This window comes from Myodes glareolus, chromosome 17, assembly GCF_982192425.1.
Source record: "Myodes glareolus chromosome 17, mMyoGla1.1, whole genome shotgun sequence".
Lineage (NCBI taxonomy): Eukaryota > Metazoa > Chordata > Mammalia > Rodentia > Cricetidae > Myodes > Myodes glareolus.
The window spans coordinates 36,360,785-36,504,963 of NC_142042.1; the positions used below are offsets into that span (position 1 = coordinate 36,360,785).

The 144,179-nt window shown below is 44.7% G+C and overlaps 2 protein-coding genes, 3 long non-coding RNA genes and 1 pseudogene across 9 annotated transcripts in view; 4 read left to right on the forward strand and 2 right to left on the reverse strand.

The window, feature by feature from the left end:
- Positions 1–12,405: 12,405 nt before the first annotated feature.
- On the reverse strand, positions 12,406–82,741 carry Alg14 (ALG14 UDP-N-acetylglucosaminyltransferase subunit). Its single transcript, XM_048456842.2, has 4 exons — positions 82,496–82,741; positions 75,517–75,665; positions 53,595–53,726; positions 12,406–12,829 (listed from the first exon to the last, which is right to left on the reverse strand). The coding sequence occupies exons 1-4, from the start codon at positions 82,629–82,631 to the stop codon at positions 12,599–12,601; spliced, it is 648 nt and encodes a 215-aa protein (XP_048312799.1). The 5' UTR covers positions 82,632–82,741; the 3' UTR covers positions 12,406–12,598.
- LOC146891227 (uncharacterized) lies at positions 20,891–24,856 on the forward strand. The gene is made up of 2 exons (XR_014997616.2): positions 20,891–21,445; positions 24,451–24,856. It is a non-coding gene; the product is annotated as an uncharacterized LOC146891227 (long non-coding RNA).
- Positions 26,104–35,075, forward strand: LOC125414709 (uncharacterized). The gene is made up of 3 exons (XR_007236348.3): positions 26,104–26,469; positions 28,869–29,194; positions 29,826–35,075. It is a non-coding gene; the product is annotated as an uncharacterized LOC125414709 (long non-coding RNA).
- A 9,979-nt stretch (positions 82,742–92,720) lies between the features above and the next one.
- The window catches only part of Tlcd4 (TLC domain containing 4), a 66,253-nt gene continuing 14,794 nt past the window's right edge, over positions 92,721–144,179 (forward strand). Inside the window, exons 1-4 of one of the 5 annotated variants that reach the window (XM_085677776.2) lie at positions 92,721–92,896; positions 137,456–137,624; positions 140,455–140,544; positions 142,848–142,906. In XM_085677776.2, the coding sequence (XP_085533902.2) occupies positions 137,470–137,624; positions 140,455–140,544; positions 142,848–142,906 (304 nt within the window). In that variant the 5' untranslated portion in view covers positions 92,721–92,896; positions 137,456–137,469. Of the gene's footprint in view, positions 92,897–110,987; positions 111,193–111,245; positions 111,612–137,455; positions 137,625–140,454; positions 140,545–142,847; positions 142,907–144,179 lie in introns of those variants that run through there. The other 4 variants (XM_048456658.3, XM_048456656.3, XM_048456657.3 and 1 more) reach the window with 4 other exon arrangements.
- LOC125414614 (uncharacterized) lies at positions 97,848–99,888 on the reverse strand. Its single transcript, XR_007236321.3, has 3 exons — positions 99,804–99,888; positions 99,368–99,563; positions 97,848–99,227 (listed from the first exon to the last, which is right to left on the reverse strand). It is a non-coding gene; the product is annotated as an uncharacterized LOC125414614 (long non-coding RNA).
- Positions 128,564–128,998, forward strand: LOC148119364 (large ribosomal subunit protein eL33 pseudogene; annotated as a pseudogene).

Genomic DNA, 144,179 nt, shown 5'->3' on the forward strand with positions numbered 1-144,179 from the left:
GAGGCTAGCCCACGTTGCTTGAGACCCTGTCTCAAAAACAAAACGGCAACAACAATGAAGTGGTAGCCATAATTTAGCCCACTGCTGGCATGTACAAGAGCCAGGCAAGAGCATTAATAAACGCTCCTGATCTCAGCCACCTCCCTTCTCTTCCTACCTGGCCCCACTCCCTGCAGTGAGAACTTGCTTGTGCAGTGTCTATTCCGTAACCTACAGGGCCAACACCATCCACATTTTCCCTTTACTCTGTCATCTCTGAGTCCCAGGCATGGCTCACTTGCTTTCGATAGACAACAGATCCATGTAAGTCCTAGAAGTAGCCTGGACCACAAGACAGGATTCTAGGGTCCTGGAGAAGCAATTCAACTATAACAAGAGGTATGGACACAGCCTATGTCCCCATGGGGAGACAACTGGGGATCTCTGAAGTATATAGCCTAAGTATATAGTCAAAGTTCCCCCAGTATAGCTACCACCTGGCCCATTGCTAGTGCTCAATAAATGATGGGGGGTGGTCTACCTACCTACTGCCATTGAGGGATCTCAAAGATGATGGATGCCACTCAAATTCTTTTTTATGTGATAAGGAAACCCAAACACTGGAAAATGTAAATTAGCCACGGTTAAACCTGTGTAGGTGGGAAAGCCAGTAAGTACCTACACACAGGGCTCCGCAGGCCACCTGCCTTCCCTCTGCTCCAAAATGCAGCTGTTAGGGCAACAGAAGCAGGGGCACTCTGAGGTCAACGGGAGCTACAATGTTTTTGGGTCAGAGAGGTGACCTGAGCTATTATCATCTTCTGCTTCTGCTCCAGGTTAGGGAGCGTGTCCTTAGAGAAAAGGGAGCCTTCAGTGCGAGTTAAAATCCTCCATAACATCTGTTCAGGCTGACTCTGGAATGCCTCAAATATTTACCGAGCAGCAAGAGGCACAGGCCTGAGGGTGATAAAGAACGTGGTGACATTTTGTGCTTGGTAGCAGGCTGTTGACTAAGAATATCAGGTTAGAAAAATGGATTCAGGCTCCTGGATCAGGTTTGCAGGCTGAAACTTTTCCCCTTGTGAGTTAAGCATAAAAGAGAAGCGGTGTTCAAATGGACTCTCTTGGCCTCATTTTAAAACCTAGTTTGACTTTTAGTTCGCCTACAATCATATGTTCTTTGATTTGGAGAAATCTGAAAGTTTCTTCTGTGACATATGTGGGGAATTGTCTGGCATGTGCATTTATAGGCATTCATGTGTCCATGAGCACACCTGTTTGTGTAGGTACATGAGTACGCCTGTGCATGCGGTAGCCAGATGTTGGCATCAGCTGTCTTCCTTAACCAGTCTCCACCTGTTGGGACAGAGTCTCTCCCTGAACCCAGGGCTCACGAGTCTAGCTAACCAGATAGCTCTGGGGACCCCTGTCTCCATATCTCTAAGGCTGGGATTGCAGGCAGGACCCCCACACCGTTTTAAGAGCATCCTGGGGTTCTGAACTCCCATCGTCAAGCTTGCATGACAGGTGATTCCACTCAGCCGTCTCCCCAGTCCTGAGGGTTAGCTATTCTTCATTGGCAGCTCTGTCCATAGCTACAGATCCCCAGAAAACTGCAAATGTATTTCATGGAATAGCTTGTACAGAACTATTCACAGAGCCATTACATCTAATAACACCAAACCCAGAAATAACCCAAATGTCAATCAACTATTAGACGGATAAATGAAATGTCCCAGGTAGAGCCATACAATGGGATAGTATTTAATTGATAAAAGGAATGAAGTAGGGGCTTGGGAAATGACTCAATCGAATCTGCTTGCAAGCATGAGGACTGGAGATTAGACTCCCAGCACTTACGTGATAAACCAGGCATGGCAGCATGTTCTTGTAATAGAGTTCAGGTCTGGGGGCAGCGAAGAGAAGCTGATCCAGAGCGTTCACTGGCCAGCCAGTCTAGCTGAATCACTGAGCCCCAAAGTCGGTGGAAAGCCCTGTCTCAAATATAAGCTGAAGGGTGACCAAAAAAGACATAGGACTTCAATACCTATATGCACATGCTCACATGAATGTGTGTACACACCCTGTACAACACAACACACATACACACATGATATGGGTGAATCTTGAAACTACTACACCAGGTAAATGAAGCTAGTTACAAAAAACCAATAGCAGACGATTCCCTTTGTATAAAATGACCGATCCATAAAATGATGAATCCCTAGACAGAAACTGAGTTGGCATCCAGGGGCAGTGGAAGGATGTTGGGGAGAGTAACTCCCACAAATCCAAGGTGTCTCTTGGGAAAGATGAAACATGGCCTGGAACTCATAGCAATGGCTGCACAACTGTGAACATGCTAAAACCACCGGATCGCATCTGGGTGGATTTTACGGTGTGTGAACTATATCACAGTGATAGCCAGTATGGCTAGCGTGAAATAGCTTGCTCCTGCATTTTGTCACTCCAGCATAGCCCCTTCTGTCCCCAGAGCCACTGTGACTGGGGTGAACTATAGCTTTCTTCTTTTTGTGGGACAAGGTTTCTCAAACGTAGCTCTGGCTGACCTGGAACTCACTATGTAGACCATAATGAGTTCTGGCTGGCCTCGAACTCACGGAGCTTTCCTGCCTCTGTCTCCCAAGTGCTGTGATCAAATGCACGTGCCATGCTTGGCTTTACAGTTTTTGAATTGGCCTACTGCACCTCACTGTCTCTCTTCCCTCTGAACTGTCTTTTCTCACATCTGAAGTCCTTAGCGCCTAGAGGACAGCTGAAGTGACATTTGGACACAAAGCCCTGACATCCTTGCTCCCTGAAGGATGAACCCCATCACACTGTATGGCTAGATGGGCAGGCTGTGTGCAGTCGATACTGCATTGGGAGGTTGTAGTACAGACTTGAGTGACAGGGCTCCGAGCCTTGCATTTTCCAGCTGTACCTGCTGAGCCACTCTTAGCCCGTCTAGTCTCCCCCGATGGAAGCAGGGACACCAAGAAGCAGAGAGAAGTCTGTGGGCTTCATTAAATGATGGCTGTTTTCCACTACCAATTTGTAAGGTAAATTGATGCAAAGCAATAGGTAATTAGGGCTGGAAGTATAGCTCAGAACATTTGCCTAATGTGTGCAAGGCCATGGTTTCAAGCCTGGTGCTGCAAATAAAATTAAAAAGCTAATTGGAAGATTAACTATCAAAAGCAGCCAGTTTCTCCCAAGTCTGGCTACCTTGGCTTACTATTTAAAAAGGAAGCAGTTTCTTGCCCTCGAGGCTAAAGGAAGATATATTCCTACACCAGGAAAGAAACAGGATTTTTCTTTTCCCCTGCTCACGTGGGCCTCATGTCACAGTGAAACAGAAACCAGTGGATACTTGGAAACCCTTTAACCATATGCAGACGGATAAGCAAACCACTGGACTTGAGTCTTAATCTTTTTTCCTTCCCTGTAGAGTGGAGGTTTTTCTTTTTTCCACTCTAATAAACTTGAGCCTTTGAAACAGAAGTCATGTGCCTCCTACATGACGATCAGCAGCGAGAATGTGGAAAACGAGATAGCTGGGGAGTGTGAAACCTTAATTAATACCCACACTATTTGCCCGAAAGCAAGAACAATGTTTCTGACAGTGAAGGACCGAATAGCGTTTCTTTCTCACTTGGAATCCTCACCCCCTCGCCGCCCCTCCTTGCTGTTTTAGTCTTTTAAAATATTGATTTCATGTTTAAAGACTTTATAAAAGAGGACTTTTAAAAACAGTTTTCAGCTTGGCTCCCATAATTGAAACACAGTCATTTTCTGTGATATCCAAGAGGGCCTCTCTCCCCATTTTGGGGGTTCTGTGTGGCTGCCAACCCTCAGAATGTCCAGTCTCAAACTACGGCTAGACTAAAACCGAAGAAAAGCCAGGCAACAGCAGGAGGGATGGAAGAGTCTGGAACGGCAGGCTCTTGTCTCTTCACAAAAAGAGAAAGACAGAAGCTTCAAAGAGAAGGGAAGGAAGACAAGACGTCAATAGAAATACCATATACAGAGTTGGCAGGGAGACGGCGCGCAATGGAAAAGAAGTCCAAACCCATCCTTATTCAGTTCCAGCCTAGTAGGCGAATTAAAAGAGATTCAGTTCTCAAACTGATTTTCCCAGAATTCTCTGGACCTGAAACCATGTAGAGCATGTAAAGGAGCTGTTCCATGGCCCACTGACAACCCAGGCAAACAAGCTGAGCCTCTAAAAGCCAGACAGAAGGCTAGCCTAAAGTGCTCTCCTCAAGATTGTACTGAAACCCAAGTACCTCTGAGTGAAATGATGAAAGGGCTGAATCCCAGGCCTGTCACCAGAATGGGGACAGAAAGAGAATTGTAAGTCGAGACTGTTCGTTCATTTCCTGGCCACCCAGACTCAAATAATCACACAGAAACTATATTGATTACAATACTATTTGGTCAATAGCTTAGTCGTATTCCTTGCTAGCTCTTACATCTTGACAAAGCTACAGAGAAACCCTGTAAACAAAAATAAACAAAAGAAAACAAAAACCATCTTGAATTAACCCATTTCTATTCATCTATGTATTTGCCATGAGGCTGTGGCCTACCGGAAAGGTTTCGTCTACATGATGCCTCTTTGGCTCTGCCTACTCTCTTTCTATATTTCTGTTCAGATTTCCTGCCTGGCTTTACTATTGGTCGAAACATCTTTATTCATTAACCAATCAAAGCAGCACATATACAGAAGGACTTCCCACATCAGAGAATAGCTGGAACAGGATTAGCCCATCACCCTGCAACAGTCGGGAGGCAGTGACAAGCACACGGGGAATCGCCACAGAAAAAGGCCATCACGTCTTTCCTTTTCATACTAGGTGTGACCATTTCCACAATTCCAAGTTGTAAAAGCAGAGAGGGAGACGGCTCTGCAGTTACGAGTACTTGCTGCTCTTGTCAAGGACCTAGCTTCAGTACCCAGCACCTGCATGGTCACCCCCACTTTCTGTACCCCCAGCTCCAGGAGATCCCATGCCCTTTCGTGAGTACACCAGGAATGTACGTGTGCACATATACCTACGCAGTTAAACATTTATACACATACAAACTTCAAAGTAAATAAATCATAAAACAATTTTACACTCCAAGAACAGGGCTGACAAGATAGCTTTACAAGCAACAACAACAAAAATAAATCTTAAAATAAAAGAACTTGGATACGGAAGCAGGAGTTTGGTGGTCAGGAGAAAGGTTGTGTATCATGTACTTTTCCAGGACTGTGATAAAATACCACGACCAAGGCAAGAAGAAAGGGTTTATTTTGGACATATGGTTCCAAGAGGGTGAAGAATCTGTCACCGTCACAGCAGGGAAGTGTGGCGGCTGGAGCAACAGCTGAGAACTTATATCTCAAGCCACAAGCAGGAAACAGAGAACTAACTGGAGGTATCATGGGTCATTTGTAACCCTACAGCTTCCCCTCTGTGACAGTCATCTTCTGGCAAGGCCATGCCTCCCAATCTTCAAACAGTCACTAGCTATGGCCCAAAGCCTCAAATGCTTGAGACTTGTAGGGGACATCTCATTCAGACCCAAACAGGTAACAACGACAATGGCAATGATGACAACAGTAATGACGACAAACTCCCGGGTCTGAGCACTTGGCCTGCGTGGGTAGAATGTGGGCCTCCACTTTCTTGGTTGTTGGCGGTCTTATTATTGCATAGGAGTCTCCAGATGCTACCATATAGGATGACATCATTGCTGTTAATGGGCTGTGTCCTTGAAAGGTAGATACTGACAAATGAAGCTCCCGCACAGGATCTCACTGGGGTCTTTGACAATTCTAAAGGTGTAATGTGTGAGACTAAAAAGCTCCAAAGCTTCTGGTCTAGATGAATTATCACCAAAGCAGGCTGGGTCAAGTTTGGATATATATGAACATTTAATTAATGTCAAATATTTTGGTCCAGAACTATGGTGTAAGTATTGCTAAGTGTGGAACAAGGAGACCAAATTCGAATGTCATATAGTCTCTGAAGCAAAGCGAACACCATGAATAAAGTCATTCATCTGCTCCTCCCACCAGTGCTCTTGAGCTCAGGGGCCAGCCACGCTCACTCAAAAGGCAGCAGACTCTGTGGTAAGCTTGCTTGCAGATGGCTGTGCCACAGAGTTCTTTGGAGATGCAACCCAAACTAGGCTCCAGGAAACAGGAAGACTGTGGAGGTGAAATTTAAGTTCGACAGAGAAGGACAGATATTTCAGGGATGGCCTTTCAAATCTCAGCTACTATGTCTTTTTAAAAAATGTATTTATTTCTATTTTATGTACATTGGTATTTTGCCATGGTTTCCCTGAGACTGGAGTTGTAGACAGTTGTGAGTTGCCATGTGGGTGCTGAGAATTGAAGTCAGGTCCTCTGGAAAACAGCCAGTGCTTTTAACCACTGAGCCATCTCTCTGCCCCCCTAAAATGTCTTTTTTGAGGCTTTTCTCTTTCAAGAGAGACGAGGACATGGCCCTTCATGGTACCCTGCTTATTTCCTTACTAGTACTGTGTGAAGGTAAGTCTGGGATTGGGAATGTAGCCACATAGCCCTGGATTCAAACCTTGGCACTGAAGGGGAGAGGGTATTGGGAGGGAGAAGCAAAACGGTGTCTGACAGATGCTAGAGAAAGCTGGGTGAAGTCCTAGCTCTGTTACATTTAGTAAGTTATTTAGCCTCTCTGTGCTTTGGTTCCTTAATAAGATGTGTCAATTGAACTAGGAATTTATGCTGAGTTGCATTTAAGTTGTGGTCATGGAGGGTGGGGAGGTAACTCAATTACAGAGCAGTTACCTAGTTCCTGGGGTAGGTGTGGGTATGGAAACCATGAGACTGAAAGGAATGGGTCAGTGTAAGGTAGGTATCATGTCCACGGCAGAATCAATAGATAAATTTGGCAAATGAGAGAAGCAGTAAGGTCACTACCAAAGACAGAAAAAAGAAGAAAGGATAAGGGGAAGTTCCGGTAATACTAATTTCCTTCCCCCCACCCCCGTCCTTGGCTTTATGGTTGAACTCAAAGCTTTAACATGTTAGACAATTGCTCTACCACTACGACGTGATCCTTAATGCTGAAGAAAGGTTCCTACTGGCAACTGAAGGTGCTTAATGTTACAATGCCATCAAGCCCCTTTTAGCTGGGGCTAGGGAGGCAGATCAGTGGGTAACATGCCTGTGTGCAAGTCTGAGAACCTGAACTCGGAGTCCCCAGAATACACATAAAGCCTGGCATGGTAGTGTGTCCCTGTATCCCTGGGGAGACAGACGCCAGAGGCTCACTGGCCTGGCCGAATGGCCGAGTTTTAAGTCCAGTGAAAAACCCTGTCTCAAAAGGAAAAGGTAGAGACCCGATTGAAGAAGAAACCCAATGTCAACCCCCGGTCTCCTCCCACACCTATCTTCAGGGGGATTTACCTCCCCCTACCCCGCATCTCCACCATCCCTCCCTTTAGCATACAGGGCTTTATATAAAGAAATATATTGACTCAATCTGAGACACAGTACAGAAGGAGGACAGGCTTACCAATTTTAAGTCACCGTGGTACTTCAGAAGGTAAGGTGATAGATTTAAGTTGCTTTTGTAAAAGGAAGCTTGGATCTTTGTAGCAAGGACCTCTCACTATTCAATTTAAAGCTCTACAATATTCTTGTTGTTGACATGGAGCCAGGGCCCTCCGTTCCAGGCGTGAGCTTCCTGCCATGCCTTCTGGACATCCTTTTCGAAACAGACCTTCTGACCTGGAAGGCTGCTGAGACCTTTCGGGGTAGTCGAACAGCAGATAAAAATCTACAGGGAAGTAGGTGTGGGCAGGATGTGTGGTTTCCCTGCCTCTCCTCTGAAGTTCGGTTCAGTTCGTTTGGCAGAGACGGTGTCTTATACTAAAAAGGTTCATTCTGGAGTGTTCCAAGAGAAACACAAAGGAACAAGCTACCTATTGATCATCACTTCAAGTTGAAACTAGAACATTCTTTCTGAACGGTATAAAAAAGGCACAGCAAGGAGACGGTGCCTCTTATTATAACCTCTGCCAGCACAAGCTAGATCTGTGAGTAACACACAGCAGGACATGCACCTGTTTACCGGATAACCTAGAACTAAGCCGCAAGACACGGTAACAAGTGTCTCTCCCTGGCCCTGAGCGTGCACAGCAGACCCAACCTGGGAACTACTTTTCAGCTTTCAGTGGCACACTGCACAGACTCTTTCCCTGACGCTGCAGGCTAGTCACTAAGTAGGCACTGCAGACATCCGGGACATGCAGTTCGGGGAGGGAGGGCGGATAGGACACCCTTTGTATACTTTTCCCTGGACTGAGACCTTTGGCAGTAGGATTACCTGTGGGCTGAGAGGAGCTGCTGTACAGCACTGAGAGGTATCAATGGGACTGAATACAGCCACTTTACCAAAGGCCACTTAGGGACAAAATACCCAGGGAGAAGGATTCTAATATGAATCAGATGTACACACTGCTGCCACCAAAGAGTATTAGTTTCTCTCTAGCAAAATAGCTCACTTTATCTCTGACCTGGGTAAGCTACAGTAATCTGCTGCCTGATAGTCTAGGTCAAGAGGGCAGTGAAAACAGCTAATGCCCGACATTCAAAGACTAAACTCAAAGCAAGTACGTCTTTGGTTGGCTGCCCTGCCCAAAGGCCACTGAGGGTAGACAATAAGTTCAGACATGTCTGAGGTATCTTCCACCAAGTGATCTCAAGTCCCAAGTCAAACATATTCGTGACAGATGTGCCTCCTGTTTGGTTAACGGTGGGGGGGAGTCTGCTAAAAGAATAAGAAAGCTTACATTAGCCTTAGCATTGTGATGGGGGATTCCCTTCTGCATACTATAAATATGTTTTATTACCATTGGTTAATAAAGAAATTGCTTTGGCCTATGGCAGGGCAGAATATAGCAAGGCAGTAAATCCAAGCAGAGGGAGAGAGAGAGAGAGAGAGAGAGAGAGAGAGAGAGAGAGAGAGAGAGAGAAAGAAAAGAAGGAGTCAGAGAGACACCATGTAGCCACCCAGGAAGCAAGAGGTAACAAACTATGAGCCTCGTGGTAACATACAAAATAACAAAATGGGTTAATTTAAGATATAAGAACTATCTAGGAATATGCCCAAGCCGTATGCCAACCAGTGTAGTTTTTATATGATTATTCAGGTCCGGGCAGCTGGGAAGCAAAAAAAACCAGTCGTTTACAGCACTGTATTTTTTCAGTACTGGGATTGAACTCAGGGACTCACCTATGCCAGATAAGCACTCTATCAGGAAGACAGATTTTCTTTATTTTGAAAAAAGAAATCAGCTAAGTTGGTTAGGCTGGCCTTGGATTTACTCTGTAGTCTGGGTAGACCCGGAATTCTCATCCTCCTGTCTCAGCTTCCTGAATAGCTTCAATTACAGGCTTGCACCAACAGGTCTGGCCAACCTTACATATCAATTTCACATCATCCTGGATGGTCACACTTCTTTTTAATCCAACCAGATATCTGTATCAGCTTCCCTTTATTGACTCACTTGTATGTGCCCCGCAAGTGCCACGGTGTTTGTGTGGAGGTCAGGGGACAACCCACAAAAGTCAGTTCTCTCCTTTCACTATGTGGGTCCCCAGCCATCTCGCTGGCCCATTCCCCATTTCTTTACTACATTTATATCACACTGATACAACAGGATATTTAAGAGTGAAAAAAACATAAGACGTGGATGCCTTAGCAATTTTTTTTTGTGGCTTTGCAAGGGAGCAGCCCTTACAAGGCAGGTGACAGACATCTGTGACCATTCAAGAATTTCTGTCACTGACATGGTTCTATTATGTCTCAAGCAGCACCAGCTGCATAATTCGTGGGGTCTCAAGTGTGAGTTCTTGCTTAAAATTGGGAAGATGTTTGAGGGTGGAGCTGAGAGGCCAAGTACTCCTCTAACATGGTGGGAGATCTTTGGTTTAATCTCTAGCACCAGAAAATGGCAGCGGCAGCAACAAATAATACAACACGAAAAGAAATGAAAGATTGAAAGACCTCAACATAAAGCCAACCACACTGAACCTCATAGAAGAGAAAGTGGGAAGTACACTTGAACACACTGGCACTGGAGACCACTTCCCAGCAGCACAGACACTGAGAGAAGCAATAAATGGGACCTCCTGAAACTGAAAAGCTTCTGTAAAGCAAAGGACACAGTCAACAAGACAAAACGACAGCCTACAGAATGGGAAAAGATCTTCACTAACCCCATATCAGACAGAGGGATGATCTCCAAAATATACAAAGAACTCAAGAAATTGGTCACCAAAAGATCACATAATCCAATAAAAAAAAATGGAGTACAGACCTAAACAGAGAACTCTCAACAGAGGAATCTAAAATGGCTGAAAGACATGTTCAGCATCCTTAGTCATCAGAGAAATGCAAATCAAAATAACACTGAGATTCCATCTTACACCTGTAACAATGGCCAAGATCAAAAACACTGATGACAACTTATGTTGGAGAGGTTGTGGGGAAAAGTGAACACTTCTGCATTGCTGGTGGGAATGCAAGCTGGTACAACCCCTTTGGATGTCAGTGTGGCGATTTCTCAGAAAATTAGGAAACAACCTTCCTCAAGACCCAGTAATACCACTTTTGGGTATATATCCAAAGGATGCTCAATTGTGCCACAAGGACATGTGCTCAACTATGTTCATAGCAGCTTTGTTTGTTGGAAACAACCTAAATGCCCCTCGACTGAAGAATGGATAAGGAAAATGTGGTATATTTACACAACGGAGTACTACACAGCAGAAAAAATAACAACATCTTGAATTTTGCAGGAAAATGGATGGAGTTAGAAAACATTATTTTGAGTGAGGTAACCCAGACACAGAAAGACAAGTATCACATGTACTCACTCATAGGTGGTTTTTAAACATAAAGCAAAGAAAGCCAGCCTACAAACCACAATCCCAGAGAATTTAGACAACAATGAGGACACTAAGAGAGACTTACATAGATCTAATCTAGATGGGAAGTAGAAAGTAGAAAAAGACAAGATTTCCTGAGTAAATTGGGAGCATGGGGACCTTGGGGGAAGGTTGAAGGAGGGAGGGGAGCAGAGAAAAATGTAAAGCTCAATAAAAATCAATTAAAAAATTGAAAGCAGAGTGTGGGCACCCTCCTGAGTGTGACACTTGGACTACATAAGCCACATACTCACAAAGTTGGTCCCACTCTCACATGGAGTCTACCTAGGCTCAGATCTGGCCTTGTGATTCCCTAGTCATGTGACCTGGATGAGCCATCTATAATACAGGGATAGTAAGATTCTCTACCTCACTGAGTTCTTCCAGGGTGGAATTAGGTATTATCAGAACAGTGTTTAAAATACCTGGCACACAGCAAGCACTATATAAATGTTTATAAATACACCTATCAGACAGGCTTAAGCATCTCAAAAGGCTAGTGACAATTACAGCTGTGACACTGGAAATAAATTTAATTCTTTCTAATGTTTGAGAATTTAGATTCCTGATCAATCGGAACATGTTTTTTGTTTTTTAAAAAAATAATTTTTATTTATTTATTATGTATATAGTATTCGACCTGCATGTATGCCTGCAGGCCAGAAAAGGGCACCAGATCTCACTCATTACAGATGGTTGTGAGCCACCATGTGATTGCTGGGAACTGAACTCAGGACTTCAGGAAAAGCAGCCAGTGCTCTTAACCGCTGAGTCATCTCTTCAGTCCCGGAACATGCTTTTATTACTACAACACTGGTCACTTTTTTATTTTAACCACACCGATTTTGAAATACTGACTGGATACAGGCCAACAACACAGACAGACTGAAGAATGAAGAAAGACATTGCTTATGGCCAGAGATCCGGAAGCCTGGGGAGCGTAAACTGTCATGAAGCCAGTTTAACAAACTGCTTCCTTTAGGCTGTGATAGCTCACCGGGGACACCACTGCTCCTACAGAAGGATTCAAGCCTGACATGTCTAAACAAAACCAAAGGAACACCTTGTTCTCTCTCCCCCTCTCCCTCCCTCCCTCCCCGTGCCCAGCTCTTAAGGAGTCCAGGCTAGCTTCAGACTTGCTAGCTAGCCAAGGATACCCATGATCCTCCTCCCTCTACCTCCCGAGTGCACAATCACACACATTCTAGTGACAACGCCTATCCCTAAGCCTGACTTATCCTCTTCCTATCTTTTTATAATGTAGAATCCTCTTGTTTTACTTCAAGCTGTAAAACAGGAAAGGTTACCAAACATACAAACTCTATATTTATGTTGAGAAAACCAAACCAAAACCAAACCAACCCCCACTCCCCGCAAAAAAAAAACAACAAAAACCCAAAACAAAACAAAACAAGAAACCCCATGGCTATAAGAGTCAAAAGAAAACCTGCAAGTAGTGTTATATACACTTTTATTTGATGTGCAGACACAGCTATTTGTTTTTCTTCACTGAGTTATTTGCACACTTTAAATCCTTCACCACTGATTTTTCTTTGGGCTTTTGGAGAACTTTACAATAAAGATAGATAGATATAGTGAATATTATTGGAATTGTATTAATTCTCAAGAGTCTTAAGTTCCCATTTGTCAAACAATTCGCCCAAGGTACACAGACTTGGGGTACTTCTCCTTAAGAGTCGGCCACTGAACGATGAAGCAATCACAGAGGTGATAGAGAATCTTCCCAGAGAGGGATAAAGTTTCCACTCGGCAGATGCTCTCGACGTAGACAATAATCACTTTCTTTATTCCAAGTATCCCAAGGAGCAGGGCAGACACACAGATGGGAACACATGTTCCTGGTCCATTACACAGCACCTTAAAAAAAAGAAAAAAAAAAAGACCAAATCAAAATACAGAATCCTGTCTTCAGTGGACCATTCTGAATTTAAAAACACTCTAGTCTTGGAGGAGGGGTGGATTTATTAATCCAGTTAAGTCTTCCTTAAAAAGAACACGGATGTGACAGTGTGTACTGAAGGCAATGCACTCAGAGGTCATGCGGAGCTTTGATGTCTTGGCTTACCTGTTTTCCAGCTGTGACACTTGGTCATCATCCTCTCTCTCTCCCTCTCTCCCTCCCTCCCTCTCTCTCTCTCTCTCTCTCTCTCTCTCTCTCTCCCCCCCCCCCCTCTGTTGTACACGGACTCATTCATGTGCAGGTAGAGGCTAGACATTGGGGAGTCTCCTTTTATTGCTTTCCACTTTACTTTTTGAGATAGGGTCCCTTGCCGAATCTAGGGCTCGCCATTTTGGTTAAGTGACTGGCTAGGCCTAGAGTCCTACACCTGTCTCTCTCCACCCACCAATGCAGGGCTACTAATTAATTAATTAATCCTGTGGCTTTTGGGTAGGTGCTGGGGGTCCGAGCTCAGATGCTCATGCTGTATAGCAGGTACTTTACCTACCAAGCCGTCTCCCTGGTGCCCCACAGATCATTTAACTTCAGACCTCGGACACAGTGCTTGGTTATTACTTGGTACTCATGGGATGGAGGATTTAGTCTTATCAGAGCCTCACGAATCTTCAGAGCCCCACAATACAGAGAAAACAAAAACAAACAAACAAAACCCAACTAACTATGATCCATTCAGTTTTCTTTCTTCTACTTACATGTTTTCTTTTATATTTATTTTATTTTTTTAAAAAAGAAAACGAATTATCTTTTTTCATTTTACATACCAATTTCAGTTCCCACTCCCTCCCCTCCTCCCATCCCCTCCACCTCCCACCCCCACCCACTCCTCAGAGAGGGTAAGGCACATTGCTTTGGGGAAGGTCCAAGGCCCTCCCTACTCTGTCTAAGCTGGGCAAAGTATCCATCCAAAGAGAATGGGTCCCAAAAAGACAGTGCATGCAGTAGGGCTAAATCCTGGTGCCGCTGCCAGTGGCCCCACAGTCTGCCCCAGCCATACAACTGTCAGCCACATTCAGAGGGACTAGCTTGGTCCTATGCTGGCTCCTTCCCTGTCCAGCTGGAGTTGGTGAGCCCCCATAGCTCAGGTAAACTGTTTCAGTGGGTGTCCCCATCAGGGTCTTGAATTCTCTGCCCATACTCTCACTCCTCCCACTCTTCAATGTGTTTTTAATGTAGAAGAAAATGCTCTCCGTGACTATGATGTAGCATCTCTTGTGGTTCCAGCCCCACAGACAGGACACTCAGAAGAGGACTACCACACGAAAGGAGCTTTCATTTTCCTCCTCGAAAAACCCGAACCTGTGCTTGGAACACAGACGAGCTCCAATATCTCTAGAACTCTACTAATACCTACAGAAAGCCGGCAATTTTAAACGAATTTAATCTAACAAAAGAAATAACAATTCTAAATGCAGAACAACTACAGCGAATTTTTATTGGTCTTTGAAGAAAGGAGAGGAATCTTATTTCATAGACGTATTAATAAGATAATTTATGACTGCTTGAGAGGAAAAAGGTTTGTAGAATATCGTTCTCGTACGCCCATATTGACTGAATTAGTAAAACCCAATAAATCATTTGACTTCGCAGCTACGAAACAGGAGGCATGTAGCTGTCTCCACATGCCTATTAGCATCATGCGGAAAGTCACATGGTCCTTCCAAAACCAAATCCACAAAATCAGAGTCTTCCAGGGGATGGGTCTTCAGACACTGGCCTGAAAGTCCTTGCCAAACAGGGCCTCTCACCCGGATGGACAACCTGCCTCTGGGTGAACATGGCTAGGGTTGCAAGAGTCATCTTGCTTAGCTCCATCCTTCCTGCCAGCAGGACCACTGAGACACCATTCACAGAGTTCTCTCTGCCCATTCTCAGGAGAGAATCTATATATATATATATATATATAAAGCTTTCTGATAATTTAAATAGTTTCCGTCTTTTACAGAGAATTTTTCATTCTTGGGTTAGCAGCGACTAAGCGGAGCCAGAGTCTAGCCTTTCATCCCCCCTTAGATTCACAGACTCTCAAAGCAGTACCGTACAGATGTGGACCCAAGGTGGGGTGGATGAGGTCCACGGGCTGAGGGACCCAAGTATGGGCGACAGCAGTAGCCCTCACCACTATTAGCTCCCTATGGCCGCAGACCACACCAAACACTTGGCACATAAAATGCTTTAATTGTTACTCACAGTAATCATTTGAGAGAGGCTAAACTATCTTTTCTGGTAGATAAGAAGGCAATCTGTTTGATCACAGGTTTAGGAGGTGGAGAGGTGATGTGGCTTCAGGCTACATTTTCCTTCCGTTATCCCCCTAGCTTAAAAACGAGGAAACCAGGCTAAGTGACTTGTCAGTCCCCGGATGCCAGCTTGCCTCTACTTTGGTTGATAACTGCAGACCCACTCGGAACCCTCTCAAGGCTTTAGAATGCCCCCTCCCAGGTGTGGGGTCCGGCCTGTACATCACGGGGAGGTCGGCAGCATCCCTGGTCTCTGCTGTCAAGACAACCAGGAAGGACTTGAAGCACTACCACATCTTTCCAGGTGACAACAACTATTAAATATCTCCTGATCCTTGGGTTTATAGTAATCTTTAAAGCAGCATGGGTCAGAGCCAAAGTTACAAAACTAAAGCTTGTTGGAACTTGAGTGACACAATACATTTGAATGTATTTCTTTAAATACATGTCCATGTGTGTTCACTTCAACATCCAGCTGACTCTGGATACAAGGGATACATATGCAAAGGACTGGGTGCTGGTGAGAGATGCCCATGGATGGAAAGGAGAGGCTGGGGAAGGTGAAAATCAAAGGTATTTTGTTTGTTTCTCACCAGTCTGTATCTCTGTACTCGGAGGCACCTTATATAAAAGGCCCAGGCACAGCAAAACCACAAAATCATAGACCAGCAAGTTAGAGGGAAACACAATATAGGCCGGGATAAGATTACTGATGCAGTGTGTGCAAGGTCCTGGCTTTCACCTCTAGCCCAGGGTAAAGGAGGTAAAAGGGAATTGGAGAAAAATAAATAAATAAAGGCAAACTAATCTCAAGGAAAACCACTTTTAATTATCCACATATTTTAATTCTGACTTGCAGCAGCCTAGATTTTTTATTTACATGCGGATTATGATTTTATTATTCCAAGAAGCATACCAGAGAGACTTACTGCAAGAACTGAGGGGTTAAGGAGGCTACCAAGAAGCCTGGTGTTAAATGTAATGACTGAAAACACCAATTCTCAATGGGCGCTGATTCACTGCCCTGGCCGTCTCTTCCTCACCAGCCTGCAAGCTCCGCACTGGCATAACTTACTTCAGAGGAAATCTACGTCTGCAACAGAACAAAGTTGCTTACAAGGAAGAGAGGAGGCAGGAGCAAGGGGTAAGGAAAGAGAGACTACTCTATGCTCAGCCCATGTGGAGTCAAAGGCTCCCTTCTGGTGAGTGTCCATTTCTACTTGATCGCTCATACCATACCTAACCATAACTTTTGTGGCGGGCTAGCATAATGGGGGTCACCTACAGATTTTTCTTTATCTTTTACACAATATATTTTGATCAGGTTTATCCCTTCCCCCAAAACAGGATACTCTCTATCTCCCTACCTACCCAACTTTATTCATTCTCTCTCTAACAAACAAAAAAAAAAAAATTGGAAAAGCAAGAAACCCCTCCAACACACACACACACACACACACACACACACACACACACACACACTCAAAACAAACAGGCAAAAGATTTTTTTTAAAAAAAAAAAAGCCAAAACAAAGCAAAAAGTCTACAAAAATACCAGTGAGTTCATTTTATGTTGGTCAACAGCCAACATCTATTACCTGTTCCTCAGGAGAACCAGTATATCCTTCGCTCCTGACATAAGTGTTTGAATGACTTTATACCCAGCTATAAGGAAGGGACACATAAATCCTGTCTGGCCAGAGCCCTGGATTCTTCTGCCAAATGACACTGGTTCAGGAAGAGCACACAAGACAGGCAGAAACCACAAGAGGGTGGGTCATCTAAAGGGTCCGCTGAGTGCTGAGTGCAAGTATCTTTTTTCATTTCTTTCCTTTTCCTTTTCCTTTTTCTTTTTTTTTCTTTTCTTTTCTTTCCTGAGACAGGGTGTTATACAGTTTTAGATGGTTAGCCTGGAAATTATTATAGAGCTCAGAGTAGCTTCAAATCTATGGGTTATCCTCCTGTTCCGTACTGAGGTTATAGTACATGCCAGGGTGGAGCAGCGTTTTCTCTACTGCGTTGGAATCCAGATGTGTGTGAACTCTGAACTCCTGACATCTAACTTCTTATCACGTGGGGGACTCGAGAATAAAGCCACCAACTGCAAAGGCAAGCGGAGTTGAGAGATGAAGACAGGCCAGGTTCCCTTTGAAGACCAGGTTTAAGGTCCGTGAATCCAGCTGTGCCTGCTGAAGGACACCAGATCTTCCCCAAACTAGGCTTGCCAGGTGTGTGTGTGGGGGGGAATATGTTCTATCTGTGCTTAAGCCAGTGTCAATCAAACTTTCTGTGACTGGCAAGAAAAAAAGCACACCAATTGGCACAATCCTTTCTTTTGTCTAACTTTCTAACTAGCCTCTATTGGCAGTGCCAACCAGCAGGTGTTCAGTGCGTATCTGCTGGATGAAATACCAAATCAATAAATACACTGTGAAAGCAGGAAGTCTGAGAGATGCACTAAAGGTAATGCATGTCAGAGATCTAGAAAACAGAAGAGGTCAGGCCACTGTACGTATGGTACGTATGGAGTCATGAGGGAAGACGTACCAGTCGAGGACCAAGGACGGTCATAACAGGTTTGCTGTTCTGTACATTTGAGTCAAACAGGGCAAGTCCCGCGGGCTGAAATATAATCCCTACATGCATGAAAAGACATGTTTAACTTCATCAGTCTGAACTTAACTCCTGGCTTGGCAGTAATCCCCTCTCAGCCCTGAACTTGGAGTTGAGACACTTGTGCTGCTGTGTTGGTTATGGGCCAGAGACATGCAGTTAGGTTGATCCAAAACTGAAGTCATGCAAAGCTGCCATTGTTTTTAAATACATATATTTTAACACAATTTCTTTATTTATTCTTCGGGAATTTCACATCATGCACCCTAATTCCGCTCACCTCACATCCCCTATATCTTTCCCCTCATCCCTGCAGCGCCACCCCCAAGAAAATTAAAAAAAAATCAAACTAAACCAAAACAAAGCAAGCAAATAGACAAAACAAACAAACAAAAAACCCCTAAAATCCCACCTCTTCATTTTTCCTTCTTTCCCACCTCTCCAACACCTGGTGGCACTGGGAGCAATGTGTCACATAGTAACCCTTTCTGTCTAATCAGCTTTACTAGCAAGTGTTCATTGCCATGAGTCACTGGTTCAAGTCCTCTGGTCTCTGGTACTCACTGGTCACTGGAGCTTCACGGAACTCCTCTGGGATATCCCGAGGCAGTCCTGAGTCATGGAGATCCTGCTGGTAGTGTTCCATAGAACCAGTGCCTTCCCTGGCTCCAGCAGGTCTTAGATGGGGTGGCTATTAGGATGGGTCAACTCAAGGGCCAACTGTGGGCCTGGGTGGTAGCCGAGCTGGTCATTCCTGGCCACTGGGGTCACCTGCCTCGAGTGAGGGGGTGGAGCCAGCTGCCCTACGTTCATGCCATCAGGGTCTGTTCTCTCTCACCTGTGGTAAGGGGTGAAGCCATCTCTCCTAAGAGCGGGGTCAGCTCTCCCGTGAGGGTTGGGGCCAGCTCGAGGTCACTAAAAAGACCAGAAAGGGAGCAGGCGCAGAGTGGGTAACATGGGGGGAGGAAGGAACTTCTAATGCAAAACAGCACAAAAGGAATATGGCAGGTGATGGCAATCATGTATTTCAAAATAACTACAGGAGAGGATGATGTATCACCTTCCAGCACATGAAAATTATAATGCATGATCATTATACACTGTATATCAAGTTATGATATTAGATTATGTAAATAAGGAAAAACATCATATAGCTAATTGTTTTAAGAAGACATAAATAATATGGTGCTTATGGGCCAGAGCTTGGCAATCATGCGAACCTGGATTGGCTGCCGAATTGGCTGTACTGTGACCTGGTACAGTGTTCTTACCATTCCATGTCTCAGTTTTCCCATTTACAAATTCACCCATTCAAAAAATATTTTATTCAAAGGTAATGCGGCAGGTCTGTTGTGGATGCATGCATTAGTGAATGGAAGTCCTGTTTCCACAAAGGTTACACTCCAGGAGGCAGACAAGAAATCAAAAGATACACATACGGGACTGGAAGGATGATCCACCAGACCTGAGGCTATAGTGCTGAGACATCTCCCACTGCTGAAGGCTACTTCTTCATCCGTAAGTACAAAGGAAGGAAGGGAGCTGAGAGGCTGTCAGGGCCACACCATCAGCTTCTCATTTCCCGCGACGGTTAAGCCAAGTACGTGAAAGAGATACTCAGAACACACAGACAACACAGCCACACCATCCTCAGCGGTGAGCACGGCTCCTGGGCCCCCTGACTACCTTCTGCTATCAGTTGCGGAAACAGAATCTTGTAGCTTTCCTGTTCTCTGCACAAATGGACCAAAGGGCCAACTTCCTGCATTCCTGGCCTTTTTAGTTTTCATTGTATTTTCAATCCACTGAAACGTTTAAAGCAAGTTCTTTAAAGTCTACGGGTCCAGTGTTTGCCTTCTGTTCTCCTTATACTTTGTACTAGGTAGGACTTTCTGATGCACAGTCAGAGCTCCAGGGGGCCATATTGCACCTACTCTTTGCTAGGCAGAGCCTAATATAATTATGCATTTTAATGTAATTATGCATCTTGCATAATATAGTAGTTCTTCTTTACTTGTAGGATATGAGCTATCCTTAGCAGTTGCTTCATGCCACAAATAAATAACAAACCCTATATATATTATGATTTCTCTGTAAATATCAATGAAAAAGCTAAATCTGTAAACAAGGTATAAAACAGAATTACTAATAACTAATAATAAAATAGACTAACTATAAAAATATGCTGCAGATTTTAGCAACCACAGTATATGATGTTTTTCTTTCTTTAAATCAAGACCTTTTACCATTTTACTTACAGAGAGCACTTTATAGCCTTGCTTTGCCATACCTGAATTTCCTCACAACTACTTTTGAGCTCTGGGGCTGTTCCTAAATAAAATAAGGGCCATTTACCACAAGCTCAGTGATCCCATAACTGTCACGGTGCTAACACGCTTCTTGGGGACTAATGGGTAGGTTGTATACACAGAATGGGAACGCTGGACAAGGGGAAGAGTCACATGCTGGGAGGGGGACAGGAGAAAAGGGCAGCATTTCTCATGCTACTCAAGACAGAAATTTGAACCTTATAAATTATGTACTTTTAGAGTTTTCCATTTCATATTTTCAGATTGCACCTTACCATGAGTAACTGAAACTGCAAAAGTGAAGCTGTGGATGAAGGGGGCTATTGAATCTCATTTAAATCCTGCAATGTCGGCCAAATAGTGGAACATGCCATTAATGCCAGCACTCGGGAGGCAATGGCAGGTGGATCTCTGTCAGTTCCAGGCCAGCCTGGTCTACAAAGTGAGTTCCAGGCCAGTCAAGGCTATTACACAGAGAAACCTTGTCTCAAAACCCTGTGAGGTTACGCTCATATTTTAGATCAAAGCCGAAGGCACAGAGAAATTCATTAACATGTGCACAATCACATAGCTCATCAGTGAGTGAGCTGAGACTCACACTCGGACACAGAAGCCAAGGCCGGCTTTGCCTCTGCTCACACTGGCATACCTTAGGCCTGTCAATCAAATCCCACATTAGCTAGACGGAGGATGGAGGGAAGGGAGTGCCGGGGCAGAGAGTCAGTGAAAGTTTAATTAAAGGTGGAAACTTGGCGACTGTCATGAGCGCATTGGACTTTGAGCAGAGAAAACACTGGTGACCTGGAACAGGCTCTTGGAGTAGGGCAGACTAGGCACAGTTGACAGAAACAACTGGAAGGAGGGAGGATTCATTACTCATGGTTGCAAAGGGTCCACTCCATCACAGCAGGGAAGACTTCCTACCAGCCGAGGAAAGGGAACAGCAGCATCACATTCCTCAGTGACCTACTCCCTCTAATGATGGCCCCTCCCACTTTCCACTAATTGAGTATTAGTTCATTCATTAGATCAGAGTCCTCATTTCTGTATATTTGGTTGTAAGCCTAGCCTTTAACGGCAGAGCCATCTCTCCAGCCCGAGGCCTCATTCTTAGTGGTCTCTGGAGACACGCTCACAGACAGACACAGAGGTGTTTAGCTGTGCACCGTCTCCCAGGTAGACCCCAATCCAAGCAAGCTGAGAGTCAAGTTCAACCATGTCAAGTAGTGAAGCCTTTCTGCGGGGGAAACAGCGAAGGGTTAACACTTTTAAAACAGAAAAGGGCATAACCTTTCAAAATGAGAAGAACTGGCTTGAATTCAAAGTTATTATACAACTCCTGGCTCGTAAGCAGGTAAGTGACAGCTTCCGGTGACACTTCCTCCATTTCTGCTTGAATTTCTGTGCATTACGTTTCTATCTCGCTGGACTGAAAATCAGTCAGCAGTAAATATTGTATATAAACTAATTCTGTATTTTAAAGAAGGCGTAAGCGCTTTTATAGAGGACTATCTGATGCCCTAATTCTAAGACAAAAGGGTACAGAAAAACACCGATAACCCCACCACCAAGAGTCTCTTTCGTGTGTGTGTGTGTGTGTGTGTACGTATGTGTGTTTAGGGGGGTGGAGAAAAGAGAGAGAGAGAAAATATTGGAGTTAGAGTTGGAGACCAAGACACTCCGTTGGAATCTGACCAACTAAGCTGCATCAACACTGTGCCCTTGTGTTAAACAACACGGTACTGTGGGGCCAAGTTTAGGCTTTGCACCTTGAATGAACTGCTACAATCCTCTAAAGACTACCTGCTGTACTCTGTGTATTCCGGTTCTGAAAAGTTGTTTTCTTCTCAAAGTTGCCCATGCGTTTTCCAACAACCGAAATGGTGCACTGATTCCCGGTAGCTCAACTGTGTCTCTGATGCTCTTATTGACTTCAGGTTTGTCTGAATGATACCTGAAGGTTCTCATGGTTGGGGCTCCCAGAAGCCTGGCCCATGGGCTCCGGGAAGAGAAGCCCTGTGGCCTATGCGCGGCTGCTTCTTCTTTGCAACTCTACAGGGCCTCTTTTGATTAAATCCGTCTTCCCTCCTCCCTCCAGCCCAGCCAAGGGCACAGCCAGGCCACAGTCCAGGGGTCTTCCACTGGGCAGTGAGTTCTCAGGTTCTCTTTAAGCAGTGTGCAGGGGAAAAGAGAGGTAGAGATAATAATAATCATTAAAAAAAAGAAACCCCTATTTTTTTGTGGTTCAGCTAAGAGAGTCAACAATTTACACCGGGCTGTTTATTGGTCAGATTCCCCAGGGTAAGATGTAGAGGATGAGGTTTAGACAGTTCATTAGGGGGTCAAATGGGATGATCTTATCCGGGATTAAATCATACTTCCGGAGTGTGACAGGGCCTTATGGGGAGAGTAAGTGCCAAGCAGCCTCCAATCGGCTTGCTCACGGTGGCTCACGACTCCTGCCCCACGACTGTCTAACCCCGTTCAGCCGTCCCTGCCGGCCCACCGTGGCGTGAGGTTCTGAAACAGAAACAGGCTCCCTCTGGGTACAGGAAGCCATGGCGGTGGGAAGGCGTGAAAGGCGACAGAAGCAAGGCACTCATGTGCGCAACAGACACAGACTTTAAATCAAAATCCATGTTGTAACCTAACTACCATCACTTTCGGTTGTCTTCTCTCTGCGTCTTCATGGTGGCATTTATACCGGGGTAGAAGGTCAGTATGGCTGAATGATCATCTGGATGGTGCAGCCTTGGGCTACCTGGGTTTGTATCTTACTCTTCTACCTAGTCATCAAACTTGGGCTAAATTAAACTCTGTCTGTGCCCCAGCTTTCTAATTTACAAAATGGGGGTAAGAATGGCGGGTAATTAATTCATAGAATGGTTGTGGAGACTACGTGAATTAATACGTGTACAGCATCATAGTGGTATCTGGCAGTTTTCCTGGTACTAGGGCTTGGGACGGTGAGTTAGCATTCAGGGAACTCAATCTAGAAGTGTGGTATGTATGTATGTATGTATGTATGTATACATGCATGTTTTCAATTCTAGCACACTGCACAAAACAGGTCAGCACAGTTTCAAAGGGACCTGCAGAGAGACTGCACACTCACTCTGCAGGTGCTTGCCAGCTCAACATCACAAGATCTCAGCAAAAGCGAAGGCTTTGTGTGTTAAACAGTCTGCGTCCCGTTCCTGACACTCTATGAATGGGGGCTGGGGAGACGGCTCCGTTGGGGAAATGTTTGCCTCCCAAGCGCGAGGGCCCGAGTTTGTATCTCCGAGACCCACACAAACAGCCAATGCAGCAGCACACACCTGCAATTTAGCGCTGGCAACGGGAGGCGGAGGTGGGAGGACCCCTGGCAGCCTGCGTGGCACACGATGGACAGGCTGAAAGGGCTTAATACGGACAGAGAGCACTGATGGTTGACGCACGCAGACAGGAAGGAACGAAAGGGGGATGGTACTGGCCGTCCTAGCGCCACAAAATGGACTCCTTTTTCCACCCTGCAAGAAACAGCACCCACTAGCCTCTCCTCGATCACTGCTTCTAGACTGCTCTTTCAAAATCTTGAACATCTAATAACATCCTATAAAAATAAACCACAGGGCAACCCATTTCAGAGACTGAATTCCCTCCGTCCCAGGCAACTTTTAAAGCAAAAGGAGGTTGTTAAAACCAAACAAATAAAATAGACATAAGTTCACAACATAAACAATGTCTGGCTGAGCATCCCATGAGGTATATGGCTTTATTAAATGTTTTAGAAAGTTAAATGAGACTTCATGCACTTTATTTGAATATTTAGATGTTATTATGCGGGAGACAGGAGTTTGTTAAGTGCTGGTATTCTTGAAGGCATGTGCCCCCTCCCCAAGCGCTCCCAATACATGGCTTGTTCTCATTATGTTCTCCTCTTCTGCCTCTCCACCACGTGTGGGGTACAAGAGCAGCTTCACCCTGCACCCTGTGGGGACATCTTCTGCTGGCCCTTCTCTTTCCAGTTGCAATGGTTCCTCCTGGGCTGGATCCTCTAAAGTGACTCCAACCCTGCAGGAATAGGGTCCTGGGCAGCCAAGTCATTTGTAATCCCTTTTTTGTTTTGTTTCTCTGTGTAGCCCTGGCTGTCCTGGAACTTATTCTGCAGACCAGGCTGGCCTTGAACTCACGAGATCCGCCTGCCTCTGCCTCCCAGCGTGCTGGGATCAAAGGCGTGTGCCACCATCACCCAGCTCGAAATTGTATCTTAACAGTTGTCCTACTTAAGCCGAAATCCTCCTTAGTCCACTCTGCAAGTCTCCTAATCTCACCGACCTGATGCGGCCTGTCTCCCTTCTCATCTGACTCAAACAGGTCTCCGATCAGCTGTCCTCCTGATCCATCTCTCATTTCTCTGATGCACGTTTACCTCAAATGCGAATCTGCTCGGGTCATCACTTATGTTTAGTGCCTTCTGGCTGTCTAAACTCCCTGGATGGAAAATCCTTTCCTAAAACTCATTATGTATGAGCGCTCCTCTGCATGATTGCAGTTTCAAGGCTCACCAGTATCCTTCTGCTCTGCAAGACTGAAGTTTCAAGGCTCACCAGTATCCTAATGCTCCGCATGATTGCAGTTTCAAGGCTCACCCGTGTCCTACTGCTCTGAACGACTGCAGTTTCAAGGCCCACCTAGATTATCTTTAGCAGAGAAATGGCACAGTATTGTTCCAGGCAAGGCAATGACATTGAACGTGATGAATAAAGATATAATCTCCTGTTTGAAGCCTGCCTGTGGCCATGCACTATATAGATGGTGGCCTGCTGACTTCGCAGGTACAACCAATCTCATAATTCTAAAGTATACCCAATTGTTCCCAGTGCCTTCTTTGTTCAAGTTAGCGAGTTTTCAAACACACAGATTAGATTAGCAATGATTTGGCCAGGATGAATGAATTCAAGCTGACTTACTGGATTCCCAGTTTAAACAAAAATAGGAGAGGGAGGAAAATGACCAGATTGGGGATTCAGAATGAGAATAAAGATAAATGCTATACCTAGGGAGCGGCGGTTCTAGCTCAGATGGGTTCTGACCGAAGGACATGTCTGTCTCTCACACACATGCCCGTGTAAACGGTGCCTCATTTTGACGGCTGGAAGACTGTGTTCCTGCATTTTCCAGGTGAAGGAACAGACAAGCAACACTCACATTGCTCACTATGGTAACCACTGGTCAAGTATAAAGCTCAGCTCCTGCTTCAGCAGAGCAGAAAGAATTCACAGCTCTCGGGAAGATTTAATAGGGCCATTACTTAGGGCTTCCCATTCTGCTCCTCACGCTGGAATGGGAGGGTGGATGTGGGGGAAGAGCCTGCCTGATCGGTGGGCTTGGAACAGATGGAGGATGCTTAGCTTAGGCAGCCCACAAGGGTGTTGGCATTTTTTATAATTGAGCTTGTCTGTCTGTCCTAGCACATAACCGTCCTTCCATCCTCTCCCCTTGACTGGGGTGTTGACTAGAGACCAGTCACACACAGCTCTGCAGTCTTATTTGGAAGCAGTGAGCCAGCAGCAGCTAGGCATGAAAGCTGGGGCCTCCACGCAGGCTTTCTGTGTCAGCTGATAAAGCTAATACTTGGATTTCTGCATCTTACTCCTGTAGGGTTTCCTTTTCTTTTCTTCTTCCCTTCCCTTCCCTTCCCTTCCCTTCCCTTCCCTTCCCTTCCCTTCCCTTCCCTTCCCTTCCCTTCCCTTCCCTTCTCTTCTTTCCTTCCTTCCTTTCTTTTTCTTTTCAGTGCTGGTGATCAAACCCAGGGTCTTGTGTATGTCAGGCAAGCACCCTACCACTGAGCAACACCTCTACCCCGGTATCTTATTTCTGAATACTTGTGAATACTGGAGGGGAAGTCAGAGGGCTAACAGCCTCCTGAAGAGCTAAACACAAGGCACAAATATACACATTCACTAAGTATTTGTTAAATAAATGAATGAATCTGTCCCAGGTCATGTGGCTAATGAGTAACAGAGCAGGGAGGGATCTGAATCCATGTTGATGGAAAAGTCCATGGCTCTCTAAAATTCCACTTCAGTGGTTCTCCGATGAGCTTTATTTCTGGACTTCAAATGGAAATTGGAAACACTGGCTGGCAGGACTGCCTAAAAACACAAGCATGCCTGAGACCTCTGCTGAGGACCCACACCCACGACAGTGGCAAAGGATGCGTCCCGCATGGCTGCCTGCTGCCTGCCACATCATGGGCCAATACTGACTGACCTCTCCAGGAAAATGAGGGACCAGAACCGGCGATAAGTGGTCAAGGGACTGAGCGGCAGTGCACGGCAGATGGAGAGGAGAACGGGATGTGGCAGAGCGCGAAGATGAGAGAGAAAAGGGGTGAGCACTGAGGAGGCAGAGGCCCAGAAGGGCCTAGGGCTGGGATGTGGGGAGGACGCCACAGAAGGAAGAACGGACATGAAAATCCCAAGAGATGAAAGGCTAGAGAGAAAACACGCGTGCACACATACATGTACACATACACACACACGTACATACACGCACGCTCTCACATACGTGAACACACACACATACATGTTTGCGCACACACGTGCATACACACACACACAGGGATCCAGGTACGAACACACAGAGACAGAATTTAAAGAGGGACCAGATACAAGAAGTCAATTGCTTGTAAGGAAAACAGCCACAAACTGATTGTCTATTTCATGACAAAATGGTGACAAGTGACCCCTATCCTCAACCCCCAAAAATGTCAGATGTTATGGTTTTAATCCCAGCATTCAAGAGGCTGAGTGAGCTAGGCTAGCCTGGGCTACTTAGGGGACTCCTGTCTCAAAAGGCAAAGCAAAGCAAAATTAAACTAAACAAATACACAAAAAAGATGAAGAGTTACAGGTGGGCTGGGTGCCAACATCCTAGTTGAAAACAATTTAAGGAGCCAACAGGCAAGATTCCTTAGGCCAAAGGGGAAATCTGAGGGTACACTGAAGGTACTCCCTCCACTAGCAGCCGCTGCCCAGCTTGGCACAGAAGGGGCTGTTGGGCTGGCAATCATCTCTGAGTGCAGCAGAACCCATACTCGCCGAGCTAAAGCAGTGGCTTTAAGAGTATCTGGTAGAACTCGGGGCTGGGAATTCACAAACACCATCTAAAAACAGGGCTGTCTTTGCCTTGCAAGCAGTTTTTCTGCCCGGGTTTAAAGGCGGGGCTTAGCTGCACACACATACACCGCCCACCCCCCCCAGCGGTGCACAAAGAATTCTCTGACACACTGCGCCCACCGCAGATGAAAGCGCTTAAGTGTGAGTGAAGGCAACAATGTTGCAAGTGACATTTACTAGCTGAAAACAGTGAAATCAGAGCGTTCCAGTTCACAGCGATTAATGGTCAGGATTTCAATGTTTAACTGAGCAGTAACTATGGAAGTTTTTTAAAAATGGAGGGTTCGTTTTCTATTGCGAACAGCACTTCAGAAACCAAAAAGAAAGACTTTAAAGGAAGGAAGTAATTGGGACAGGCTGGATAGGGATGTATAGGCTATTACTGAAGTCGGCTCAGCACACGGTCTGGGAGGTGTCCCACGTCTCTGACCCAGGCACATCTAGAGGGAGGTGACTTTCCCCACTCTTCACTTAGTCAGGTGTCAGTCAAAACCCAAAATACAGCTACTTCAAGGAACAGAATTTCTTCCCATGCTGGGCAACTTTAAAGGGTTTTTGTTTTGTTTTCAATTGTTCTTTTAGAATGAATGCTTTGGAGCTGGAGAGGTGGCTCAGTGGTTAAGAGCACTGGCTGCTCTTCCAGAGATCCTGAGTTAATTCCCGGGAACCACATGGTGGCTCACAACCATCTGTAATAGGATCTGACGCCCTCTTCTAGCCTGCAGAACACTCATACATAAAATTAAATAAAATTTTTAAAAAATGAGTACTTTTTCGTATTTTTTATTAAAATTTTTACTTTTCATTTTATATACCAACCCTAGTTCTCCCTGTGCCCCACCAACCCCTTTCCCATCCCCCATCCACTCCTCAGAGCAGGTAGGGCCTTCCTTGAGGACTCAGCAAGGTCTGGCATACCAACCAGAGGCAGAATCGAGCCCCCCCCCCCGCCCCATTCCCCAATACTTTTTTTTTTTTTGAAGGGGTTGGTTTGTATGTTTTCCAGGCAGGGTTGCAGGGTTGCAGGGTTTCTCTATGTTGCTCTGTCTGTCTGAGATCTGCCCGAGTGCTGGGATTAATGGTATGCACTCCCAGTGGCCAGCTAGAATAAGCACTTCTTAATGTATACAAAAAGTCAGAGAAGAAAATGGATCCTCTCCCGCTTTAAGCATATTTTTCCAGATAAACATTTATTTATGACAAAATTAGAGCTTCTAAATATAACATCCATTTTGTCATTTTGTACATGAACACATGCATTCTTCTCTCTCTCTCTCTTTCTCTTTCTCTCTCTCTCTCTCTCTCTCTCTCTCTCTCTCTCTCTGTGTGTGTGTGTGTGTGTGTGTGTGTGTGTGAGAGAGAGAGAGAGAGAGAGAGAGAGAAGATCTCAAAACCGGACAGTATCAGCCATCAGTACTTCTACCCTAAGCAGCCAGTAAGTACTTTGTCTGTTCTGCTTACTGTAGGGTGTTGGGCACATATACAGCTAATGTCACTGGATAACGTTTCAAGCCATTGCCTTAAACCTTTGAAGTTTTGTGTTTAATCTTCAATATCTTTATGAGGTGATATAAAAATATTAATATTTTTAATATTATTCCCATTTTACAGATAAGAAGACTGGGACTTCAGAAGACATTAAAGACTTAAGGCCACAGGACTATTAAATCATGTGGGATTTAAACTCCAGGCACTGACTCCAGAGCCTGGGTAATTAACCTCTGGATAGGAAATTCAAGGTCTAACTGAGATCACAGGCACACAGGGACAAACAAACAAAAATGCTGGGACAAGGACACGAACAGATGCACTGAATAATTCAGGCCCAGGCGACCTCAGAGTCTGAGTCCTCACGACAAAGGGAAGCCTCTTGGGTGAAGGAGCAGCAGTTCATCCAGGCAAAGCTGTGCGTGTTATACCCCTGGACGGTCAGTTTGGTGAGTATAAGAAACAAAGAGCACAGAAACCGAGAGATGTGGACGTTAAGCCAGCCCAGGTGACGGTGAAAATGGAGGTGAGAGCAGGGACAAGGACGAGGCCAGGGTGGGGAGGGTGACTAAGCCATGAATGAAGTGGTCTGCAGTGTGACCTGTTGGAAGTGGTGATGTCCGTGAATGTACACTTGCTGAGAAGGTTCTAAATGATCTAGTTCAGGAATAGAAACTACAGAGATAAAGAGACTGGGGAGTGGGGCAGGGAGGAGGAAGATGCGGTCTTAGGTCATTTTGGGAAAACTAACTTTTGGTACTTGGACGTCCTTGACTGCCTGCTCCACTCCCGTCAGTAGTGTGCACCTCCGGTACCAAGCAGTAAGGATGTTAAAGGGGGGAAGAATCGGGTCCTATCTAGACCTCAGGCTAGTTCTTGGGTGACATGGACCATACAGCGACATCTCTGGTTTACAGGGGCTGATGGGTGTTGCCAGGGATACAACATGATGCAATGCTTCAGACTAAGATGATAAAGCACTCCCATGTTCCTCTTGACTTTAAAAGTCCCCAGGACATCCATGTGGGCGATAATCCACTAAAACTGTCTGAGCCTAAAACCTGATTCTGTTTTACACAGAACGGAAAACAGAGCTGACCTGCCCGCCCAGAGCCTTCACAGAAACAAGGACTATACTTTGCTCTGGTTGGAACCTTACTTAGGACTGTCACTACTTAATGCCACCCCATCCTCAGCATCAAAGCTGTGCAGTTTGTGAGCTATCAGTCGGACCTGTAGCTCCATGGATTCTGACTGTGGACTTTACCTACCCGACCATAATTCTTGTGGGGCCCTGCTGGGGGATTTGTGTACTACAAGACATGTATTTTGATTGCAATTTACTTTCTGTTTTCCCCTCTTTATAATGGAGTAGATATTGCAGCTTTGGGTTATGTGCAAGGGTGTGCATGAAGAGGTCAGAGGTCAACTTTCAAAGTCTGCTATCTTCTCCCACTATGGGTCCTGGGGATGGAACTCAGGTCCTCAGGATGTGCGGTGAGTGCTTCTGCTGCCTGAACATCATCTTGGTCCTGGACTACAGAGTTTTGCTTGATCCGCCATATTCACCTGACCTCTTGCCAACTGAGTACTGCTTCTTCAAACATCTTGAGAATTTTTTTTGCAGAGAAAATGCTTCCATAACCAGCAGGACATAGAACATTCTTGCCAAGACCTTGTTGAATTCTAAAGCATGAGTGTTATACCACAGGAAGAAACAAACTGATTTTTTCACTGGCAAAAACAGGTTGACCTGGGTGAATCAGGTGACCTCTGATTTTGAGGCCAGCCTGGGCTACATTGTGAGTTCCTGGCCAATTAGGGATGCATAGTTGAGACCCTGACTCCAAAAATGGGGGAGTTGTTTATAATGACTCCATTTAGTAAAGATATGTTTGATTTTATTTACAGTGATACACGGTCTAAAATCATGATTTCTTTTGCATCAACATAAGGGAATGTCATAGACCCTAGGAAGGCTAAGGAGGAAGAAAGGTTACTCTTCTGTGGTTACACAGAGGAGTTTGGGAGGCCCATGGAAGTACACCACAGGGGCCAACTCATGTCCTCCATGACATATTTCATTTTGGCATGGCTTTGACTTGTCTCGGGTTCTTTTAGATAACCTTGTTCTCCCTTGTTCTGGAAGGCCCTAAGGGACAGAACACGATGCATCCCCGGGCTGGAGTCTCTCCCAGGCCTGAGCACCATGGCTGTGACGCTTTCTGGTTCTCTCCGCCAGGCTGAGTCTCCTGACTTCCTCCAACTGTCTCTCATATGACTTGGTTTCAGGTTCCTTTGCCATCTGGGTGATTTACTGCACAAGTTCCAGTTTGTCAATGGTCTTTTAAAAGTATGGTGCCAGAATCAAATGTGGTTTCCAGAGCAGAAATGCATAGCTGCATTTCCCAGTGCTCTTAAAAGGAAAAGGTTCTTCCTTTTCAGAGAGCAGGAGGACAGGAAGGAGGAGGGGAAGAAGAGGGTGGGAATAAGCTGTTTAATCACTGCATCTCAGTCCTGAAAGATTTCCTTTTTGTTTAAGCAAATTCCACTTGAATTTTATTTATTTATTTGGATACAGGGTTTCTCTGAATAGCCCTGGCTGTCCTGGAATTCTTGCTATAGACCAGGCTGATCTCAAACTCATAGAGATCCACCTGCCTCTGCTTCCTGAGTGCTGGGATTGAAGATGTGCACCATCACTACCCAGCTGAATTTGGAAACGTATTACACTTATTTACGCAGTGTGCTTGTGCAGTGTGTACGGGGCGGGGGGGTGAGCACACGCCACTGTGTGTATGTGGAGTCTGAGGATGACTTCCAGGACTTAGCTCTATCCTTGCTGAGGACTGAAGTCAGGTTGTCAGGCTTGGTGGCAAAAGCCTTAACCTGCTGAGCCATTTTTCAGGCCCTCCATTTTAATTCTTAATACTTAGAACTAGATTGCAGATCCCAAAGAATTTTTCCCCTTGTTTTGTTTTAAGAGTTACATTGAAAAACGTGGGTCTGGTTAGGAAATAACAACTTTTTACATCTACTTATTTATGAATTCATTCGTGTTGGGGTGTGAGGTGTGCAGGCTTGCCACGACTCCACAGTGTGGAGGTCAGAGAACAGCCTGCGGCAGCGGCTTCTCTCCCACCATGTGGGTTCTGGGAACGGAACTCAGATCATTAGGTTTCATTAGACTGGGCAGCCAGTACCTTTAGTCACAGAGTTACCTTCCCACTCTTTGTCTTTATTTTCTGATAGCAGAAAGTAGAAATTCCTTCCAGTGCCCTACACCAGTTTCTAGCTGAAGTGCTCTTCACTTTGGAGACTCTGTCCCGAACACGTCCTAAGTCAACCTAACTGATACCGAGACAGCACCCGGTCCAGGGAGAATGGCCTGCTGGACCCTTTAGGCATAGAACTCGGCTCAGACTTGAACTTAACCACCTCTCAGAATCTTGGTCTCCACTGCAGCATGAAGTTCACAACCTCTTCTCACCATGATAAGAAGGTGAAGTTCAGTTAACTTTATTATTGAGAGTCACAGCGACAATGTATGAGGATAAAGTTTCATTTTGGCTCAAAAATGAAAAAAAAAGAGATTGCAGAAATTGTCTATACGTGTTCTCAGGGCATCTATGATGGTTAGAAATGTCCTTTTTACATTAACATAAAAGAGAAACGAGCTACTGTATCTGGTATTTCTATTAGCTGGGTGATTGCTGTTTGTGATTTTGGAAAATACCACAGGGATGACTTAGTTCTTTTTGCCATTCTTAAATTCTACAAAAAAAGGAGAGTTCTTGACTGGAAAGACAAAAAAGTACCAGAATATCGCTCCATATTTAGTAAAAAGTTTTATAAATTTGGAAGCCAAAGATCGGATTTCAACAGTGCCTAGCAGAAATAAACAAGCAAAGCTTCTCCCTATATAAACAGAGACACCAAATAAGGGCAGAAGGAATTGTCCTGACCACGTCTTTACAACAGTGTGCTAACCCAGTCACACTGTGTAAGAATAGAAGACGGGAGATGAGAGACGCAGAGAAGCCTAGGAAGGAAACCTATAGCATCGAGTCGCTTCCTGCAGACTCCTCCTGCCGACACCCCTACAGCACAGCCTTCGGGGTGAGGCTAAGGCCAGTACAAAAGAGGCCCCAGAAATCCCCTGGCCATCCCTCCACGTGAAGTGATAGACCTGTCTACACTAGGGAGTGGACGCTCATCAGACATGGCTGTCACCTTGGACTCCCTGGCCTCGACAGCTTTGAGAAGTACATTTTTTTAAAAATATTTATTTATTATGTATACAATATTCTGTCTGTGTGTATGTCTGCAGGCCAGAAGAGGGCACCAGACCTCATTACAGATGGTTGTGAGCCACCATGTGGTTGCTGGGAATTGAACTCAGGACCTTAGGAAGAGCAGGCAATGCTCTTAACCTCTGAGCCATCTCTCCAGCCCGAGAAGTACATTTTTTGTTGGTAAACAGCCAGTGTATGGTATTATCCTAGCGTAGCCTGAAAAGATTTGGGCCTTTCCATATAAAATGAGATTAAGCTCCTTCTTATTCCTTACATCTATACACTGAATCTGTCGGAAGGTATTTTAATATTCACTAGGCCACAAGCCCAGTTTGGTGCCCACCACCACAAAACAAGGTCTAATGAAATTTAATTATTAAATTGTCACATGGATTTTAACTTGGATCTTTAAATGGACGTCACTGTAACCTGAAGTCCCACTTAGGGAAACGACAGATAGCATCCAGCTGTAAGAAACAGAGCTGGAACCAAACTTTCTAAAATTCCTTTGGAGTCACTTTATTTTGGTTTCTTAAAGCGAGCTATCACAACGGTACCGTACTGGACCGGGCAAGACTTTCGGGGCTCCTTCTGTTTGTACCCGAGAGACACAAATGCCACCTGCGACAGTGACAAAGACTGAGCCAGCATTTAGGCAGGTTTCGGGCAACCCTGCAGCTTAGTCACACATTCTGGGTTCATATTTGGGAGCTCCACCCTGAAAACATGTGTGCCCCATGATCCGAGAGCTTTGTTCTAAATAGACTTCCTTTGGCAGAATTTTCTAGCATGTTACTTTAGAATCAATGAATCAAAGACTTTGAAAGCTGGAAGAGCCTTAAAGATCGAAGGTCAAATAGCAGAAGTTCTAATCTAATGAGCTGTTTCCATGCCTTGCTTGAATTTGCTGTCAGTAAAGAAAACAAGTCCACAAGAATGTTCTTGTTGTTAAAAATAATAGAATTACTCTATATGTCTAAACATAGAATTGTCTTAATTTTCCATGACAGGATAAACGACATGCCATATTTAAACCCGACCAAAAGCTATTGTTTATCCACAATTTAACCTAAGCCTCCATTTAAAAAAAAAAAGTTTCCTGGTTTTCATAATAAAAATACAATGACCAGAATCTGGATATTTACAGTGTTTGCCGGCAACTAAAACAACACCCACCATGTGCACTGGCCCTGCAGACAAAGGAAGTCAGCGATGGCTGCAGAACCCCAAACTGATTTCCTGGCCTGGCAAGGACTGGACTCCAGCTTGGATACTGTGCTGTCCTCGGGTCTCTGGTGTGATAAACTGTTTTAACGTGTATTTTTAGTCATGGGTTATTTTTATTTTATTAGCACTGCTTTTAATTCATAGCCCCTCCAAATTTTCCAAATTTACGATTCTCACCTACTTTTGGAGCTTCGCTCTGCCGCAACGGTCTCCAGTGTACCCTTCTGAGCTTTACCGCTCTGTGGTCAGCTCATCCGCAGAAACACACAACCACACAGGGATAGTTATAGAGCAAGTTCTGATTAGTCCCCAGAGACCGGGCGTCTGGGCGGGGGCTGTCTGTCCAGGGGTTGGCTGTGAAGCAGGCTTCCTCTTCTGGTGCTCGGCTCTTACTGACCTAAACTGACATAAAGGGCGATCTGTCCTAGGCCTTCAAAAGCACATTTGCTCCCTGTGTCTTCTGGAGTATTCTATCCCACGTCCTAAAGTCCTCATGTCACAGTGTTTAAAGCATAACTCCTTCAGCTTGTGATGACGGACGGCATCTCATTAACCTGCTCTCGCCTCTAAGAGATGAGACCGGAAACACCCCAAAGACTCACGTGGATACTCCAGCTCACAGCAGTCAGCCCATTTTCAACCCAAACCACTCCTTCTTCTGAGCCCTGGACTTGGGGTTCCTGTCGGAATCCCAGAATACAAATGCACCTCAATCTAAATATATGCTGCTTCCATCTCTCGCTGTAGCCAGTTTGAGACCAGCTTGTGGCAGTGACTTGATACAAAATAAAAACAAAATTGAAAATCATTTGTCTTTGTAATGTACTTAAATTTATAAATAATTTAGAAACAAATAACTTCAGGATAGCTCTGACGTCTAGGTTTTATGATTAGAAAGCAATTCTGCTTGATAGTTTCACGACATCTTTAAGAAGTGAAGATGATTTGATAAATAGTATTTGAAAAATCAAGTGGGTATTTTGGTGGCAGAAGGAGACCATGGTTATATTTTCTCATCCTTTTCACTCTGAAGAGAGCGCCGCATAGTTTTAAATTTGCCATGACACCGAATGCAGTCTCCACTCTTGCCTAAAAAGAGCCATGCGCATCCATCTAGAATAGTGATTCTCAATCTTCCTTTAATACTTTAATACAGCTTCTCAAGTTGTGGTGACCTCCCCCAACTATAAAATTATTTTCCTTGCTACTTCATAACTGTAATTTTGCTGCTGTTATGAATTGTAATGTAAATATCTGATATGCAGGAGATTTGATATGCAACTTCTGTGAAAAGGTTGTTCGACCCCAAAGGGGTCACGACCCACAGGTGAGAACCTGAGGAGAGGAACCCCCCTCTTCCAGGCACTAGGTGGGTGTTATGTGTCACATCGCTGCTGTGCCATGAGTTCTTTAGGCTCTTCCGATATTGCTGTCCTGGGAACTTCTGCGATGGTTCATCGCAATTGCTGACCGAGATCTAGAGTCATCTGGGAGTTGCCTTGGGGAAAGTTCTTCACTAGGTTACTGAGCTGGTAACAGGAGAAAGAAGAGGCAGCTGAGTGGCAGCAGAAGCCGTGACCTACCAATGGCAGTTTGGCTGTCAACAGGCAGAGCTGTGGAAGGACAAGGCCAGCAGCTGTTGGAAGAAGCAGCAGGACAGGGCAAGTGTGGCCAGTGTAGGAAGGTGGGTATTGGTCGTGAAGGGGCAGCAACAGAAGGGAAGAGCTGACACTGGAGGAAGATAAAAGCTTTATGAAGCTGGAGAAGAGAAACTATGGTCCCAGTTGCCAGAAGAGTAAGAGAGACCTGCCACATCTTCCGGGCCAAGGGTCTCGGACCCTGAGCCAAGAGCTGTTCATGCTTGCTGCTACCGAAGGCTGAAAAAACTCTGAATTTCCTAGGGTCATCCAGAGCTGCACACTCATGGAGCTAATAACGGTCCTGATACTGGAGACCTAGGAGCACTGCCACGCTAGAGAGCACCATTAGATAATGCTCCCACCTGCCTGCTCAGCCGCCTCTTCCCAAGCACCAAGGGAAAGAAAAGCTGCCACAGAGCAGCACTGAAGACTTCTGCTTTCGCTTGTCTACCCAGAATTCCCATCTAGGTAGACGACAAGAATCCCCAGACAAGAAGATGCTTAGAGTGAAAGACTTTCTAAGCACCGACCACAGTGTTGTTTCATGGTAGTGGGCGGGGAGGAACAGAGTCAGAATACCTCAGCCTGTGCACATGGAGGGATCAGAGAACAGTGAACTGCTAAGCTGTGAAGTCAAGTGCTCACAAGAGGGAAAGATTGGGATAGTCACATTTTAGAAAACGCCTCAAGAAAACAAGGACCTGAACTGTGGAACTAAAGTCCATGAGTCAAGCACAGGCCAATGAGTCCCAAGAGAGGCAGGTGCAAAAGGCCAGCCTTGAATGGTTGCCCAGCAGGAGAGAGCTAAGGTTCATGGGTGAATCCTGACCCAGTGCATTTGGAAGAGTTGGAATCTATGAAGAAAATACAACCAGAAGGCCAAGAAAGAGAGAGAGAGAGAGAGAGAGAGAGAGAGAGAGAGAGAGAGAGAGAGAGAGAGAGAAAGAAAGAAGAGAAGCAAATAATTCTTGTTTGTTGTTATGCCTAAGGGATTCACTGTGCCATGAAAGTCACTTTTGGGCACTGTGCAGACATTCCTTGGTAAGAATTTAGAAATATATATATTTTTTTGATTTCTAACTAATGACAAAGACCAAGAAGTAGAAGGGAACCTAGGAACTTCCAGGAGAGCGTCTCATCAATGTAGAGTTATGACCATAAAAGACTAGAAAATAGAATTCTGGTTCCTGTTCTATCAATAAGGGAAAGGAATTCGTGGATATGGATTAGCTCACCTAAACATTAGAATGGCAGACCTACCTACGGTTTGAAGGCGGGTGTGCATATGGTCCAAGTCTATTTCCTCTCTCTTCCAGGTAGAGAGGACATATGTGATACCCTCTCAGAGGGCAGAGACAATCAATCATTCGTTTGTCTATGGTCTAGGGCTGAGCTTGGAGGTGGGAGAGAAAACTGATTTTTGATCTCTGTTTTTGCTTAGTTCTAAGACTCTAGCTAGGCAAGGCACACACCTTTTCTTGGTCCTATTGTTCTAATGGAAGTTCTACCCCAAGCTTTCTCCCTGTCTGTCTCTCTCCAAACCCTGTTGTATCTCAGAAAGCCCGCCAAGTGATGACCCCTCCCCCAGAAATGCTCAAGACCACTCACACAGGGTATTCAAACTGTGTCCCCCACTCAAAAAAAAAAAAAAAGATGTGTGGTTTTTTTCAGTCTCTCTTTACCATTTCCTCTCTGGGTGGGGCGGGGAGCTTGAAAAATCATCCGGGAGACTTGTATCCATTAAACCTGGACTTTTTCTAACTCGGTTTGATTTGGTGACTTGGATTGCTGCATTGGTAGAGAGGCTTATCAGGGTACAGAAACGTTTCACCTAATATTTAAAATTTAAGAAAAGCATGAGTTTCGTGAGGTGGTAGTGCACGTCTTTAATCCTACCACTCCAGAGGCAGAGGCAGGTGGATCTCTGTCAGTTTGAGGTGACCTAGTCTACAGAGTGAGTTCCAGAACAGCCAAGGCCACACAGAAAAACCTGTCTCGAAAAAAATCAAAAAATTTAAAGGAGGAAAGAAAGAGAGAAAGAAGGAGAGGAAAGAAACAGAGGAAGAGAGAGACAAAGAAAGAAAGAAAGAAAGAAAGAAAGAAAGAAAGAAAGAAAGAAAGAAAGAAAGAAAGAAAGACAGGCATCCCTAGAGTAGTTGTGAGGTCCAGATACTAGCTAGCTACATGAACTGGACAGAACAGGCCTGCGTCCTGTGGCCCAGAGGTCATCTGTTTCAGAGCTGGCTAGGAAGAGAGAAAGACGTCCTGATGGGTGTTCATTTTGGAAATAAAAAAGAGCTCATTGTAATGAAGAAAAGGCACTGAAAGGCCTCGTCTAACTCATATTTGAACCAGGCTCTTATATATCTCATCCTACGATGCTTACAGTTTTACCAGTATCCACATGCTTCCCACAGTCAACACCTAGAAAGGTCTAGAAGAACGCTGTCATACACCATTAAGGAACCGAGAGTTTGATGGAGGAGAAAATGATAAAATCAAAACATAACTTCAAAGGGTTTGGTTATAGGAGAGGTAAAGGATAAGAACTGGCGAAAATGAAAGTTAACCAGGGTGTGATGGTGTCCACATTTAACCCCAGCACACAGGAGACTGAGGCAGCCAGGACTACACAGTGAGGCCCTGTCTAAAACAAACAAACAAAAGACAAGAAGGAAGGAAGGAAGGAAGGAAGGAAGGAAGGAAGGAAGGAAGGAAGGAAGGAGAAAAAGTTGATTTCCTGGAAGTCCTAAGGAAAAAGCGTTCCTGTAATAGAAACAGTTGGAAAGGAAGAGATGCAAACGGCCAGCCCGTTGGGCCTTTGTGAATAAATAAGATGAGAGAAGATGAACATGGGAGCTACAGCATGCACTCCAATGGGAAGGTGTAAGCACCAACTGGAAGAAATGATAGAGACAAGAATTAGGCAAGGACGAGGAGAGAATGTAGCCCCATATGAAGAGGCAGCAGAGAGGATCACTGAGCAAGTGTGGCGCAGAGCAGGAAGACAACCAACTCCTCAAATGTCCTTAAGTAAAGCAGGAAGATGCCCAGAATGACTCTAGCTATCACTGAAGAATCTTTGTTTGTTGTCTACAATAGCTAAGAAATGTGGAGGTGTAAGGGCATTGTGTCATTTTGGCAGGGGGTGGAGTGGCTTTAGAGCCAGTGTGGTGCGGGAGAATTGTCTGTATTCTGTCAATCATGTTTTAAATAAACGCTGATTGGCCAGGCAGGAGGTGTAGGTGGGAAACCCAGACAGGAAGTGGAAATGATGCAAGGAGAGCAGGAGAATTCTAGGGAGGAGGAAGTTGATTCCTCCCACTCCTGCCCAGATCACCAAAGCAGCAGGATGTGAGCTGCCCCACTGAAAAAGGTACTGAGCCACATGGCTAAAATAGATCAGAAAAATGGGTTAATCAAGATGTAAGAGTTAGCTAATAAGTAGCCTGACCTAATGGGCCAATCAGCTTTATAACTTACAGAGATCTCTTGCGTGATTTTACTTTGGGACTAAACAGCTGGGGGAACTGGGCAGGACAGAAAGACACAAACAAGCCAGCCCCCCAAACAAACAAACAGGACCCTTCATGTTACACCGGTGCATCTTCCATCTGTGCTCCTTCTGTAACTTGTTCCCAAGTGACAGGAGGAAAGGCGAAGGTCAGATAGAGCACCAAAGTCCAACAACTCATTCCAGACAAGCCCCCTGAGCCCCACAATGTCATTTCCCTCCTCTACTAGAGTGGACCGGAACAAGCATCAATCAGAGGAAGGAAAACTGCCACTAGTAAGGAAATGCGAGGATGGATGATCAGCGAAGCCCGTGAGGAGAAGGAATTCTAGGTCTGGAAGTTACGTAAGTCCCCTTGGTCTTCACTGAGGGGAGCATACCCTCACCCACTCCACCCGACTTGTGTTCTCCAGCAGGGTGACTGCTGAGGAACAGCGTCTCCACCCCACGTAAGCTGACAAAGGGAAAGCTGGGAAGGGAAAGCTGGCTTAGGCTTCAGGTCCCGAGCTAGGCAGCCCCCACACCGACAAGAACTTCCTGTAAAACATAGTGCAAGCAATTTTTGTGCAAACAGCACCTGGCGCTTTGAAGGTGTGTACAAAACTGATAGAAGCACAACACACCCACCTGCCTTTGGAGAAAAGTGGTTATTTAGCCCACAAATGCAAAACTAAGCCTCTTTTCACAAACTGTCGGCTGTAAACACATTTTTAACAACTGCTTGTGTCAAAGACTTGTCTAAGGGGCTTAAATGTGAATTTGGGAAGACCGAGGAGGCAAAAACGGTCTTGGGTTAACAAATGGAAGTTGTTGTTCTTTGCAATTCTACAGAGGATTCCGCTGTGAGATCCCATCATCTGTGACAGAATACAGAGATGTTGAGACTGCAAACACACAAGCTCAGAAATCGCGTGCTCTTATTTTTTAAAAAGCAATCAGTCAAAACACGTTCTTATGAAGGTCTGATCCACAGGGAGCTTTGGTGTAGGAGAATTGTCTGTAATCTGTCAATCATATTTTAATAAAACGCTGATTGGCCAGGCAGGCAGTATAGGCGGGAAAGCCAGACAGGAAGTAGGGGTGAAGCAAAGAGACTGGGAGTATTCTGGGACACAGGAAGCTCCCTCCGTCACTCCTGCGCAGACCACAGAAAGAGGCAGCATGTAACTTGCCCAGCTGAGAAAGGTACGGAGTCATGTGGCTAAAGTAGATAAGGATAATGGGGTAACATAAGTTATAAGAGTTAACAAGAAGCCTGACTTAATGGGCCAATCAGTTTATAACCTTATGGAGTCCTGTGTGTGATTTCTCTTTGGGATTTGCCGGCTGTGGGGTACCGGGCGGGACAGAAACCCCAACAAGCTGGCCTCCTCACACTACAGAGCTTCTTCCTGCTCTCAAAACTGTGTACCATCAGCTACAGCTCTCTGGCCTGGTACTCGCCAAACCCTTTTACACCATAACCAACAATGGCTAACACATCTCTCCCTGTGAGCCGTGATGTTTCAGATGTTGTGAACTTACCTCTCGGAGCAAAGCTACGGTTAAGCACTCATTCGGCTCTGACTGCAAGACACTTTTGAAGAGTGTTCCTGTAATTATTTGCCCATGTGTCTTAGAGAAAATCAAGTTACTCTTTGGATCATGTAGGAAGCCACCAAAAGGTAAGTCAGAAACAGCTTGGCGGGGCTGGGGAGATTGCCCTGGGGTTAAAAACACTTGCTCTTGCGGGTTCGATTCCTAGCACCTGTGGTGGCTTGTAACCATCTGTCACTTCCAGGCTCTCAGGTGTGTATTCATATACATAAAATAACTCTAACATCAAATAATAATGATTAAAAAAAAAGAAGAAGAAACAGCTTGGCACACAATTCCAATAAAATGCTGGCCTGATGCAGGTAGTCTCAAACTGCATCCAAACTGAGACGTAGTACGCTTTCACAGCTGATTTAATTTCAGATATGTTTACACACACACACACACACACACACACACACACACACACACACACACACCATGAAACTTCATTGTACTCACACTACAGATGGCAATACATCACACTGAAAGTCCAGAAGGAAAAGAAAGAGAAGCCAGTAAGTAGCAAACTATCAAACGGTAAATGCTAATCTAAGAAGGTGGCTCTTACCCACTGACTTAGTCTTCAGCCTTTCTTGGTTTTAAAGCACATATGGATAGAGCTAATGATTCCTGTGGACCTTTAGATGAAAACCATCCTTCTACCCAGTGAGACCGGAAGTGACAAAGGCTGGAGAGAAAGGGGGTCTTTGATGTCCAGGGACTGCTGGAGAACACCGCGTCATTTTTAAACGTGTTTTAAAAGATAGAACTTCACTATGTAGCCTAGGCTGACTTGGAATTCATGGCCCTCCTGCTTCAGCATCCAGTCCAGACTGATTGGACGAGAGGTGAGTGCTACCACACTCAGTTAGTCTTTCCTTTTCATTGCTCTGACTATTAGAATATCCAACATGTCAGAAATGTGTTATCAAAAAAAAAAAATCCTTGGATGAACTCCAAGACTAACACAGAGAGCAGAATTTTGCCAAGGAGTTTCTACAGTCTGTTATCCATTTGTTCTAGGCCTGCTTAGCCAGCATCCACTGGCAGGACAGGTGTCTGGTCGGGCGACTTCCCTGTCCTACCCCCCCATCCAACTTCACACCTCTGGTATTTGCCCAACTCTAACAAATTCTGAGCATTTTAATGGGTACTCGGGGAGCCAGGATGAGCACTGTTGTACCTCTTATTAAAGAGCCATGGTCTGTAGTCAGAACTATACAAGTTTCCCCTTCACTGTTTTAAAAGATTCATTTATTTATTTTGTACAGTGTTCTGCCCAGAAGAGGGCACCTGATCTTGTTACAGATGGTTGTGAGTCACCATGGGGTTGCTAGGAATTGAACTCAGGACCTCTGGAAGAGCAGCCAGGGCTCTTAACCTTGGAGACATCTCTCCAGCCCCCCTTCACTTCTGTATCAGACCTACTGCAGCCTGTAAGACCCCTGCCTCCTCGTTACCCACTACCAGAAGCCCTACTGCATCTGCCATCAGTTACACATTCATGCCCTTCTTCTCTTTAACTAAGAGCAAGATGTTTAAAATTCTAGAAAAAGAATCACCTTCCTGAGTTTCAACCATATGTGAATAGAGCTAAGAGCTCACATGGACCTTTTATGTGAAAATCTACAAACCTGGACTGGTTCTAAGAATTACTCATATCTTTAAGTCCTCCCTCTTTGCCACACTGTGCTCTCAATAGCCACTGGCATCTCCCACTTCCCTGTCCCCGAGGACAGCTCTCTCCCAAGCTCACAGTTTCTGACCATATATCTGTTCCTTCTTTGAAAGCAGTTTCATTTCCACCACACTTTCCTCCTTAAAAAGATTTATTTGTGTGTGTGCACAGTAACTAGCACACCAATACCTGCATGAGTTTATGTGCACCATGTGTGTGCAGTGCCTACAGAGGCCAGAAGGGGCACCAAATCCCTTGGAACTGCAGTTCAGGGCGGTTGTGAGCTGCCTGGTATGGAGAGCAGCCAGTGTCTTAACTACTGGGACGGCTCTCCGGCCCACACTCCCCTTCTTCTTATCCTTTGAAAACTATTAGTTATCTTCCACTTTCATTTCTGCTGCAGCCATACCACTACACTTAAGAAAACACACTAGCTTTTCCCCTTGCCAGCAAGAGGCCCCACCCGGCCCAGATCCAACGTGTGCCTGGTGCGCTAGAACAGCAATAGCTCAGAGGGATGCAAGCAAGGCCAGATGAGGGAGCAGAAATGGTAGACAGCCATGCTGGACTCTGCAAGAGGAAAAAAGGAAAGCCTGCCAAGTGGAAAAGGGATCAGCTTAGAAAGAAAAATTATCTTCAGACTTCAGAGTCCTGGATGGAGGGAGTAACAACAGTTCAGAGCAATCGCTAACCGGCAACAGCCTAACTTTGACACAGATTCTGTTCTGAGCTGTGAGCTTAAATGAAAAACTTCATATGTGGGCAGAGGTGACTGCAGACTGTCACCCAGCCAGAGTGTTGGTGGAAGAGCAGTGATTGCACTCTGGGAAGCAGATATTTGAGAGGATCTGCATACCCAGCCACGTCTTTCAGGGAAGCCGGATCATGGAACCTGTAGAAACATATGTATGTCTGTGGGAAGGTTGCTGAACTTACAGTGCACATATGAAGGGAAGCGAGCAGGGAATGAGAAACATGGTTACTACCTTAAGGCATTACAGAGGACCGGGCAGGAGAGGAATGGGAACTGAAGGAAACTAAACAAATAGTTCTCAGATATGATCTCATTCATCTTGTACACAAAGCAGTGTGATCTAATTGTTTGTGTTTAGATTAGGCTTGGAAAATCTTATTTTTAGCTTCACTTGTAGACAGGCAACCGGGCGAGGCAGGCAAGGGAATAGCTAAGTAACTTGGACTCTACTTGGTTTGGATTATGAACGCCCCTTCTTCTAATAGTGCATTCAACAGTCTAGTTCCTTTACCTGTACATACTATGCACACATACTCCTGTCCAGACAAGGCACCGCTCAACCTACAGCAGCCACCTCCATCCTGCTACCCAGACGATCCTCGCCAAACGGCTGTCAGCTTCTGTTCAAATACATTTCTAATGTATCCAGTACAAAAAATGGAAAGCCTAATCCAGTGCAAACAAAAACAGGTTCTAGCGCGTCAACAAGGAGGCAAATGGCATCTCAGTGACTTTGAAGGAGAATACCCTATTTGTCATCTTATACCTACACATAATGGGGTGGACATATGCTTAAAATCAGAAGCATTAAGGGAAGAGATGTGCACCGTGGAAAAAAGATTATATGACCTAATCTATCAATCAAAACAGAGAACCACCCTCATTACGCCCTTAGTAACCAAAATTCCCACTTCTTTTGAACCCCACAAAAGAAAAGCCTCAAACAGTAACGGGGGCCCTTGACTATCTTTACTCAAGAGGCCCACTGCCAATCTTGACAGTGAGTTCCTTCTAATCAGTTCTACGGCTTTGCTTTTGAATAAAGTTTGCCTTGCTATCATCGGAAAGCTGTAAGGCCTTGTTTTCGATTCTTCGGATAAGAGGCCAAGAACCTGGAGATACTGTGTCCAGATCCTGACCACAACTAACACTGGGATAGTCTGACCTTCCTCTGGTCGAGCGAGATACCTTTGAATATGAGAAAAGGTTTGTGATCACTGAAACATAATGAAAGATGAAGACCGTTAAACAAGTAGGATTGGATCACCAAGGAGAGAAGCAATGGTCTCCCAAGAGTTCGGACATCTTAGCAGAAGTTCATCGAGTCCTCAGAATATATAAAAACATGTTCGTTAGTAGGCCAATAATATTTTATATGCTACCCAGACAGGGATAATCTTGGTGCCACTTAGCTTGTGGTTCTCCACAGAAAACACCTAACTTAAAGGAAAAAAAAAATCAAAGCATCTATTTATGGACAATAACCCTCTGTGTGTGTCAGCAACGTATTATGGCCACAGACTTAGACTCTCTTAGCTCAAGCTGGGTTTGTAACAGGGGCAAAATGTCTAAGTAAAATAATGGTGTTCTTTCATTCAAATCGTGAGTGTAGATTAATCCATGTATCTAAGATTATCACAGTAAATTAAGACAGTTCCGGGCAAAGGGGTCGAGTATTAGGTTCGAATGGTCTATTTCTTCCCAACTTGCCACATACTGAAAATCTAAAATGGTCTTTTACTTGATTAAAAGTTAAATTAGGTTTCATTTTTGTATGTAAAATTCTTTCCTTGAGTGCTCCACTCGACAATGGCCAGGCTGGAGGGAAGCCAGTGGCCAAACACGGCCAGCTGTGGCAGCCCTGAGAAGCACCAGCAGGAGTGGGTGTCTTTGTTTGGGGACTGAGTCACACCAGCCAACCTTCATTCATTTGAAGTCACCCCACAAGTATGAAAGCGCTGTGCTAAGAGGAGACCATGGGAAACTTGGAAACGCCTGCCCTTTGCCCTCAAGAGCCTCCCAGATCTTGCCCCCTCTCTAACACAAGCAGCCCTTTCCTCTCGTCACCAGCAACCTTGCACACTGACCTTTCCATGCCTGGACTTGAAACAAACCAGCTCTCTTCACGAGTATATTTCCCAGAGAGCATGACTCAGATATTCCTACTTTCAGGAAAAAAATCAAAGATACAGCAGCAAAAGACATCTCTGGACTTTGGGATACAAAACAATAAATTCACAGAGTCTTTAATATGGGATCAGTAGTACATCACACTAGAGGGGGAGGAGGAGGGCATCGTAAAAGGCTAAGATCTATGGGGCTCTTAGAAGGCAGATGAAGTATGTGTGGCCCTTTCTGTAATAAATAGAACCGTTCGAAAATGAGTAGAAAAATTCAATGGCGTCATCAACCGCACAGCGATCAAGAACAACCCATAGCACAGCAGGACAGGACACACATCCTTTTCAAGCATCCGTGGACTCTGCATGCAGGTGATACGTCGGACCCTATAGCAAACCTCAATAAACGTAAAAACGGAGCATTTCCATGACCATGACGGGGTGGAGCTAGACATCAGAAAGACGGCAGAGGGAAAGATCACGGCAGAAACCAGGTGGCAATGTAAAAGGGCACAGACAGCATGGAAGTCGATCTGGAGGGTTCTCACACACTAAATAGAGCTACCACAGGATCCAGCAACGCCACTCCCGGGCGTCTGTGCAAAGGAATATACGTCAGAATGCCACAGAGATACGTGCACATCCACGTTCACTGCTGCACTATTCACAAGACAATCGTGGTCTTCGCCAGATGAATGGATAAAATGTGATATATATATATACATATATATATATATATATGTATATATATATATACACACACACACAATGGAGTTTTTTTCTGTGGGAAAGAATTAAATTGAGCCAGGTATGGAGGGCCATGCTTGTAACCCCAGCATTTAGGAGGCAGAGGCAGAAGGATCAGAAGTTCAAGGCTATTTTCCACTAAATAGAAGGTTTGAGGCTGGCCTACGCCATGGGCCATCCTAGAAACCATCTTAGAAAAAAAAATAATGAAATTGTCATTTTCAAGAAATGGATGGAACTGGTCAATATCAAGCTAAGCAAAATAAGACCACAGAAAGACAAATACTACAACTATGTGGAATATGTATTAAATCTATATGTGCACATATATGCACACACACATACACATATAAAAACATGAAAGTGGACGGATACTACAAGAGGGGAGAAAGGACCCCGAGTAGAGAGAGAGAAGCAAGAGAATGTAACAGGGGAAAGAAAACTTATCATTTCCTTTCATGTAGAATCTAAATACACACACATGATATGAATGCAGAAAGGGGATTATGAGGCGGAGGGAGGATGTACATGAGTAGCAGGCAGTGAATACAAGCAAGTAAGAACAATATAGATGTATGCAAACGTAAGCTTGAAACTCATTACCTTGTATGATAATGTAAAAAAAAATGGTTTTTAGAGCCGGGCAGTGGTAGCGCACACCTTTAATCCCAGCACTCGGGAGGCAGAGGCAGGCGGATCTCTGTGAGTTCTAGGTCAGCCTGGTCTACAGAGCAAGTTCCAGGATATCCAGGGCTACAGTGAAACCCTGTCTCAGAACCCCCTCCCCCAAATGTAAAGAAGAGAGTTGGAATAGTACCTCTCAGAATTGTTTTTATTAATAGAAACTGGAAATTTTCTGCTTGTTTCATTTTCCAAAACAATTTTCACTTGTAGAATTCTGTAATAATCCTTCCTTAATAATTCTTTTGTGTATGTGTACATGCTCATGTGTGCATGTACCTTTGAGTATACATGTGGAGGTCAGAGGTCAATGCAATCTGCCCGATGCTGCCTCCCCGGTTTATCCTGGTCCAGTGCTGGGGTTGTAGATAATTGTACCTGGCTTTTATGTGAGTTCTGGGGATCCAAGCCCAGGTCCTCGCCTGGCTGCAGCAGACCCTTCACCAGCTGAGCAGTTCCCCAGCCCCTCCATCAGTAAGCCCTGACATTCAGTGAGACGGGGGCTCTTACTGAACCAACGGCTCACCAAGTCTGCTAGGCTGGCTAGCTAATGAGCTCCAGGGATCTGCCTATGTCTGTCTCTAGCCTTGAACTAGGTTCATGTGGTCCTCCCTCCTGAGTCTCTCAGAGGCTGAGGCTACCTAGTGGTACATGCTAGTGTGCCTGGCTTCTTGAACCGTTCAATTCATGCCCATTTTAAAACTTATATTTATTATGATTTTGTTGGGCAATGTTAAGTCTGATTTGAAGGTAGACACTTGGTTGAGTTATACAAACAGATAGCTCATTGTTTATGTTACAGAGACCCAGAAGTACCTTCCTGAGCTGGGGAGCTAGCTCGGCCAGGAAAGTGCCTACACTGCAATCAGGAGATACGTTGGAATCTCAGAACTCACTTTTAAAAAGCTGGGTACAGTAATAATTCTAGTCCTGGAGAGGCAGAACTGGAAGGTCCCTAGAGGTCACTGGCAGCCCTACTAGCCTATTTGGTGAGTTATAGGCCTGGGAAAGACTCTGTCTCAAAGGAAAAGCAAACAAACAGAAAAGGTAGCTAGCACCCAAGGGAAGATATCTATGGCTGTCTTCTGGCCTCTACATGCACTTGCACACACACGTGCACACACACACACACACACACAGTTTACTAATTGAGTCTTAATTGCGTTGAGTAAACACATCTTCCAAGGTATGATCCAGAATTGATGGAATGGCATACAGTTTGGCGGATAAGCTCTTGGGAATCGGAAAGATCTGGGTTCCAGTTACTTCTTAATGGTGCGAACTCGTGGCACGTGACTTCATAGCTTGGGGTTCCTTCGCCCACCAAATGTAACTGGCAATGACATCACCCTGAGCAGCAATACAAAGTGCTCGGGTGGAGCACATATACACAGTCAATACAGGCTAGCGATCATGACCCAGAGGGACTTGCACTTTCAACACGATCAGAAAGCTCTATTATCCTGCACTCGCTCTGCACCGACACGGACGGTCTGTTTATATGTTGCAGATAACGAGGTGACGACAGAGAGCTGAATGGATCAGCAGATGGACTTATGGGCGCAGGTGTGCGGTTCCTGGAACCCAGAAAAGCACTCAGCTGTCTCAACAACCCCAGCAATCAAAGGCTCATGCCACTCTCTTTTTCCTTCTCTCTCCCCCCCACCCCTTTGAGACAGGGTTTCTCTGTACAGCCCTGGCTGTCCTGGACTCGCTCTGTAGACCAGGCTGGCCTTGAACTCACAGAGATGCACCTGCCTCTGTCTCCTGAGCACTGGGGTTAAAGGTGTGCGCTACTACCACCCAGCTCATGCTCTCCTTTCTGAGAGTGAGTAGTCCCTGAAGCCAACAATTCTCAACCTGTGGGTCTCAGCCCTCTTGAGGGCTGAATGGCCCTTTTACAGGGGTCACCTCAGACTGTTGGAAAACACAGATATGTACACCATAATTCATAACAGTAGCAAAATGACAGTTATGGAGTAGCAACCAATATAATTTTATGGTTAAGGGTCACCACAACATGAAGAACTGCATTAAAGGGTCACAGCATTAGGGAGGCTGAGGACCGCTGCTTAAGTCATATAATTTAAAACATTTTTAAACGTGGTTTTGTGTGTCTGCGTGTTTGGCTTGCAGATCTCTGTGTAACACTTGCATGTCTGGGGAGGCCAGGGGAGGAGTTACAGACGCTTGTGAGCCATGATGTAGGTGCTGGGGATGGAACCCACATCCTCGAGAAGAGAAATCAATGCTCTTAACTGCTGAACCATCTTTCCAGCCTCTGAAGCTATAGTTTACTTGGTGACCACCTGGTTACTGTTCAAAATATTACAAAATATACCTAGGAAAATCTTCCAAAATTGTTGTCAAAGCAAATTCTTAAATTGTAGCAACAAACACATTATCTTCCAACACATTATTTTTGCTATAATTTAAAAAGTAAAATCTAAAGGATAGAGCAAAGGCACCCATGATATGGCATAGATGTCCACTTCTCGGTTTGTAAAAATGTCCAGTTCACTGACATAGCTTATACATTTCAACTCTGATTCCAACACAAAGCGAGAGAGAAGATCGTCTGCCTTGCAGTTAACTTTAGAGTCTGGCAACACGCTACACATGAAAAACTTGCTAACTACAGGCATTAAATAACAGAGAGTTACAAGTTTAGTATAATTTATTATATTTGACAATCTAGGACGTTTGCAGCCATCAGTACCTGGTGCAATTGAGAATGCAGGCACGGTGGTGGAGCTGTTAGCTCAGCAAGCCTCTTAGTAAACAAATGTGCTCTGCTAGCACGTGGGTGGCAGGATCTCTCGACACCGACCTCATCGGTTTTGTTCTGAGAACTGTCAGGACACCCTCAACGTGACTTTAACTGTCCCTGATGTTAGTGCAGGGTCTAGCGTCACAATAAACGTGTGACCATCCGACGCAGAGGCGTCACAGCCACCACACAATTCTCCTCTCTAGTCACTAGGATTTTATAAAACTTGACTTTGGTCCCATGGGAACACCAGGCATTTCTAGTCAGTCCTGCAGGTACTAATTACACTGTCTAAACTGGGGAGAGACTTACACACTCAGTGGCCTGCGGATAAATATAGGCGAGATCTTTGTATGGTCGTTTTTCTTTCAGTGTAGCGGGGGCTCTAGTTTTGTTCCCCTTTAAAGGGGGATTTCCTTAAGTGCAGGCTCATCAGGTGAAGCTGACCAGATCAAAGTAGCTGTCAATCAATGTTCAGGTTTGATGCAACTCTTAAAACTCAGCCATTTAAAAACAGAAGATGTCTTTCCATGTATTATACCCCCTTCCTCTCTTATTCCTCACAAACATGAGAATATCACACACACACTTTTTACAAGCATTTTTATAGCACGGTGAAACTTTGGACTAACTAAGGAAGACGTGGACGGGATGGCTGGCCCACTCCATTAGACTAAGGAAGACGTGGAGGGGATGGCTGGTCCACTCCTTTTTATTTTAAGGTGAATAAGGCCTTGAAGGGAACTGAATGCCATAATGTAAGAGGCAAACGGGCCTAGGACTAAGCGTCCCACCACCCACAAGGCATAGCACTAGAGTATCAGAAACTTAGAGCCGGTTCTACAGCACAGGCCTACATTCCTGAGGAGCTGGGCTCAGTCCCCAGCTCTGGAATACCAAACAAAGCCCAGACCAGGGAGTCACCGAGCTCTTCTGCATCCACAGCAGACATTACCCATCTTTTTATCATGTCCTTCTGAGTTCTAATGTCGCTGCACTCACACTGGCCAGGGAATGGAGGAATGAATTATAAATGGGCAACACTGAGAAAGGCGTGGAGAGTTTTGTTCCAAAGTGCACTCGGTGTCACACTGTGGAAGACGCAGGCAAGCAGAAGATCAGACCAAATCTGCAATCTGTTTGGAAGACACACCAGGACTCTCTTCCACAAATGCCAATGTTATCAGCATCAGCTGGAGAAAGGATACTCGGACGACATATTTAGAGAATCCCCAAAAGGACATCCCTGGAACAAAAGTAACCTTCGCTAGAACTAAGAGGAAGAAAGAGCAGATTTAACAGTTTATATGAAAGGGACTGCTAACCAGTGATTGCGATGCCCTATTTATTATAAAACAAATGTCTCACTTCCAATATGAACCAGGATCAAACTCATGAACCAGAATCCAGATTATGAAAAGTAACAAAATATTTTTGTTGGAAGCCTGTTCTGATTTAAGTAAAACCAGATTAGAGCAAAGTGAATATGATCTTTTTGTTTATTGGTTTTTTTGAAACAGGGTCTTTCTATATATTCCTGGATGTCCTAGAACTCGATATATAGACAAGCTGGTTTTGAACTCACAGAGATCCTCCTGCCTCTTCCAAAGTGCTGGGATTAAAGGTATGCAGGACTATGCCCAGCCCAATATGATCTTTTTTTTTAAATAGCAATTTTGGTTTACTAAATATTGTCACTATTTCCTCCCTTTTAAAGATATGACTGGGGGCTGGAGAGATGGCTCAGTGGATAAGAGCACTACCTACTCTTCCAGAGGTCCTGAGTTCAATTCCCATCACATATTTGGTGGTTCACAGCCAGCTGGAACTGTAGTCCCATGGCATCTGTATGCACCCTTCTGGTGTGCAGACAGAACACCCATACACATAAAATAAATAAAATAAAGATATGATTGGATCTAATTAGTAATGTTCAGCTTTTCACAAAGTTAAGGAATGCCATCTTGAAGTCTACTCAATTCAATTTCATTTTATGCACAAGTGTGCTTTGCCTGCATCTGTCTGTGCACACTGTGTGTATGCTGGGGCCTGAAGAAGTCCGAGGAGAGCGTCTTCGTATGCCTGGATCTGGTGTTACAGATGGCTGGGAGCTACCTCGTGGGCACAGGAAACAACTCGGGTCCTCTGGAAAGCAGGCAGTGCTCTAACCACAGGGCCACCTCTCCAGCTCCAAAGATTGGCTTTATACTTAGATTTACATAATTGGTTATACGAGTATGTTTTCACACTGGGAAAAATTCTCTTCACTGTCAGAACAAACGTGACTCACCGTTTCAATTTTACCCCTAGCCTGTTATGGGCGATGATTAAAGACAAGGAAGCAGGTGTCTATACTGTTCTTGACTAAGTCAACTTAATTAGGATTCCCTGTTATCTGATGAGGCTGCTTTTAACTGACTGAAAAGCACTATAGTGGTTTATGTACAATATCAAACAAAGACTCCTTAATACATCTCAAAATAAATAAAATGAACTTTTTCCCCTTCAATCATATCAAGCATTTGAGGCCAACGAAAATCTTTAAGAAAGATATTTGACTCCTACATGCTAAACAATGTAGTTGTAAACTGTGAGTTCAACTTATTTTGACAAAAATCTGAGGAGGCTGGGAAGATTGGTTAAGGGTACTGGCTGCTCTTCCAGAGGATCTGGGTTCAATCCCCAGTGCCCACATGACAGCTCACAACCCTCTGTAACTTTGCTCCCTGGAATCTGATGAATCTTGTGGCCTCCAAGGCACCAGGCATACACGTGATACACAATCATAAATGCAGGCAAACATCCATATACATAAAATAAAAATAAACTTTAAAAAAGATAAGTGTGTATAAAACTAATCAAGGGTGGCATGGATCAGAAAACAGTGATTTCTTGGGGGCTTGGGTTGGCTGGAAAAACACTCTGAGATCATAGTTTCTACATTTTCTCAGGGATGTGGTCAAACTGTACACATAAGAGCTGTGTGTTCTTGGTATGTAAATGCTACTTTAAAAACTCATAGAGAACTATTCATGTAAAAATATAAAAGATTTTAAACTGTCCTCCACAATGAGGGTTTGCAGTTTAACCTAGCTGATGAAGGGTAACTAATAGAGAACCTTCTAAACCACACACTTTGGCTCAATTATTCCTGAGAATAATCTCTACTTCCAAAACTCCTATATCTGGGAATCAAGGAAAGAATTTCCTTTTAGGCTACAGCAGTTAATGGATTCCACCATCCACGGGATGAACATAATTTAAGAGCCATGTACAGTACTGTGATACACATCCCTAATCTGCACTATCCACCGCTGCACGTTTGCAATGAATCCTGCAACTTTACCACAAGACTGCAAGAGCCTGCAAGACTTCTATAAGAATGTTGTGGTGCAGGGATGTAGTTAGCTTTTGTTTTTCTATTTCCTGTCCTCCTTTCCTGTGAAAACTTGAATATATATGAAATTCTGACTGCCACATACCATATTTGGTCAAAGTCTTAACAAATACCAAGAAGGCTATTGAAAAAGAATCAACTATTTGGTGGCTGACTCGCACATGGTGCTGGTTAGGAACCACAGTGAGCGGCCACAAGCATTAGTCAAAGACACTGTTGGTATTTATCGTTATAAAAGAAAGGACAGGACAGGACTTCAAACTTAGCTAGGAAGGCAACTTCTCACATCTTTCAGCAAAGCACATATAAACTATACACGTTATGTACCGCTAAAAAGCCCTGACTCGCTTAGAAATGGTAACTGTTGAATGAAACCATCGATCTTATTATCTGTGAACAAGCTATAAAGAGAGTTACTTTCTCTGTCCTGAGGGACCGGCTTACATACCAAATCTGGCTTTATTCGGCAAACCAGGAGAAAGGAAAACCACGTGGCGTATAAGGTGGTGAACACTGAGGAGAGCCAGGCCTGCCGAACCTCCCGGCTTCTTGGAATTCGGTGAAGGCGGTACAGGGTGCACTAGAGGAAACAGCAGAGACCGAGATGAACAAATAGGTAATACTCGGGTAGACAGAGCGAGCATCTGTGTTCTTACTCAATTTTAATTTCCATCTTAACGGCTTTAAAAGTAAGAGTTGCAAAGTCTAGTTCATGCTTCATCTGACCTTACACTACTGGATTATGACAAAGGGGTTCCTAAATGCAATTAAAAAGCAAAGTCAGTTTTGGCACTGTGTTGGGAGAGATTTTCCATAAGATATATTACAGGCAGAGCATAACACACTGATATATGCAAAGAGACCTGATAAATCAATGGGTGAAGCAATCTCATATCAAGATAGTCAAAGAAGATGGTCAGATAATTTCAAATAGAAGAACTACAAAGCCAGCAGACATGAAGAGGCAGTTAACAGGGAAAGAGAGTAACTCTTCAAGTACTGGTGAACGGTAATTATAGACACCCAGTGTTGTTGAGGGTGTGGAGAAGCAGATAGACATTCCCTGTGTTAATACCTTGATCCGACTTTTGGGCAGCGGACAGTGGCTAATGCAAGCCTTGGTACTCTAAGTCCATTCCCAGCACCCATGTAAAGTGCAGGAGAGAAGAGATTGCACAAGCGTGCATGGGCGCACACACCTCTAAATCATAAGCAGATTTAAAGCCTTCAGCTGTCTTTGGCCTGGGGGGTGAGGCTGCAGTACTAAACCGCGAACGTAGTTCACCAATACTGCGGGTCAGTGGTGTGGAGCCCAGTGCTGCACACAGTTCTTAAATAAGGCCCTCATTCTTAGAAGGCAGAATCCATGCGCAGGGGGCAGTAGCCAACGCGTCAAGAAGGGAACTTGTGCACTTGCCTCACTGGTAGAATTATTAATTGAAAAACGAATAATAAATCAAGTAATAACCCAGCACCCAAATCCCTTCTCTGGACAGGAATAAAAAGCACGAACAGGGGAGGCTATCGTGAGTTGCCGGCAGAGAAATGAAGATTTATGTTGGGATTGGCAGGGACGCATGGAGGGAGGGGGGTAGCCCCGTGCGCATTTCCCGAAACCTCATTCCGTATTCCCGCAGCCATCTGTGGATTCCAAATGTCTCCGCTACTCCACGGCTCCAATCATCGCCATCGTTCACCTTGGCTGCTACTGCCAACTGCCTTTGAGCTGCTCTCCTTCCTCCTTTTATCTTGCTATAATTTATTCTCTATAGACTCACCACGACTCATCCTTTGGTAATGCGAAGCAGATCTTTTCCTTTTCCTGTTTGTAACCATCCACAGGTTTCCTGCACGTGAGAGAAAGTCCAAGCTCCCTGCAGTTGCTCCCGGGCTCCCATATAATCTGGCACCGGTTTGTCTCTATCTCCTCCTTGCTAGCTCAATGTCTGTTCTCTCAGTATCACACTTTCTTCTGGAAGCCCCGTTCTGCTCCATGTCACCCCGCCAGCCCTGTCCCCAGACAGTCTGAGTTAGCTCTGTCCTCAGTTTTTCTCAAATGGGCATTATCTGTTCAGAGGACAGACAGCAAACCCCCCCTCCGCCCCCGGGCCCCCCGGCCAAGACTCTGGTTTATCGTCTTCACACGAATTATTAGTACTCCAACTTAACGTGGTGATTTATGCATTTGGTTTTCTGCCTCTCTCACCAGAATGCAACTTGAGAGGATTTTCTTTTTTCCACTGCGGTGATACTAGGGCCTAGTCTGGTATCTCCCATATTTCAAGTCCTTGGCAAACGTCTGTCGCACTATTGCATGAGCTTTTCCTGGGGAGCCGTTTTCGGCCAGACAGAGTGCCAATGACAGACTGAAGAAACGATTCCACCCACGTTTGGTTTGGTGAACCAGTGAGTTTAACTGAGCTACTTGGAGTAGCCCAGGCGAGAGGCTCTCTACCGCGGCATGGGCAACACATCACATGACCTGGGGGAAGGGGAGCCTCATACTGAGTGTGTGCTGCCTCGAAAGCTCTCCTCCCCTCTGGGACCTGATGATAACAGACCCAATCCTGTGCAGACCTCCTGTGGATAATCACAACACTGACAGTTCAGGACAGTGGCCACGCTGTATCCAGAAGGCTATAATTACGGTTGCCAGATGTTCAGTCTGTGGTCTATGCTCAAGACAGTGAGGCAGAAGACTCGGGCTCCTCATATCATAAGGCTAAAGAGCGACAAATCCAAAGGCCTCACTTCAGGGATCTACATTTCTCCAGGCAACAGTGCGAGGACCTGGACCAGGCTCTCCACGTGTGCTGATACATGCGGACCAGTCCTTGGATGGGTGTCTCCTGGATCTCTGTGCCTTAATATCTTCCTAGGACTTAGAAACTGTACCACCTTCATGTGGAGTTACTCTTTGCCTCCTGTTGTTCTAGTGTACTACAAATACCTGTCCTGTTCAGTTTCCTTTTCTTTCTTTCTTTCTTTCTTTCTTTCTTTCTTTCTTTCTTTCTCTCCTTCTCTCCTTCTTCTTCTTCTTCTTCTTCTTCTTCTTCTTCTTCTTCTTCTTCTTCTTCTTCTTCTTCTTCTTCTCCTTCTCCTTCTCCTTCTCCTTCTCCTCCTTCTTCTCCCCCTTCTCTCTCTCTTCTTTTTGAGATGGGGTTTCTCTGTGTAGCTCTTGCTATCCTGGAACTCACTATGTAGACCAGGCTGACCTTGAACTCAGAGATTCCCCTGCCTCTGCCTCTGCCTCCCAAGTACTGGGATCAAAGGTGTGCGCCACCATCATTGGCAACATCGTTTTTCAACTCACTTTAAATTTATATACAGACACGAGCCACAAATCCTGCTTCCTCTTTGGCTCTTCCTGTCTCTTTGTCTTCTGTGCCAGCTGTGCACTGCAGGTGGAGTTTACCAAGCCCCTACCACTGTCATCGGTGGCATGTCCCACTCTCAGATCCCTAAGGCTTTGGGGAGAAACGCAGAATGAGGACATAGGACCTTGAAATCTTCCTTCTTCTTTGTGGCTCTCAGGCCCCTTGGTTTCTTCAAGGAACTGCTGCAATTTTAGTAGTGCCCTGCCAGGCAGTCGACGGGGCTGCAGGGACCCGAGAAAGGAAGACCGAGAGGCCTTATTTCTTCTGTCCAGCTCACTGTGTACATCCCATATATGGACATGCTTTGAAATAGAATTCACTCACTTTTACAGTGTCGGCCAAGAAGTGAGATTCGCTCTTTCTCTACCACACAAGGATAAAAAGGGAACATCAGCGGAAACACTGTATCTGAGCTTCCTGACTGAGGGGCGGGGCTCTCCAGAGTGGCAAGGTTACCAGGAAACACTGAGGTGTAAACTCTCCAATGGAGAAGCGAATTTTTGTCTCAGGCTTCTAGTTTATCTGAAATTGTGTGAGACTCTGAGTTAAATCCTGATGGTATATGACAACTTTTAAGAGTCACGGTGTGTCCCAGGATTACGTCACTGCTGAAAACCACAAACAGATCTGGCTTCGGATTCATGAAAACTGAACAAAAGTTTACAGTGATTTAGATAATTCCACCAAAGAATCCAGATGGCATCACAAACCACAGCAGAGCAGACCGGATGGCTATGAGGTCATTTCTTCTTGTTACCACACACTGAAACGTATAGCATACTTATTATTTAATGGATGCCACACTATTGCAAAATCTTGGAAACAAGATGAACACTAAAATGGCCAAATTTTATTCAACTAAGCATGCTTTCAGCTTTCTTTCATATTTAAAAGTAACATCATCTTTTTCAATATACAAATCTCTCTCTCTCTCTCTCTCTCTCTCTCACACACACACACACACACACACACACACACACACACACACACACACACACCATGACGGCTAAACCAATCATTTAAAGATGAGATAAGCAAGGTTCACCACAGAACACCTTTGAGGGGCTTGTCCTTCAAACGCTTGACGAGATTTATCTGTGGGAGCTGATGATGTGTCACAGAGACGTAAATGAGAGCCGTGGTGGTGTGAGCCCGCTGCCACCCAGTCTAGCAAACCAGTCCGTGGAGACCTAAATCTCTCCCCGTGACACAAGAGCACAGGACTCTCAGTGGGGTTCTTGGGCTAGCCTCCACGACCTCGCTTCTCAGGTGGGTTGCCTATTGGTTCACATATGCAGTCCTGGCTGGCCTGGCACTTGCTGGGCAGACAAGGTGAGCCTTGAACTTGAAAGCGATTGGGCTGCCTATACATCCCAAGCACTGGGATTTCAGGCACCAACACACCCAGCCTACCCAGGCTGAGTAGTAAGAGACAAACGAGGCTAGGGCTCCACCTTCCCTTGGGAAGCCCCTTCCTGTCTAGGGGGAAAATTTATGTTTTCAGAAATAACTTGGATTATGACTCAAAGACTCTGAAGCCTTCTCCGCTGAACAGTTGTCTTTCAGGCTCCTTCTTTGGACAATATCCAGTCTTCCTTCGGATAACTCACTCTCCCAGCTGGTTTCGGTGGTATTTACCCTGTCTCATTCATCTCCAACCAACACCCCCAATAGACTTGGAATAGCTTAAGCATCATGGAGTGTTATTTCTAATGTATGTCAGATGGTTTAACCCATCTTCCCCAAATCAAAATGACCATAATTTCCCTCACAAAAGAGTGGCCACTCCTGGTTCCTATGGTTAGGAACATAACCCAGCGGGAGACCATGAGGCAGATGTTTGCCGTGGCTTCTGGGAAACAGAGGTCTCCTCTCTCGGTCCACAAGCTGTGAGAGACCTACCCTCTCCTCAGACAGCCAGTACAGACTACGAAGCCAGGTATTTGCTCCATTAACAACAGGCTTCAGGCATCATGAGCAGCTGCCACAGACGGGGCCCAGAGACTTTCCTGTCCGCCAATATTGATATTCTTGGGCAGCTGCACCGAGTCCTGCCAGAGGCAAGATCAGTTTTGCTTTGTTTTCTGTTTCATAAGTTGACAAACTCCTCTTATTCTCTTTGTTATATAAGCAACTGTTTGTGACCGTAAACTTGGGAATTGTACTTATTACGAGCGTAGATTTATTCCCTCATTCACTGAATACCCAATAAGCACTTAGCAGGTGACAAAGAACCAGGTGGATAAGACACAGAGGGCACCCACTACAGTCCCAAAGGGAGAGGCAGGGAGATAAGTGCAAACCAAAGACAAGTACAGTGTGAGACATAATTTTCATGTTAGTCGCCAAGCAAGAAACAATTAACTCCACTTCAGAACTCGGGTTTCCTGCAGGAGATATGCGATTTGAATCACTGTGGATACAGATCTAGGACATGTAGGAAAAGCGGGAAGGGTCTTGAAGCAGGGACGGGGCACGTTCACACCAAAGGTCTGTGACAATGGGGAGTATGTAGGGAGCTCTATTTTGACACAGAAGGAAGGAGATAGAAGGCAGGAGGCACGGGGTTAAAGGGAGATTAGGCTTTTAAAGCCAGGCTAGTGCGTGCAGACTTGAGACACTGGCTGTTGTTGAAAGGGTCTCTGATCAGATCTGCATTCAAGAAATACCACTCTGACAAGCAGGAGGAAAAACAGCCCTGGGAAGGACTAGAGGAGGGACAGCCAGGAGACAGTCCACACGTACCAGGGCAATGATGCTGTCAGTCAAGGGGGAGGGATGAAGAGGGCAAATGGTGAGGAGGGGCGTGGCCATGGGCAGCTTGGGGCTACTCTTGGGCTTCTAGCTGGAGCAATGGTATTGTCACACCCCCAAGGAGAGAATGCAGGCAGGAAAAACCAGCTGAGGGCATACCTGTACTCCCCGTGGTCTGCTTGTCTACTTATTTTGTAGAACTACGGAAAACTTCATGCAGGCCAGGCAAGGACCACACAATTGAATTTTATCCTCAGCACTTTCCTGAAGTGTGTGTGTTTGTGTGTGTGTGTGTGTGTGTGTGTGTGTGTCGCGGGTGTACACGCACACTCTGAAGCCAGAGCAGAGCAGAGCCTTCACAGACCACTCTCTCTGCTTTTACTGCCTTAAGAAAGCCTCTACCCTAACCAGACACTCACAGTTTTGGCTAGCCTGGCCAAAGCTTTCAGAACCCACCTGCCCCACCCCAGCCCCCAGGGCTGGAGTTACAAGCCCACAGAATGGGGTAGGCGCTGAGGATTCAAGGTCGGATCCTAAAGCAGGGCAGGAAGCTTTGCCCAGCAGGCAATTTCCCCAGCCCCTTTTCCCTTTTTTACTTCTTTGGAGACAGAGTCTCGAAGACAGCTCAGGCTGGCCTTGACCTTGCTCTATTTGTACAGACAGCTTGACTTATCTACCTCAGCTTTCCAAGGTGCTGAGATTCAAGGCCCTTGCTGTGAGGGCCAGCGGTAGTCTGGTTTTGAGCACAATCTTGCGAACCAGTGAAATTCTCCAAACATCGTCTCTATCAGTGCTAGAAAATAGGTAGTTTTGGGGCTGCCAAGATGGTTCAGAAGGTAAAGGCACTGTGTGTGACTAACCACCCAGCCTTGCTCTCGGAGCTATGAGAATTACGCAATCCAGTGTGCGGCTGTGACTACCAGGATTCAGAAGCATTTCCTGGGCCTATATCCATGGGAAGAGCATCCAAATGTTCAAAGGAAGGAGACAGAAAATCCCCCAGTGACCTACATATTGATTTATTGCAGCAAAAAAGAAATTATAAGGCCAGGCGTGGTGGTAAATAGCATTTGGTGAGGAACACAGAGTTTCTTACTCAGATATTTTCTCATTTCATCTTACTTTACTCTGAGCGAAGGCATTTGACTGTGTCTGGGTTGACGTGTTTTACTTTTACATAGAACTGGATGTAGCTAATACTCATTGGAATGAGGAGAAGGGCATACACACATTAGTTATCTTATAAGAAAAGAACAGCAGCCGGGCGGTGGTGGCGCACACCTTTAATCTCCACAGTCGGGAGGCAGAAGCAGTTAAATCTCTGAGTTCGAGGCCAGCTTGGTCTACAGAGCGAGTTCCAGGACAGCCAGGGCTATTACATAGCGGAAACCCTGTCTCAAAAAACCAAAACCAAAGAAGGAGGAGGAGGAGGACGGCAGCAGCAACAACAACAACACTGCACCGAACCAGCAGAACTGAACCAGCAGCGACGGGAAGCTTACACCTGAAGCGAAACCCATAATTACACCCCCATTGTTTACAATTTTCTTTTTTAGAACTGCGTGGATACTGCTGGTGGGAGTAGACACCAAATGCCTGAAAGTCAAAGGCTCAAAAAGACGGGCAGTCCCTGTCATCTATGAAGGCAGCACCCCACCTTGTGGACCGGGGAGGTGGTGTATGCGGAAGCTTGCCAAGTCCGTTTTAGAGGTGCCCTTTGAGAAGCTTGCAACCACCAAGCTTCGGCAGAGTTACATCCAGACCAAACAATGCAAAGAAAAAAAAAAGAATCCATCAGAAAGAATGTAGTCATTAATAAAATACCCAAGCACACATATGCGTGCACACATGCACACACGGATGGATCTGTACTGATTCCTTTCCCGTTTGATCTTGTTTTGTCCTCTGGAATCCTCTCTTTGTCACTGGTTCTGAATCCTCAGATGTCCTTGCTGTGGCTCCAGTCTGCCTGGACTCATCACAGTCCTTTTACTTTGAAGGTCAAGTCCTTCTAGGTCTGGGAACGTCTCCTAGGCCATCCTTTCATTTGGAACTTTCTTCCTGCTTCCTTGCCTTTTCTGGAATGTTCTTCAATATTCAATATTGATTGCCTAGTGCTTATTCCTTGGTTTTCCATCTTTCTTAGAGTTTATAGCAGAATCTTCAGCATGACTGTCTAGTGTTTTTGTAGATTTTATATTTATCCTTGCAATAAAATTTTTAATTGATCTGAGTGTTTCTGAATATTCAAAGGATTAGACTTTGTTCTCGGCAACATGGTATCCTACCATTTCTCTAACAATAACTACAGTTACACTTAGCTCACATCGCTTAAGCTTCCCAGCCCTTCCTTTTCTCAAAATCCCTTTTGCCTCCCAGCACTCGGGAGGCAGAGGCAGGTGAATCCCTGTGAGTTCGAGGCCATCCTGGTCTACAAGAGCTAGTTCCAGGACAGCTAGGACTGGTACACAGGGAAACCCTGTCTCAAAAAACAAACAAACAATCAAAAATCCCTTTTGTCGATGGCTGGTTTGGGTTCTTCCGTGACGGGCACTCCTTGTACGTCTGGTAGTCGGTGAATATTGGCTCAAATCAGTGGTTTTCAGGTAGAATGGAGGGAAGACCCCTCTCCAGGTCACTGAACAAGGCCTGGAGACATTTAGAGCTGTCACAGCTAGCAGGTGTGCGTGGGCTGGGGGTGACACTCCCTGGTGTCTGGTGGAAAGGCCAGGGTTGCTGTAATACACAGATCATTCTCCCATAACAAAGATTTATGTGGCTCCGTTGTCAACAGCTGAGGCAGAGGGAATGCCTAGCTCATGCCAATGAATGGGGTGGCAGTAACCATTGCCTGGGCCGCTTTGAGCATGGATCCTCGCCTTGGGGCTATAAATGGAGTACTCTGGGAATGGGTGCAGAAAGGAGACCTAAGTGGTAAGTATTAGGGGACAGGAAAGGTACTTGTTCTTCTGCAGACTGTTTCCAAGGTAGTATTTCATCCCACCCTCCATTTGTCAGGGTAGCACGAAGGCTAACACCGCCACAGCTCAGGACGAAGGCTCGGGCGTCTGCCTGCTAACGCAGGGCGCCTGCGAGCACAGCTGCTCGCTATGAAGACCTCACCCAGGTTGTGTGGCAGCGCAGGCCTCAGGGGCCACTGACGGACATCGTCTTTCATGCACTGCCGCTGCTCAGCGGTGCTCTTAATAGCGTGTGCGCGCATGCGTGTGTGCACTGAACCCGAAGTGCGCCAATTTGACGAGGCGGCTGATCAGCGAGCTCCACGCCCAGCACAGGATTACAGGTGTGTACTGAACTGCCCAGCCTTTCATGTGTGTGCTGGGGATCCAAACGCAAGTCCTAAACCTAACACAGCAGGCGCTCTACTGACAGAGCCACCCCCACCCCCATTAGCAGCTGCCACTTAGGGCTTCCACTGGGACACTTCTCTCTCCCACTGCACTGAGGGTTTCCCCGGCAGAGGCACCCGCTTTCCTTACAGTCCTCACAAACCTGCTCCATCAGAGCAGCCACTTCATAGTTTTCAAGACGTATTTTGGGGTTAGAGGTGATTAAGGCAGCCTGCTGAGCCCCCCCCCCCAAAAAGTGGGGTAATGGTGGCTCGCCTTTAATCCCAGTACTCAAGGCAGAGGTAGGCAGATGTCTGTGAGGCCAGCCTGGTCTACAGAGCGAGTTCCAGGACAGGCTCCAAAGTTACACAGAGAAATCATTGCCTTGAAAAACAAACAAACAAACAATAAATAAATAAAAGAGAGGGGAGAGGAGGGGAGGGGAGGGGGGGAGAGGTGGGGAAGGGAGGGGAGGGGAGAGGAGGGGAGAGGACAGGAGGGAAGGGGAGGGGAGAGGAGGAGGGGGAGAGGAGGGAAGGGGAGGGGAGAGGAGGGGAGGGGATGGGAGAGGAGAAGAGAGGGGAGGGGAGGGGAGGGGAGGAGAGAGGAGAGGAGAGTGCTGGCTACAACCTGTGTGAGTACTGGTTGTGATCTCACATGCAAAGGTGGGGGGGGGGGTAGATGGAGACAGAAGGATTGCTGGAGCTTGCTGGCTGCAAGCTTAGCTGGAAAAATAAGGAACTCCAAGTTCAAGGAGAAAACCTGTCTCAGGAGAATAAGGCAGAGAGTGACAGAGTTGGACACTTGCCCTTCTCTTACACCGGCTCACTCACAAGTTTACACACACACACACACACACACACACACACCCCCAAACACACACAAGAAATATTTCACTGGGGGAAGGTACCGCTTCAAGCGAACTGTGCTATTACCTCAGACAAAGAACACCTGAAACAAACTGAAATAAACATAATTGTACGAAAGCAAAGTGTTTGGGTTGAAAGAGTGGTTTTTCCACGATACTAGGGATCAAATGTAAGCCCTTGTGCATCCTACACAAGCAATGCTACCCCTGAACATGTACGCTCCCAGTCCCATGGAGACAGTCTGGAATACAAACATCCGCAGGTGGAAATGTGACTGCGGAGCTACGTAACACGTTTTCAAACTCAAGAAAGGTCAATAATGAAAAGAAGGAAAGACAATACTATCTAACAGAGCTGCGTGATGTTCACCAAAAAGGAAGTGTGGAGAAGACTTCCCTGTCTAACCATGACCAGATTTGTCTGTATCTCGGCTATTCTGAAAGTCTCCTGGTAGTGTAGGGTCAGCAGCTCAATGTTCTGTAGTGTGCTGCCACCTGGTGGCCTATTGAGGGAATGACCTAAAACACAGCAGGCTCGTCTGCAGAGGAAAAGTATAATAAAAATTCACCAACTCACAGCCAGGGACTCGCCAGAAACAGTTTCCAAGAGGGTAGGACCTTTTGGAGAGGAAAACAGAAGGAATGAATGGGTTTATGGACGAGAACAGGGATTAAAGAGGTGAGCGGAGGCCAGGGGAGTAAAAAGGAGAGCAAGCAAATGTGTAGGGTTTGGGAAAGCTCTGCCTGACCGCAAGAAGTACCTGCAAACACCTCTCAAGTCCAGGGCATTCCTGTCTTCCAGCTTCAGTGGCGGCTGCTGGCTAAGTCTGGGTGACATAATAAAGACACTGGGAGCCAGGAAAGCTCCTCTTAGACTTCCCAGAGTGTGGTGACAAGACAGCACTATGCACGCGCATGCGCTCACACACAGACACACACACACACACACAACACACACCTGCACCCGCACACACACACGCACATAGTAGATCACACACATGTGCACGCGCACACCACACAGGCACATGCACCACACATACCTGCACCTGCGCACACACACACCTCATGCACATACCACATACAAGCACACACATACACCCCACACACATGTATGCACACATACATCACACACAGAGAAGCATATATGGTTGTTTACTTTTTTAAAGACTTATTCATTTTATTTTATATTTATCAATGTTTTGCCTGCGTCTCTGTATGCAGGCCGTGTCCATGAGGGTCAGAGTGGGGGTAGTATTCTCTGAACTTGGAAGTTAACAGATAGCTTTAAGACACCGTGTGGATGCTGGGAACTGAATTGGCACCCTCTGCAAGAGCAGTGAGCTCTCTTACCTACCGCGCCATCCTCTCTCCACGCCAACAACGGTGTTCTTACAACTGCCCAAGTCACACTTGACTTTCTCCTCCTCAAATTCCTATCAAAGCTGCCAGGAAATTATCTTAACTTGACTTCCAGAAAAATGACACAGGAACTGGAGAGATGGCTCTTGCAGAGGACCCGAGTTCACTTCTCAGCACCCACATGGTGGTTCACAAGCATTGGTAACTCTGGTTCCAGGGGATCTGGTTCTGTTTTTGACCTCCATGGGCACCAAGCATGCATGTGGTGCACATACATATACGCACTTACATCTATAAAACATTCAGACACATAAAAAACTAAATAAATCTACAAGAACTTATACGGAGTCCAACTGCTTCCTTCCCCCTCTCATACCCTGACTAGTACAAGCCAGTGCAGTCCTCTTTGGGAAGCCGCAAGGGCCCCCGGCCCCTGGCTTTGCCTGTGCTGTGCAGGACAGCATTGAGAATCTGTAACGCATACATTACACCCTACCACACATCTGAGCAGAAGCTTCCAGTGATCTCCCATCTTCCTGACAGAGGAAGTTCTTGCAATGTCGTCTGTCCCCTACCCAACCTTCCATCTCCCCTCCAGGGTCCCTTACTCTGTCAATTCTGTCCATCTGCACTGGACCAGCATCTAGGACTCTCACCCCACCCCCATCTCCTCTCCTCAGAGCCCTCTTCTTCAAGGTCCAATAAGCAACTGAATTCATTTTTCTGCCCATCCTGGTGTAACCTCCACTGCGCTGCTCACTTTCTGATGGACTTCACAGTTATTCTAGCCATTGTGTCTGGTGTGAGTCCCCTCCACAGCAGCCGTGTATCCTCCATGACAGCAAGAGTGGTCTTGGCCTGATTCTGTCAACTGATGGATCTGGACCAACCATAACAATACTTATCAAGAGGGACAAATATTTATAATTGAATAAAGCATTTTAAAAAATTCTCAAATGTAACATGATGGGGCTGGGCCTGCTTGTTTGTGTTTTCTGTCCTGCCCGGTATCCCCAGCTGTTTAGTCACAGAGAAAAATCAATCACACAGGTCTCTGTAAGTTATAAAGCTGATTGGCCCTTTAGGTCAGGCTTCTTACTGGCTAACTCTCACATCTTGATTAACCCATTTTTCTGATCTATGTTAGCCATGTGGCTCTGTACCTTTTCTAGTGGGGCAGCTCACATCCTGCTGCTTCGGTGATCTGGGCAGGAGTGTGAGGAATCAACTTCCTCCTCCCCAGAATTCTCCTGCTCTCCTTGCATCATTTCCACTTCCTGTCTGGTTTTTCCGCCTACACCTCCTACCTGGCCAATCAGCGTTTATTTAAAACATGATTGACAGAATACAGACAATTCTCCCACACCACTCAAAAAACAAAAATAAGAGTTTTGTTAGGTGAGGTGGCAGACTCGGGGGATCTCTGTGAGTTTAAGGTCAGCCTGGTCAAGGGTGTTCTAAGACAGCCAGAGGGACACAATAAAGAGAACCTGTCTCAACACACACACATACACACACACACACACACACACACACACATCCCACAAGAATTTTGACAGCAGCTGGGCAGTGATGACACACACCTTTAATCCTAGCACTTGAGAGACAGAGGCAGGCAGATGTCACTAAGTTCAAGGCCAGCCTGGTCTACGAAGCAAATTCCAGGACAGCAAGGACTGTTACACAGAGAAGCCCCTACCCACCCCAACAACGAAATGACTGCTATTGTATTAAATTGGGAAGGGGCTAGCTAAAATATCCATTTTTAAACATCAAGAGTACACCCTACATTTGTTTATATCATATTTAATATATCTTGATAAGAGTTCACTATTGTGCCTGTGTTATTTCCTCTTCTTAAAAGTCCCTTCCCAGTGCCTCTTTCACTGCTACTTTCTCTAGTTAAAGCCAGAATGTGAAACAGCCAGAGTTCCTGCGTTGCCCAGCTTCCGCCTAAAGCCTTTTAAAACCTGAACTACTCGATAAGCTTGGTAGCTATTTGTTGTTGCTAGATACAATTATTTATACAATACAAGGCTTTGTTTTGCTTCTCAGTACTTATTATTTCATTTTAGGTGAAAGGCAAAAAACCAAGCAGTGGTATGACTAATGGCAGATATTTTTACCCTGCTTTTGCTTTTAAACGGAGCCTCTAATGGACATCGACTTTTGGTTCCAATTATACTTTTTTATACTAAGAAAACCACCGAAAACGTTAGGCTAATGAATGGCTGGGGCAACGAAGTGCTTTGGGAAGCTAAATGTGGACAGCCACAGACATGAACTTGATACAGAGCTGACTGGAGCCCAAAGGAACTGCAGCAAGGGCAAGATGGGCACCTCAGAGTTTTTTCTGCATCTTGGCTTAAGTAGATTACCCAAAGTCATGAACAGAGACACCGTTTTCACGGAGAAGAGACCAGCGTGAGTTTGGGATATCCTCTGCCTTGCCCTCCGCCCCACATGTACCCTTTCATAATCCCTATGGGGTTCCCACGATCTGACAGAGGGCAGCGGGAGGGAGGGGGCGACAGGCCATTTCTTGCCACACATTGTTCGATTTAGCTTTTTTCTAATCACCGTAATTAGCACGGAATGTTTGGACAGGCTTAAGAATGCTGGCAGAATATGTATCAATTAAAGCACTTACTACAGTCAGACGATGGTGGCACTCGGGAGTTGGAGGCAGGTGGCTCTCCAAGTTTGAGGTCAGCCTAGTCTATAGAGAGAGTTCCGGGACAGTTAGGGCTGCACAGAGAACCCGTGTGTGTATGTGAGAGTGTGTGTGCATGCGTGCACAGCTGGGAGAATGGTATAACAATACTACAGATTACTAGGCAATCAGTACAAAGTACAAGTATATGTGTGCCAACAGGGAAAACCAGCAAGGTGTAGAGTTAGGTGGGGGAAAGCAATATAATATGCAGTTTCTGATTTATAAACTAGCCCTCCACCCACTCCTAAAAGCCCTCAACATGGTCTATGTGATTCCACATATGTGTTAATTCTTGGCCATATGCACACACGTACAGGAAGAAATCAGCACGGGTAGGACCCCACTCCAGTCAGTACCCGCTGCTACCTCTAGAGCAGGCTGCCAGTGATGACGAATGCCCAGATTTATGTTCAATTCTTGCTGTCTAAACATTTCAAAGGAAGAAACAAACAAAAAGGAATAAAGTATGCGAAGACCGGGAGGGCAAAGAAAAACAGAGTTGATTCTAGGATCTGGTCAATGAAGGATTGCTTCGCTCTTTATTGCAGTATTGTGTCTAGAATCAGCACTCACCATTTTCAAAATAAATGAACAAAAAAAAAAAACAAAAAACAAAAAAAAAAAACACCCTTTCTTGGGAAAACACCCAAAGGCTAATTAAGGACCAGAGGGAAAATTCAAAGTAATGAAGGTTGGCTCCATTTTTTAAACCTGTCAAATCCGTTTTCAAGGACTTTGCCTATTTCATGGGTGAATTTTTCATTCGGCGGTTACAAATGTAGTTTAAAAAGTATTTTGTTTCAGTATTACAGAGCTTTTTCCTTTAGCCATATGATCTGAAGGGGCCAACTCGGGACCTGACAAGAGTTACCAGGAGAAAGGCTGCTTGTCAAGGGGGGCCCTTAGGAAAACAAAGGTTCCCATTCAGAGGAAATAACAGGATGGACTGAAGCCGGTGGCAGGACCAGAGCCTCCTTTCCTTCCAGGGCCTCCTTCTTCTTTCCTTCCAGGCTTGGCTGGGGTGGGGTGTGTGTGTGTGTGTGTGTGCGCACGCGAAACCGGTTCCACTGGGAATCACTCCCTTCAGTCCTAGGAACTGCTTTTCCTACTCACTGTCCTTAGTGATGTCTCTTTAGTTACTCTTCAGAACTAAACCCAGTTCTTTAGAAGTCTGGGGACATTTTTTTTTTCTCTCTTTGGTTCCTCTATGTGTAGCCCTAGCTGTCCTGGAACTCTCTCTGTATACCAAACTAGCCTTGAACTCACAGAGGCTTGCAGGTAAGGGATAAGGTGTGCACCACCGCCCCCTGGTGGGACATTTTTTCACGCACGTGATTTCACAAGCAAATAGTCCATTCTGGGGGGTGAGGGAGGGTCTTAGCTCGCTGCTTTAGTTCTTGAGTCGAGGCTTCTGTCAGTCAAGAAAACCATTTCTCAAAACGGTAATGAGGTGACCCAAACTGAACGTGACTAGTCCAGTCTTATGATAAACCGGGGAGATCCACTGCTCTTTACTTCCATGGTATAAACACAGTAAAACAAGCATCTAAAATTTAATTAAAAAATAGCTGGGAATTGGAGAGATGATTTGGTGGCTAAATGGGCTCAATCCCCAACACTGAACTCCTAAGGCACACACACATGCTCATACACACAGGCATACACACACTAAATAAATAAATAAATTCTTACATTCTAAACAATATGAATAAAGAAAAACCTGAAGGAGTTTCCTCTATCACTTAATTAATAAAGTTATATTTTTAAATGTTAAAACTCAAAGTGTGCTGCACATTTATCTATCATAACTAGCTTGGTAATGGTACTTTTCTACAAACTGACACGAACATTTAAAAATTCACTGAACTTTATTATTTAAATTTTTATTTATTTAGTTTCATTTTTTTCCTTTTTTTTCTTTTTTCTTTTGGTTTTTTTCTTTGAATCGGGGTTTCACTTTGCAGTCCAGGTTGGATTGAACTCCCTATATACACCAGGCTAGCCTTGTACTCACAGCAATTCACCTGTCTCAGTTCCCAAGAGATAGGATTATGGGTGTGACTCTCCATGTCCAGCACCATAAAAATTCTACATAAGAATAAGTTATAAACCAAAGAGAATATTTCAATATAACTTAGCTAATTCTAAGGATCTGAAACCAGCGGTATGTCCTTAGGTTTCTGGGAGGTTCTTTCCTTGTGCAAGAGCAAGCCTGTACTAGGGAGGTAGGTTTGGGCTTCTCACCAGCACCAACTGTGAATCGATGCCCTCTGATTACTGAAGGGCTTGTCTGGATATGGGTAAGGCTGCACAACCACGCACAACCACACAGTGTAATTACTGTGAGCGTTTCAAAATGGAACACATTTTCCAACTCACTTAAGACTGAAAAACGCAACTATAAAGAGAGAGTTCAAGGCCTCTAGCCACAGGAGTATTGGTGAGAACAAGGAGATTGCACTTGGTAAAGTTCTATCAGGGGTGAGGAAAATTCCTCGAGGGAGGGCAGGCTGTTTATATGAACTGGTCTGGGACAGGGCGGGGAGGCACAGACCACACATCAAAATCCGGATTCCAGGTAGAACCTTGTAGTGGTATTTCATTTGTATTTTAATAAATAAGGCTTGCCTGAAGGACAGAAAACAGCCACATTAGTCAGCCACACAGGCCAGGCAGTGGTGGCACACACCTTTAACCCCAGCAGCCACACTAGTTAGCCACAGAGGTCAGATGGTGGTGGTGCACACCTTTAATCCCAGCACTAGAGAGGAATATAAAGCGGGATGAGACAGGAACTCGCTTTTTTTTTCAGTCTGAAGATATCATGGTGGTAAGAGCTCTCTAGTGGCTTGGCTGCTTTGTTTCTCTGATCTTCGGGTTGAACCCCAATATCTGTCTCTGGGTTTTTATTATTCATGCTACAGAACCTGACTCTAAACTTGCTTCAGACAGAATGGTAATGCAAAGTAAAATTCTCCCTTCTATAAACAGATTAAAAGGCTGACAATTGGCCTACCTACCCGGCTCCCCACTCCACACCCCTCAAACTAACAAGAGTTCAGTTAAGAATCCTAGGATGGGAAGAAAGAGCCACCAACTCATCCTCATCCTCTTCAGTGGCTCCTTCATCTCTTTCCACGCCTTCTAACATTACTCCTACCCATGGAGATGATTCACCCCCCAAAGGTGCCAGGATTTTCTGAGTCAGCTTCTGGATACAGCAAAGACATAGGGACAGTGATGGCTAGGGCCAGCAAGAAGCCGGTGCCAGCACTACCAAGAATGTGTGTCATCTGTCTAAATGGAGACAAGAAATACGCACCGAGTAAGCATTTTCCATGTGTGTAAAGGGACGCTTGAAAAGTGGCATCAGGGCCTTGGCACTCTGCTTTTACAGTTTCGGTTCTATTGTATTCTTTTTAAAGTGGCTGATCAAGATAAATGATTTGAGAAACATTTGGAGAATTAAGGGAAACTAAAGTTGCCAAAGCAAGACAAATTTAAATCACTTTCACTGCAATAGATTATGTTCAATACATTTCTACATAAAATTGGATGGAGGAACGGAAGAGAGGAGATCACTAGTCCCTTCTCCACCACCTCTCTGATCACTCAGGTTCTTACCCCAGACAATCTGACTCCCAATTTAAATTGATATAGAGTAATTGATAAACGCATCATCAGACCAGACCTCTCTCTTGAACCATCAATCCAACTATGTTCAATACTTCCCAAACTGATGTGTGCAATTTAATTCAAATAAAATTACCAACACAGGCTTGATAATCGTGTCAAAGATAATAACTGTCGCAGGAGACTCATTCACACTGACTCTCTGAGACTGCCAATGAAGTTAAAACCTTGAATCAGAGAAAAGAGTCAACATCAAGCTGGCCAGAATTAACCACAGAGATGTTGGAGGACCCAGTGAGCAGGGCAAAGAGACGCATAGGAAGCAGTAGAGAGAGATTTAAAGATTCTCAGATGTTTTCCATCTGGGAAACACGGGGGAGTGGGGTCAGTTCATTGTTTTCTCATCTGCTCTGTGGTTTATCAGCTTTGGTCCCATATTCTGACTCCCGAGTTTTTATTGATAATACAGTGATCTAGATAAATACACAAAATAACAATTTAAAAAAGAACTATGAAAAAAAGGAGGGAAACTAAACAACTGAATAAAACAATTATGGGATTTAGTACTGGCTTAGTATGGACAAATGAACCAGTAGAGAGCCAAGGACCAGACTTCATGGTCCTGTTTTGTTTTGTTTGAGACACGGTCTCTTTAGGTAGCTATGGCCGTCCTGGAACTCACTATATAGACCAGGCTGACCTCAAACTCACAGAAATCTGTCTAGTACTGCCTACCAAGTGCTGGGATTAAAGGCCAGTGATCTGCATATATGGAAGCAGAGGGAAAGAACTGTTTAATGAATGCCGCTGGATTGGGACAGCTGCTTTACCACACAGAAATTAGATCCATTTCAAATATTACACAGAAACATCTATTGCAGATAGCATCTTAGTTATTATTCTATTGCTGTGAGGAAACACTATGATCAAGGCAACTTATAAAGAAAGGCATTTTATTGGTAACTTCCTTACAGCTTCAGAGGGCTAGTTCATAATTATGGTGGGAAGCAGACAGGCATGGATGTCACTGAGACAGAAGCTGGGAGCTTTACATCCTGATCTTCCAGCAACAGGCACAGAGAGAGAGACAGAGAGAGAGAGAGAGAGAGAGAGAGAGAGAGAGAGAGAGAGAGAAGGAGAGAGAGACTGACTGACCTGAGCTTTTGAAAGCCTCAAAGCCCACCCCCCAGGGACACACCTCCTCCAACAAGGCCACACCTCCTAATCCTTTCCAAACAGCTCCACCAGCTGGGGACCAAGCATTCAAACATATGAGCGAATAGGGGGCCATTCTCATCCAAACCATAAAAGATGGAGTGAAAGCAAAACATGGACCTTTTAGAAAACACCGTCTGATTACACCTCTGACTTTGAAGTTCTACAGGTAAATATCATTTCGGAGGAAAGGAAAACACAAGCATTAAAATCTGAACCTTCTGCTCATCATGAAACCGTGAAAAAATAAGCAGAAAGAAACATAGAGCTACAGACACAGAAACTTCTTATTTACATAGATCAGCTGTATATGTGTGACATAACAAATGTATAGCATAATAAATGAAAAGATTCATGGCCCTGCCTAAAACACACACTCAAGGAAGTACCAGAACCAAGGAGAAGGGCTCAGTATACAAGTAGCAGGGATGGGCTAGGCTCACACAGTGGCCGATGTCCCCCCCCTCCGTGCCAGTTTTCTGCCCCCAGCACTGAGGACTGAACCCAGGGACTTGAGTGCACTAGGCAAGCACTTTATCACTGACCCATATTCCTAGTGTAAAACAAAGATAATCGGATAGAAGTGCCTGCCTTGCAAAATCTACTCTGGACTCTTTTTTTTTTCTTTTGTCCACTTTTTAACATTTCATGATTTTCACCCCCCCCCAAAGGTTTGCCCTTTCCCCCAGAGAACTCCTTTAAGTTCAACTACTGATCCATGAATATATTCAGCGATATTAACCTAGTAAGCATTACCTTGGAAAGTCTAACTGTGGTCATCTTTTTTGTTAATCCTTCCAAGGACTCTTTCTTGTTTTGAGATTATGTCTTTGCAAAGCAAGCTGTGTCTGTTTAATTAATGGACTTTTCCCTGAATTTCAATGATAACATGAAGTAAAAAGCATAGTCTGTCCTTTTATATTAGATTTTGGCAGAAGACTTAGCTTAGAACCTCCTGATTCTCTTCACAGTGTCTGATCACGTTTCATTTTCCGTTTATAATTATAAATGTAAGTCTAGATCAGCATCACGTGACTTCCTGCAATAATGGAAACGCTCTATTCTCCCTCAGGGTGCCAGCCTCGGGTGGCTAGCAAGTATTAGAAATGTGGCTAGTACAACTGCCGGGCCAACTTTCTAATTTCATTTATTTTAGTTAATTTAAATTAAGATGTGAAAAGCCACATGCAGCAGATGGTTACTATACTGTACAGTCTAGTTCTAGTTTCTTCTGTATTGACGACTCACATGGGCTCTTCCAGCCAATGTGTGGTCACTGCTGCGTTCTTCCACCTGACCCTCCCTTCTCCTAGACCTACTAAGCTCTGAGGAGAGAAAAGATGGCTGTCAGGGGAGACAGCCTAGTGTACTGCAGAAGGCCAGCAGGCCTTGGGAAGGCAACTGTGTCTGCAGGCCTCTCCCACCCCCTCTACTGCCGGACCCACAAGGACACACAGACAGAAAGGTGTGGGAAGGAGAGAGAATGTGCAGGAGAATGGTACTCGGCAGTCACCAGCACAAGAGGACAACATGATTCTTTCGTACATCTTTTTCCGGTACTGGATTTGAGAAAAGAGATTCCTTCAGAACAGGACACCACTGTTCCTAAGGGGTGGGGGTGCTCCAGCAAGAAATGAAGTGACAAAGGAAACGTGTCCAAGAGAAATGCTTGCTCCTTACTATGGTACCAACTTTGACAATAAGAAATATCAGAGTTTAAAAACAGCTCTAATCAACCGGTATCCTCATAGGCCAGGCAGATGGAGACAGAAAGGCCAAGTGTTTACGGCGGCAGAGACTGGAAAGATGCAGCTACAAGCGAAGGCACACTGAGGGCTGCAGGAAAAGTCTCTCTGAGAGACTCTGAGGAGGCATGGCCCTGTGACCCCTTGACTTAAGACTTCAGCCTGCAGAACTGTGCGAGAACCCATGTGTTTGAGCTGCCTGGTTTGTGGGGTCTTACTACTGTGACAGCGACCCTGGGAGTTAGTACAAGCTCGCTCCCTAAAACAGGACTGTCCCACACACAGGAGAAGTGTCCCATGTTTTCGTACGGCTGAAAGTATCTAGGTTCATATTCTGATCTTGCTTGATGTATTGTTTGCAAGACTACATTTCAACAGCATACTAGCTTGGGACAACAGTAAAAACTCACAACAACTTACTAAAAAAAATTGGTGTGTGTAAGAGCACGTGGTGGGGCGGAGACTAAAGGGGGCAGGGGCAGCTCTCTGTAGTGGACCTCGATTTCCAACCAAGAACCAGCCAACCTGGCTCAACACGACACAGCAGAGCCCGGACCCACAGAAGGCAAGACTCACACCCACTTTCTCGTTGGACTCTCATATTGCGTCTTCAGTCTTCTGCCTAGACACGATCTTTCTCTACTGCTGAGAACATAAGCCAACAGCTCCCCAGTTTTATCTTGTACAGAGCTTGCCCCAGAGAGATGAACTTGGTTCTCTGGGTCTGCAAGCGCGAAAATCCCAGACTCTGACGGCCTGAGTTTCATTCGCTGCCCTCGCCTGAGCTGTCTGATAACAGCCCTTTGCTAGGCATTTTCTGCAGAGAAAGATGGAGGGCCACACGGGAGCAACTCTGCGCCAGTAAAGATGTGATTTTACCTTTATTTTTTAGTTTGCTTCACCTTTTTTTTCCAACCTCACTGATTAAAATGCTAAAATAAAATCACCAAATAGGGATAGAGAAATAATTCTAAAGGCAAATACAAATGTGATTTGAAGACAAAGTGATCACAGATATAAAATAAATATAACGCATTAATAAAGAACTTTAATGAAGACCCATTAAGCATCATCCTGAATACTTTATATATATATAACTATAGAACAAAACAATTTTCACAATTGAAATTCAATAAATAACTCTAAAATAACAGTATATGACAGTAAGAGCTACTTTTAATTGGAAGATTTATTTTAAAGAAATTTTCATCTCTTGGTAGTAAAGGATACACATTTCTCCACCAGTCCCATTTTATTGCCTATTGTGGGCAGGGCGCTGAAATACCAGGGAATTCTTTTCAGAGACAACTGAACTTGATGGACAACTTGCAACTTATAGACATGATCACGCACCTCAGTAGCAGAGTCTCTCTTTCGAGCATCCTCAAAAGAAACAATTTTCTTGGCACTCATCTCATCAGAGTCAGCGATGACGTAATCCCTGGGGGAGTACGCACTGGACAGGCTTCCAACCAGTCTCAGGATCTCAGTGGTATGTCCACCTAGAAACAAATGTAATATGGCCTAAGATTAAGAAACACCATAGGGCCAGGTGGTGGTGGCACATGCCTTTAATCCCAGCACTTGGGAGGCAGAGGCAGGCAGATCTCTGTGAATCACTATAGTCTGCATAGTGAGCTACAGGACAGGCTTCAAAGCTACACAGAGAAACCCTGTCTTCAAAAACAAAAACGAAAACAAAACAAGACAACAAAAAAACACCCATGCACCATTGGAAGGATTATTGGAGAGGTAGCTAAGTGGTCAAGAGCACTTGATGCTCTTATATCTCATGCCCATTCTTCACTCCAGTTCCAGGGGACCTGACACCCTCATCAGCAGCCCTCCATTGGCACCAGGCATGCATATGGCACACACAGACACACACACACGTACAGACAAGCCACTTATAAATCTAAGGAAAAAACGGGGAGAAGAAATGTAATATGGGCTTGAGAGATGGCTCTGTGCATAAGAGCTTGTACTTCTTTTGTAGAGAATCCAAGTTCAGTCCTGAGCACCCACTTTGAGCAACTCCAGCTTCAGGACACCTGATGCTTCCATGGTCACCTGTATACACATGCACATACTCCTTACATAGACGCACACATTCACATAATTCAAAATAAAATCTTAATTTAAAAAAGGAACCTACCATGTGGTGTGGAACAATTGTCTATATTCTGTCAATTATGTTTTAAATAAACACTGATTAGCCAGTAGCCAGGCAGGAAATATAGGTGGGACAACCAAACAGGAAGTAGAGGTGGGGCAATGAGAACAGGAGCATTCCAGGAAGAAGGAAGCTCTTCCCATAGTCCTGTCCAGACATTTCAGAAGCAAGATGTGACCTGCCCTGCTGAAAAAGGTACTGTCTAACATAGATAAGAATAACAGGTTAATATGAGTTATTAGAGCTAATACAAAACCTGAGCTGATGGGCCAATCAGTTTATCATTAATATAGACTCTCTGTGTCATTTTCTTTGGGACTTACTGGCTGTGGGAACTGGGCAGGACAGAAACCCCAACTAGCAGGCCCTCATATTACAAGCCAGGTAGTGGTGGCACATACCTTTAATCCCAACACTCGGGAGGCAGAGGCAGGTGGATCTCTGTGAGTTTGAGGCCAGCCTGGTCTACAAGAGCTAGTTCCAGGACAGGCTCCAAAGCTACAGTGAAACTTTGTCTTGAAAAACCAATAATAATAATAATATCTTTTTAAAAAAAAGTATGGTGCATGCACATATAAGACACTTTCTCAGGATATCAAGAAAGCTGGCAGGGAAAAGGCAAGATACACACATACACATAAAGAGAACACAAGGCAGGAAGAAAGCCACAAAGGACTATGAATAAGAAAACAAATCAATTCCCTCAAAACAAGAACAATCCTGGAAAAAAATAAAGTTAAGAAGACTTGAACCAAAGAAACAACAGGCAGGCAGGAGCAGAATCGTAAGAGCATGAGAGAGTAAGATCTGAGCTGTTTTCATGGGGCAACAGGAACACTGGGAAGAAGGGTAAAGGTGGAGTCAGGTCAGGCAAGCAAGACCAAGACAAGACAAGAAGGCTTCTGTGTGGAGAGCTGATTCATGCTCCGACCTCAGGGTGAAAGGTTCCCGGAGGAGCAATGCTGGCCTCTAACCTCAGGTCCCAGCAAAGGTCTCAGCACACTGAGGTCTTCAGCCCGTGACCAGTTCCACCAACGGAGTCTAGATTCAGTTTCTTAAATTCTGCTATCTAAAAAAAATACTGACACTTTATTTACAAAAATCATGACTTTAAAAATCAATTACAGTGTGGGCTAGAGAAATGGTTCAGCAGTGAAGGGTTCTCCCTGTTCTTGCAGTGGATTGGAATTCAGCTCCAGGAACCGCACGGAGTGACTCACAACTGCCTATAACTCCAGCTCCAGGAGATATGACACCTTCTTCTAACCTCCCAGGCCACCCTCCACACACACATACACATTAATTTAAAAAAAGGAAGTCTTTTATTAGGTAATCAATGACAATCATCCCCTCAGTAACTGTAGGGCACAGGATAAGTTCTTTACAAATAAAGTCTGTCGTTTTTACCTACACACTTAACCTATACATTTCTCTCCTATATATTTAAAAACATTCCTTGATTACTTACTTAATATAATACAAACACTACCTAAATAGCACACTGTGTTTCTTAAAGGATGGTGGAAAGTTTGCCCATGTTCATTATAAATGCGTTCTTTTTCAAGTCTTTTGGATCTGGAGATACAAAACCCACTGACAGGGAAAGAGAGCCAACGGAGTGTTCCTGTAGCTTCTTTCACAAGAACTATCATGATCACAGTAGAAGAGCATCTACCATAAACCATTTAAGCTGTGCCATCAAATTCCCTATCAGACGTAACTGTCCCGGCTTTAATTCACAAGCTCTGAGGTTAAGCCAGGCCGATCCTTAAGGATTTGCCATGCTAATCCTGTTACATCCTCCCTGCCTTGGGTTATGCTGCATCTCTGACTTAGAAAGCTCCTTGGTCCCCATCCCCTTCGCTGTTCTAAGAACGAGTTTTTAATAAGACAAAAACACAGAAGGATAAGTACACGAGATATGTGTTTTCCCTCATCATTTGAGTTTTCCCGGTTGTAGAATGAATTAGAAGGGAATGTGATGTGGCTGCCATGTGCACATCAGGAATTAGGATCACATGTTAACTTTATGACCTGCTGCGGGTCTTCTGCCCTGGGGCATGTGACTGACATGCCTGCTTTAGACTCATTTTAATATTTCCATCTTGGGCCTTGAAAAAGGGTTGTGGCTTGCCAAGTAGTTTTTTGGTTTTTTTCCACAGACGGAACAGTTAATGGTAAAACCTAAAATCCCCAGTGATATGGGAGTTTTGGAAGATTTCCTGGAGTAGCCTCCCTCTGTTACTTAAGGGCAACGCTCAGGGAAAATTTAACCTGGTTTCCAAGCGAAGTCACTAACATCATTGGCTCTGTTACTAAATAAAGTCATTAAAATGACTGACTGACTTTGTTACTGAGGGTGTATTTTACTCTCTTATTATATTAGGAGAGGGGGCCGAAAAGATGGCTCAGTGGTTAAGAGCACTTGCTGCTCTTCCAGGGAACCCCAGTGTAATTTCCAGCACTCATATTAGGCAGCCCAAAACTACACATAACTCCAGCTCCAGGGTATCCAACAACCTCTTCTGGTCTCTGCAGGCACATGCATGCATATGCATACACACACACACACACACACACACACACACACACACACACACACAAACTCATTCATGCACATAAATAACAATAAATATTATTTTGAAATGGGGGTATAAAATCCTTTTAGTAGATGGGCATCCACACAAACATGCAAATATACAAACACAAATAAAAATAAATCTAAAAAAGAGACTTATTGAAGACCAATACTGTTTGGTTGGAAGCGTCACCTCAGCTCCCTGGCAGCCCTTTGTCCAAAGAGTCTGGAATGTTTAGTGGGGGGGTGGGGCTACATCCCAGCTCCTGGCATCCATTTTGGAATGTTGGGTGGAAAGCCCCATTTCAAGCTCCCTCCCCTGGGAGTTGCCTCAGTCCAAATTCCACCTCCAAGAAAGCCCACCAAACAGTGACCCTCCCCAGGTCAAGACCACTTTTATAGACTACTTAAACTGCCCCCACCCCTGCCAGAGAACGAACACGAGGTCGTTCTGGTTCTCCTTTCCCTGCCTCCATATTTTCCCGAGAGGGCGGCAATTTTCCTGGGAGCGTTGGCATCCATTAAACCTGGGCTTTTCCTAATTCGATCTGATTTGGTTTATTTTGAATTATTGCATCGGCGGAGAGGCTTCCCTGGCCGAAGGAAAAATACTTCACAAATATGAACTGACAAAATACTAGTATCTATACTTTAATACATACCAAGCATCCAATCACTTCATTTTCTAATTTTTAGAGATATATTTAATACATATGAAGGTTTGTTCACATGTATATCTCTGCATCATCTGACTACCTGGCGACCATGGCAGTCAGAAGAGAGTCCAGGATCCTGTCGTGCTCCCCACAGCTCCTGCAGCTGACCTAACCGGGTAGTGAGGGAATGAGAAAAGGCCTGCAGAGCCACAGACAGCCGAGGAATGGGGTGGTCGGGCTCTGTGAAGAAGAAGCTGCAGGACCCCGAAGCTCACAGTGTTTACTGTATACACTGAACAGAAAGAAAGGGTTATTACCTAGTGATACAGACGGAGACCGGTTTATCATATACAGCTAGACAAGGAGGCAAGATTAGCTCTGCAGGAGCAGTCTCTATAGCTGAGCAGTTTTCAGGCCGCACACATTGGGGGTGGGGGCCGCTACAGTGGACATTTTCTGCATACTCTATCAACATTCCCGCTAGGACCAGAGAAAGGCTATGTCATCGCTCTGAACCTCACCTAGGCTTGGCCACTACCATGGGGCTGAGACACTGAGGTCCTTGATACAGGGGTTAGTTATGCTTTTATTGCTGTGAAGAGACACCATGACCACATCAACTCATAAAGGAAAACATTTCATTGGGGCTGGTTTACAGCTCAGAGGTTTAGTCCATTATTGTCATGGTGGGAGCACGGTGGCATGCAGGCAGACAAGGTGCTGGAGAGGTCACTGAGCAGTTTATATCTGGATCCACAGGCAGCAAGAGCCACTCAACCTGGCTGGAGCTTGAGACCTCAAAGTGGCTGCCAGGGATAGATACACTTCCTCCAATAACCCACACCTGTGCAGCAAGGCCACACCTCCCAATAGTGCCCATCCTCAGGGCCTATGGAACCATTTTCATTCTAACTACCACAGTATGGCATGGCTGTATCACCATACACATTCACACAAACCACCACAGTATGGCATGACGACATCACCATACACACTCACACAAACCACCACAGTATGGCATGACAACATCACCAATCCACAGTCACACAAACTACCACAGTATGGCATGGCTGTATCACTATACACATTCACACAAACCACCACAGTATAGCAGGACAACATCACCATACACATTTACACAAACCACCACAGTATGGCATGGCTACATCACCACACACATTCACACAGGACTTCACCGAATCCCTACAAGATCCTGGGAAGTGGAGCTACAGACGGTTGTGAGCCACCCTAGTGGGGCTGGGACTCAAACTCTGGTCCTCAGCAAGAACAAGTTCTCTTAACTGCTGAGCCGCTCTCCTGCCCCTCCAACCCCTTCTTACCACCTCCTCTGCTTCCATCTCTCTCGAAGCCACTCTCACATAAATTATGAATACAGCTTTACATAGATCATATCACCACTTCCTCTTCCTTTACTTCTCGAGTCTGTTTTCAACACTATATTCAATGTGTTCCTACTAAGAAAAATATTTGATAAATATTTTACTTCTGCTCAAATGCCCCCACACACAGTGGCTTTGCATCTCCTCACTTGAAATAACTTGTACTTGTCCTACAACTAATAGAGACTTTTGTCCTCTGTGTGGAAGCTATTCATTCTGCTTCATCTTCTGTTAGCTTTTCTAGCTCATTCACTGCTGTATCTCCGTCCTTCTCCTAGGGCCTGGCACATAGACATGACTCGGTGGCAAGTGATACTTGTTTTGGTTTATTCTAGTATTTATTTTATTTATTTCAGAGCTCAGTCTGGTCTTTCCCATGACTCAAAATGTGTTAAGTAAATAAGTAAAAAATTATAATTGCATGTAAGTTTGGTACATTTGCTTATATCTTAAATATTATTTTTGTATGTAGTTATGCATCACATAATGATGTTTTAGTTGATAATAGTATACTTGACAGTGGGGACATGAGATTAAAAGAAAACTTAACAATCCTTATTGCCTATGACAACCATCATAGCATAGTAGCCCAAGGTAATGTATGTTTGTAGTGCTATATAAACAAATTTACTGTGTTGCCTAGCATATAAAAAAAGCACAACATATACTATTAATATACAGTACATAACACTTTATAATGATAATACACAACTTCATTACTAGTTTATGTAACTTTTTATTAGAGGGTTCTATTTTTAAAAGTTTACAGTAAAACTGTAAGTCCAGTTGCAGAGGCAGACTTAAACACCTCAAACTTACTGTGTCTCATTTTATATTAGGCTTGATTTAATTTTATTTTCCTGCCCCTGGAGCAACAGACTATTCCATATGCATCTCAGATAGCACTGTTGTATAGAATTGGGTATCACTTTGGCTGTGTAAAGTCATGTTTGACTATACACCCGTTAAAACTGTTCATCTAAAATTCTAAGTTTAAATTCTGCTTAAATTTCAGATTAATTTAAATTTAATTTCAATTTTTAAAAACAAAAAGTATCACTCTGAAGGTATTGTTGTATGGAATGTCCACATTTTTATCTTCAAGGACTTAGCACATTTATGTGTGACAACTCTGCCTCGTTTAACATGTAAAGTTCACGTTTCTTAAACTAAATACAAAAGACCTAGATTAATAACGCACGGCAGCAAAGAGGGCAACGTATATCAGCATCAAGAAGCCTCAGCGTACTCTGTCGCTAATTATTTGTTAGAAAGCTGTACACGGCAGAGAGGCTTAATTACAGACAAGTGTAAATTACTTGTCTTAATGACAAGGCGGCTAAGTGGCGTCAGCTACCCAGCATTTTTTCCCTGTCTGGGCTGACCGGTTCCGGAAACGCAGAAAAACTACAAATCTCAGGATGCAGCGCTCGTGAAGGCGCTAAGAAGGGCGAAGAGACTCGCGATGCACTCTGGGGTTTGTAGTTCCGGACACAAGCACGTCCGCCACCGCCCGACTACTTACCGGATCCAGCAACTATCAGGAGTCCGACAGACTCTCGGAGAGTGACGTGATGGGGCTGAAGCACGACACATAGTCTTGCGACCAGCAAGATCGCTATTGCTCCCGCGGCAGCCGCGAGAATCAGAAAGCTCACCATGCAAAGGGACGACGCATGCGTAATAGTTCCGGCGCCAGCGGTCAAAGTTTGCCAGGACGTCCGGAAAATGAAAACGCTGGGAACGAAGCGCGTCCCTTTGTGGGCGGGGCTTGTCGGCGCTGGGCAGAGCTTGATGAGTTAGGTGGTCAAAGTTCAAAAGTGCGGTTCTGATTGGAAAACGCGAGCGACGTGTCGCTGGCGTCTCGGTGGGCGGAGCTTGTCTGTGATGGGCGGAGCTAAACTCAAGAGCCGGAATCTTCCTTCTTGGAATGGTTAAGACTGTGCTGCAAAGCCGGACGGTGGTGGCTCAGAGGCAGAAGAAGGCAGATGTCTGTAAGTTCGAGGCCAGCCTGGTCTACAGATCGAGTTCCAGGACAGGCTCCAAAGCAATACAGAAGAACTCTGTTTCGAAGAAAAAAAAAAAAAAGATTGTGCTGCAGTTGTGCCGGCCTATGTGAAAATGGGAGGTTAATTGCTAGAGAAGTTTGATTTCCTCCAGTGACCGGGTTAGGCTACGTGTACGCCAGAAGGGCCACGACCACGAAGGCCCGGGTTAGTAACTGGCTCTACCAGTTTTTACCTGAGGTTCACGGCATACATCATTACTTCTTTCCTTTCTTCCTCGCTTCTTATCAGACGCTTGGGTTCCACAGATGGGCAGAACTGAAGATGTGTGCCGGTCAGAGACATACCCTTAGGGGAAGAACGTTCAAATCCACCCTTTCCCAATGTTCATGTTTTTACTTTTCTAGACAATTTCACAGATCTCAAACTATGACCAGAGTCGTGATCACTTCAAACTATGTCATATTGCTGAGAGGAGTGGAAGCTTTCTTGACTTCAGAGAGCAAAAGGAGGAAGGAAGGCATAATCGTACAGTTGGGAGATAGAGACAGGAGAATCAAGTGTTCAAAGTCATCCCCAGCTACATAAATGAGTTTGAGGCCAGCCTGGATTGCATGAGCCCCTCTGTAAAGAAAAGAAAAATTCAAAACTTAAATGCAGTATCTCTCTTGTTGTCATTTGCTAATAACATTTAGACTCAATATGTATTAGAATTCTGGCTCTGGCCTGGTGGTGGTGATGCACACGTTTTTTAATCACAGCTTTTGGGAGGCAGAGGCAGGCGGATCTCTTGTGAGTTGGAGGCCAGCCTGGTCTACAGAGCAAGTTCCAGGACAGTCAAGGCTATACAGAGAAACCCTGTCTCAAAAAAAAAAAAAAAAAGAATTCTGACTCTGCAAATTACAAGAAAAATTAAACAAGTTCTTAAATTACTGAGTTTTTTAAATGTATATGGTTAATGCTTTAAATAAAATTAGATACAGTGCTACAAAGGAATATATATGAGATCTTATTTTCTCAATAATAAAGTTGCTTTTATAATAAAGTGGTACATTTTTGAACCAAATGTGGTGTTAGTATAAATGTTTCATTACATTGTTTCTGCTTCTGTCTCCTAGAATGGCAACATTGTAATCTTGACATGTAGAATACTATGTGCAGTTCTATAAGAAATAGACTTTACTTGTAATTGTTATCTATATTTTGTGAAATAATGGCATAACACAAACCTTCAGCTTAAGAATGTTACATCATACACTTCTTTGGTAAACTCAGTTTTGGTTGGTGATCACATTTGCCTGGCGTCTCGAATGCTTTTGGAAGCGATACTAGATGATAAGTTCCAGGATAGTTCCTGGCATCCTCTCATAAAATCAGGTGTGTTGGTTCCTGATCAGCAGTCAGACTCTGGAGAATTCCCAAACTCTGGCTTTATCTGACTGGAGACCTCAAGCTCTCTGCCTATGGAACCTTTCGTCTTGACCTCGTTCTTTACAACCAGGTCCTAAGTTGATGTTATTCTTTGCATTACAGATGGAGAAATAGTTAATTTGCCTGAAGTTGCTTATGTGATGAAAATCCATAGCTGTTGACTTAGAAGTCAGTGTCTGTCAATTTTGGATGCAGTCAGAAGGCTGCAGATTTAGACATCATGGGGAGCCAGAGGCAGGGCCTCGGGCGAGAATGGCAACACCACTCAGGTGCTGGGAGATGCTTCAGTAGTAAAGTGCCGGCAGAGGGCCCAAGTTTCGATCCCCAACGCAGAAAAGCCAGGCATGGTGGAGGATCTGTGGACTTGAACCAGTCAGTGAATCTAGGGTCAATGGAAGAACCTGTCTCAAAAACTCAGTGGTTAAGAGCACTGGCTGCTCTGTCAGAGGACCCAATTGGTGACTCACCGTCATCTGCCACTCTGGTTTTAGGGAACCTGACTCCCTCTTCCAATCTCTGCAGGCACACACATGGTGCCCAGAAATAATTCAGGCAAAACACCCATACTCATAAAAACAGATCCTTAAACATCAAACTAAGGCAGAGAAGCAATTGAGGAAGACCCTGTTGACCTCTGACCTCTTCACGTGCACACAGGGGCACTCGCAAATACATACACACATGAACACACACTGCAGAAAGAGTGGCTCCAGAATGTTACAGGGTCGTGTTCTTCCACCGCCTTCTCTGCTGTTCTCCAAAGTGGCTTCAACCTAAGACTGGCTTCACATTGAAAAGAAGGTATCAGTAGCCAGGCATGGTGGGGCATACCTTAAACCTCAGTGCTCAGGAGGCAGAGGAGGGAGGATCTCTGTGAGGCCAGTCCCATCAACATGATGTCCAGGCCAACCAGGGCTCCAGAGTGAGAGACCTCATTTCAGACATGCAAACAAAGAGGGGGATATTAGTGATCCAGGAATCACTCCACACAGGGCAGTTTCCCCAGTCTTATGAAGTTCTGTGGTCATTTGATCTGTGTTAAGAGAAATATAGCTTTCCAGAATCCCTCATGGGAGGCTTTCTTTCACTAGGGTGAGCCATATTTATATCACCCATCCGTAAAATGAAGTAGCTCCCACAGCTGCTGGAGCTAGGAATGGAGGAGGATATAAAATCCTGCTACGGTTTATGTCCGTTGTATGGAGGGTGGGTGTGACCCGGAAGCTAAAGGAGAGGGGTGGTTGTCATAGGCAGTTGTGGTGTCTGGGTTGCTGTGAAGATGTGTGTTGGTAAACAAACAGATGCTGTGGTCAGGCATGTACTCGTTACATGGCTCCAGGCCCTACGCTCCATGTTAAGGAAGACTTACTATGGAAAAGATACAATTATACTTCCCATTACCTTACCCTCTTGTCCCCTCATTCCTATCATTCCTGTAACTGTAGAAAAAAAATTCAGTTTGGCTGTAACTGGGAGACATGGACAGGGAAGTGTTTGGGGGCTACCAGTTATGCCAATAATCAATAGAGAAGATGTTTGATATGCAAGATAGCTTATATTACTTGTCTAGAATGACCAGAAGACAAGCCCTTGGGTATGCCTATCCTAATCAAGACCAGGAAGACCCACCACAACTATGAGCCACGTCATTCCATGGGCTGGGATCTTGGACTGGATAAGAAGGAGAGAAGGATCTGGGTGCCAGCGTCCACCACTCTCTGCTGTGGGAACGCAGATGAGGCTGCCTCATGTTTCTGCCACTGTGGCTTCCCGGATGTGGGCTAGAAGAGCCCCTGAAACTGTGAGCCAGAGCAAACCCTTTCTTCCATTGTTTTGTCTTGTCTCAGCAACAGGACAAGTAACTAACACATGATGTGGGATTCATGATAATATGAATATGTTTTATTACCATTGGTTAGTAAAGAAGCTCCCTTGGCCTAAGGCAGGGCAGATTATAGGTAGGTGGGAAAACTAAACTGAATGCAAGGAGAAAGAAGGCAGGGTCAGGCAGACGCCATGTAGCCACTGAAGAAGCAAGAGGTAACAAACCATGGGCCTCATGGTAAAATATAAAATAATAGAAATGGGTTAATTTAAGATAAAAGAGCTAGCTAGAAATATGACTGAATCATCAGCTCGAAACAGGAAGCTGTCTCTTAAAGAAGCCACACTTCTGTTCACCACCGGCAAACAGAGCCTATTTGAAAAAAAAATGCAGTTATCAAGAAGTTGCATTTGACTCCCATTTTTGTAGGTATTGAAGTCCTTCTTTAAAAAAAAAAAGCTCTCTTAGACTTTATGTGGATATTCTTGCTAATCGTTTGGATGCCATTTGTAGACAGAAGACTGCTCGTTTGTTTCCCAGCTGCCCAGACCTGAATAATCACACAGAAACTATAATAATTACAACACTGTTTGGCTGATGATTCAGGTGTATTTCTGGCTAGCTCTTACATCTTAAATTAACCCATTTCTATTATTTTATGTTTTACCATGAGGCTCGTGGTTTGTTATCTCTTGTTTCTTGGGCGGCTACATGGCATCTGCCTGACCCTGCCTTCTTTCTCCTTGCATTCAGTTTAGTTTTCCCACCTACCTATATTCTGCCCTGCCATAGGCCAAAGCAGCTTCTTTTTTAACCAATGGTAATAAAACGTATTCATAGTATACAGAGGGGAATCCCACACCAAATACAGAGTTATTGGTTGAGATATTCCGAGTTATGGAGAGGAACTGTTTCCTGTCAAGGCCTGCCAGGTTGAGATAAGTAGGAAGAGGCAAGAACAAGTGGAGGATTCCTGAACAGAAAGAAATGTCTACTGAATAAGCAGTCCTGGCTGTGATAGAATTAGACTATAATTGAGAGGTCAGGAAACTATAGTGGGTTATTGGAAGTTAAGGCTGAGCTAGAAGAAGTACCACCAAAAACATTTCTGGAGGTGAGTCAGACGGACACATTGATAGCAGAGGCATGGTCCTTCAGGAAAACACAAGAAAATATGAATGGTTGACAAAATTAATAAGACGTGCTTCACACCAATCATTAAGTTTGTCTGGGAAGTGATTATTCTTAAATCTGTTCACTGGAATTTCTTGAAATAGACTTGGTAGTTCACTTTTTTTCTCTTTTTTTCTCTTTTTTTCCTTTTGGTTTTTCAAGACAGGGTTTTGCCGTAATTTTGGAGCCTATCCTGGAACTAGCTCTTGTAGACCAGGCTGGCCTCGAACTCACAGAGATCCGCCTATCTCTGCCTCCCAAGGGCTGGGATTAAATGTGTGCGCCACCACCGCCCAGCAGTAGTTCACACTCTTAGCATCAGCACGTGGGAGGTAGGTAGGAAAGAGGATAATGCATTAAAAGTCATTCTCAGCTTCGCAGAATATGGAAGTTTCTCGTGGGCTACATGAAACTGTTTCCCAAAACTATGGAAAGAAATTATTTCCTAAATTTTATATGGCAAATATCTAATAGTCCAACATATTTTTGAAGTTTTACAAAGTTGGATTTTTTTTTTTTTTTTTTTTTTTTAGTATTCCATAGGATTGCGTGTGTCAGTTCAATCAGCAAATTTATTGTGCATCTGAGAAGGGCTGCACAAGTGTAGGACAGGGCATGTCATATGTCATATGAGCAGGACAGTGACCCAGGCAAGAACCTTGGACTAGAGAAGATAGCAGAGGGTGTAGCTAAGGACAGATCTGAAATACATTTTATGTATGAAGCCAGTAAAACTAACGGGATATTGAAGATGAATAAGAAAGAGGAATCAGGATAACACCAGATTTTTGGTTTCAAAATTGGTGAGATGGAGGCTTGGGAGAAGGCGCCATGGCTAAGAGCACCAGCTGCTCTTGGCGGGTGATTGAAGTTTTATTCCCAGCACCTACATCGGGTGACTCACAACCGGCTGTGTAGCTGCAGCTTCGGGGGATCTGGTGCCTCCTCCTGGCCACCACAAGTACCTGCACACAAGTGTGCGTGCTAACAAATACCACACAAATAAATTTAAAAACCGTATCTATAAACCCCTGGTGAGTTGGTATCGTTTAGCAGAGGGGAGCAAAGCTTTTGTGGCTGGAGGAAGGTGAAAGAGAATGGAAACAGAGTGTTCTGTCTTGAACTTCAGTTCAAATAGCCCATTAAGACACCTAAGTGCTTAATTGAAACAGACTGTTTTATGTTCGCATTTGAAGCTTGGGCCAGAGTGGAGGTATAAATTTAGAACTCACTGGCATATGGATGAGTTATGAGCCGTGGAGCTGGGTGAGAACACTAGAGAGTTCAGACAGTCCTGTCCAGTACCGCTGTCTGTGACGATGGAAGTGTCGGCGTCTGCGTTTGTACACTGTTCACACGCACCCAAAATGAGCACTTGCAATGCGGCTAGTGCAACTGAACTGGATTTTAATTTTGTCTCATCGTGTTCTATCATTTCACATTTAGACAGACACCTATGACTAGTTGTGTTAATTCTCCCACAGCTGTGACAAAATAACCTGGTAAATGCGATTTAAGGAAGGAAGGAATTATTCTGACTCCAGTCTGAGGGTACAGTCCGTCGTGGTCGGAAAAGAAAGCGTGGCAACGGACACGCGAGGCAGGTAATCTCTTGCCAGGCCCGTGGCACTTGCAGTCAGGAACCAGAGACAGACAATTGCTCGTCCTTAACCTGCTTTCTCTTGTCCATCCAGTCTGGGCGTAAGTCCATGAAATGGTGGCACCCCCAGTTCGGGTGAGTCCTTCCATCTCAACTGACCTAAGGAGCATCACACTCGCACCTAGAAGCTCGTCTCCTGGGGGATTCTAGGTGCTGTTGTCAAGCTGACAGTCCATATTCATCACGACACGAGTGGACACTGCATCGAATAGCACAGGATAATCCCAGAACTTGGGAGGAAAAGGCAGACGGATCTCTGTGAGTTCGAGGCCAGCAGGGTGAGTTCCAGGACAGAGGCTCCAAAGCTACAGAGAAACCCTGTCTCGAAAAGCAAAAACAAAACAAAACAAAACAAAATGGTAATTCTACCTACAGTTTACTGTCTCGACTTTGCTCTTGCTGTTGTTCTAGGCGTGAGCGCTTGGCTTCCTCCTGTTCCTGCGGCCGTGCCTGCTGAATGTTGCCATTCCTTTCCGCCATGAGGAACTCTTACCCCTTCAGAACTGTAAGTCAAATAAACCCTTCTCTCTGTAAATTGACTTTGTCATGGTGTTCTGTAACAGAAGTAGAAAGTAACAAATACAATCGGCTACAGGAACCAAGACAGGAAAATGATTTAAGGATCAGAGTTCAATCAGTCCTGTGCATGTTGCTGATGGGTAAGCATGTCGAGTACTTGGAACAGGTCAGTCACTGGGAATCTAAACAATAGCCTTGTTCCATAGCATAGTACATGCTGGAAAGCAGTTGAGAATGAACAGGAAAGAGACCAAAAAAATGAAGAAAATCAGATCTCTCTCTCTCTCTCTCTCTCTCTCTCTCTCTCTCTCTCTCTCTCTCTCTCATACACACACACACACACACACACACACACACACACACACACTTACTTACTTATTTATTTATTTACTTGGTTTTTCAAGACAGGTTTTCACTATGTAATAGCCTTGGCTGTCCTGGAACTCGCTCTGTGAACCAGGCTGGCCTCGAACTCACGGGGATCCCCCTGCCTCTGCCTCCTGAGTGCTGGGATTAAAGGTGTGTGCTACCACCACTGCTGGCTGAAATCAGATTTCTCATTAGGCATTTCCAATTTTTCCTTAATGGGAAATGGTCATCTTGGATAAAAGATGACAGAGAATTTGGAACTGAGAAAATGTAATTTTCCTCTGTGGTTGACACACTGTGAGGATCAGAGACGGGACCTTGAGAATGTTTAGGTAAGCCCTTAGCCCAGAATTGCGCTCTTAGTTCCGAGGAAATTTGTTTTAAAATGAGAATTTGGGATATTTGCTGTTAAAGAGCTCCAGTGGAGGAAAGGAGTGTGGCAACAGGAGGGAAGTTCTGCAGAAGATGAAATGGGTTTGAATTTAGAACCTAAGTCAAGAAGGTGGGCTTTTAGAGGAGTGAGCCTTACTCCATTAACCTCTTGGAGCACTGGGGTGGAGATGCAGGTACATGGAAGTTTGTAGACCTGATGATGAATGGATGAGAGCATGAAGATGCGTGTGCGTGTGTGTGTGTGTGTGTGTGTGTGTGTGCGCGCGCGCACATGCATATGCACGTTGGTGCACGTGTGTATGTGTGTGTGTACATGCAAATTTGTGTGCTGCATATGTGTGTGTACATGTGGACATGCAAATGTGTGTGTGTACGCACGCGCGCATGTGTGTTACCGAGTGAGAGAAGGTACAGGGTAGCAATCTTGAGTAACTGGCACCCTCACCAGGACCAAAGCAATTAAAATTGCTGTGGAAGCCAGGGTTGGTGGGGTAGGCCTATGATTACAGCACCGGAGAGGAGGAAGCAGGAGACTCAGCTCAGGACTTAGAGACTGTCTCACAAACAAAACACCTATTAAAACTGTGATAACAAACATGAGAGAAAACAGTCAACATATTTTTCATATTTTCCTTCCCACAGGAAAAGGCAGCTAATTGCCTCTAAGCAGAGTCAGTTTTGACAGGTGGGCACAACACAGAGAGACTGAGGGATTTTCTTCAGAAAGATTGGGTAGTGAAGACAGAGGGCGGAGGTGTGGGAGGGGATGCATAGTGAAGGTGTGGGAAGAGTGGATTAGAAGGTTGGAGGGTTGGGCTGAGGCTGTGTTCTTACAACATACCTGCTGTACAAGATGTATGACTGCATGAAGCCCTGGGTTTAATCCCCAGTACCACATAACACTGGGTTTGGTGCATGCCTGTAATCCTACATAGCAAGTACTAGGCCCGCTCAGGATGTCTTAGATCCTGTCTCAGAAACAAAAAGGAAAGGATTAAGATTGAACGATGGAAATCTTGCCGCGAAGTATCCAAGTAGTAGTCACAGTGGAAAGCGGAGGCAATAGTGCGTATCTCTTGGGGGTGTTTAGGGTATGACGGTGAGCATGAATGAAAACGGTCAGTAGCATCCCCCATACTGAAGTCACTGAATGAAGAAGAGGAAAATAGTCAGCCAGGAGCTCAAATCTGAAAAGAGAGCTGAAGACCCCAGAAGAGCTTTAGGTATAAGCTGGATTTCTTCCTGCACCCCCAGACCTCTTGTGTCTGTTATCCGAAACCTGTGGACTAGAATCAGCAGGCTTCCTTGCTCTGGTACTGGTTGGATGTGGCCAATATGGGCCTAGCTGCTGGAGTCTAGCCCTTGGAGGGAAGACTATGTCCTTGAACTTAAGATCTCTTCTCTTTTTCATGATTTTTCCTGTGTGTAGCTCTTCGAAGTCCTAGCTCTCCACTGTTACTCCATTCAGCCCTGGTCCATTGCCAATCCCCCTTGATTACTGCACACACTCCTTGGATTTTCCCTACCCTGTTCATGCTTTTACTAAGGTCTTCTTACTTCCTACCTTGCTTGCTTGCTTCCTTCCTTTCTTCCTCTCTTTGTCGTTTCAGGACAGGGGCTCTCTGTGTAGCTCTGGCTTTCCTGGAGCTCACTCTGTAGACCAAGCTGAACTCAAACTCAGAGATCTGCCTAGTTCTGCCTCCTGAGCACTAGGATCGAAGGCATTTACCACCATTGCCTGGCTTTGGTCTTTTTCTTAAAGTCTGCTTAAATAAATCTAATAGGCATGTACTGTCAACACATACTACAGGGTGGTAAGAACTTCAGAGGAACCAGAGTTTTAGGAGGGAGCAGAAAAGGGAACAGGAGAAGTGTCTTCCCCATATCCTAGGTGGGTGTGAGAAACATGGTCTCTATTTGAGAGGCATACCAGGAACATGTGGGAGAGCGAGGCCTTGGCTTAAGCAGTGAAGGAGGAAAGATGTTCCAAGATGAGAATATCACAAGTCATATATTAAGAAAGGCAGGGGACGGGAAGGATTCAGAGGGCGAGGAACGAGCTGAATCAGACTGGGGGGTTTTAAATAATTCAGTTTTATTTAAAAGGTAAGACTCAATGGTATGGATGATCTGGCAGGCTTCTGGAATCGAAGTAGTTGGGAATATAGGCAGGCTCCCGTTTTTAGTCCCAATCTCCCAGCCCCTATTACGTGGTGTTCCCAAGACACCACACTAGGGATATAGGGCTAATGCAGGAGCAGTTGACACCCAGGGCTAATGCAGGAGCAGTTGTTGACGCCCAAGCGGTGACTTAACAATAAGACTGATTATGTGAAGCACCAACCTCTTGGCAGAGTCTCCTAGAGAAGAGCCACCAATCCATGCGCTGCCCGCGTGTGGAGACTTGTAGAAACCTGGACAGCTAGATCCCTTGCCACCAGAGAATCTATCGGTTCTCGTAAAGACAGACTAGTATGGGCAAGAAGGCTGAAGATTTCCTGTAAGAACCACGGAGCCCACCTTGATCAGTATTTTGCCTTCCAGGATAAGGTAGGATAAAGAGAGATGTCCTCTGTCTGGGCTGGAGACAGAACTGGGCCATGTGACCACCAGTAATGGTGGTTGTGCATCCTACACTAAAGGTCTTCAGAAAGTTAGTGATAAATACTGTCCCAGGGCAATCCAGGGACTCCTGTAGGCGAGGCTTTTTCTAGTTATCCATGTTAACATCTGTTTGAGTCATTACTATTTACCTGCCTGAAGCCAGTAATCTAAGACTCCTCAAGGGCTAACCCTTGAAGACTATGTAGTACTTTATTATGAGTATTATAATCAGTTTGTGCATGCTTCTTGTATGCCAAGCAGTTGAAACCTAAACTATCTAATTTAATTCTCATAAAAAATACTACGAGATAGATACTATTAGGACCCTCCTTTTACAAATGAGGACCTGGAGTTACAGAAAGGTAACTCATTTTCTCTGGGTTACAAAGTCCATAAAAATCTGGATTCACTCCTCATCAGTCTAATTCTTTATTCTTTATTTTTAAAGTCACCTATAGTATCATTAAAACTTTTGTAACTTGGGGCCTGGAGAGATGGCTCAACAGTTAAGAGCACTGGTTGCTCTTCCAGAGGACCCAGGTTCAATTCCCAGCACCCACATGGTAGCTTAGAACTGTCTGTAACTCCAGTTTCAGGGGATCCACCACCCTCACACAGACAAATGTACACATAAAATAATCGAAAAGCTATTGTCACTTACATGAGCTACTATGCTATGAACAAAGCAAGATAGAAATATGCTTTTTCTTTCTAAAAAACAATACCCGACTTTTCACTTATAGAATTGAAAAAGAATAGGTTGTTTTTTGAGGCAGGGTCTCACGTAGCCCAGGTTGTCCTCACTCTTACCATGTAATTGAGAATGGCCTTGAATTTCTTTTTTTTTTTAATTCTTTTTTTTAAGATTTATTTATTATGTATACAGTGTTCTGTCTGCATGTATGCCACCAGACCAGAAGAGGGCACCAGATCTCATTACAGATGTTTGTGAGCCACCATGTGGTTGCTGGGAATTGAACTCAGGACCTCTGGAAGAGCAGGCAGCACTCCTAACCTCTGAGCCATCTCTCCAGCCTCCTGGCCTTGAATTTCTTATCTTCTTGCCTTCACCTACCAAGTGTTGGGATTATAGCTGAATGGTGGGATCAGGCTCAGGGCCTTGTGCATGCTAGGTAACCATTTGAATAACTGAGCTATATCCTCACCCTAATAAAAGGTTTTAAATACAAAAAAAGGCATACTTTTAACATTTCAACAAAGAATTACTTTCTTAAGCCAGGCTTATAGTAGCATATACATCCTGGCCCTCAGGAGGCTAAGGTAAGAGGATCATCCTGAGTTGGAGAATGTATAGTGCTATAGAGTGAGACTCTGTCTTAAAACAACAAAAGCAAACAGCAGAGGTGTGGTGGCACAAGCCTATAATCTCAACACAGGTGGAATCAGAAAGATAGGGTTCAAGACTACCCTGGACTACATAAGAGCCTACTTTAAAAATACCACCACCACCACCAGTCAGAAAAACAACTACACAACACACAAGTACATTCCTAGACTCTCCTGGGAAATAAACCATGACATTTTTCTTAAATGATAATCACAATGACTTTAAGTTTCAAGGTCGTTGGCTTTATAGGTTTTGATCAGTAAGGTTAAAAAGGTTTTCTTCATTAAGCACCCCTTATCTTTGTTAACTTTCTTACCTTCCCAATCCTCCATTCTCCTCAGAACTCCTCCTGGCATCTCCCCTGAATCCTTTCCCCCTCTTTTATATATACGGCCCCCAACATCTCCCCTTTTCTTTTTTGGTTTTTTGAGACAGGTTTTCTCTATGTAGCCCCGATTGTCCTGTAACTCACTCTGTAGATCATGCTGGCCTTGAACTCATAGAGATCCCCCTGCCTCTGCTCTGAGCGTTGGGGTTAAAGGTGTACGCCACCGCCCGGCTGACATCCACTTTTTTTCCTCTAAAAGATTGCTCTCTGCGCCTCAGAGATTTTCGTCATTGATAGGAATACAAATTCTGTCTTTCATCCTATTGGACTAGTTATTAGCCTTTAACTTCAATGCAAAGAGAAAGCACAGTAAACTTCCTGTTAAATTTGTATATACAATCCACATGGCACCTCAATGATGTCCTGCAGCCATCTAATGTGAACCATTTTCTAAGTGAGGAAGTGGAGACTTTACCATGGTAGTGAATGCTGACAGCACCTTGACTTCCTGTGTTGTGTTGTGTTGTGTTGTGTTGTGCTGTGTTGTGCTGTGTTGTGTTGTGTTGTGTTCTGTTGTGCTGTGTTGTGCTGTGTTGTGTTGTGTTGTGTTGTGGCAATCTAGCGACTTCAGAGTATAGTGATAGTTGGGGAAGGTACTTGTGATAGTTCTTCTTAGTGCTCAGTTTGCCTATATCTGGAATGAGCTACAATCCAGAAATGGAGGGCACACCTGGGAGAGATTATTTTTGTTTGGTTTCAGGTGGGCGAATCCACCTCTGGTCCAGACCTTTGAGGTAGGAAGATACATACCTTTGATTCAAATCTTGAGGTGGGAATATATATATATATACCTTTAATCCAAATCTTGAGTCAGGAAGACAGATCTTTAATCTGGGCCATACCTTCTGCTGGAAATCTATATAAGGACATAGAGGAAGGGAGCTTCCGTCTTTGCCTGCTTGCCCTCACCTTGCTAGCATATCCCTTCCTTCACTAGCATTGGAGCCTACCTCTCGGGATTCCAGGATGCATAGAAGACCAGCTGAGACAACCAGTTTCATGGGGCTGAGCAGCTACTGGGATTTCTATTCTTAGCCTTGTGGGACTGAGCATCTACCAGATTCTTGGGCTACCTGATGGATTAGCTGGGCAGCAGGATATCTATCTATCTATCTATCTATCTATCTATCTATCTATCTATCTGTCTATCTGTCTATCTGTCTATCTGTCTATCTGTCTATCTGTCTATCTGTCTATCTGTCTATCTATCTGTCTATCTGTCTATCTGTCCATCTGTCCATCTATCCATCTATCCATCTATCCATCTATCCATCTATCCATCTATCCATCTATCTATCTATCTATCTATCTATCTATCTATCTATTAATGTCTATATCTATCTATCTAATATATATATTATATATAAATAATATATATTATATATATATATATAGAGAGAGAGAGAGATTCATTCCGTAAGTTCTGTGACTCTAGAGAATCCTGACTAATACAGTACTTAATGCAGAAAAGCAAAGGGGATCAGAAAAACAGAATTTTCAGAGGTGCCACTTAAAGGTCAGTGTTATTTTCTCTTGGAACTTTTGTATAAGTATCAATGCATGTACTGAGCAACATGACTAAATGGGTTTTATTACTTTTTAATTGTGTGTGTGTGGTGTCTGTATGTGCATGGTGTGCACATAAGTGCAGGCTGGAAGAAGGTGTTGAGCACCCTCTTCATCTTGCTCAGCCTTATTCCTGAATGTGGAGCTCACAGTTTTGGGCCAGGCTGAGAGCAAACAAGTCCCCGTGGGGCTGCTCTGCCTCATACTGGGGTTACAGACATGTGGGACATGTAACATATGGGTGCTGGGATATGAACTTCAGTCTTTGACTTTTCAGCCCCTCATCCTCTAGAGTTATTCTTCTCAGTGTAACCATGACATATTAAATATGCTGTTCATCATTTATCAACGTTAGATGCCCTGTTCATTTCGAATCCCTTCTCATTTTTTTTAAATGAAAACAGGCTTTACTAACATTTAAAAAATATATAAAACTTAGACGCCTTAACACTTTCCTTGCTGAAGATTGCCTCCTCTTCTACCCCAGAACTCAGGTGGACCCTTTACTATTTGTTTACCTCGAGAAAGCTGAACACGAGAGAAATGAGCCCCGGAAAACAGTTTAACAGTTTGTAATACTTGGCCCGTCTGCTAATGGATCCTGTATTTTAACTAAAAGCTTGGAAGAAGCCATTCTCTTTCCTCCACCATGCGGTCCTTGCTTCCTCTCCCTCATCTTGACCCGGCGACTGTCAACTGTGTTCTTACTCTTAGCCAGTAGAACACTCTTAAATCTTTCTCATTAAAAAATAAAGACAAAAATCAATAATGCCCTCCCTCAGTCAGCCTGGCTCATTGACTTCTGTAACCTCCACCAGCCTAATCACTTAAAAATGGCACCGCAGTTTTTACCCACGGCTTTTCTCCCTGGGATAACGTGTTTTTCTACTCCCAAGTCTATTTTTATGCTGCCAGACTATGTCATGGGATGGAAACTGAGCACAGGGTGGTGTATCAGATGGAGTCATCCAGTTCTCCAGGGATTGGTTGATTGATTGATACAGTGTCTCACTGTGTGTCCCAGTCTGGTGACATCACCATCCTTCTGCCTCAACCTCATAAGGATTGAGAGTATAGGCAGGCACCCCTTCATCCCCAGCCCACAGGGTTCTTTCTAAAGGAGCTAATAACTCCACTCAAGAGAAAAACCTTCCGGATGAAGGGCTCGCAGGCGTTCTTTGAAATCCTTCCCCGTAAGCTTTCTCTCCAGGCTTGTATTTCTTCTTTCTAAACTGTTCAGTTTGGGAAACTCATCTTTTTTTTTTCAGCCATTTTCCACCAAAGGTTTCATCTTTTACTTATTTCATATCATCATGCTTCAGACGTCATCACTCAGACTGAGTGAGCATTTAGTCAAACCCTATGAATAAGATTAAAAGATCAAGCTCCAAACGGTGGCTCAGTCCTGCTCTACCTATAACAGATGTAGACATTGCAATAAGAAGCATTTGCTTTCTGTAAAATCAAAATCTACTTATTTCTCTACAAAATACATTTTTCTGTTTTTAAAAAATATTTTTCTTTTCTAAGGGTAATTTTTTTTATTTATCTTTATGAACAGAAAACTCAACAGTGGACACTTAATCCAGTTCAGAAGTGTCTTCTTTGACCTCTGCTTTATTCCTGCTTCGCAGTTTGAGCCACAGATTTAGGACTCAGGACATTACCCATCCTCCACCACCACCACCAGTGGCAGCAGATCTCCTGGTATCTGTCATTGTTATTGGTCCAGATAGCTTCCATATGTTTAGCCAGAGAACTCCCTTGTCTTATGAGTCAACCTGTGTGAAGGCCACAGTGGTGCATGCTTTCCTAGGCACCAGCCACCCCAGCCTGGCCTTCCTCTTAATGATGCAGCGGAGTACCGCCATCTTGAGACACAGAGCAAGCAGGAAGATCAACTGCTCAGTGGGGTCTATGTCGCGGGCAAGCACCAAGAGGTGCGCCTTCTTGATCTTCACCAAGGTGGTGACTGTCCTGCTCGAAGGGCAGGTGGTCTCTTGGTTGGGATGTCCCCATCGCCAACCACCTCTGTTTCTCCTGCTTTGTCTCTGGCCTGTCCTCATGGGCAAGGTTAAACAGCTGGGTAGCTGATTGCTGGTCCAGGGCCTAAGTGAACTGATTAATGGCAGGAGGTAGTTTGAGACACTTATAGAGGGTGGCCCTTGGTGATGATGCAGCCTGAGTAGCCGGGCCGTCTGATAAGGCAAGTGAGGTCTGTTTTGAGCTGGATGCCCCGTCCAATGCAGAAGTTCTCAATCCTTTCCTCAGAGAGGACTCGCCACCTTTTGGCTTCCCGCTTCTTCACAACGCTGAGGGCCAGGGCCACTTCCTTCCCTTGACCTTCTTTTCTTTGGGCATTTTTGCTCTGCTAGAGGAGAGCTTTTCTCCCTCCTTAAAAGACCTTTGGGGCTTTTTGTAGAAGAAAAAGAGATCCTGCTTTCTTTGCAACCAAAACAGAAACATAACAAAACAAAAACAACAAAAACAAACAAACAAAAAACACCCAAAAGTAAGAACAGAAAGAATCCAACGAAACAAAAAGCCCCACCTCAACCCTTTTTATCCATTCTTTGAGAATTTCACACACTGTGTTTTGATTACACCTCCCCTCCCCAGCTCCTCCCAGAGTCACCCATTGTCCTTAATTTGCTCTCAGTCCTTTGAGAAAAAAAAACTTGCATGAAGTTTCAGAATTAGAGTCACCGTGTCTTCTGTTAGGAATTTTGGATAGCAGGCAGCCACGAGTTCAGCTGAGCCTGCCTGTCTTTGGTCAGATTGACTGTTGCTGACCCATAGCTTTCATCCATTCAAACTCACCCACTTGTTAACCTTCCCTACTTGGGTAGGGCTTTTCCTTATACCTGTCATTAAGGTATTTCTGGCCTGGCCTTTGTTGGTTTCCACACTCTGTGTGGATCCTCTTGATTCTCCAGGAAATAAACCATTTAACTTGTGCCGCTGCGGTAGTTGGCCTGTGAGAATTTGGGTAGGAGTGTGATCTCTGGGCACCCCCGAGTCTCATGCAACCACGCCCCCAAAAGAAACATGACACTTTAAATATTCTCTTCCTAGGAAAAGGGCAGTGGACGGTTTTAGAAGGTTAGTAACTTACCTTTATTTACAAATGAAGAAGGCCAGAGAAGCAGACTTAGCTTGGGACATTGTTGTTCTTCTGGTTTTTCTTCCTATCAAAAGGTGGAATTCAGGCTTCCGCCTCCTTGTATCTAAGCAGCCGGGAGGCTGAGCAATGCAGCAAAAATAATCTGGAAATTCTGGGCTAGGCCTTCAGAGACGTTGTTCTCCTTCTCCTGTCATGGTGGAAAGAAACCAGGGTGACCCTTTCTAGGACGGGAGGGGACATGGAGAAAGACACCCAGCAGACACCAGCAGCAGTGACCAGATGAGCTGGCAGCAGAAGTTGCCCAGGCCAGTGGATTCTTTGTTCCAAATCTATTAAGAACTTTCAAGATGCTGAGAGGAAAAGGCAAAGCAAGCATTGACTCTCCAGAGAAGAGCTCTGAACATCAATGTGATCTGTTCCCAATCACCTGAAAGACCATCTTGGATCATCAAGTCCCCAGTGAGCTCCCAGCTAACTGTCAATACAGAGTTAAGGCCATTTGAGAACAGGAGAAATCTCCAAGTCCAGGTCAATACTGACTCATGGAATTGCTAGCTGATAAGTGAATGTTGAAGTCACTACATTTATGATAGTTTATTTGGCAGCAACAAGTCTCTATTCCCTTATCTCTTATCAAGGTTTATTGAAGACTGAGTTGTTCAGCTTCAGCACACTTCCACCCGTCTGAGGACGACTGTGGCCTGCTTCTCCCTGTACCTGTATTCTTTGTAGCTACGCGTATAGACTGTTTCTGTGTGACTCGGATCACATTTAAACGAGGTTTTCTTTGATTCTGAGATAGGGCCTTGATATGTAGGCTTGAACTTGCGATCCTTCCGCCTCAGCTTCCTGAGTGCTGCAATTCCAGGTGGGCATCCCTGGAAAATATCCTTGTGCCTCTTTGTCTCCTTGTGCCTGCATGTCCTCATCTGCAAAGCAGAGATAACCTTTTTCGTCTTGGTGGTGGTGTTTTTTTTTTTTTTCTTGGTAAATGTAGGGCTGTGAAACTTGCCTGTTCTGACACCTGAACAGTACTTAGCCAATGCTTTGTGGAACAAATGTGATAACTAGGCTGGATGCAACTGCGCTGTCCGTAAAATCCAGGGTGAGACTTGCAGCAGAGGCATAGAAGATCGACATCCAGAGAGGTGAAAATGGACGTGGCCCTGCTTCCTGCAAAGAGCTGAGCAGTAGCAGTGAGCCCTGGAGACGGTCAGGCGTCTCCTCCCTCACGGCCCAGCTCCACCGCTTGTTCTGCTCCTGTGCCTGTTGCTTCTTCCTGCAGTAGCTTTGTCAGTGCAAAGGGCGAGTAACAAAGAGCGTCTCTGTAGTGTTCATGGGAGAGTTGAACAAAGACTACAGGAAGCCCTGGAGCATAGACTATGTGACCACATATTGATATCTGAATGCTGGTTAGCAAAGTAAGCCCAAGCCAAGGTCACTCAGAGGAAAATGGCCAAATTTGCTTTGTATTGGTCACCGTATTGGGAAACCCTGGGATGAATGCTTCCTAAGCCTCTGTGGGAACCATGACAGCAAGCAGAACCTGCTCTACCAGCGACTTCAAAAAGACCTAGCAATCCCAGTTTATTGTCTACCACTTGCCCCCCCCCCCCAACCCCTTCCACCTTCACCTTCGGCACACCGCTCCCTTTCTTCCCTTACTCTTACGTTAAACAAACAAACACACACAACCCTCTGTGCTCACCAGTTATTTTCTGAGTGCTTGGGAGTTCACAGTCGTCTCCCAGAGATTCTGATTAATAGGAGATTCACCCCACGAACCAGCAACCTCAGCACTTTGAGAGCTTGAGAGGAGTCGCTGAAGGCTTCCTGGGAGAAGCCATGTGTAACATGGGACCTGTAACATAGGTAAGCGGCATCAGTTGAGCTGCAGGCCGAGGGCAAGTGGTGGGGAGTGTGGCTGCTGAGAACAGAATCTGAGGCTCCCAAAGCATCGTTTACAGTTGTGTAGAAAGAAGAGAAAACTTGGAACTGTTGGGTTTTAAAGTAGATAAATATTGATGAAAAATGAGTTAGAACTGGGGAGTGGTTAGAAAGGAGGCTAATGGAGGTAATTTGTTAATCCAGTTAAGAAATTTGACCTTTATCCTGAGGGCATTCAATGGGAAATCATTTAGCATTTAAACAGAGGATTGACATTTAGAAACAGCTTTCCCTGACTACAATATGAGGAACAGAGGGCAGATCAGAAGGCTTGCCACCTTTTATTGTAAATAAAGTTTTATTGGCAACTGTGCACATTAATTTGTATTATCTTTTAGGTCTTAGGTATCTAACTTAGTAACTTACCATCTGTCTCACAAACCCTGAACTATATACTATCTGACCCTTTTAAGAATATTTGTGGAAGATCTCCTAAGTAAATTGGGAGCATGGGGACCACGGGAGAGGGTTGAAGGGCAGGGGAGAGGAAGGGAGGGGAGCAGAAAAAAATATAGCTCAATAAAAATCAATAAAAAAAGAAACAAAAAACCCAAAACAAACAAGCAAACAAAAAAGAATTACATATTAATAGTCACTCACATTTGTCATACTTATAGTGTTAGTTAGGTTCTCTAGATGCACAGAGGCACAGAGATGTATGCCACACAGATAGGTAATCTTCAAACACTTCAAAGACCTACAGAATATGGCACTTAAATGTTTCAATAATTTAGAATTCTGCTGATGTGAGATGACTGCTCTTGGCAGCACCAATCCACTCCCAAGAGAATGATGGGCACTGAAGACTCTCCATATGGAGTTTGTTTTCTTCTTGGCAAAACTGGCATAATAGGCAAAGAACTGTTCTTGGCACAACTGCTGACAGTTGGACAGATTGGACAGTAAACAGGCTGTCCAATCTGGACAAGCAGGATACAGGGAAAGGCAACTGTTGAACCTTGCCATGACAGGGTAGAACCAGTCTTTCAAAGTTTTCTGCTTCTGAAAATGGTCTCTCAGATATTCTAGACCTATAGCCAAAGTTTGTTACCCCAGATGTTGCAGAGTCTTTGAGTGATTGGTTCTGTCGTTTCTTGTGTCTTTTGGGGGTCCCTTGCTTGCACTTCCTGCTTACTCTGGTAATATTATTTTCCTTCTCAGGTCTTTGATGGGGTTGAAGACCAGATGGTCACAGTTACAATCCTCTCATATCTTAACTAAGAGCATATCAGGTATGAGACTCAGATTCTGCAGGGTAGGACAACTCTCAGAATAATTTCTGTAATTTGCATTCACCTATGATACGAACATTTATTATGTGTTTCTTACTTAATGTTGCTCTTGTTGGTTGTAGTTCTATTTTTGTGTATGTTATTACCCTTTCTTTCTCCTTGACAATGCTTGATAATTGTTCTTATTGTATACAGTTTTGTATTAGGTTTAGAACCTTCTTATTTAGACAAAAGGGGCAAATGTAGTGGTTATTCACTCTGCCCATAACCTTGGGCTATCTGGCCTGATAGAAGCTGTGCTTCTTGTCTGCCTACCTGACGTTTTAAAAGGAAAGAGGGGGGGCACAGTTGCTTGCTCTCCCTCATGTGGTGGTTGGAGATTGGACTGCTGGTTCCATTCTCCCCCAGGCAGAACAGGGGGCCATGCAGCTATCTACCTTGTTCTGTATCCATGAGTCTATCCTAACAAATCCTTGATACCCCCTTTAAAAAAAATAAGAATATTTGTTGAGCTTAGGAACTTTTAATATAACTTGGAGGGAAATAATGGTAGCTAGCCAGCTTTGGGAAAGGCACAGGAGGAATTTTGTAAAGGGGGTCTTGTAAGATCCTTAAAACATTCTGTCAATTATTCAGACATGGATTTTAGCTTTATCATGGAGACTCCACTACTATAAGATGAGGGTAAAGGAACCAAGATTACAGTTGTAATGCAAACAACTAAGGGATAAGTGTGTGTTGTAAACGAGAGGCCAAGCATGGTGGTGCATGCCTTTAAGGCAGTGTGAGACATACGATAGGATAGATGTATTTGGTGAACTGAACCCTTACCATCATGACATTGCTGATACCTACTTTGTAGTCCTGAAACTCTGCCGTTTGATACTGGTTGATCTACAATGGCTGAACAAACCAAACAAAGAGCCCTTTTTATTTTATTTTTTACTTTTTAAACAACCTCAGTAAAACAACACCAGTAAGTCTACTGAATGTGTCCTTCCTTCAGAAAGACCAAAGTTGGGTTTCAATATTTCAATATATTTATAGCACAGCAGTAATAGCAATAAAAAAGTTGGTATAATCGCCATTGTTTTTGAGTGCTGACTAGATCTAAAATCTAGATCTACAACACAGATGCTGACCTAAGTTCTTCAGTCCCTATCACAGATCTGATCATTGTAGTCACATGTTGATAAGGAGACTTAGCCCAAAGGGTTCTCTTTCCTAATGTCATGACCACGTCAATGTGCCGTCTCAGTCACGCAAGCCCTGCCTCATAGCAGGTTGCCCTGCCTCCTCTTTCTCAGTCTTTGATCTCCTCATTCTGTTGCTGGAAATCCTTCGCCTGTCTCCTCATCTCCCGAGCAGAGTCTACATAATTTAGTGTGGCATAATTTATTTTTCATAATCTTTCAGGGCCTTAGTGGCTTCAGTTTCTGCTGCTGTTTCTGTAACTGTATATTGTATATTCCTGGTTCTTGGAGCTCTTGGGGGACATCCCAGGTCCTTCCCTGCTTCTTTGGATTTACATGTCCCTTCTCTTTCTGGAGACTCCTTCCTTCACATCGACCTGGACTTTGGGCTAAAACTCTAAGTTCCAACCAGTCTCTCCCATGAGATCTAACCTCTTGATGTTTTAGTTCTCTTATTGGAAATGACTGTTTCCTAGAAATGGTTACACAGAAAGGCCAGGGCCTTTCCCACCCACTGCTTAGTCTCTGGAAACGCTTGGTTTCTATAAGTCATGATTTTCTAAAACCTTTTTATTTGTAAAACAGGGTACTATGATGCTTTAGTGTTGCTGATCCATTATAGGGACTCAGAATCAACAGTCATTATTCAGTTCCTGTGCGATTAGATAAGAGTCCTACGCATTGTTCTAGCATCATAATTTTGAGCACACTGTTCTTCCTTAGTGATGTTCTGGTCATCTTTTGAAGTTCAACACAAACTCTTTTGTGATTTTTTTTTCCTTGGTTTTTTTTTTTTTTCATATGTGTGATAGGTTACTTGTGGACATGGGTTTGTTGTCCTGAAGTTGGTGTCCGGAGTGTTCCTCAGCCATTGTACACCTTATTCGTTGAGGCAAGCTTAGGACTTACACTCGGTTTGTTGATAAGATTAATTCTAACTTGCCAGCTTGCTCTGGGAATCCCTTCTCTCGGCCTTCAGAGCCATCTGCCATGCCCATCTTTGCATTTCCACGGGCGCTGGGAATCCAAACTCGGGTCTTTATGCTTGCATAGCAAGTCTTTTAACCACTGAGCCATCTCTCCGAACTCTTTTTCTGTAAACATTCTATGCATTTAATTCATGGTTGGCCATTTTGTCTAAATTCTCTTCTCTGCTAGCCTGGAACTCTGTGAGTACTCTGGAACTCAGAGTATTGGACTATTGCTCAACTACCCCAACCTAGTGTAAATTGGTGTTTAAAACACGTTGGCTGATTGGCTGGCTGGATAACTAATGAACAGACAAAACAATGAGCCTCACAGGACTTAGACTGAGTGATTGTATACCTAGTAGTATTAGTTTGATTTGGCAATGTTTGCTTGCTTGCTTTTACACTTTCTCTTTCACGGTAATGAACTTGAACCTAAGACCTCACACATGCTGGGCAAAAGCCCTCTAGCTGGGCTACACCCCCAACTCGTTTTTTATTTTCAGAGTGGATCTTCAAATGTGGCCCGAGTGGTCTTGAACTCATTCTGCACCACAGCCTGGACCTTGTAATTCTTCTCTTCTAGTCTCCTAAGCAGTGGGAGGCTGTGCTACCAGACCTGGCTTCCTTTCCGAAACTATTGGTATTCAGTGATTCGACTCACAGTAAACTCAAGTTAGGTCTCAGCCTCATGGAATCTAGTTTAATAATTATTCAAGCTATTATCACTATTTTTCAGATAAAGTAACTGATGTCAACATAGCATACTCAAAGTCACGCTGCTAGGAAGAAATGCAAAAACTGGCATTGTCTCACTAGTAAAGGTCTGAGGACAGTTTTCAGGAGTCAGTTTTTCCTTCTACCTTATGGGTCCCAGGAATTGAACTCGGGTCATCAGTCTTAGCAGTAAGCACCCTTACCTGCTGACCCATCTAGTCAGCCCTAAATGGGCTGGGCTGTGTATGTATGAGTTTATGTATGTATGTATTTATTTTCATAAGATTCTAGCTATTTTGTCAAGACTGTTTGAAAAATATGGTTTTGAGCTTGTATCTCTCTGATCTCAATTCCCTCATAAAAATAAAATGTGTGCATGCAAAACAACTTGTCAACTTACTGCCCTTTTTAAAGGCGAGAGCATGAGGGAAGCCGTGGAGACAAGAGGTTTATGGGAGTGACTGGTAGTTGGATTTGGGTAGGCTGAGTTGAGAACTGAGATGAATAGGAGGGTATGGTGTTGAGGAAGGTCTGAGCAAGAATGAGGCATTTCATGCAAGCCAGCCCTGAGTTCAGTCCCCAGCACCGCATAAACCAGGTATCTACCTGTAACCCCAGCACTCGGTAATGGAGCTAGGTGGATCAGAATTTCAAGGTCACCCTCAACTATCTAGTGAATTTGAGACTAGCACACATTAGTGAGAGGATAATTGCACACCCATTTCTCTCCTTTTACCACGTATGTCCCAGGGATCAGACTGAGGATGTCAGGCTTGACAACAGGTGCCATGACTCATTCAGCCATCTCTCTCTCCCTGGACCCCCAACAACTGAAGTTTCTGAGTTAGTTGAATGACCAAGGCATAGTACTTTCATAGCAGAGAAAGCTAGAGAATGAATAGTATGGTGTACTACCATGCGTCCCTGAATACACCCCGTCTCATCTGGTCCACCATGTCTCCCTGAACGCACCCTGTCTCATCTGGTCCACCATGTCTCCCTGAATGCACCCTGTCTCATCTGGTCCACCATGTCTCCCTGAATGCACCCTGTCTCATCTGGTCCACCATGCCTCCCTGAATGCATCCTGTCTCAGCTGGTCTACCATGCCACCCTAAATGCACCCCCATCTCATCTGGTCCCCCATGCCACCCCGAATGCGTTCCGTCTCACCTGATCCTGGAAGTTAACCAGCGTTGGACCTGAGTAGCATGTGGGTGGAGGAATGAAGAATATGGAGAAGAGAGACAATGCATGTTAGATTTTACTGTGGTGGATCTGGGAAAACATAGCAGCATACTAGGAATGTAGGCCTGAAGCTCAACAGAGTTCTTAATGGCTATTGTACAGTGGTGTTGATACATTTTGGGAGCATGAGGAGACAGGAAAGATGCAGTGAGTTAGGTCATCACCTGGATTAGGAGGAAATGAACTGAGTTAAAGGGTAATTGCAAAACCCTGAGGTAAATATCATAGTAAGAAAGTGTAACTATTCTTGGTTTCCATCCATACTTTGATATGAAAAGCCCAAGGGCTCGGGGATTGCTGCAAGAGCTTGTGTCTCTTATGGAGACATAAGAGCTGAACCTGGGTCAAGTAGACCAGTGTGTGTGTGTGTGTGTGTGTGTGTGTGTGTGTATGCTTGCTATCTCTGTGTGTAGGTGTGCTCACCTGTGCACATGCAAATGGAATCAGAAGTCAGATCAAGCTGGGTGCCTTTCCTCTACTGCTCTCTGCCTCACTCTTTTGAATCACGGTCTCTTACTGAAGCAGGAGCTTGCCATTTTGCTAAGATAGATGGCCAGTGACCCTCTGGGATCCACCTGCCTCCCCGACTCCCGAGGTTGCAGGTGTGCCAGCACACCCAGCTTTTTGAGTGCTGGATTCAGAATCAGATGAGAGGGCAATACATTTAGGGAATAAAACAGACATGCAACTACTACCCAGAATTCACTACTACAACCAAGAATTTCAAGGAAATGAAAAATTGTAGGTCAGATGGAAACCCCTAGTGTTCAATGTAATCAATGAGGAAAGGACCCATTGTAAATAAAATACATTATTGGGAAGTTTCAGACTTTCAAGCATAATAAGAAAAACTAGGAAGAAAACGAAGTCAGAGAGGCATATGAACTGTGGAGGCACCAGCTGTTTCAACACCCCTGGGAGAACAGGAAAAAGACGGTGAGGACAGGAAAAAGACAGTGTTATTCTGACTGTGTTGTTTCCTGAGTCGCCCTTCGAAGAAGGCACTGAGTCAGTGCCTCGGCAAAATGAGAGTTGAGTCAAAGTGACATGTTTGGGTGTTGGAAGACATTACCAATGAGTATTTGATGGAAACGTTGTGGATAGCATTTAGTTTAGATACACGTTCTACAAAGCAAAACAAAGCAAGGCCAGTTATTAGCTCCAGAGGGGGACATTGAAGACAAACGTGATCACACATGCTATTTGACTTGGTAATACCTTCTCCTCACCAGGTCAGGATGACGTAAACCTTAATTACTGTTTATCGATCATGATGAGGCTAATTTAGGAGCAAGGGCAGGGCAGGTGTGGGGGGATGTGGTGGCAATGGTGTTGTGGGAAGGTGCTAGATCCTCAAATACTGTGGTGAGATGTCAATTGATGATGTCTAGAACTGCAAATCAAGAAACTGCATGAGAATAGTATTAGAATAGGAAATGCACAGCAGGGTTTGAAGAATGCCTGAAGATCAGTGAGAAGTGGGCAGCATGGTTTTTACTTGAAGCTTTAAGAAGCTTTAAAATTTTCATATATACATGTATATTAATTTTATTAAAATTCAACTGTAAACAAAAGCAATACACATATATCCAGGGAGAAAAACACATAATGTAAGCAAAAAGAACCCAAAAGTTATCCAGAATGTCACCCTCATAGGGATAACATTTCTTAATATCTTCAAACAGTTTCTTCCTAAAACACAGTTGAAAGTACTTTTTAAGAAAAGATTTATTTATTATGTATACAGTGTTCTGTCTGCGTGTATGCTTGCAGGCCAGAAGAGGACACCAAACCTCATTACAGATGGTTGTGAGCCACCATATGGTTGCTGAGAATTGAACTCAGGACTTCTGGAAGAGCAGACAGTGCTCTTAATTGCTGAGCCATCTCTCCAGCCCCTGAAAGTACTTTTAAATATTCATAATATCTAGCAAAAAAAAAGTCTTGATATACTAAAAATTCTAAAGTAGTTACTCATTTTTATGACTAACTGCACCCCTTCAGCCCCTCTCATCCTTCCCCCTTCCTCCCTCAAACTCCACTGCTGCAGATGAACCCAGGGCCTTGTACATGCCAGGCAAGAGCTCTGCCCCTGAGCCATATTCCCAGCTCCAGCCAAAACTTTCTGGTCATTTGGACTCCATCTCTCTAATAGTCAGAGGAGAACTGAGGCAGATTTTGGACAACTTTTCCTGAACTACCTTGTTATTCTAAAAGCAGTCATTTCTAGCCACAGTTTTACAATCAGCTCTACTTAGAAGTATAAGAATTTTTTGGGGGAAACTAATTCATCAGGAAAATTTACATCATTTAAGGGAATTTATATATACATATATGTATATATATTCTTTTTAAGAGTAGATGATAAATACTTTTACTTCTCTTGAGCCATTTTTATGATCAAAAAGTATAAGATGTGCAACTTAGTCTTGAGGCAACACATTAAAAATGTTGAAGGACTTCCTATAGTAAACAGATTTTTTATTGTTTATATTGAGCTATACATTTTTCTCAATTCCCCTCCTTTCCTCCCCTCCCCTCCCCCACCCTCTCCCATGACCCCCCACCCTCCCAATTTACTCAGAAAATCTTGTGTTTTTCACCTTTCTATGTAGATTCATGTTAAACGCAGAATGTTGAGGAAGTTTCATTAAGAGTAACTAGAATTTAAAGGAGAATAAAGGAAATGAACTGATAAATTAAATTGCATAAAATTTCAGAAAATATACAGTTGATATTCTCTCCTAAAGTCACTGTTTTAATTAATTTGAAGGTTTTGGCATTCAAGCTGGGAGTATATTGCAGTGGATCTTGTATGGATTAGACGCTAGCCTGGGCTACCTGAGACTCTGTCTCAGGGGAGAGAGGGAGAAAAATAAGTTTTGAGATCCAACTAGTATTTTCTGAACTCTTTTCAGATCTCAGTCTTTGTCCTTAATATAGTCACGGTGTCTGTGTAACCTCAATGCATTCTTGCAGTTTGGTGATGCATTTATAGAGGCCTATGATGGAATAGTGGGACATTGAGTATAGTGTATCCCTGTGGGTTGGCTTGGCTTGCTTGGTTATTACTGTTGGAGTCAAAGCATTATAGATGTCAAAGGTAATGATGGTGCAGTTATCAGGGCAGAACAGAGCAACTGACAACCAGCAGTGGTAAGCTAGGGGAGGGACCTGGGGATGACGGAGCCCTGAGATAGCACTGTGAAATTTGCCCTATCTGGACCGACCCTACAGATAGCTGCCTGGAACCATCATGAGCCCACGGAGTTATGAGATATAGCTACGTGAACACACAAAGCAGCTATGGAGCAAAGCAAAACAGTCCAGGGCTACGCAGGCTGTGAAGTATCTGTGATGAAACAGGTGTGGCCACAGCACAGCTGGCCTGGAATGCTCTGAGAGCCTTGGGCAGAACGTGGCGAATATCTTGCGTGGTCTTCCTGGCTGCGTTTCTGACCCTGTAGAGGTTTCCCTCTGTGGTTCTGCCAAGACCTGGGGCTTTCAGAAATGACTGAATTTCTGTTCCATTTATGTAGATGAAGAAATTGAGCTTTGGTGAGGCCAATTAGCTGAAAACAGCCCCACGAAAAAGAATTCTAGGATCTAATAAATAGGATTTCGGTTCTATTACTTTCCTGTTGCATATGAATACAAATGTGGTGTGAGAGTATTGTGCATGTTCTGTCGCTGTGTGGGTACATATTAGGTCACATATGTAAGCTCTACTGGTAGGTCTTCCTCACAAACTGCCCTATGTCATTAGTGGCAGCATTTCCAAATGATTCTATTTATTTAGAATTTACTTCTTTCCAAAAAAAAAAAGAGGGACTTGTGACTACTTTTTGCAAATTATGCAGCTTATATGTACGTCTTCATTATTATTTTTTCTAGGCAGTACTGTCTGGTTGATACAGCAGGTCAGAAAGCTCCGTTTATGAACTTGGCAACTTGGGATACTCAGCCTGTATAAAAAAATGTCCAGTTTTACTTAAACATCCTGACTGCAGAGGGGTCCCGGCTGTAAGTGGATTGCTATTGTATCCATTTTTGTGACAAGGGACTCGAATCCAGGGCCTTGGGCATGCTAGGCAGGCACTACACTCTTTAGACTGCTTGCGGTCCTTCAAGGGTGTTCTCCAGGGGTTTGGGAAGAGACTGCTCAGAGACAACACGCCTCTTCCACACACATGCCTCCTACCCACTTTGGCACGCACCTGCAGCCTCAAACCAGAACGGGGCGGGGCTCGACTTTGGCCGTGTCAGACGTGGCAGAAAAAAAAAAAATCAGCAATTGCCCTTTCATCCCCTTCCCGATAAGCAAACCATGCCGACCATTTACCCAGTATTTGGGCATATAAAGCAGAATTCATCATTGGGAAAGGTTTTTGGTTACGTGGCGAGCCGGGGCGCTGACCGCCGCGGAGGCGGACTCAAATACTTCTCCCCACTTGTGAGGTCTGTGACTTGCTAGGAAAGCGAACCGCACACTCACTGCACCCGGGCCGAGGGTGAGCTCTCGGGATCCCATCGCAGCCCCACAGTCGCAACTCTCGGCTCCGAGCCCCCGCCACATTTAAGTTCCAGCGCGGGGAGGGGGGCCCCACGCGCGGCCTCCGGGCCCCGCCCACTCTGGCCTGGGGTCGGAGCCGAGGCGAGCGCAAGCCGAGTCCGAGCGGCCGCGGCCCCTTTAAGGAGCCGCTCTGCGGTAACCCGAGCCCGCAGTCCGGGCGGGCGCGGCGGCAGCGGCGGCGCGAGCCTCGGCGACTGCTCCTCCAGGCGTCCCCGGCTCCCGCGAGCATCTCGCGCGTGGCTCCGGCCGGCGCAGTCCTCCGGCCCGGCCGGATGACCAGGCGCCTGTGAGCCCCGCTGCGCTCTCCCGGCTCCGCGCAGCCGCCGCCCGCGCGACTCATCCCGGGACCCGGCACAGGTGACGCCGTTTGGACGGGATCCGGGAGGAGGGCGGCCTCGCCCAGCGCTGCTTTCGGGCACGGCGCCGCGTCGCACCGGCCTAGCGCGGCCGAGCTCGGGCGCCCGAGGCGGGTGGGAGCGCGCGGGAGGCTTCCGCAGGTGTGCGGCGGCGCAGCATCCTTCCTGTCACCGGCCCCGCGCCGCTTGCCTTGGAGCAGATGGTGTCCCCGGCCCGCGGCCCCCGCGCCGCGCCGAGATCCATTCGGCTCTGCCGGGCTGCTCGGTCCGGTCCTGGCTTTCCTACTTGGCTAGTGGTGCCTAAGGGGTCTGAGCCCACAACGGGTGGGTGCAACCTCTGGGCCTGCAGGGGACGCTTTCTTGCAAAAGATCAGTTCACCGTCGGACGCATCAAGTGGCATCCCCCATCCTCCCCAGTCTCTTTCTAAAACAAGTAGCTCTTATTTACCCCCGCGACTCTCAAGGGGATGGGGAGGGTCCCATTTTTAGCCACCCTGAGTGCTGAAGTCTAGTGGAGGGGGAATTGGTTTCTTTTTCCGGCCATATAACCCCTGGCAAGTTGTTTGAGTGCCTTCGTTTACCCTGTCAGGAAATGAAGTCTAATGCCAGTATTTATTTCCCCACCTTTCCAAGGTGTTACGGAAGCCTGTGAAAAAGTAGTTTTGAGTTGTTAAAGTTCACATAAGGGTCACTTGCTGGCCTGTGGAATTTTGTTTTTAATTGCATTTGCGAGTCAATGGGAACGGATATGTAAATTACAAAATATTAAAAGTGATCTTTGATGGTTAAATTAATTTTTAAACATCAGTTTGGAGGCTGTGTGGATGGTGGGAATTAGTGTGTAAAGTAGACACAAGTCTGTCATTTTATTTAGGAAAGCCTTTACATAGTCAAGAAGTTGAAAAAAGAAAGGATCTTGGATGGGGATGTTTTAAAGTGAAATGCCTGTCTGAACATGTGGTGCCGGATGGAGCATTGTCTTAACCTTTGTCAGTAGCTCCTAAGTCAATAAATTCAGGAGTACCACTTCCCTATTTTAAGTGATCTATCAGATTCAAGATCTTTTCTCTTTTATTTTCCTTAAATTGTGTGGCCAAAACTAAATTAGAAATGCGTACCTACAATGTCAATCTTGAAAGGCTAGCTTGCTGGAGTTTCCCCTCTCCTATGCCCAGAGAATTTATTCTGAAGGGGCTTTTTCTCCTTCTGAATCCCACCCAGCAACTCCTCCTCTTTTACCACGCTGCCTCTGTCCAGTGTTTGACTCTTTACTGTGTCATCTTGCCTGCGTTTTATCTGTCTGGGCATCCTGTCTGGGCTGGATGCCTTTGACCCAGTTGCTTAGTCATTATTATTAGCTTTGTGTCTCTGTTCCTTCCAAGTAAAAGCCTTCATCACTTGGGGAAAAGAATTATGGGTCTCACCACTAAAGTCCTGGATTCACTTGGAAGGGCTGAGGGCAGATGGTTGTCAGAGGGTTGAAACATCCGTCACTACAGAAGGCGGTCCTTTGCTAAGGGTTTTCTGAATAGACCCACAGAGTAAAGAAGCAGAGTTTCCCTGTCCTGTGTCTTCTGAAATCTCCACTGGAGAGAGTCCATTGACTTACCAACAGAGGCCCTGGGAGCCCTGAGTTCTCAGAGGTCCCACTGAGTGCTCAGCTAGGTAAGAGCACTCCGTTCCAAGGAGTGGGAAGGCGGAAGTAGTTCTGTTGGCAGGAATGGCCACCTACCTGGACTGACATAACTAATGGGGCAAAAGAGCCTGAATTTCTAAAGGGACGTGGGAGGCGCCGGAGTGCCAAGAGGGAGTGGAGTAGGCTTGAGGTTGCGCTGTCGTTCTTTGAGGATTTATTGCCCCTCACCATCAAGGGCTGCAGCTTTATAGCCATCAGACCTGTCCACTCCCCTCCCTCGGTGCTCCAGAAGAGACCTGGCATGTCTGCATTCTTCTCAAAGCCTGGCATTTATTAGAGGACACCACACAGTTTAGTTCATAAGAACCCCTTCAGACCTCAAATCGCCCTCCACTGCTTCCAAGTTAATATTGTCTGCTCACAGATGAAAGAGGCATTTGTGCTTTACTATGGTGTGGGAGGTTAAGAAGCCTGGGCTTCTTCACTGAGATATGGAAAACTGCCGTTCTCTTGAGGACGGTAGTGGACCAATTAGAGTAGTGGGCATATGTACAAGGGAGGGCAGCCTGGAGGGTAAAGTCAGGAGAGTTATGTTGGATAGCTAGTGCCGTCGTCTTTGAGCAAGGAAGGTGTCCCACCAAGTGCAGTTTCCTGGTGCTTTCCCTACTTCCGCTTGCCCCGTGAGGGGAAATGAGAGAGCAGTATGGAGCCAGAGTAACCATGTGTTCGTCCTTGCGATGGCAAACAGACTTGAAGTGGGTGGTTGGGACAGCTGTATTCACCTGACACTGGCCACGGTACTATTTGTGTGAACACTTCACGTCAGGAAAGCTAGGTGATTTTTATAAGGAAGCCTGAGGTACTTTGGCGGTGTTTCTCTTTAAAGGATGAAAGGCGTCTCACTGAGAAGCAGAGCCCTGCGGCTCTGAGGCCTGCTGCTCCTTGGAAGGCCTTGGATGTGCAGCCAGTGGATCCCTGACCTGAGAAGCTAGGATAAAGCAGAAATAGAAAAGGGGATTCTTTGTTCGGATAATACAGGTGTATTTAGGAAGAAGTACACAGGAGAAGGCAACAGTGTTTGAGATACTTCGGCCATGTTATGAGAATGAACGATGGCAGATACCCGAAGACAGCACTGCTTGGAGGAGTGCGTGGGATAAGGTGAAGAGCAAGGCCCCAAAAGTGCTGGATAGACAGCGTAAAGGAAGACTGGAAACTTGGAATCTTGGGTAAATAACACAAGCATTTGGACTGCCCGGGACAGGAACAACTGGAGAACCGCCATAAACAGGCTGCCCATGCGTGCTGAAGCATTGCTGGGGCATAAATGATGACAGGAGGGTAAATCCTGTGGGCACATAAGGATCTTGTAAAGCCGTGTGTGAGGCCAGTGTTTTTGAAAACAGGCCCTGGAGAAGATAGCTGCACTTCTGATCAGAGCTTGAATCACGTGGGAGAAAGAAGCTGTTAAACAATGGGACCAATGTCCCAGGCCTGTTTGAAGCTGCGTTCCAAACTTTTGGGGCTAGGACGTCAGAAGGTACAGTTTTACTCTGAGACCCAGAACATGACTAAGCAGATGAGACGTTTCTCGTCTTACTCTGTTTCTAGCCTGCATTTCAGGGAGCCCCTCACCTCCAGTCCTCTATTTGTTTAAACAATGGAAAACCAGGTTTATCGGGGGTCAGCGTGGGGTGGGGGTGGAGATGCTGGAGGAGCTGTGTGGATCTGTCAGTGGGGACAGAAGGGAGTGTGGGAACTCATCTGGTCTGTGAGGGATACAAGACTCATATAGATAAAAAGGCAGCTGGACAGGGTGGATGTAGACAGGGACTTGTCTTCTGCTTGTTCCCTTTCACCACAAAGCTAAGCCATTGCTCTCTCTTTTTTTTTTTTTTTTTTTTTTTTTTTTTGGTTTCTAGAGACAGGGTTTCTCTGTAGCTTTGGAGCCTGTCCTAGAACTCATTCTGTAGACCAGCCTGGCCTTGAACTCACAGAGATCCACCTGCCTCTGCCTCCCAAGGGCTGGGATTAAAGGTGTGAGCCACCACCACCCGGCAAGCCATTGCTCTTGAAGGGGTAGATGGAAGACAGACATGTGGAAAAGAAGTTGCATTTGGATTTCAAAGCAGATTTCTCTGGGCCAGTAGCTTTCTCTCTGTAGGGTAAGTGGGGGACCAATGCCAAGAACAAGTAGCTGATGGATGTAGGTCAGGTCCACTTCTGTGGACCGCCTAGTGGAGCACAGGGGCTTGGATGTGGGAAGGATGAGTAGGAGGCTCCTACTTCCTGGCTTTGAGGAGTTCAGGGAGTGTGTTGTGCTTCTAAGCCTCACTTGCCCACTGAACTCAGTAAGAAGTTGGCTGCTCGCCTCACCAAGAATTGGAACAGTATTCTCATTCTCTTTTATTACCCAGCCAGGCGATCAAGACTTCCTCAGAGGTCTATCTAGTTCATGATCCATGGTCAAATTCAGGCTTCTGCCCTAACCAGTGTCAGGCAGCTAGTTCTGCTGTGTGCCCTGGAGTTGGCTAAGAGCTGAAACTGTTCTTTGGGTCTTGATTTCCTTTTTCATAACAGTTAACATCTGACTCCCAACACCTAACCCCTGAACACTTCTGCCAGATGGTCAAACAAAACCTACCGAAACGAAGTACACCGGCATCAGTGTCCACCCTAGCCTGTTGCTTGGTGACGGCTTGCTTTTGTCAATTGACTTTCGACCTAGTGGGGCTCTCCCTTTGGGACCATCTGGATTCCTTATGTGCCTTTTCTTACCGCAGGTGATGCTTTTAGGTGTTTGACGTCACCCCTTTTTATCTGCCTGGCATTTGTCCAAGGCTTTCAATTCTGGTTTCACTACTATTATCTCTCACATCCCCCAGCTTTGGGTATCTGTCCAGCAACTCTTGTGAGCCCAATTTTTGATTCTGTATTCTAGAAACAACTGTACGCTAATGAGGTGTCTGTCTTGGTTCTCATTTAACTTTCAGTTTGAAGTGGGAATAAAGAGAAACTATTTTGGTCAAGTTCATTTTACTTCATTTTCTCCATTGACTCCATCGAGAGATATATTTGGGGGCTGGGAAGGAACACAGAAGGGGGAGACAGCCCTGTAAGCCTCTCCATGTAGCCCCCAGCCCTACAAAGGAAAAGAAAAGGAAAACGCATATGACAGTATTGAGAATGCCTTCCAATATGGTTTCAGTTTACTTACTGGAATGGCAGCAAAAAGGAATTTTAATTGATGAATTTTTAATTTTTTAAATGAAATCTAAAAGTGCCCTAGATAGAGTGTTGCATTTTAGGGACACAGTTTTTAAAACTAGTCTTGGCTTGATTAACATGCTTGTCCTAATACATGTAAAAATATTGGGACCTATGAATTTAATCAAATTTTGTAATCTGTTAATGCTTTCTAAAAATTTACTTTGGGCGGTGGTGGTATATGCCTTTAATCCCAGCACTTGGGCAGCAGAGACAGGTGGAACTCTGTGAGTTCAAAGTCAGCCTGTTCTATAAAGTGGGTTCCAGGACAGGCTCCAAAGCTGCAGAGAAACCCTGTCTCGAAAAACTACTACTACTACTACTAATAATAATAATCATAATTTATTTTATGCGCACTGGTGTGAGGGTATCAGATCCTCTAGAACTGGAGTTACAGTTGTGAGCTACCATGTGAGTGCTGGGAATTGAACCCAGGTCCTCTGGAAGAACAGCCAGTGCTCTTAACTGGTGAGTCATCTCTCCAGCCCCCTGTTAATACTTTTTAAAAGATTCATAAAAATTACAGCTTTGCTTAGATTAAGCAATACCCTTTGTCTTTTTTTATTTGTTGTGTATGTATGTGTAGGTGTGTGTGTGTAAGCCAGGAATCCACATCCGTGTCTTTCCCAATCACTCTCTACCTTGCTTGTTTGTTTGTTTAAAACAGGATCTCACTCTGTATCCTTGGCTGTCCTGAAACTCACTATGTAGATAGATCAAGATAGCCTCAAACTCATGGAGATCCACCTATTCCTGCAGACTGAGATTAAAGGTATGACTTTTAATCACGGCCCCCTGGCTCTTTCCACCTTGGTTTTAAAGACAACATTACCCTAAGAAACTGGAGCTCAGTGTTGGCCAGAGTAGCTGGCCAGAAACTCTGTAGCCCTGGCTCCTCCTGCCTCTGCAGGTGGGAGCCACCACACAGTGGGAGGCTGGAGATCCTAACTCACTCTGGTCCTCGCGACTGCACAGTAAGCCCTTCCTTTACCAGCTGAGCAGACTCTCCAGGTTTATTCCTCATGTTCTTGAAAGCCAGTGTGTTACCAGAAAGATTTCTTACATGTTTTATAGAAAAATGAAATGCTGTAGGGCAAGATAAAGGTTGGGCTGGGAGGCCAGAAGGGAAGGCCGATCCCTGAAGCAAAGACAATATTTTGGCAACTCCAAGATTCACATCTTAGAAACAAACCCTGAGACACTGTGGATTTGGAGGGCTTGATCATAGCCTCTATGGCCTACAATAACCAGTGTTTTCCCAACCATTTGTGGTAGATTCTTGTTAAGTACTTAGGAGTCTGAGGCAAGAGGATTCCACGTTTGAAGCAACTTGGCAGCTTAGGAAGACCGGTGTCTCAGAATAAAAGTGGGTGAGGAGGAAAGCAGCTGTGACACACGCCTATAACCATAGCACTTGGAAAGCCGAGGCAGGAAATTAGGATTCAAGAGCAGCCTCTGCTGCAGGAGGAGTTGGAGTCAGTGTGTGCTATGTGCGACCCTGTCGTAAATAAATAAATAGATTGATTGGTAAACAAATAGATGGATTGGGATGTAGCTCAGTGGTGTAAGCTTCCCTAGCATACATCAGAGTCCTAGGTTCAGTCACAGCATTGGAGCTGGGAGGAGAAGAAGGGATTTGGGACAACTTGAATACACACACACACACACACACACACACACTATAGCAACATAAATTGAATTTAGGGGGGAAACAAAACATAAAAGCACTGAAGTGTGAGGAAGCCCGCCTTATATTCTTTGAAGGCCTTTTCTCGTCTTGCTGCAAGCTCTGGTTTATAATACTCCAGTAGCCAAAAAGAATTGATCTGTAACTCAGTTCAGGATACTGGGCAAAGAGACCAGAGAACCCTGACTGTTCCTGGTTCTGAGGATCCAGAGACTTTCTGGACAGCTAGGCTAGCTAATCACTGAGCTTCAGTTGGAGTGGGCAGTGCTGTCTTTGAGAACAAGGTGGGGAGTGGTTTAGGAAGACCCTGGATGTGGATGTGGACTCCTGGCTTCCATACACACGTTCACACCTTTGTGATGCCACCTACCCCTGTACCTACACAAGATGCATTTCTCCTCCGAATTTTTAATCAAGGCAACACCACACCTGTAGGGGCTGTGTTCAAACCAACCGTTTGTGCTTCATACAGTAAAACTATGTGGCTTGGCTTTCTGAGGCCATTTCAGATCAAGTTCTTTGGTGCTAGCCAAAAGGGCACTCCGTAAAAGGTCAGTCGGGTGAGGTGTAAGTTCACGGGCTTAACCCAGAAATAGCTTTAACAGGACCTAAAGGGACACATGACCAAAATAAACAGCAATGTGATAGTCTTCCTGGACAGTTTCTCCACAAGGCAGTACACAGTATGTGATTTGACTATATTAGCCTGACTCTAGTTCATAAAGCTGACTCCTCAGAAGTATGGGGGTCTGAGCTTCTGGAACTGCAGCTGGGAGGCTGACTCCTCAGAAGTATGGGGGTCTGAGCTTCTGGAGCTGCAGCCACCAAATCCTGGTCTCAGTAACAGCTTCCTAGCACAGATCTCTGTAGCCTAGGCAGGGCCCATCTGTGAGCCGCCTCTTCAGCCTCTCAGGTGGCTTGAATTACAGGCCGGCATCATTCAGCCAGGCTTTCGGTTCAGAACAGTCCTTCACATGGCGGCGGGGGCCACGCTAACTTCCTTTTGCACGATTCCCCGTGTCTCAGGAATTCAACCGTGAGATTTGTAGTTAAACTTGAGGCCATGAAACTGAAAACCGCTGTTAACAACACAGCTGCTTTGCCCTGCACGTTAACTCACTAGATTATGAAGTGGTTAAAACAAACAAACAAGCCACATCGGTGGGGTGTGGTGGCACACACCTTTACTCTCGCAGGCTGACCTCTATAGATCCAAGATCAGCCTTGTCTCAGCCAGTTCTCAGCAGGAAAGAACAAGACAAGAACTAAAACCACGTCATTTTGCTTGACGACCAGTCTGGTTCCACACTGGAGGCTGAATCAGGTTGGTAAATATCAACTTCATTGGCTAATAGTGCAGCTAGAGCTGGTATTAGGGGAAGGCAATCTCAGAGGAAGAGATGAGAAAATCTGTGCTCAGTACTTTGGGCAGTTTTAAGTGGCCCTTAGGTAGCAGAATGAAAGGCTACCTAAGATGGGTATGATCCTTGGCTGTCTTGTTTCGTTTTTTTAAGAATTTTATTTTTCCTCAGATAGTCCTGTTTCTAGGACTAGGGGGATGGAGCAGAGGAAAAGAGAAGGTACTGGGGGTGAATGTGAGCAAAGTCCCATGAAATGCCTGCATGGAGATGTCAAAATGAAGCCCACAGTGCGGCATGCTGATTAAAATGGGGTTACCATTTATTTATATGTTTATAAATTGTAGATTCCATACTCGATAAAATATATAATATTTGCAATATTTGTCACTTTTCCCACTTATCCTCCTCTTTTGTTTCCCTCCCGAAATGACTTCTTTTCCTCCGAGTAGTCTCCCCCCTCCCCTGTAATGTAATGTCATGTGCATTAAAACAAAACAAACAAACAAACAAACAAACAAAAGCAAACTAGATTCCACACGGAGAGAAAACACGCAAGGTTTGTCTTTCTGCATCTGGCTGATTTCAAACAGTCCTGGGTTTGGAGCCCCACCCGTTTCCCGCAAATGGCAATTTTGTTCTTTTTGTGGCTTCCTAGAGCTCTACCGTTTGTTTTTCACGTGCCCTTGATGGACAACACCTCAGTTGATTCCGTCCCTGTTGGCTGTTGTGACTGGTGCTGCAGTCGTCCTGGACAGGCAGGTTATCTCTCCAGCCTGCTGATTTCCTTTGGGCGTGTCCGCAGGAGTGATAGGGCTGGGTCAGGTGGTAGTTCTATTCTTGGGCATTTAAGGGACCTTCATTTTGATTCTTTTAGTGGCCTTGCTGATTGACAATCCATCCCTCCACCCCACCCCACCCCAGTCAGCAGTGAGTTCTTGACTCCCACATCACCCCTGTCCTCACTACCTTTTGGTGTTTGTTTACTTGATGATAAGTTAATGACTGGGCTGAGATGGGACTCTCCTTAAGAGTTTTGATTTGCATTTCCTTGGTGACCAGATGTTTCTCCTGTGTATTTACTGGCCAGTTTGTCCATCTTTTGAGAATTGTCCTGTTCATTTGCACATTTATAGATTAGATTTCTTGGTGTTTGATTTTTTTTTTTGAGTTCTTTATATATTCCATTGAATCCCCCTTTGGAATATAGCTAACAGAGATGTACTTCCATTCTACGGGCTGTCTCTTTGTGCTACTGTTTTCTGTGCTGAGAAGTCTTCTTATCTAAACTATCAAATTCAGTTCTGACCGCAAGGTAGATAAGTTTCAGGGCTTTTAGGCCAAGGAGAAAAAGAAGGACTTAGGTACTTAGGGATTTAGATACAGAAGGCCAGCTGGATGATTTGGGTCTACCAGAGAAGTAGGTGTGGCGTTAAAGAAAGGATTTCTAGCATAAAGCATTGTTATATATTTTGTTTTTTTTAAGATGAGGTCTCGCTCAGTATCCTTGACTGGCCTGGAACACATTGTGTAGACCAGGCTGGCCTCTGCATCCCCATTGCTGGGAATAAAGGCATGTGACACTGTGCTCAGCCAAGTTCTATTTTATTTTGTTTTGAAAGAGGCTTTCTGATAGCCACTTGTTGGCCTTGGACTGTGTAGCCAAGGATGACCTTGCATTCCTGATCCTCCTGCCTCCACCTTCCAATCTTTCTTGGTTTACAGGCACATACCACCACACAGGGATCACCATTCTTGGTGAGTCTTAAAACAATGTTTTCTTATTTCTTGAGAAATGGCGGGGGAGAGGGATGGCTAGGCAGTTCCTCTGCGGGGTACAGACTCAGGAAGTGTGTGCATTAATTTCAGGGTCACGGGGCTGGGAGATTCCAGATGACCTGCTCATGTGGTTAGTCATTAGTTTTAAGGGTTGGCTGCCAACTGCCATCTTCAGCCTCAGTTTCCTCCTCAGGGTCTCATGGCCAGCACAACAATCGGAGCACGCAGGCAGGTGGTTGCTATGGGAGCTGCGTCTGCTCTCTGGCCACCATGTTCTCCCTTCTGCTGCAGCCCCGATGGGTGAAGGTAGAGGCAGGCTCTGTCTTTGGTTGAGAGTGATAGTGTCACATTATAAAGTGATCGATGGCTATTAAAAGATTTACCACACATAGCTGTGTGTATTGTGTACTCTAATAGGTACAGCTAAGGCATTCTCTCACTTAAACTATACAGTCGCCTGCAGTGTAGGCTTTCTTATACCTGTTAAATAGAATTTGTAGGTTAAGAGGATGTCTTCTTCTCCTTTTCCTTTTTAGAGACAGGGTTTTTCTAGTAGGTAGTTCTGACAGTCCTGGAACTCACAGAGATCCACCTGGGATTAAAGGTGTGCACCACCATGCCTGGCTTTGCCAGGCTATATTGTTTTTAACCAAGGCCACTAATAAGAACCCCGACTGACTGCCATACATGAAAACTCACATCCCTGAAAACACACCCAAACCTGTGCACACAATAGAATGTGATACACGTGTTTAAAAGAAGAATTGGGTCTGGGATTTGATTCTAGTTCTCCAGCTAAATGGAATAAGTCTTCTCAGTCCATTGAGGGGCTCTTCAGCTTCTCTGACCCCACTGAATACTTTCCTGTGGGGAACAGAAGGAAAAAGAAGGTGGAAGGTGGGCAGCTGAGTCTTGCCTCAGCCACCCCTGCACGCCAAGGATTTCCCTGTGGCCAGTGGACTGTTGATTTGGAGGTGAGAAGAACCTGCAACTCTTTGGGTTCTGACTTCCCGGGAAGTCTGGCAGGTGTCCCAGTTCTGCTCCCCACCCCCAGCTTAAAAATAGAACTGTTGCGGGGAGGGTAGTGTGTGTTGTCCAGTCTTCCCTTGATTTCACAGTGTTGGCAGAGTGCCAGAAGATGTTCTAAGCCAAGCAGCTCCTGCTGGGATCTCTCTCCAGGAAGGGATGGGCAGTGATTTGAAAATAAGCATATCAGAAGCTGGGAAGAAAAAGATGAGGAGTCTTCCTGTTGATGCCTTGCCACTTGGTCCCTCAGTGTCAGGACCCTGACAGCGCAGACGCTAAGACTCGGGTCTAGCATGGAATTGGAAATGTTAATTTTATTAATGACAAACTCTCAAATGGGACCAGCTTCAAAAACCCATCCTTTTGATTTGCGCCAGCTACCGCAGCAGTTTGTGGTGCGACGTCCCAACTACTGTGGCCTACTAGTTCCAGACATTTTGGTTTCTCCTAAATTCAGTGCCTGTAATTGGGAACTCAGAAGTTTAAAGAACAAAAGCTTTTTTATAAAAAGTTGTACGTGGGGTGAGATGAGAGGAGGCAACATTTATCACGTAAGTCACATGTATGCTGCCCATACTCTGCGCCCGTGGGCCCTAGAAACTCAGCTGATTTCCTATGAGCAGGTGAACTCAGTGGCAGTTGGGAGTGAGAAGCAGTGGGTTAGAGGGAGAACTGGGGAAGGGTCTTTGTCTGTGGGGGCCTCCGGCAGCCACATTGCTTGTTAGGCATTGTTGCAAGCAAAATGAAAGTCCGGGAATATATGCCAACTGCAAAGAATAAAAAGCAGGAAAGAAGAAGGTTGATGTACAACACTTGAATTATACTAGATTCCATTTATTTTTAAGATAAAAGCTAAAACATGAATCATGGAAAGGCATGGAGGATGGAAAGTTCAAGGCCAACCTGGGCAACTTAGTGAGAGCTTTTCTCAAATCAAAAGTCCAAGGAGGGCTGGAGCTCAGTGCTGGCCTAGCATGCAAAGAACGCTCTAGTTCAGTCTGGAGTGCTGAAAACAAGCAAAGCAAAACAGAACAAAACAACGAACACCCCATCTACAACAACACAACACCCCAAACTAATACATATAAATATCCTCAAAGCAGTTGAGGAAACTATGAACACAGATTGTTAAAATCCAATCAATAACCCTGTAATGGAAAGGAAACCTCGTCAGAGGGAGCAGGGATTCTCAGGGAGAAGCTAAGGAGATGGGGACCCCACACTTGCTGTGTCAGACCTCGTTGGCGTGGACCAATGGGCTCCATGAGAAGAATCTTTGTCAGAAACCTTTTCCTTCAAAATAAACTACGGCAAGGAAGACCTCCAGATGGCTCATCCCTGAAATCTTAGCACTTGGAAGCAGAGGCAGGAGGATTTCAGGGAATTCAGACTTTGCCTGGGGTCGCTCCTGAGCTGCAGAGTCACTGCCGGTCTCTTCCCACAAGAAGGAAAAAGACCAGCAGTGGCCACAGGAGCTCCGCACTGAGCAGAGAGCGACAAAGATCCTAGATCACCTAAAAAAACAGTAGCGGAGACAAGATTATGTCAGATAAAGCGAAATCTTTGGTTAAAGAGATTTTCAGTAGAGATAGCGGTGGTCAAGGTGCGGCAGCCACCGCTGTGTAGATTCTCTCTTTGGGTGATCCATACAGAGCCTCAGTTAGGGAATATATTTTACTTCCTTCCTGTCCTGGCCTCCTGTGCTTGTAATTACTACATAGAATTGTGAGGTAAAGAAAAGCCAGGTTAGAAATGTACAAATATATATCATATATGTATATGATATGATGATATGAGTGTGTATACATATATGACATATCATATATATATGAGATATGTTATGCTTTGTTATCATCCAAACAAATGTTAAGTATCAGCTGCCAGGGTCTGTAGCAGGCAGAATTGAAGTTTGTCTTTAACTTGAATTCTGTTACATGCTGCTAGGGACAGAAAGGTTGGAACATTGTTACCAGACTTAGGGGTCATAGCCCTACTCCAACATTCCAGGTTTGGCTACCCATCCTCAGTAAGCCAATTAAAGGAGTCAAAGTAATAACGGGAAGCAGGAGAAGATCTGTTCAGTGTGACCACATTGGGAAGAGGGACAGAGAGGTCCAGTGAGCTCCCCAGTCCATCTCCAGGAGTTCCTGACAGGAGGGTGGGGCTTAACCAGCAAGAGGTGGGCACGGAGAGCAGTCTCCCAAGGCGTGGTCTCTTGCTCTCCAGGGTCTCCTCAGAGTCTTCCCTGGAAGGTCGGCTCCCCAAAGGGTCATCTGACAAATTTTGACCCTCTTCCTCTCCTGAATGCCCCCAGGCCGTCCTCCATTTCCTGTCAGCAGGAAAAGTGTACTAAATTTCTTGGGTTCTTTCCTTAAACAGTCTGATTAGCCAGAGAGTCCCTGTCTCTTTAGAACACATTCATTCCTGACAGGCAGGTGGGTTATAGGATTGTTCTTCGAACTCACCTGCACACCACGAAATACACACACACACACACACACACACACACACACACACACACACAGAGCAGTTAGAGGATCTTTATGGGTTGCCTGCTATTGGTATGCCCTGCAGACTATAACAGTCACGTTCATGATCGTTCGTGAGCTTGGTGCTCAGAAAAGAAAAAGGAGACATTTGATGAACTTGTAATTCTTCTAACTTTTTCATATGCCCATCAGGTCATAATTTAAAAGTAACAAAGTAAGGAGTTAAGAGGAACCCCGTAGCTGTTCAGAGCACTGATTGCTTTATTCCTAGCACCTACATGTTGGCTCACAACTTTTCTAAACTCTACTTCCAAGGGCTTGAATGTCCTCTTCTCATCTCCTTGGGCACTAGGCGTGCACTTGATGCACAGACTATTGGCAAAACATTTATTAAACATAAAATAATAACGGTCTAGGGCTGGTGGCATACATCAGTAATCCTAGTTACTTGGGAGACCGAAGCCAGAATATATAGAATGAGTTTAAAGCCAGCAAGAGCAACTTAGCGAGACTCTGTCCTTGTTAGGGATGTAGCTCAGTGGTAGAGCAGTTGTTCTGCATATATGAGAATCAATCTCAAATACCCCATAAAAGTTAAAAATTAAAGAAAATAAGCCTGTAGCCACAGTTAGCTGATGTTTGTGTGCAGTTGCCCAAATGCTTGCCAGTTTCTACAGGCCTGAAAAGTGTGGTGTGTCAGCTGTTCTTTGCCCAGACGTTGTAAAACTTGTGAGAAATCGTAGGGATGTTTTGTTTATGTTTTAACAAAGTTTGCTTGAAGGTCAGAGCCCAGAGCTAAGCCTTTAGAGGCCAGGTAGTGGTGGCACACACCTTTAGTCCCAGGACTCTGGAAGGCAGGCAGAGGGGTCTCTCTGTTAGTTCACGGCCACCCGGGGCTACACTAGGTCGAACCTGTCTCAAAGAAATGGAGCTCACACAAAGGTGATCCCAGCATTTGGGATCCCACGCCTTTAATCCCAGCACTAGGGAGGTGAAGACAGGAGTGATAGGACTGGGCGGAGAGAGGAATATAAGGCGGGAGGAGACAAGAGCAGTGCATCCTCATGTGGAGAGAGGAATATAAGGCGGGAGGAGACAAGAGCAGTGCATCCTCAGTGCAGACTGAGGATGCCCCTGCAGTCTGAAGATGGGGTCTGAGGACGCAGTCTGAGGAGACAGTCTGAGACAGGATCGTCCCTTCGGTCTGAGCATTGGTAGAGGTAAAAGGTCTCCCTAGTGGCTGGCTGCATGGCTTCTCTGATCTTTCAGCTTTCATCCCCTAATATCCGACTCCGGGTTTTATTAAGAACAGTGAGAATTCTTGCTGCCATCAATTATGGACATTTTATCAGCATTTAGACAGATCCTACAATGAGCCAGGAACCCCTACTCAGCTTTTAGTAGGTTTCTAGTTGGTTTGTTGGTCCGGGTAAGTAGCTCATCTTTTGCTCATTTACATGTTCATTTACAAATGACTTACAGTTTGCAGATTAAGAGATTAAGTCCTTCAATGTTAGGCCCTTGAGAATGGTAACTAACTCTCCATTATTAGTCAGACGGTTGATAAGACTTTAAAAACATAGTGCAGATTGTTGTATGTATATGTGAAATTTTTGAATCATACTGTATGTTGGATGGAAGAAATTAAAGGTAGAAAATATAGCAGTATTAATTCATCTGTATTGGCGCTCTGCCTTTGGGCACATTTAGATGTGAGGTTTTTTCAAAGTCAACATACATTTACGCTGTACCAGCTGGGCTGTCAATTTAGAAAATATGTGGTAATTGATTAAGTACTCGCAGGACAGAGATCACTTATCAGAATAGGAATGTCTTCCAGCATGAATGAGAAGAGCTCATGAGCCTCCCAACCCTTGATGAAGAGCTATTGACAGTTGGTGGCTGCTGGGGAGGGAAGAGTTAGTTTTCTTTAGGGTGTGTGGTTTTTGGAAGGACGTTGGTAGGTTGATCAGAATGTGGGCTGCTCAGTTGAGCTCTGTGGGTTATTAAAAAAAGGGCTTTAAGTTGGGAGAAAGCTGCACACACTCTTATATATGGAGAGGTCTAGGAATGGATGGGGCAGGGAGACGGTGAATATGAGAGAAATGTGTATGAGCATGAAATTCTCAAAGACTAAATAAGAATATATTAAACAATAAAAGGATCAAAAAGAGTATGAATGTCTGTGAACATTATTAACAGACATTGAGCGCATGCCATCTGCTTCTGGCCGCCCTTACGTTAGAGGTAGTGAGGGAAGCATGGTCAGCCTTGCATCCTTACGGTACACACATTTGTTTGAGTTGCAGCTATAAAGGACTATTGGAAATTTCAGAGAAGCCTTCCATGGGTAAGTGAGGGTTGTCTGTTGGTTGATGAGCCGCAGAGTTAAACTGGGAGTGTGGGAGCAGAGTTGGGAGTTGGGGGATAGGGTGTGCAGAGGCCTTCTGGAGGGAGGAAGGGAACCCTGCACAAGGTCACATGGCTAGAGAGGCAGCAAGTGAGGGCAGGTGCCTGCTGAGCCTGGGGAAGGCAGAGCCTACCTTGGAGAGCATTGGGAAATAAGGGTTTTGATGAAGGCTTAGAGGTGATATAATTGGAGATACTCTCACAAAAGAGTCCCCTGAACCCTCCAGACCTTCACAGTAAGGAGAGCAGGGTGGACGCGTGCCAGAAAAGTGGTGAGGTAGCTACAGAAAAAATAGATCTTTTTGAAAGCTATTGAAGGAGTAAGATCCATAGGCCTTCATGGTAGATGGGGTTTGCTAGCAGAGTGGAAGATGCTGGAAGCAGTGGACGCTGAGGTGACTCTTTGAGCTGGTTTGAGATGGCTTCAAGGCCCTGTGCAGTAAGGACGAGAAGCAGTCAGCTCCATGTACCTCAGGAATCAGATTAGAGGAAAGGAACCTAGGGAGTCCATGCTGACCACCAGCAATGGCTAGTGTCAGGGATGAGGACAGGGATGAGGCTGTGAGGGTTGAAAGTGAGGTGGGAAATGGTGGCAAATGTAAGGAAGCCTTTCTAGAACTTTGTAAGGGGGTGGGTCGAGCAAGAGAATGCAAGCAGGGACGTGGAAGCCAGAAGCAAGCTGAGGAAAGGCAGCTGTGCTGGTTGTGTCTCACTGCTGTGTAAATACCCGGCACCAGCAGCTCAGGGGAATAGAGTTTACTCTGGCCCACAGCCATCCTGATGGAAAAGGCCTGGTGGCAGAAGCGTGAAGTACCTGGTTGCACTGCAACCCTAGTCAGGAAGCAGGAGAAAGGGAAGATGTGCCCTGTGGTATGGAGAGGAGGGGGTTTAAAGTTGTAGACCAGGCAAGCAAAGATAATGTGTTAGCTTGGCCTGATTAAAGAGACACCCTAGAAAAGGTGCCCCAAGGGCAAGAGCTGCACCTTTTGAAGGCTCCATCTGGGGCAAATCCAAACTAATTTGCAAAGAGATGAAGCCAGTGCTCAGCTCACTTTCTCCATTTATTTAGTAAGTGGCGTAGTCCACATTTAAGGTGGCTCTTCCCAAATTTAAGGTGGCTCTTCCCACATTTAAGGTGGTTCTTCCCACATTTATTAACCCTGTCTACAAATTTCCTCAGATGCGCTTAGAGGATTATCTCCAAGGTGATTCTAGATCCTGTCAAGTTGACAATATTAACTCACAGAATCAAGAAGAGGCGATGGATCTGTTGGTATTTGTTTTTACTGGAGATCTGAACGTTTGAAAACGCTAATATAGCTCTTTCGGCCATCTTGGCGCCTGTGGAGGCCTGCTGGGAACAGGACTTCTAGAAGACACTATGTCTGGAAGGCTGTGGTGCAAGGCCACGTTTGCTGGCTATAAGCGAGGTCTCCGGAACCAGAGAGAGCACACGGCTCTTCTTAAAATTGAAGGCGTTTATGCCCGAGATGAAACTGAATTCTATTTGGACAAGAGATGCGCTTACGTGTATAAAGCAAAAAACAACACAGTGACACCTGGAGGCAAACCAAACAAAACCAGAGTGATCTGGGGGAAAGTCACTCGGGCCCATGGGAACAGTGGCATGGTCCGTGCCAAATTCCGAAGCAACCTTCCTGCAAAGGCCATTGGACACAGAATCTGTGTGATGCTGTACCCATCCTGGATTTAATGAAAAGTAAATAAATAAAAGTAGATTTGTGCTCTTGTAAAAAAAAAAAAAGAAAGAAAACGCTAATATAGGGGCCAACCTGACCACTATAGGCTGATAAAGGTGCCTGCTACCAAGCCTGAGGACCTCCCAGAATTAGTCTCAGGACCTGCAGGGGGGAAGGAGGGAAGTGATTTCCCTGCAAGATGTCCTCTGACCTCTACTCATGTGTGGCATGTGTGTGCCTACATATATTTACATATGTACACACAATGAATTAATTAAAATATAATAAGAAAGAAAAGCTAAGGTAGCCAGTTGAGGGGAGGAAATAAAGGATAGCGGGGATCAGAGGGTTCCCAAGGAGGCCTGAAGGGATGGCTCTAAAGAACTCTGGTCAAAGAGGCAGCTTCAGGCAGGCAGGCAGGCAGGGCAGCTGACACGAGTGTTCTGTACGGTTGGCAACAGGATACTGATTTCCGTAGCTTGGGTTCTGTTTTTGATTTTTCTGTAGGAGACTGGGGTTATCTGCTGTAAGGGGAGTGGATAGTTAGAGAGGCTTGGAAATTTCACTGTGAAACATGAGATTAGCAGGCCAAGGCAGTGTGTTCATGTGCAGGGCAGAGAAGGGGACTGTTTGGGCCTTAGATCATTTCATGCTCGCCGGTTTCTGTCCCCTCTGGTATATGATTGCTGTATTCATCGCTTTTCTCTGCAGTGATAAAACACCATGACTAAGGCAACTTATTACAGCTTATTGTTCCGGAGGGTACAGTCCACTCTGATGGGGCATAGTAGCAGCAGGCGTTGGGCATGGCGGTTGGAGCAGGTACCAGAGCTCACATCTGAACCACAACTGTGAAGCAGAGAGTGAACTACAGAACTCTAGGGACACACTTCCTCCAGCAAGGCCACACCTCCTAAACCTCACTAACAGAGCCACCGAGTGGGGATCGAGTGTTCAGATAGCTGAGACTGTGGGGAACTTTTCTTATTCAGGCCACCACAGTGGCCTTCAACCGTGCTGTCTGTCATTTGGGATGCATTGCTGAGTAGATAACTGGGCGGATCCCGAGTTTGGACTTTGCCAGCTACTGACAACAGAAGAGAGTTGGAAGGTATTAATAAGGTTATTGCTGAAATGATGGGCTCCTAAGTGTGTCCATTGTCCAGTGTACAGCCACTAGGAAATCAGAAGCTTATTTAAAGCACTGAGGTATTGTTGTGTGTTTGTGTGTGTGTGTGTGTGGTGATTCTTTGGTTTGTAACTCAGTTCTGTGGTTCTCAGTTATGAACTTTGTAGATGACAACATCAGAATGTGTCAGAATGTCAAAAGTTTGGACATGCCCACAGATGATTAAAGACAGACGTTAATAAAGGTAAGAAGGCTGTTGGGATAAAGGAAAGGTGGGACAGCCGAGGATGTGGAAGTGTGATTTAGAACCATCCCGAAGGAAAGGAAGCTGCAGTGAGCAAAGAAGATACTTTAACACAATTTAGGAGGCATGCCATGATGGTAAAGGATGGTGAAGTCCGGAGTCTGTGCGTGGTTGAGCTGGCACAAAAGTGCTATTCCAGGTGAACTTCAGGATGGTGGTCAAAGGTGCCGGGCCATCTAGATGGACAGGAAGTCACCCAAGATGATGACAGGCTTAAGGACATCAGTGGGTTGGGGCCAGTGGCTCTGAGTAGCAGGAAGTACTTAGGAGGTAAGAAGATGGTACAAGTGAGAAGCGGGTGGGTGGCTTGATTCACTGGTAAAACCAAAAGGAATGTTGGTGTTTTAAAGGGTAGGGGATGGGGAATAAGGCTTGAAGGAGAGAGGGTGAGCAAAGGAGGTTCTCGAACCACATCTCAGAGTTAAGTGTGAGACTAGACTACACTAAGTGTTATAGGAGAATAGGATGCCCTCAGGGGCTTGGAAGAGATACCAAGGATATGGTGCTGGATTCTGGGTATGGATTAGCAGTTCCAGGGAACCCCGTGGATGGGCTGGGTCTGGTGGCTGGAAGGAACTGTGGGAGCACGGTAAAGACACTGTGCAGTGTGGTGCCACTGGCATTTCTAGTGATAAAAACAGGGATGAGTTCAGGGCCAGGTGTGGTTGGCAGAAGTTTTAATCTCTCTTGGCTGGAGTGACGCCAGTCCCTTGGATTTCCTTTTCCGTAGACGGATGGACAGCGGTGGGAACAGGGGCTACTGAGTGGGACCCATGGCTCTTAGCCCCCTAAGGAACATAATTCTCCCATGAGAGCCATGTAAGGTTTGCTGTTATGCCCAGCATGAGATGAGGAAATTGAGATTTGGTCAAGACAAATTCAGTAGTTGGTCAAGGTTACACAGCTACTAACAAATGTGCCAGGATAACAGGCATATATCAGTCACCATGCCTGGTTTAATTGGTGATCGGTTTAGAAGGCATGGCTTTATCATGCTAGGCAAGGCCTTTAACCTTCTGAGCTACACGCCCAGTTCTTCTCAAGTCCTCTTTGAGAAATCTCCTTCCAAAGCCCATTAACTCTTGACAGTGTGGTATATTTCTAAAAACTACTGTGTTATTTACACAATTGTAATAGTTCTTTACTATGTAATTTATTCTGAGTAAAAGGATGCACATACTTCGATGGAAAGGTTTATCTTTCCTGGCCTGATTATGTCAGAGGTTTGTTTCCTTGTGCATGATTTATTTATTATACTGTTATCTCTCATTGACTTGTGCCACTTGAAATATTAAGGCTCTCTCTCTTTCTCCATTCCGATTTCTGAAGTGTACCTTACTGCATTTTTCCTTTGTTATTGAGAGTCATCATGTCAGCTGGGAGAGAAATCCAGTTCTCTGTATGGCCCAGTGTATACACCATGTTCACTGTTGCGTGTTCCATGTAGATTAAGTCATTAGCAGATAGTTGTTTGCCAAAATGTACTTACTGAAATGACATGAAGGAGAATGCCTTCTACACCAGTAGGAGCTAGCTCTCAATTCCACTTCTGTTTCTAGATCAACATGCAGCTTCTAAGTTTTAGCTAGCTCAGGATTCGCCAAGTTTTGCTAGCCAGTCACATTGTTTTCAAGTTAGCCATAAATCTAGCCTGAGAAGGGTTTGGAACTTTGCTGGAATCAAGTTGCCCTTCATTGTCAACCTCCAGTCCCTTAGGAGTTGCCATTTTGCCCCTCATGGCAGTGACAGCATCAGGGGTGGCTGAGCTGATGGAGGTTGGGAGATGGGGAGTGGGGTATGTGATAGTGCTGTCCACCGAGCTGTGTAGCCACGGAGGAAGGGCTGCTTTAGGCTTAGTTCATCTTGGGCTAGATGGGGCAAGGGACCTATGTGATCCCATATGGAGCCACCCCCCCCACCCCTGTGCAGTAAGGAATACTGGAGCTACATGGAAGGAGAGCTGCCTTAGGAGTGAGGAATTCCTAACCAGGCAGACTCCAGTGTGCAGAGAGGAGCTCCAGGGTAGAAGGAGGCAGTGAACAATGTCAAGTTAAGAGAGTTCATGCTGGGTAGCCTTCATTTTCTTGTGAAATGGGAAGAAATACGTCTGTTAGAAGACAGGCACAACTGGACATTTGCTGGCTTCTGTATCTGGAATAAATGTGGGAAGCAGGGAAGGGAGCTAGCTAGGGATGGAAAAGGAATGCTAAGCATGAGTGAGACATTGTTCTCTGCTTCCTTCTGCCCTGTTGCTCTTAAAGACAAACACACAGTCCTATCCCATGCCCCTTTAAGGGTGTTTACCACCGAATGTCATGGCATTGCTTCCTACGGGCATGCCTGCTGGGAACAGCATCGGTGGTTCAGACATAATCCCCCAGAAGTCTCTGCACTTACAAGGGAATGATGAACTGAAGGAAAGGAGAGTTGGAGGTTCTGCCGCAAAACATCCTGTTGGTATTTCAATTAAAGAGGAAGTATTGGGCCGGGAGGATGGCTCTCGCCTGGTAAAGTGCTTACCAGACAAACATGAGGACCTAAGTTTGGTTCTCAGAACCCATGGTTAAAGAGAGAAATAAAAAGTCAGTTCTGGTAGTCAAGAGACAGGCAGACTCATGAAGCTTACTGGCTAGCTAGTGTAGCTTACTTGGGCTAACTCCCGGCCATTGAGAGAGCATGTCTCAAAAAACAAAACAAAACAAAAAACAAACAAAACCAGGGAAGATGGTCCTAAGGAATGATACCCAAAAGTTGTCTTCTGGCCTCAGCACACCTACCTGCCTGCACACATAGATACACAGAGAGAATGTCGTCTTTCTTTACTAGCCTCTCTTTTGTTCAAGTCTTTGAATACTATATTAGCTGTCTCTTCACTATGCACTATCTCTGCTAGGAATTATTACCTAGTGAGCAAGGAGCATCCCATAGCACCCTGAACTTTGGGATTTTTAATAGATATCCTTGCCTCCCTACTGGTGCACAAACCTCTCCCATTTAGCATTCCGAACCCCAACAGCACGCCTGGTATGTAGCTGACAAGTGACAAACGTAGGAGGCATTGTTGGTTCTGAAGTGAAGCCATAACCGGCTCTTTCTGCTGTTTTCCGGGCCATGCATCCCAAACTGAGAGCGAGTGTCCTGCAGGAGGAGGGAGGAGGGCTTTCATAGTGGGGGAGAGGTCTAGGCTTGCTTCTGATCTAAGACACAACTCTTAAAAGTTGGCTGTCTTGCAGGCAGAGGACCAGCAAGCATCGTCATACTCAGCAAGATGGTGGAAGTTTCTTTAAGTGTCCACAATTCCTGTGAATCCAGACAGCTAATTATATGGTAGAATTCATTTCTTAACAATCTTGTTCATTTCTCCTATCTGTTTTCAGTTGCTTTTTCTAGGCCGGCTCCCACTAGGCTGGCTTCCCAGCTTTCTACCAGCTGCGGGCCACATGTAGAGGTGCGTGAATGAAGCTTGATGCTTCTGCGCTCTGTGCTCGCCTGTGCTTAGTGATTGCCAAGTCCTCGAAGGGCCTTTATCTAGGCTAATATTAGCCATCATTTGCTCTGTCTGTTTTTGCCTCTCTGCTGTCTGATTTAGACACCCGAAGTGAACAAACAAACAGGTGCAATTGATTCTACCAAGAGGTCTTAGTTTTCCTGGGGAGGGGGACGGTGCATTTGTAATCATCTCTAGGTGAGTCCTCGATTTGGCATGACTGATCAAGCAAGCAGCTGCTTATTAAGAAGCAGAGCCGAGAGTAGAACAATTTAATTAGCTTCTGTTTGTTGAGCCTTTAATAGAAGTCACAGCTTGAATATATGGTGTTCTTTGTTTAGTGACGAATGAAACTTTTTTTGGCAAAGAAATCTTCTCATCATATAACCCAAGGAAACAGAAAACAAGTCTGTTGAAAATATAAACCACTGGGGGTTGGAGAGATAACTCATCAGCTAAAACCCTTACTATCCTTGCAGAGGACCTGGGTTCTAATCTCAGCACCCACATGACAACTCACAGCTATCCATAGCTCCAGTTCCAGGAGATCCACTGCCTTCTTCTGGCTTCTGCACCAGGCATGCACTGGATGTGCATACATGCAGGCAAAATACCAATACACATAAAATAGTAAGCCTTTTAAAAATATATAACATATTCATCCACATATATCCAAATATATAACAAATGATCCACAAAATCGAAGACTTGGGGGAAATAGTGTATTTTTAAAGATTATATTTGTTTTGTGTGTGTGTGTGTGTGTGTGTGCGCGCGTGCGTGCGTGCGTGCATGCATGTGTGCATCAAGGTATGCCTGTAAAGGTCATAGGACAACTTGGGAATCGGTTCTCTCCTTACAGCCTGTGGATCCCAGGCTTGGAACTTGCTTGTCAGATTTTGTGCAGGTACCTTTACCTACTGAGTCACCTTTATTTAGTGTATCAGTTAAGGAACAGTTCACAGGCCTGGTAATGCATGGCAAGTTTTATGATACCTTTTAGTAAACATTTAAGAAGTGCTCGTGTATACATTGTATTTTAACAAAAGTCTGCCAGCAGCCCATACTCCAGGGCCCGCATCCCAAGCCTTCAGGCAAATCACCCTCACAACTGAGCTGAGGGCAATGGTCTTCAGCCTCCCTAATGCTGCGACCCTTTAATACAGTCCCTCATGTTGTGGTGACCCCAACCATAAAATTATTCTGTTGCTGCTTCCTAACTGTGATTTTCTACTGTTATGAATTGTAATGTAAACATCGGATATTGAGGATCTCGCCTGTGCAGTCCCTGACCCGCAGCTGAGAACCGCTGGCTTAGACTCTCAGTACCTTCTGCTCATTGATTCCATTCTCTTTAATTAGCCATCTACCTGGCTGCCAGCGCTGTGTTTGCTTTACCCTTTGAGAAGCGCTTTTCCTTATGTTCCACACAATTAAGTTATTAACACATTCAGTTGACGTATAAAGTTTGCATTTATGTATTATTTGGTTACTAGTAAGCCTAAGCTAAAAGGCCACAAACTAATTTTTTTAATGTCAAGTACACATTGAAATAAAAGAGATATAAAAAGCAAATGAGCAGTAAAGTTAATGGAGTCTTACAGAGAAGAATTGCAATGTCAATAATTTTACCAAGCATATACCATAGAGAGAGGCAGTGACAGAGGGTGGGGGCCGTAATTCATTCCAGACATACGAATTCTGTCAGAAGGAGCCCCGTGGGAGTCGGATTCAAATTATGATGTCCTGGTTGGCAGAGGATGAAGTGGGGCTATTGCTAGCTCAGGCAATGACTTGGCTTTTCTCTGGTGAATTGACTTTAGTAAGTGTCTTTATTTCTTCAAATTAGGAGCTTGAAAATATATATTGATTCATTTTCCTCCCCTCTGAGGACCAGCCCCGTCGAAGGCAGAAACACTCTACTGCTGGATATTCACACATGCTCTAGCGCTTTTTGGCCTGGATGTACCTAAGACACCCCCCCCACACACACACACCCCTGCCAGGACAGGGTCTCAAGAAAATACATGGCTATATGTCCCTGGCTGTCCTGAAGCTTACTATATAGACCAGACTGACCTGGGAATCACTGATATCCACCTGCTTCTGCCTCCTGAATGCTGGGATTGAATACCAGTGCCACTATGCCTGGCCTTAAGACTTTTTTTTTTAGGGACCAAAAATAAAAGTTGAGCCCAGCAGCACAGAAAACATACTTGAAGTGTGTGTGTGTGTGTGTGTGTGTGTGTGTGTGTATGCAAATTGCTATTCTTTTCACTAACTGTCCTTACAACCCAAAGCTCCTTTTTTTTTTAAAGTAAAACAAAACAGTTTTTGTGTAAATGAGATTTAAAAAAAAATGGAAGCTTTTTGGTCTATGGAAAAATGTTAATATTACCAGTGACTTAATATTCACAGTGATGTGATTTTGTTTTGTTTTTCCTTTATTTATTTGATTTTTAGCTGAGCAGTGGTAACACACACCTTTAATCCCAGCACTCTGGAGGCAGAGACAGGTGAATCTCTGTGGGTTCAAGGCCAGCCTGGTCTACAGAGCAAGTTCTAGGATGGTTCAATACTATAGAGAAACCCTGTCTTGAAAAGACGGAAAAAAAAAATCTGGTTTTTAATTGTGCATATCATGTGTGTTTATGTAAGGTAGTGCAGTACCAATGGAGGCCAAAAGAGGGCATCAGACACTGTGGACCTGAAATTGGAGATGCTTGAAAAGACACCAGAAGAGGTTGCTGAGAGTTAAACCTAGATCCTCTGCAAACCTAGTGAGGGCTCATCACTGCTGAACCATCTCTCAGTCTCTATGGCTTTTTTTAATTTTTTATTTCTTTGTAACATTTTAATTTTGTCTTCAATATTGTGTTTCATAATCCAATCAGTTTTTAACTTTGTAATTTATTATTTATTTGTTTGTTATTGTGGGCAATGTTCTGGATTTGGGACTTAAATATGTCTTAGCAATTACCCTATCAACTCCCAGTTTTTAGATGAGAAAATTGAGTCAAAGAGAATTCAGTCTATTTGTCTGAATAGAATTAAAACAATGATGTTGAAAGAATAATTTCAACTGTAGTAATTAAAATTTTCTCCTAATATTAAACTCTTAAGATTAGATAAGTTTGAATTGTGATGTTAAAATGTTTAGATTTTTTATGATATGGAGATCTTTAAGATATAGGGTACCTTTCAGGTACTTAAAGTATTTTTGTGCCGGGCATGGAGGCACACACCTTTAATCTCAGCACTGGGGAGTCAGAGGCAGGTGGATCTCTGTGAGTTTGAGGCCAGCCTGGTCTACAAGACAGCCAGGGCTACACAGAGAACCCCTGTCTCAAAAAAATTTTTTTTTGTTTTAAACAACAAATGTATGACACTTGACACATAGTATAGTACGAAGAAACTGGAGGCTCACAACCTCTGGTTTGTTTTCCTTAGATTGAAATTTTCTTATATTCTTATATTTCTGTTAAAATACTACAATAAATGTATACTTGTTAAAGTTTTTTAAATATTATAGGCTTATCGTGCAGTAACCACTTAGAGCTGTCCTTTTTCTCAGCAGGCTGAAGAGCTATGGATGCCAACACCAAGGTGGTCATCGGCACGCTTTGTAGCAGCTTCCTCCTCTTCCAGGTTCTTTTCCATTTTGTAAGTTACTGGTTTTCAGCAAAAGTGTCTACAGGTTATAATAGTCTTAGCATCGACAAGAAGATCGAATGGAACTCAAGGTAAGACCCTGAAAACATGATTAATTGACTTAAAAATAGTTTTATGAAATAATAAAGTCTTTTTTTGTTGGATCTTAGGAGTAGAAGGAAAGACAAGATCTCACACAAGAACAGTTTAAGAATTCTTACATCAGAAGATGGTGGGCCTGGGGGTGGCTCAGCGGTTAAGAGCACTGGCGGCTCTTCCAGAGGACGTGGGTTCAGTTCCTGGCACCCATACCACGGTTCACAACCTTCTGCCACTCTAGCTCCACAAGATCTGATACCTTCTTCTGGCCCTCACCAGCTCTAGGCTGGCGTGCAAGCAAAACATCCATGCACATAAACGAAAAATGCTAGGGATGTTTTTTTTTCCCCACTTTCTGTGTAAGTTTGGGAAAATTTAGTAGACTCCAACTGTCTGTGGGAAGTTCTGTTTTGCACCCCTCTCTGAAAAATTCACAATAAACACGTATCCTTTTGCGGTGGTAGCAAAAGAAAACATTTCTGGGATTGTGAATATTAGCCTGTGCGAGTTAGCCACCTGCAGCATGATTGAATTCTACAGACCAGAGGGCAGAGTGTATAGTCTGCATCTTATCATGAATTTCTAATTATAATTTAGATCTTTCTAGATTTATCCTTTCTAAAAACTTGTATTATTTTATTTTATACAGTATGGGTGTTTTGCTTGCATCTTTGTCTGCACCGCAGGAGCCCATGGAGGTTGGAAGGGTGTTGAATCCCCTGGGACTGGATGGTTGTGAGCCCCCATGTGGGTGCTGGGAATCAAACTCCCATGCTCTGGGAGAGCAGCCAGTGAGCCATCCCTTCAGCCTATATATCATTATTAAAAACAAACAAAGAAACTTTTCTAACATTTGTAGACAGAAACACTGGTGGGAAAGACAAGTGGGAGAGACAGATTTTCTGGGTAAATTTTGAACTCTTTTTCTTGTTTCCCTTTCAATATGGTTAGAAAATGCAGAAGCTTTTGAATCTTGTGTAGCTGCAAGCCAAAGAACAGGGCGGGTGCTGAGAGATGGAAGCAGAGATGAAAATGAAATTGGAAACTATTTTGCGTTATTCAGTATCATCACTGTTCTGGGGTGCAGGAAATTATAACGTGTGAAACCAAGATCTGCTTCGAGGAAGGAATCTGGCCTCATATGAGATTCATTTAGCTGTTCGAATAGCATTTTTCTCGTCTCTCTCTTTCCTGCTTCCTGCTCCAGCTTGTGTACTTGGAACTTAGGGATGAAGAGTACAAAGGAAAGTTGGGCTGGTTTTGAACTACATATTTATGTCTTAAAACTCAGCCTCCAGCCTTGACATATGCTCCAAACAGCAGGCAACTCTTCTTTGAAATCTTTCCCTTTGGCATCTCTTTTTAGCTACTAGAGGATCTATATTTTTGCTTTTCCAGGACCATGGTCTTAAAAAGATAAAAATCTCAAGTGTTTACCAACAGCAGCTTCTGCAAGTGTAGACTTTTGGGGTGGTTTTTGTTTCTTTGCTTTTCTGAGACGGAGTGTCACGTACCCCAGGCTGGCCACTAAGCAGCTCACTATGTAGCTCAGGAAAGCCCTCCTGATTTTCCTGCCTCCGCCTCCCAATGCCGTCACAGCACTCAGCTGTGTAAATGAAGATTCTGATTCAGACTGACGGGTCGTTCCTAGTGTCTGCTTCTGCGTGTCTGTTCGGCATAGTGAGAACTTTTGACTAAATGTCATTTCCGTCCTCTGAGAACTTCCCATACTTCACCTACCGTTTAACGCCTCCTGAAGACTAACACTTGAAGCCTGCCTGTAAGAAACAAAAGTTAAAGCTTAGATTTTATTCTACAAAAGGAAACCTAAAAGTTGTTATGTGTTCTGTATCTTTGTATGTTTGTGGGCACAGACATCACTGCATGTGTGTGGATGTCAGGAGAGTCCCTCCCTCCACCACGGGGGCCATGGGGACCGAGTTCAGGTCCTCCAGGGCTCAGAGTCAGCAAGCAGGTGCTTTTTACCTGCTGACCCGTCCTGGAAGGGAGCTGAGAAGGAAACATCTTTGACTTACGGTCACTAATCACTCTGCAGGAGTTCAGGAGAGGTTATTCTTCCCTCTCATAGGAGTTTGAATAGCTGTAGGAAGCCACCTTCTGTGTGGTGGCTTAGATGCAGTGTTTGCATGCAGGGTGGTGGCGATGCGAGCACTCTCCTGCAGCTCAACTGCTGTGGATAGAATGTGGAGGGCACAGGGTCGTGACCTTGTCAGCTGTGCCAGTTTAGGCAAGACTCTGTCAACAGTGTCTTCAAGTGTGTTTCCACTTCAGAAGCTTAACACAGAGAAACGATTCGCTGGAGATTGTAGAACTTGTTCATTTGAAAATAAAGCTGTGGCCCTGTGATTTCTGAATGACTACATCATCATCATCATCGTCATTACTATTATGTTTCTTGAAGCATGGTCCTACCGTAAAAATATAACTACTATAATCTGGCTGTTATAGATAACGTAGACCAGGCTGGCCTCAAACTCACAGAGATCCATCTGCGTCTGCCTTCTGAATGCTGGGATTAAAGGCATATGTCACCACTCTGGCCCTTAATTATTAATGATTAATGAACCTAGAGGCTTATACGTGGTAGGCAAGTGCTTTGCTGCTGAGCCATGCCCGTTGCCTTTAAATGACGGTGTTTAGCCATCCTCAGATACTCTCCTCCTCCTTTGATTTCACTCTTTCACATTTAGCTTTTAATGCTCCGAGGTGTGTATTTTTTCAGGATGAAAAATGTCTTAGAGGAACAAGTCATTTGCTGCAAGGAATCTGAGAGCTCTGTGTGTGTGCCTTGTTTCATTTCAGGGTAGTATCTACCTGCCACTCTTTGCTGGTTGGGATTTTTGGCTTATACCTCTTCTTATTTGATGAGCCTACTATAGCTGATCCACTCTGGTAAGCTGTTTCTTTCCCAGTTGCTATTCATTTTAATTTTTGCTTTGCTATGAATTATTAATAGAAGCCTCATTTGCATTACTTAAAAACATATCGATTATTTTTGATGTCTGCCTTATTAAAGTGCTTATAGTCAGTCCTACTTCAGCCAATTATATTAAAATGATTTTAGATGTGAATGCAAACATTGGGGACCATTTTACTTTCATATTGCAATTGTTATCTAAAAACAAAGAGAATATGATGAGTCGAGCAAAACCACGTTATTCCAAACACTGTTGTGAGCAAAACAGTGTCATCATCGAGCTAGGGCAGTCAGCTGGAGCAATCACTAAAGGCTTGCCTTTAAACTTGGGTGTGGCCCATTGTTTGTCACCAAAGAACTGAAATGAGACTTAGAGATGGCCATGCGAGAGGGATTAAAATCACACAGGAAGCACTTATTATTAATGTGATGGATCTAGCACATGTCATAATCTAAGGTAACCAGGAAGGCGGCTCTTCCTGGACACATTAAGTATGGTTGCAATTGCGCAAGTTCTGCAAACTGCTGGAGCTCGTTAGGAAGGGTTAGGTCAGCTTACTGTAAGGGAGTAGGTGTGTGGGACGTACTGATGGGAGGTGACTGTGCTCCGTGCATACAGGACAATTTAACCAGGTGTTTGGGCCCCCACTATGAGACGACCCCCCCGCCATAAGTGTAAAATTATCCCTTTAGGATTATACCAGCTGATTCATTTTCATTTCCATTAGGAAGATTTTTTTCCCCCCAAAGTAACTCAATTTAGCATATTCCATACCTTGACCAGATTTTTTATTCTCAGTCTAAATAAACTGTACCTTTAATTCTCCCATATTTATTTTTCTCACATGATTATAAACAGAACAAGTCCTTTGAGAAGTACATTGTATAAAAAAAATAAATAAATGTGGTTTCTTGGTCAGGCTTTGCCTTGGTAAACTTTAACCTAACATAAATTTTGCCATTTTTTTTTCCTCCCCTTTGGGTCTATGCTTTATTCCAGGTCTAGTTTTCTTGGATTGCATTTACAGATCAAAATGTATGACGAAAATGTGACTTTTCTCGTGCATTTCCATTTTAGCTCCATTTTCCAGTTTTGTGTTAATTTTAAAGTAATACGTATTACAAATCACATGAAAGATGGAGTGGTGCAAATATGTGCCCATCCTAGGCTAGTGGGCTGCTCAGGAGATTACACCCTGCCCTGCCCCAGCCTAGTGACCTGAGGTTAACCCCTGGAACCCACATAGATGGTGGGGTGAAAGGGCAGCCTCCTGAAAGTTGTCCTCTACACGCATAACACACATACACACACACACACACACACACACACACACACACACACAGTAGCGTATGCACACCTATACTCACATAGACATTATACTCACATATATTACTAATAATAAACTAAATAGAACAATTTTAAATAAATTCATTATATTGATATGCATCTGTGAACCTGGTCACAATACCACGGTCAAATTGTCTGTTTTCAGGTAGTAGGCAAATCTGCTCCATCCTCAGTAGAGTAATATTGATAGGACTGCATTGCCTCACAAATCAAAGGTGGGATAGATAGATGATTTCTTTGTTTATTTGTGTCACTGATTCTAAGTAAGGGATTTTAAAAAGTCAGCATCTAAACAAGTCATATGAAGACACATTTCTAAGACTGTTTGTAGATAGGTTTAGAATAGAGTCCAGAATTGTTAGTGACCTACCCCCATAGGCCAGTGGGCCCTCAGGCTTCCTCCAGAAGTGCAGTGAAACTGGGTGCTGCCTCTGCATTTAAAACACAAGCACACTGTTATGCCCCTGGATCTGGAGCTCCTGGAATAGTTCTGAGCACTCTAGAAAATACATAGGCCGCCCTTGGCCATCCTTAGGAGCTGCGCTTTAGGCATTGCAAACCTCAGTGTGGATTGATGTTAGATGGCTTCTTAAAGATTTCAGCCCAATTTAAATGCCAAGAATCAATGATTGGTCATCAGGAAGATTCTAGAGACAGTTTAGCCTTTGAGTAAACTCTATAGGAAGTATGGACAGCAGGTTTTTTGATGAAAGCAGTTGTTACTGTGTTGGGTGTGCTGCTGTATCCTGTGATCCTAGCAGGGGAAGTGGAAACAGGAATTCTAGTTCAAGGTTGGCCCTAGCAAGTTCAAGGCCAGCCTGGACCACGTGAAGCCTTGTCTCAATAAATCAGATATGTTCATATGAATCAGTTCCTATGTTTAAGAAGATAATGTGGGTTTTTGTTTTGTTTTGTTTTGAATATATATAGGGGTGATCCAAGGCTTGTGAAATTGAATATTGCAACTGCTTCAGGCTACCTCATTTCTGGTATGTGATAGAATTTTTTCATTGCTCATTACTTTTTAAACTACTCATGGAGTAATGCAAAAATCTATTGTTTATGCTTTTGGCTTATTTGAAAATTAGCTTTGAGGATCTGTACAGGGAAAAAAATAAAACCTTCAGTGGTGGCAGGCCTGAAACTTACCCTTTGGCTTTCTAGATCAAGAAAAGGACTGAGTTACAGAGGCCTTCACACTTAAAAATCAGAAGCAAAACAATGGCTTTTCTCTTTCCTGAAGAGCTATTAGTATAATTACTATAAAGTTAATGATACCTGTGCCAGGTCTCTTGAAGAATGTTCCAGTAGACATGATCTTTTGTTTGGGCAGAGTGTGCACATGTAAGCTGTCTAGACATGATCAGTTAAGGTGTGAATTCTGACTCCACATTCTCCTCTGCTCCATTTTTTTCTCATGTTGGGTGGGATTTAGATTGATCTTTTCTACAGCGAGGACAAGGGAAGTAGAGAATATGCCACCTTAACTGCAGTTACAAACATTTTGGGTTGTCTTGTGGGTAATCAAACAAAGATGTCAGCCATGAATTGGACATTTATATAAGAACCATATTTTATAATTCTACAACTTAGTAAATAACTGAAAGAAAATAAAAGTCAAAATAGAATATGATGCAACAGTAACAAAGACAAGGGAAGAATTTCATAGAAAATTTGTGTGCCATGAAGATGTGAATTGTAACAAAATAATTATATTGAAATAAGTGACTCTTTAAGAGGAAAGGGTAAGTTTTAGAGTAATAATAGACTGTTGGATTATTTGGTAACTGAATTTAAAAAAGGAATTTGTCAACAAATTGAGAAAAGATTTTCTCCTTTGACAGAAAATGTCTTTGACATGATCACACAATTCATAGGGTGTCACATCCTGGGTCGATGATGCTGTCATTACAGAATAGTAACTCTCAGACAATAATCTTTTTTGTGTTAGCTTGTTTTCGTTTTTGAAATAGGGTCCTGTAGCCCAGGCTGGCCTCAAACTTGCTATGTAGCCAAGGGTAACCTTGACTTTAGATTCCTCAACTTAAAATTGGCGGTATTACAAGCAGGCACCACCGTGCAGCTCCTCTGGTGCTGGGGACCAGGCCTGCGGCTTTATGCATGCCAGGCAGGCGCTGTACCGAGATACCGCCTCAGCAGCTCTGGATCATGTACAGAATAAAATTATTATTAAGACTCTTCTAAATAAGATAACAATCTGTAAAACATTGAGCACACAAAGTAAGGCCATCTCAGTCTCTT

What these genes read in the sequence shown, in the direction of transcription:
- Alg14 (XM_048456842.2), bottom strand. Translation starts at nt 82,631, where the DNA reads ATGGTGAGCTTTCTGATTCTCGCGGCTGCCGCGGGAGCAATAGCGATC. An exon ending in CCTGATAGTTGCTGGATCCG is followed by an intron (nt 75,666 to 82,495) that starts GTAAGTAGTCGG and finishes ATTTGTTTCTAG; the next exon opens with GTGGACATACCACTGAGATC. An exon ending in AGAGAGACTCTGCTACTGAG is followed by an intron (nt 53,727 to 75,516) that starts GTGCGTGATCAT and finishes TGTTTCCTCTAG; the next exon opens with TGCACCCTGTACCGCCTTCA.